General features: G+C 37.5%; 2 protein-coding genes across 3 annotated transcripts; one reads left to right on the forward strand and one right to left on the reverse strand.

Annotated features, from left to right (window-relative positions):
- The first annotated feature begins 12,812 nt into the window (after nucleotides 1-12,812).
- LOC150086461 (uncharacterized) lies at nucleotides 12,813-50,830 on the forward strand. The gene is made up of 5 exons (XM_090371398.1): nucleotides 12,813-12,898; nucleotides 31,617-31,850; nucleotides 39,310-39,421; nucleotides 46,149-46,249; nucleotides 50,589-50,830. Exons 2-5 carry the CDS (start codon nucleotides 31,678-31,680, stop codon nucleotides 50,632-50,634), a joined length of 432 nt encoding a protein of 143 aa, XP_090227524.1. The 5' UTR covers nucleotides 12,813-12,898; nucleotides 31,617-31,677; the 3' UTR covers nucleotides 50,635-50,830.
- Nucleotides 50,831-65,699: 14,869 nt separating this feature from the next.
- Nucleotides 65,700-111,414, reverse strand: LOC150086462 (uncharacterized). 2 transcript variants are annotated; one of them, XM_090371400.1, is made up of 3 exons: nucleotides 111,294-111,414; nucleotides 86,502-87,098; nucleotides 65,700-65,848 (listed from the first exon to the last, which is right to left on the reverse strand). In XM_090371400.1, exons 2-3 carry the CDS (start codon nucleotides 87,011-87,013, stop codon nucleotides 65,746-65,748), a joined length of 615 nt encoding a protein of 204 aa, XP_090227526.1. In that variant the 5' UTR covers nucleotides 87,014-87,098; nucleotides 111,294-111,414; the 3' UTR covers nucleotides 65,700-65,745. The 2 variants fall into 2 exon arrangements, with proteins under 2 accessions (XP_090227526.1, XP_090227527.1); XM_090371401.1 differs by lacking the exon at nucleotides 111,294-111,414 and adding an exon at nucleotides 87,421-87,610.
- Between the last annotated feature and the right edge of the window lie 28,734 nt (nucleotides 111,415-140,148).

The following is a 140,148-nucleotide window of genomic DNA, read 5'->3' on the forward strand; positions in this document are numbered from 1 at the left end:
ACGCCTCCTGTGGGCACAGCAACACCAGCACTGGACTATCGAGGATTGGAAAACAGTTGCTTGGTCTGACGAGTCGAAGTTCCTGGTGCATCATGTTGATGGAAGATTCAGAATTTGGCGAAAACATGAATCTATGAACCCGTCGTCGTGTCTAACAATTAATGTGCAAGGTGGTGGGGGCAGTGTTATGGTGTGGAGATTGTTTTCTTGGTACACATTGGGTCCATTGATACCCATAGATTCACGTCTGAATGCCACATCGTACCTAAACATCGTTGCTGACCAAGTGCATCCGTCCATGTTAACAGTTTATCCTCAGTCAGATGATTACTTCCAGCAGGATAATGCGGCGGTGCACAAAGCCCGAATCACTATGGAATGGTTCCAGGAACGTGACAATGACTTTTCTTTGCTGCAGTGGCCCGCTCATTGCGCGGATCTCAATCCTATTGAACATCTTTGGTATATGTGCTGGAAAGGGCTGTTCACTGCAGGCCTACACCTCTGTCGAACCTCAAGGAACTGCGTGACACACTCATGTCTGCATGATACTCCATTCCTGCACAACCTTTTTAGCATCTTGTTCAGTCCACGCCTAGACGAATTCACGCTGTTTTGAAGGCTAATGGAGGCTCAACACGCTACTAGGTAGGTGTACCTAATAAAGTGGCAGCACAGTGTATGTTGCATGTGATCTTGCTTCATCCTGTTCGGAAAACTGTTTCCTGGAATTTTTCTGCAACGAAATATAACTTTACACTCATGCAGAACTGCCTTTTCACACATTAAAAAAAACAAGACAGTACTCTGCCTTGCTTACAGAATTTTTCTGCTAGGAATGCATCATCAGTAACCAGTAAAAGAAACTCTTTTGCATTGTGTTTAACTGATTGGCATCTGACGATTAGCGATTGACACCAAACTCACCAATGTTAGCCCAACACATAAAAACAGACAATCAAGATTGTTGCACCTTTTTTATTTTATTTTTTTTTTGTGTGTTTACAGGTGAAAAAAGTGCACAGACTTTGCATCATTTGCCACTACAGACTTTGTAAGCAGTGGAAAATGGCAAGAAAACAAGTTTATAGAGCATCAGCCGGAATAAAAAAAAAACATTTCGCCTATCCATCCACTGCAATAGTTTGCAGTTCTTGAATTTATTCAAGCTATCCACTTCCACAACAAAGAATGAAAACTTGTTCCAGCAATTAACCAACCACTGGCTGAAGGTAAAATTCCACACATCTATTCTGCACCCATCCTTCCTCAACTTGAATTTATGACTCCTCATGTCTCTAGACACTGCAATTTGCAGAAGTGAAGCCTTTACGGGCAAGAGCACGCCTTTGTTCTCCTCATCAATCTTGTTGCTCTTTTCTCTATACCCATGCCAGCAGTTCTACACCTTTCCTAAAATGAAGACACTAGCCTTTTTGCAGTACTCAAGATGTGACTTGAGTACTGGATATCACTCAAGTACTGGATATATAATAGGATATCACCTCCTTACTGTTGCTAATAAAATTCCTGTATATTATTGACAAAACACCATAAGCTGTCCTGTCTGCACTGCTGAGAAAAACTGGGATTTTTTCTGGGTTTTTCTTATATAAAATCTTAAAGCTTTCAAGCATTAAAATCCTCAATAACCAAGCTGAATGAGGTATATTGGAAGAAAGTTGGAGGGGGAAGATTCCTCAGCCATGCTGAAGACATCACCCATATAAGAGTTAGTTGCTCCCAAAAGAGTTTCTGAGAGAAAAACAGTACTACGCTCACCTGAGACCAACTAATTCATGTGCTGAATAAAAATATTTAAAATTTTTAAGTGAGCGTTAAAAAATTAATAAGAAAACAAGTACCCTTTATAATACACATTACATTCTCAGTGCTCTAAAATCTTATACCTTCACTGAGATTTAAATTTACAAAAGAGATGTTTGTCCCAATCACAAAATCTGTGATTGGGATAAATGATCACAGTCTATTATTATTATTTTTTTTTTTTTTAGCAAAACTACCTTACAGTATTTATACTCTTCCAAAACAAGTTTAATGTTAGATATTTATCTGAATGCATAAAATCTCTCACCCTTTGAATGTTTTCACTGATTGATAGGTGCCCATTAAATGAATCATCATTGGCATTATTGGAAGGCAGGTAGATGGAATCTGATCATCTTCTCTATCATTTTAAACCAGAAACTCGTACTCCAGACATGATCAAATCCCTATAAACTTGGTTTAACATCTGAATTGCTTCTTGTATAAATTTTCCTTACTTCATGGAAACGTTGATATTAATTACTGCCGCAATAAATTATCAGATTTTTACGATCCTGCAAAAACATACAGTACTTTCTCTATGGTAGCTACGAATAAACTGCTGAAAGTCTTGCATAAATATTACTAACATGCAATGAAATATGTCAGAGCATGTCTTAATTAAGATGACAATCATCCTGTGGAGGCTGTATACAATGATATCAAACCCATTGTTTTATGGTCACACCTTATCTGATCTCTAACAGAAAATGCAGATTACATTTTCTGAATGTAATGGTAACAAAAGCTAATAGTGGTTATAGCATTTAGCTGCTGTAGAGAATGAGGTGCACTGGAAGAAAGTGGGGGAGATGCCTCAGTGGTGCTGACGACATCACCTATATAAGAGCCAGTTACTCCCAAACGTTTCTGAGAGAAAAATAGTACTACCCTCACCTGAGACCAACTAATTTAGCCACATTGTGAAAAAGGTCCATAAAAATTCCTTGCATCATTGATGGGATTTGGACTCTGGTCTTTTGCACCTGGTGTACGGAGATAGTAGTAGTAGTAGCAGCGGTATGTGATGCAAGAAAGCATGTGTATGAGCTTATGCAGCATCAGCCAAAAAAATCAAAAAAAAATCACACCATTCCTTCCAAATGCCTGTCCAGTTCCTCCTTAAATTTATTCAACCTATCAACTTCCACAATGACAGATGGAAGTTTGTTCCAGCAATTAACCATCCGCTGGCTAAAGGCAAATTTCCGCACATCTATTCTACATCTGTCTTTTCTTAATTTGAATTTATGCCCCCTTAGGTTCGTAATCTGAACAAGTGGAAGGATCCCTTCAGAATTCAGCGTGCTCAACCAATTCAAGGCCTTATACACCTCAATCAGATCACCGCGCAGATGCCTAGTCTCCAGCCACTGCAATTTGCAGAACTTAACCTCTCTTGGTAAGAGGACCCCTTCATTCCCCTCACCAATCTTGTTGCCCTTCTCTGTACACGCTCAAGTAAATCTACATCCTTCCTAAAATGAGGCCCCCAGACCTGTATGCAGTACTGAAGGCGTGGCCTGACCATTGCCTTACACAGAGGGATAATCACCTCCTTTTCCCTGCTAGCAAAATTCCTATATATCATTGACAAAACCCCATGACCTGCCCTGGCAGCCTGGCTGCATTGCTCAGAAAACTTAATATCTGCCTGCACAATTACTCCCAGGTCTTTTTCATTTTCTACCACCTTAAGTGTAGTACCACACAGTTGGTACGTTTCTCTGGGGTTACTTCTACCCATATGCAGTACTTTGCATTTGTCAAGGTTAAACTTCAGTTGCCACTTCTTAGCCCATCTGCCCAAATTATCTAGATCCTGTTGCAGTAGCACACTGCCATTACTGTCATTAACAACCCTGCCAACCTTTGTATCATCTGCAAACTTCGACATTAAGCCTGATATACCTTCATCAATATCATTGATAAATATACAAAACAGTGAACCCAACACCAAACCCTGTGGGACTCCACTAATAACATTAGTCCACGAAGAGCAGCACCCATTGATTACCACCCTCTGTCTTCTCCCACTTAACCATCCTTTTATCCATTGTAGCAACTTACCCGTAATACCATTCTGCTCCAATTTGTACAAGTCTTCCATGTGCAGCAGTGTCAAAAGCTTTCCTGAAATCCAAATATATGATAACAAAATTATTTTTTGCATCCAGTTCCTTTGTAACCACATCATTGTTTGTTTGTTTGTTATTTGGTTTTTAGGAGCATTAGCAACTAAGGCCATATTGCTCCGGGATATGCGGTGGTCATTCCCTGACCTTTCCGCATCCTCCGTATTTGGTGGTGACGGGCTCGAACCCCGGTCTAATCAAGAAGCGTGTACTATGCACTGCTGCTCCTTCCCACCTGGCTATGGAGGCGCCAAACCACATCATAATATCCTATCAAATTTGTCAGACAAGACTTTCCCTTAACAAACCCATGCTGTCTGAATTATTGCTGCAGTCTTGTCTAGATGATTGTGCAATGCATTTTTAACCAGTGACTTCATTATTTTACCCGGAACAGAAGTTAAACTAACTGGTCTGTAATTACTCGTGTCACCCTTCAATTCCCCCTTTGTGAATTGGGGATACATTTGCACATCTCCAAACCGTGGGAACCTCCCCTTAGTCCAAGGATGCTCTCATAATTATGGCTAAGGGTTTACTTAGTTGCTTTGCCGCCTCCTTTAATATAACTGGATAGATCCCAGCCACCCCAGGTGCTTTTCTTATGTTTAACTTCAACAATTTCTCCTCCACTTTGCTCTCAGTTATTACAAAATCATTAAGTATCCTGCTACAATTTGATAACCTTCTGCCATTTTGAAACCTTAATAATTCCTCGTGTGAATGTAGATGCAAAATACTCATTCAGTTTGTTTGCTATCTGAGCAGGATCATCAACAGTCAAACCATCAATGTCAAGTGGACCAATCAGATTCATCCCCTTCCTTTTTTCTTAGCATCTTTTGCCAAGGATTTCTTGTAATCTGCCTTCGCTTGCCTAACCTCCTTTGTGACCTGATTACAGACTAGCTTATATCTGCCATAGGCTTCTGAGTCGCTTGATAATTTATATGCATCCATGCATTTTTCTTCCCTGTTACGAGTCTCATTAGTTCATTAGATAACCATTTAGGCCTAAACCTTGAACAATATTTCTTAATAGGTATGAAACTTTTAGTAACATCCACGATTAATTCCTTGAATGCTTCCCACTTAGAATTTATTGTTGGTAACATTGTCAGTTTATCCCACTGTACAGAATTTAAAAACTTTCTGAGTGGTCTCAGTACAGTGGGATAAACTGACAATGTTACCAACAGTAAATTCTAAGTAGATGATTATACCAACTGTGTTACCCATGATGCAGTCTTGTGTTACCATGATGCAGATTATACCAACTGTGTTACCCATGATGATGATTGGTAACATTGTCAGTTTATCCCACTGTACAGAATGTAAAAACTTTCTGAGACCACTCAGAAAGTTTTTAAATTCTGTACAGTGGGATAAACTGACAATGTTACCAACAGTAAATTCTAAGTAGATGATTATACCAACTGTGTTACCCATGATGCAGTCATGAGAAGCAAAAAATAGATATAAATTTTATCAAAATAAAAAAAATAAACTAATTTGGCCTTTTGTTTTTGGATAAGCATAATAACGTTGATATGTTAAGAAATAAATTTAATAAAGTTAATTAGCATGAATAGCAATTTTTCAGTTATTAATAATAATAACAACCCTCCCCCCTATTCCTTGGATTTAATTCAGCATGTATAATTCATTTTTCAGAATAAAGTGATTTATCCCAGATCAGGGCAGTCGACCTTGGTACTGTCCTTTTCAACAGCTGAGATATTCTCTTTCCTTAGAACAAAAAAAAAAAAAAAAATGTGTGAACTTAATTTGAGAAAATAAAGTTTTTTTCTCCAGGTATGGAGTAAAAAATATTCAGGTCACTGATAATAAGTTTGATTAAAGTAATAGTAAAAGATAAGAACACATTACACATGACTAAGCAGGGAAAAAAAAAAAGCTTTATCATTGTATAAAGATATATTCTGATGTTCTGTTATTCGGTGATAAAGCATTTTTCTGTTGAGCCATATAGTGGAATGTGTTTGTTTATAGCTATATTTATCAGTCTTACATTATATCTGAGAATGCTAAAAATAACAGTCATTATCAATTCACTTTTAGGTTCCTGTCAGGTGAGTGAAAAATCATAGGCACACTGAGTTCATTTTGATCCTTTACAATGGAGAATTCTCAAGTTTTTAATAGAGAAACCAAAGGATAAAACTTGAAAGAAAGGTATCATGATTTGTGAATGGATACACAGAGTTACTTTAGAAGGATAGATCTTTCTTTTTTGGGGGGGGGGGGAGTTGTGAATGTTTAATGGGTTAACAACACAGATATAAAATCAGAATGATTTTCGAAATTCCAACAAAGCTCTTTCTAGAAGGGAGGAAAAAGAGGCAAATATATGAAAAAACTAACAATATAATGACTATATCCTAAAATTGGGGGGGGGTGGAATTGAGAGAAACATGTAAGGAATAGACCTGCATTCTGTTCTCTGTCCAAATAACTAAAACTTTATCAGACATGATGTTAAATTTTTATAATGGGCTTTGCATTTTATGACATGCAAATTCCTACAATTCTGTGTTGACTACCAACAGTTCCAACTAAAAGGGTAGAATAAGCAAGTGTAAGTTATAAAAAAAAAAAAAAAAAAAAGATGGAAATTACAGTTCAACCAAAAATTATAAACAAGGGATTGTTTCTCCTTTTCTTAAATAAGTTAATCTCTGGATTATGTATTTATGCTTAGAGCCTTTACACATACCTTGTGGCCTGAATACTTCCCCCCCCCCCTGAATTATGTGGAATAGTTACACTATTCTCCATAATTCCAAGTTTGAAAATAGCAAACATTTATTTTCAGTTATGAAACTGAAAATAACAGATGTTTAAAAAAATAAAAAAATCAATGGCAGAATTCAAACTGATGTTATCAATCAAACATTTATGCCCATTACTAATGTTAACCTACTAGTAGTACCCAGGAGTTATTTCAAAGCACATTTTTTTAAAGATCTTCTGGGTTTTAAAACTTCTGGTTCAATTCAACAATTGGTCAAAATACCTTTCAAGAAGAATTTTTGCTTTAGTTTCTCTATTACATATTCATGAACTCAAGTTTTGACCCAACTGCTAAGGAACAAAACCCGAATTGCATCAATTAGCAAGTTAAATGAGACTTACAAATTGTTTACAATGGGCACATAATAAAAGCATTGTTATGCAGCATGCATAATAACTGGAGGGCTCCACCAACTAGCAAGTCTATATTCTAGGACAAAGGTCACAAATTGTATTAGTTTCCTTCACAGTCCATATTAGAAATGACATAACTCTTCACAATGAAATCCTTTTTTGACATATAAAATCTAAATAGACTAAAACATCAAGTAAATATAATAAAAACATATTTTATTTCCTTTTATTATGTACTGCAGAAACAGAATAATACATTATACTGAATGTAACTTTCTGTGCAAAGGTGTATTTGGTATAGCATATAATTTTTTTTTTTTTTTTTTTCCTTTAAGGGAAATTTAAAAAAATTAACTGAAATAATTACTGCTTTGTGGTGTCTGCTATATCAAATTTTTTTTAAAAATTATTGTACAATAATTACAGCTTTTTAATATAAAATAAGATTAAATTTTATTTGCTTTTCCTATGAATCCTTTTTGTTGATTTAAATACAATTTAGACTGGTATATATCCAAAATTTTAATTTTACTTCTAGTATCCAATAGTTTTTTCTAGGTTGACGGTTGATGGAATGCTCAGATAAAGGAACACCCTAATCTCCATGATTGACAAATAACAAAGCTTTTACGTAGAGTAAAAGAAAGCTTTTATGCACAGTTTTCCAAGAAATTATACGTGCTTTCTTTAAGATAATTTTCAATACTTCAGCTCTAAATTTTAAGTTATTTACTCCCAACTCTGTTAATATTAATTTCATGTGATAATAAAAAAAGGAAGCAAATTTCCTATTTATACTCCTAAATAGCAATATGAAACAAGGGAGGGGGGGGGGACCCATAAATCACTAATACAGTGATTTATGAGCGAAAACTAAAGTGTTCACTGTTATAACAGATCCACCAGCGTCCACATCAATGAAATTAAATGAAATCCTTAAAGGCTGCACTTTACAAAGTAAAATCTAATCACATATTCATATTATTCAATCAGTAATATCAATAAATATTGTTAAAGGCTGTTTTTCAATTTTTCTGGGACACATCCTACTTTCTTCAAAAAGTTAGTTAAAAGTACGCAATACATTACATTTCAGGCACATTCGATTTTTTTCTTTTCTGCGATGAATAGAAGTGAAAACTAAATATAGTTATACCCTTATCAATTAATTACTAAGATTATAACTTTATAGAACACTTCTCTAATCTTAGCCATTCAGTTTAATTACAACTGTATAATATTTATCTCTTCTTCTGTGCCCTTCTTTTTAGTCTCTTTTCTCTCCATATATACATATCTCTTCACAAGTGAGCCTACATTCATGAGTCTTATAAAACAATATACAAAAAGCATGCACACACTGTTTAGTGCTAACAATGCTACATCTAATCATGGGGTTTTATCAATGATGTGAAGGAACTTGGCTAGCAGGGCTAAGGAGGTGATTATCACACAGCCAACAGGAATACAATAGACAGGTTGGGAAGCCTTACCTTCATTCGTAATAGAAATTTTCTTACAGACTTTATTTCCACTAGTGAAAAAAGGTCGGGTTAGTTATGCCACAAAATTCGGAACGGATTATTCAAGAAAAAAATGGTGCATGCTAAACATTACAGATACCATTTTTTTTGCTAGAATCCATCCCAAATTTGGTGGCTTAAACTAACTACCCTTTTTTCACTAGCCAAACATGGAAGTCTATTAAATTCTCCCGGCTCTACTCACTTGCAGAACGGTATTCACTCTAACGTAAAATCATGGTGATTAGCAGTCAATCAGTTCAAAGCAGTGGATAGAGCTAGATCTGGCCATCATTTGCTGTCACAAAGATCCATGGATAAGAGCCTCATTCTAAAGTTTAACTGGCTGAAATTTAGTATCAAGTACCCCTCATGTTACACTACGTAACAAACAGAAGGTTGTGTGAAGGATGCAAGTTGAGAAAAATAGTTTTAATTAGAAGGAAAAAATACACTTATATGAGGGGTCATGTCTTTAATCGATTTTCATTTTTGCTTAGTGAAAAAAAGGTTAGGTTTTTACATGACTTTGGGAGGGATTCAACCAAAAACTGGTCATTGGCCATGGGGTACTGGATACTAAAATTTTACCATTTAACCTTACCCTTTATTACATTTTACAGTGTTCTTGTGGTTTCCACTAGTTGCTTCAAAGGAACTAGTTTTTACTAAAAGGTATGCAGTAAGAACTAGTTTTTACTAGTTAAAAATGTCAGTAAATCTTATGAGTTACACTTTGGATTCGGGTTTTTACCAGCGGATGCAGTGGTTTCTAGTTCATACTAGTAAAAACTGATAGTAATGGATTTCGAGTTTTAACTGTAATGTGCATGTGTTTACAAAGGAAGTTCCCAATATCACAAGCTTGACAGTTTGTACAATCAAATAAAGCAATCAGTGCCACTAATATTTAGGCTAGGCTAGGCTAGTGACTACATTGTTAACTGGCTGGTTTTTGAATTGGAGGTCAGTTACAGGATGAACCAGCCCTACAAAAGTGAACTGTTTTTATTATTTAACACTATTTAGGATTTGAAAACAAAACAAATTTCAATATTTATCTTATAAACTGTGTATGCTTTGTATCATTTATATGCTAAGGCTATATGATAAAAACTTACAATAATGATAGGTGGTGCATGGCAATTCTATTCTCTTAATTTAAATTCAGGTATTTGGTTTTTCCATTGTAATTAGTTTGTGTCATAATTCGGTTGAATTAATGAAATGGAATTATTTAATTAATGTCGCAGCACAACTAACTGAACATTACATTAAAAGTACAGTAATACCCCGACTTACGCTACCCCGACTTACGCGAACTCGGAGTTACGCGGTTCTTGATTTTTTCGTTTGGCAACGCTGCCGCCCACTATCTTCAAGGTCGTTTTTCATATGTTATCGATATACGGTGCGACGGCGGAGAATAAGAGCGAAAGATGAACAAAATTCAACTTTGCTGCTTTTATGTTTTTTATATCAGTGAAGGGGAAACATTTCACCATAATAACGTAAAAACCAACAAATTCCAGCTATCGGTATAATCGCAAATGCAATTAGATCGAGTTTACTACCAGTTTATAACAGATTTCACTAGCAGAAACGCAACTGGATTTTTATTGTTTTATGGTAGTAACCCCTAGATATGTGAGGTGTTAATAGTGTATCTCTGCCTTTATGGTGTTGTTTATTCAGTTGCTACATGCGCGCAGCTTTGTTTATGCGTATCAAGCGTGCCTCCTCGTTTTGTAATTGTGCTTTATCCCTAAAAATGAGTAAAATACTTAATTAAAAGGTGTGAAAAGGAAGCGTCCTGGTGAAGACACTGCAGATTCAGAGAGAAAAAGAAAAGCAATTATCGATAAACAGAGGCGGACTGGATCAAAAATTCTTACCCAGGAAAATTTATAGTGGCCTCATACTATGGTTTATGGCCAAAATCACACTGGCCCACCGGGGTTTCTCCGGTAAGGCTTATGGCCAGTCCGCCTCTGTCGATAGAGAAAAAATATGAAATTGTGAAACGCTTTGAGCGAAATGAAAGACCATGCGATATTGCACGTGCTACAGGCCTAAATGAAGCAACGGCGAAAAGCACATGACAATTGCAAACTTGAGAGGTTGAAAATTGAAAAGGGCTCAATTGTAAAGGGCTTAAAAATTTTAGAAAATATAGACTCCAACGAAGAACGCGTTATAGCTACAAAGCAAGGAATAAAAAAATTATTAGCTTGCTACGAAGAAATTCTGCGTGAAAAAAAGAACGCGCTGTGTCGTCAGACGAATTTGTTAGATTTTATGAAGCCATCGACATCGAAATAACTTTTTAACGTAAGTCATTTGTTTTTTTTAATACATATTTTGTATTAATATGTATAAAGAACTGCAATTTTATTAATATTTTTCTTCTAAAGTAGTGTTTTTGTTAGTCCTTGGTCCCAATTAAGCAAAATTTATATGTATTTATATGCAAAGTTCTACCCCGACTTACGCGAATTCGACTTACGCGATTTTCGTCGGACCCACCTATCGCGTAACTTCGGGGTATTACTGTATACAAAATTTGCACCCACTAACCACTTTTTTTTTTATAGTTACAGTTTCATCGCTTTTAACCCTTATAAATCCTGGTTGGCTATCACCAATTGTGGGAAAACTATCCCTGGGTGGCTAGCTCCACAACTGTGGAAACTCGGGCTTTCTTACTTCTATATTATTTAATTCTAATTTTTTTTTTTTTTTCACATGATACCTACCAATCTTACCATCATTTTTATTAACCTTTATACACCCTATCCACTACGCTTATATATATATATATATATGTCTTTATGCTGCCCCGTTTAGCACTCTCTATACATATATACACATACATCTAGACTAAGGCGCATTTAGGGCTAGAGCCTCAAGCTGCGAACAAATTTAGACTATGTATATAAAGTGCTTAGCATCATAATACACAGCCATTTCTGTATAAACAGAAAATTTTTAAGGTGGCATCGTTTTAGGTTATATCTCATATTGTGAATACCTTCACAACGAGTTGCCATGATATTGCACTACTTCGAATAAGTAACATCATAATACACAGCCATTTCTGTATAAACAGAAAATTTTTAAGGTGGCATCGTTTTAGGTTATATCTCATATTGTGAATACCTTCACAACGAGTTGCCATGATATTGCACTACTTCGAATAAGTTACTTATTCGAAGTAGTGCAATATCATGGCAACTCGTTGTGAAGGTATTCACAATATGAGATATAACCTAAAACGATGCCACCTTACACATACATCCTATTTACATTGAGCTCATTCTATATCTATTCCCTCTCTGTATAATCGTCAATTAATGCTCCCTCTAAATACATTTGCTGGAGTCTGTCTGATTCTCTCAGTTTATACGTTGTTTCCTCATTTGAAATCACAAGTCTCTCTTTCCACAGTCCTTTGATTCTACCCCTATTTGCTATCCTTATTTATTATTATAAGCCTAATACCTTTTTTTGGCTCTTCAAAACCGGCAACTGTGTTCAAAAGTTTCGTGTGTCAAATCTGGAAACTCTACTAGTGACCCACCTTTTTTTTCTCTCACTCCATGATTACAGAAAAAAAATATCAAATAAGTGAAATTTAAAAAAAAAAGAAAATTGTAATTATAACTATTTTAAAATTTTAAATCAAATTTAAAGATAAATCACATGAATTCTTTTTATTAATAAATTTATTATTAAAATATATAAATTCGTATTTGCAACAAATGGTTTTAAGCCTATTTTCGAGCAACCATCACATCGGAAGAGCTCCAGAAATACCAATAATCTAAAACTACTGGCATACATACTTTTAGTATAATTTAAGTACACATAACTAATCTAATCATAACTTCAAACATACACACTCTTAACTCCCGACCTTATTAATACTGTATATTATTCGACCCACAATGTACCTTGCCATTCTTTCATGCTACCATTTTTATCCACCCCGTGGAATTATGGGATATATATACAAAGCTTGTGTTTGTGAACGATGTGAAATAATGCGTCTGCGCTATTTGCTGAAAAGTGAGCGCGTGTTTGTCATGTAATGAAGCAGTAGTTGTCATTTTTTTTTATATAGAATATAATATTGAGAACCTTATATTAAATAAAGTACATCATTTAATGACGAATTTTAAAACTGGATGCTCTGCCGGTATACATATATCGCCTTTAGTGGTGTAATCAAAATGACATCATAGGGTGAGTTCACTGAGTAGAAATGTTTCTTTTTAAAAGGCTATGAAAATGTAACATTATCAAACGTGGTACTATAAAGATATCTGTCAAATACAAATTAAAACAATAAGTAACAAGAAAATCGAAAATTTTTAGTATTTATAATTGAAAAAGTTCAGTTAGTTGGAAAATTAGTCTGAATTAAAATTCATTATCCGAAAATTTTTGTACTTCTCACTTTTTTCACCTCTCTCCCTCTCTATCCCCCTTTAGATGGTTAAATTTTTTCTACATTATCACGAATTGTAAAGAATGAAAAAAATGGCATTTGTAAAATTTAATTTTTACTTTGGTTAAAACAGATAGGATAAGTTAAAACAAATCTGGCGGCATAAAGAAGTAATCCATTCCTTGCTATCAAAGCCGTGAAAGAACAGCGAGAATTGTAAACAGAAATGGTGTGCTGATGATTGCGATGACATTGACAATGCGAATGTTGCATTTTCTAATTTCACTAATAGCTATCCAAACTCGGTTTCATTAGTGGTACGATATATTTATGAAATACACATATTTCATATGAAAAGTGTATACATAATTAGAGCCATAATTGGTTGCATTTTAATTAATGAAGCATTATGTAGTTAGGTACATAGCCTCATTATGTATTTGTAATGAACTAACTATGTTCGTACTTAGTGCATATATATATCTCATATTGTGAAGGCACTTCACCATGAGTTGCCTTGGTATTTTTTCTAAAGCTTTTGCCCCAGGCCGCCAGATTTAAACTTGTTGTGACCTTAAGCTATAACACATATGAGGCTCTTCTCTCTCTTACAGTTCACCTGTGACAATATTAAAGAAGGATTTTTTTAAGATAATGTGAGGCCCTAAGCTGTAGCTTGTTTAGCTTATGTGTAAATCCAGCCCCGCTGAGCAACTACTGCCAGGTTAAGGATGGCTTACACAAGACAGACATATATGTTAGTAGGGTTTTTTTTGACAGATGTCATATAAACTTGCTGCTTATATTATTTCCCACTGATAGTACTAATAACAATGAATCAGTCACAAAGCTGTGAGTAGGAGTGTGCTACAGACTGCATTGAGTATGATGATGCTCTGTTTAACTATAGTGAGAATCAGAATGTTTTATTGTTGGAGATTATAACTATCGAGACACACGATTGAGATTTTTGGAGAGGATACTTGCCTGGTAGCAATCCGTTCTCATTCACTGCATTTATTTCAACTTGTTAGGGATGAAGCTAAGGGATCCATATTTTTGACTTTGTCATTTGCTTAGAGATTCATCTGCACTAAAAAAATTTAAGAAGTATTTAAGAAGCCACCAAGTGGTAGTGGCCATAAAGTTTTGATGTGGGACATATTCAAAAAATTACAGTTATTAAGAGAATGATTTTCATTTTTTTTAAATGAGTTTATAGTGACTGCAGACATCATTTTGTTCAATTTGTGGGAGCAGATGAAATTCCAAAATAAATGAAAAATTTCATAAAGTTATTCTAGATTTCAAAAATTATACAACTTTTCGTATCTTTAGAAAGATATGCAGCAAGGTAGAAACTAAAAGTGACCAACGAATTGATGAAATTGGTATCAAAAAAAGAAGGCTATTTCAGATACTGTATTCAAATATCAAGAGACCCTGTTCAATATGGAATGCATTCAGTAGTTTATAATCAGGTTACTAAGGACTAAATCAGATTATTAAAAAAAAATAGGAAAAATAAGTCCAAAAAAGATAAGTATACAGTTACAAGGAAATAAATTAACTATATTGCCTGCTAAGGAATCAACAGGATCTGTACAGACAACCCTAAGCAGATGAGCTGAAAAAATTCTTGGCATTTATATTCACACGAAAACATACTTTTCAATAGGCCTGTTATTTCAGCTAACAATTATTCAAGATTTAAGAAATGTGTGATAACTGAAAAGGTCTTAAAGAAATTGAGTCTAAAAGGGAACAAAGCACAAGGAGAACATGGCATCTATCTAGTTATACTGAAAGAAGCAGTCACTAAACTCCAATTATAATAATGAAGAAGCCCCTAGAGTTGAAATTCCAGAAGATGTGGAAATGTACAAATATCTTTCCCATAAACAAAGGGAGTTTCAAGAGTGATTTGGGCAATTACCGACCTGACTTGTGACAGGAAAAATTGTGGAATCAGTGATTAAGGATGTATTGCAAGGTCACCTCCATAGTAATAATTTAATATTTGTTAAAGTGAACACAGTGTAGTTGTTAAGGGATGAGCTTGATTGACCAATCTGGTAAGGTGTTACAAAGTCAAAAAGGAATTGGATGTAAGGATTAACTTTGACATAATTTACTTTGTGGCACTGAAGGTAGGGTACTACAGTGGATAAAGGGATGGTTAACTGGTAGAAGACAGTGTTTATAAACAGGCAATGCTCCTAACAGACCAGTGTTATGAGTGAGGTTGTTCATGTTTTACAGATGATATAAGTTTCAGGTGAAAACTTGATGAAGTTGAACAGAGTTATTAATAACCCTGCTCAACCTTGATTATTGTCTTTAAAGAATAATCAAGGGATACTATTGCAAGAACTGACATGAAGCTCTCAGAACAGGTTAATATTTTAATAAGGCTAAGGAATTCTACCAATATAGATTTATACAATGAGATAATTATCTCATTGTATAAATCAATGGTCATACTATATCTTAAATAGTGTACATGAGTAGTTAATCTGTTGTTAAGATCAATGATCAGACTACATATAGAATAGTGTACAGAGTGTGGAAGCCTCATTTCAGGAAGGATATTGACTTATTTGAAAGAGCACTGAGGGAAGTAAAACTATACTCTCTTCAATCTAACTTTAATCCTGACAAACAAATACAGATCATTTGGTAAAGCTCACATTGGTCAGTTGCCAAAAAAATAGTGGATTCGGTAACTGACCAATGAGAGCTTTATTCAGCGACATTTATGTGAGGATTAAGGTTAAGAGTATAATCATGGAGACGAAGAAAAAGCTATAATTCTGTAAGCTGCAATGTTTAAAAACTAGATATCTGCATAGAGAGATAAAGTGTTTAACACATTTAAAAGTTTGAGCAAACTAGATGCATATTTACTCTTTCTAGATGATTGTAGACAACACAACATAGATTCAAATTGGTTAACCCTAGGTCCACTGGACCCAAGAGGCCTCAAATCAATTAAGAAAGATAATTGCAGATTGGATATATGAAAATGTACATTGTCAAAAAGTGATTAACTAATGGAACAACTAATTAGCTTTGTACAGCCTACACAGATTTATTTATGGGAGAGGTAAATAAAATATAAAACTGAAGAGTCACTTTATTTTATCCATCCCCTCTTTTTTCTTTGATGGTAACATTATCTATGCATTACTCTGTTGTTTTAATACTAATAAACTGCAATGTGTCAAAAAATCACCATATTAATTATAACCTACAGTTAGTAGGTTAAAATTTACAAAAGGATAGTATTTTGAGTTATAAATGATTTTAGAACTAGGTGCCATAAATTCAAATTACAGGGTGCAGAGATGTTTAGACTGGATTGCAGGAAGTTTTATTTAAGCTAACAAGTTATAACTTACTGGAATAAGCTACCTACATGGGTGGTTGAGGCTGACAGTTTGAGGAAATTCATACGTCAGCTGGATAGTTACATAATGGAGGAGAAGGGAAATGAGGATTGTCTATTTCCTTTTCTTTTATTCATTCATTTTATTTAATTTTTTTATTATTACTATTTTACTCCTTTTATTTTGGCTGATGCAGCATAAGCCTTAGGCTTCCTTGCACCATATGGCCATTACTAATAAGTTAAATTTAAATTCTTTTATTTTAAGTTGATGACAAGCTTTCCAAAGTGAGAGAAAGAGAAGTTTCACTCAGTAGTGAATCGATATGCATCCTATCTGCTTCAAATCTACTAACAATAACAATAAATTATTATATACACTGCAAGAGGGAACCGTGGCAGCATCTAATGAAATGCTGTTTGGAATGAAATATTTTGATATTGCAGGATTAGGCAATATATATTTCTATATAGTGCTCATTATTACTACTTATAAATAATGCATTAGCATTAGTAGAGGGGCACCTCCATAGCCAGGTGGGCAGGAGCATCAGTGCCTAGCACATGCTTCTTGATTAGACTGGGGTTTGAGCCTGTGACCACTATATACAGAGGATACTATATACATACCAACTAAGAAATATTGTTCAAGGTTTAGGCCTAAATGGTTGTCAGATGAACTAATGAGACATGTGGCAGAGAAGAAAAATGCATGGGATACATACAAATTAATGGGTGACATGGAAGCCTATGATAGATATAAGTTGGTCTGTAACCAAGTCACAAAGGAGATTAGGCAGGCAAAGGCAGACTACGAAAAATCCTTGGCAAAGGATGCAAAGAAAAACAGAAAAGAGTTCTTACATACTTGAACTCGAGAAGGAAAGGGATGAATCAGATTGGTCCACTGGATATTGATGGTTCAACAGTTGAGGATCCTGCTCAGGTGGCTAACAATCTAAACGAGTATTTTGCATCTACATTCACGCATGAGGAGTTATTCAGGAAGGAGAATGATGTAGGTAAAGTAAACATTGGCAGTGAGCTGGATGATTTTGTAATAACTGAGAGGAAAGTGGAGGAGAGATTGTTGAGGATAAACATAAAAAAGGCACCTGGGGTGGATGGGATCTATCCAGTTATATTAAAGGAGGCAGCAAAGGAAGTATGCAAACCCCTAGCCATAATTATGAGGGCTTCTTTGGACTCAGGGGAGGTACCCATAGACTGGAGATGTGCAAATGTAACCCCAATTCACAAAGGAGGATCAAAGGCTGACACAAGTAATTATAGACCTGTTAGTTTAACTTCTGTTCCAGGTGGTCTTGGCGCATTATAGCCTTAGATGCTAATGCGCCAATAAAATTCAAATCAAATCAAAATCAAAATCTGTTCCAGGTAAATTAATGGAGGCACTGGTAAAAGAAGCACTGCAGGATCATCTAGACAAGAATTCAGTTATAGCTCAGACGCAGCATGGTTTTGTTAAGGGCAGGTCTTGCCTGACCAATTTGATTGGATACTATGATGTAGTCACAAAAGAACTGGATGCAGGGAATAACTTTGATATTATATATTTGGATCTTAGAAAGGCTTTTGATACTGTTGCACATGGAAGACTGCTGCACAAATTGGAGCAGTGTGGCATTGGAGGCAAATTGCTGCTATGGATAAGGGGATGGTTGAGTGGCAGAAGACAGAGAGTGGTAATCAATGGACACTGCTCAACGTGGACTAATGTTATTAGTGGGGTTCCTCAAGGTTCAGTGTTGGGTCCATTGTTGTTTTCGGTGTTTATGAATGATATTGATGGTGGGATATCAAGTTTAATGTCTAAGTTTGCAGATGATACAAAGGTTGGCAGGGTCGTTAAGGACACTACTGACACTATGCTGCTGCAACAGGATCTGGAAAGGTTGAACAGATGGGCTGAGAGGTGGCAAATGAAGTTTAACATTGACAAATGTAAAGTACTACATATGGGAAACAGTAACCCCAGAGCAATGTATCAACTCTGCGGTACTACACTGACAGTGGTGGAGAATGAAAAGGACCTGGGGGTAATTGTGCAGGCAGATATGAAGTTCTCTGAGCAGTGCAGACGAGCTGCAAGAGTAGCTCATGGTGTCTTGTCAATAATATACAGGAATTTTTCTAGCAGGGATAAGGAGGTGATTATTCCCTTGTATAAGGCAATGGTTAGGCCACATCTTGAGTACTGTATACAGGTCTGGAGGCCTCATTTCAAGAAGGATGTAGAGCTGCTGTAACGGGTACAGAGAAGGGCAACAAGATTAGTAAATGGAACAAAGGGTTGCTCTTACGAAGAAAGGCTTAAGTTTTGCAAATTACAGAGTCTGGAGACTAGGCACCGGTGAGGTGATCTGATAGAGGTGTATAAGGCTTTGAATGGTTTGAGCATGCTCAATGCCAATGGGATTCTTCATCTTTCTCAGAATAATCACCTCAGAGGGCATAAATTCAAATTGAGGAAGGACGGATGTCGGATAGATGTGCGGAAATTTGCCTTTGGCCAGCGGGTGGTTGGTTGGTGGAACCGACTTCCATCACTTGTTGTTGAAGTTGATAGCCTAAACAAATTTAAAGCTCAACTGGACAGGTATTTCGAACGAACGGAGGGGTGAAATGGGAGAGGGGTTTTTTTTTTTTTTTTTTGGCTGATGCTGAATAAGCTTGCTTTCTTGCATCATATGCCTCTGCTAATGCTAATACGGAAAGGTCAGGGAATGACCACCGCACATCCCCAGAGCAATATGGCCTTACTTGCTAATGCTGCTAAAAAACAAACAACAAACAAACAAATATTAGTAGAAGCAGATGATGCAAGAAAGCAAGCTTATGCAGCATCAGCCAAAAAAAAAAAAAAAAGCTCCAATTTCATCCCCTCCATTCATTCCAAATACCTGTCCAGCTCAGTGTTACATTTATTTAGATTATCAACTTCCACAATAAAGGATGTAAGTCTGTTCCACCAACCAACTACCCGCTGGCTAAAGGCAAACTTCCGCACATCTATCCTATATCTGTCTTTCCTCAATTTGAATTTATGCCCTCTCAGGTGATTATTCCGAGCAAGAGGAAGAATCCCATCAGCATTGAGCATGCTCAAACCATTCAAGGCTTTATACACCTCAATCAGATCACCTCATAGGCGCCTAGTCTCCAGACACTATAATTTGCAAAACTTAAGCCTTTCTTTGTAAGAGCAACCCTTTGTTCCATTCACTAATCTTGTTGCCCTTCTCTGTACTCGTTCTAACAGCTCTACATCCTTCTTAAAAAGGCCGCCTCCGTAGCCAGGTGGGAAGGAGCAGCAGTGCGTAGCACACGCTTCTTGATTAGACCGGGGTTCGAGCCCGTCACCACCAAATACGGAGGATGCGGAAAGGTCAGGAAATGACCACCGCATATCCCGGAGCAATATGGCCTTAGTTGCTAATGCTCCTAAAAACCAAATAACAAATCCTTCTTAAAATGAGGTCTCCAGGCCTATCTACAGTACTCAAGGTGTGGCCTGACCATTGCCTTATACAAGAGGATAATCACCTGCTTATCCCTGCTAGAAAAATTCCTGTATATCATTGACAAGACACCATGAGCTACTCTTGCAGACCGTCTGCACAGCTCAGAAAACTTCATATCTGCCTGCACAATTACTCCCAAGTCCTTTTCATTCTCTCAGCACCTCCGTAGCCAGGTGGGAAGGAGCAGCAGTGCATAGCACACGCTTCTTGATTAGACCGGGGTTCGAGCCCGTCATCACCAAATACGGAGGATGCGGAAAGGTCAGGGAATGATCACCGCATATCTTGGAGCAATATGGCCTTAGTTGCTAATGCTCCTAAAAAAAAAACGTTTTCATTCTCTACCACTGTCAGTGTGGTACCACAGAGTTGATACGTTACTCTGGGGTTACTGCTTCCCATATGTCAATACATTTGTCAATGTTAAATTTAACTTTGACAAACTTACATTTGTCAATGTTAAACTTCATTTGCCACCTCTCAGCCCATCTGCTCAACTTTTCTAGATCCTGTTGCAGCAGTGTACTGTCATTAGTGTCCTTAACAACCCTGCCAACCTTCGTATCGTCTGCAAACTTGGACATTAAGCTTGATATACCATCATTAATATCATTTATAAATACAGAAAACAACAACGGACCCGCCACTGAACCGTGAGGGACTCCACTAATAACATTAGTCCACGATGAGCAGTGTCCATTGATTACCAGTGTGTCTTCTCCCAGTTTGCCTCCAGTACCACACTGCTCCAATTTGTTCAGCAGTCTTCCATGTGCAATAGTATCAAAAGCCTTTCTAAGATCCAAATATATGATATCAAAGTTATGCCCCGCATCCAGTTCTTTTGTGACTGCATCATAGTATCCAATCAAATCGATCAGCCAAGACTTTCCCTTAACAAAACTATGCTGTGTCCAAGCTATAACTGAAGTCTTGTCTAGATGATCCTGCAGTGCTTCTTTAACAAGTGCCTACTTCTGTTCCAGGAAAATTAATTTTCCTGGAACAGAAGTTAAACTAATAGATCTATAATTACTTGTGTCACCCTTTGATCCTCCTTTGTGAATTGGGGTCACATTTGCTCATCTCCAGTCCATGGGTACTTCTCCTGAGTCCAAGGAAGCTCTCATAATTATGGCTAAGGGTTTGCTTACTTTCTTTGCTGCCTCCTTTAATATAACTGGATAGATCCCATCCACCCCAGGTGTCTTTCTTGTATTTATCTTCAACAATTTCTCCTCCTCTTTCCTCTCAGTTATTACAAAATCATCTAGCTCATTGCCAGAGTTTAACTCACCTCTGGCATTCCCCTCCCTGAATAACTCCTCATGTGTGAATGTAGATGCAAAATACTCATTTAGTTTGTTAGCCAACTGAGCAGGATCATCAACAGTTGAACCAGCAATATCCAGTGGACCAATCTCATTCATCCCTTTCCTTCTAGAGTTTACATAGATAAAGAACTCTTTGCTGTTTTTCTTTGCATCTTTTGCCAAAGATTTCTCATAATCTGCCTTTGCATGCCTAATCTCCTTTGTGACTTGGTTACAGACCAGCTTATATCTATCACAGGCTTCCATGCCACCCATTAATTTATATTTATCGCATGCATTTTTCTTCTCTGCCATATGTCTCATTGGCGCCTCCGTAGCCAGGTGGGAAGGAGCAGCAGTGCGTAGCACACGCTTCTTGATTAGACCGCGGTTTGAGCCGGTCACCACCAAATACAGAGGATGCAGAAAGGTCAGGGAATGACCACCTCAAAATCCCGGAGCAATATGGCCTTAGTTGCTAATGCGCCTATAAACCAAATAACAAACATATGTCTCATTATTTCATCTGACATCTGTTTAGGCCTAAATTTTGAACAATATTTCTTAGTTGGTATGTAAATAAAGCCTAGTAGCTTCCAATATAAATTCTTTGAATGCTTCCCATTTTGAATTTGCTGTTGGTAACGTCATCAGTTGGTCCCAACATATAGAATTTAAATACTGTCTCAGACCATTGTAGTCTCCTTTTCGAAAGCAAAAACCCTTCCCTTTACCTCTGATGGTAGTTACGTTTTTGAGTAAATCCCTCTTCAGCACACTGTGATCACTTCCACCTAGTGGTTCCTTTATCTTCAGATTCTTAATGCATGAAGAATCACTACTGATAATCAGATCAAGAGTATTACTCCCTCTAGTTTCCTCCCGAACATGCTGATGTAGAAAACAATCATCCAATAAATCCACAAAAGCCTTGCTAGTATTGAGTAACCAACCCACAAATTCCACTCAATATCTGGGAAATTAAAATCCCCCCATTATAAGACTCTCTGATTTACTGGCCCACTCTATTTCCCTGTACAGTTTCTTATTATACTCATCAGAGTCATTAGGTCTATAACACACTCCTACTCTCAATTTTGATCTCCCAATGCTAATGTCACACCAAACTGACTTGACACTGCACTGTCCAGCGATGTCGACTGGCTTCACTTCCTTGGATTTTATGTGTTTCTTAACTAATAGCATAACCCCTCCTCCCTTCCTATCCTGTCTATCTTTCCTGTACACATTGTACTCCCCAAATTTCAGTTCTGCATTCCTTATATCTGTGTGACACCACATCTCTGATATCCCAACAATATCTGCCTTTGATGTTTTGAGCAATACCTCAATTTGATCAAATTTATTTACCAAACTCCTAGCATTGGTGTATACGCAATTATACATGCACCTGTTCCTATTCTTAGCTACCCTAATGCAACCCATGTGTTTACTTGTACCGCAGTGACTCCCAGCAGTCCCTGAAATACTGTGCATCTTGTTTTCCAGGTTTGCTGCTCATTCCGATAGAAACAGTGCAAGAATCACTTTCACCTCTGCCAGTGGCTACTGTTAATCTATTAGTCCTTGTATCCCCCCAAGCTAGCAGTTTTCTGACCCACCTAACACTGCCTCGATAGCATCAGCAAATATTCTTGCACACTTTCTATTTAAGTGTATCCCATCCCTGTAGAAGCAGTCTTTCCTGTTAACAAGTACAGGTTAACAAATGCAATAATTTTTAAAAAAATTTTAAAGTTTTATATATTCAAATAGCATAAAGAGGTGGTTATCTGGAGTTAATGTATATAAATATATGAACTGGCAACCTGACTATCCCATTATAATGGAATATTTCATTATTATTATTATTTACTCATGCATTATTTTTTAATTATTGCAAACATATAAGTTTGAATCACTAGGGATCATACACTTCCAATAAGTCAATGTTAACATTTGCCTGCAAAAGATTTCACTATGCAATCAATAAGCATTTTTAGTTCAAGGCTGCTCAAACAAATGTTTCCAACACTATGCATACATAATTGCTGACTAACATACTTCATAAAACATTATTGCATCACTGATGACAGAAATTTGAGAACTTGAGAAATTAGTGTAATAATGCAAATGAAATTTTTGTCTGCAACCTTTTTTGTGTTCAAGTAATTTAAGGTAAAAGCAGGGCTGGATTTACATATAAGCTAAACAAGCTGTAGCTTGTTTAGTTTATATGTAAATTTAGGACCTCACGTTATCTTAAAAAAATCCTTCTTTAATTAAAAAGTGCTGCTTTTTTTACATGTTATTTAAAAAAACAAAAAACATGAATTCTGCTGAAAATGAAAAAAGAACTTTACATAAAATGTAAATATGAAACTAACAGTCATTTCCATATACCAGTTCAGAGAACTGAATTCAAATGGAAGCTTAAGTTTGCACATATTCTAATGTGTTTTGTCAAACAAATAAAGGAGTAAACAGATTAAAAAAAATAATTATTATTTATCTGTTTATATATATATCTTTAATTATAATCAGAACAAGACACCATTTTACATATAATAATTTAAAAAAATAATAAAAAAGACATTTGGAACAATTATTAAGCATAAAACAGAGAACCTACTTTTTACAGTATATGCCTCTGCCCATGTCAGCCAATGCTCCAGTTTCAAACAAAACGTGTGTAACATGTCTATAAGGTGATCCAAGTGAAACTAGCACATTGAAGTAAGAGGCAAAAACAGTAAACACTCCTCATGAGTTCTTTACATTTTTAATTACAAGTAAACAATTTTTTGCTTGGAAACCATTTTGAATAAAAATTCAATATTAGTATTAATAGTGGCAAATAACATAAGAAATCAAGCTTATAAGCTTATACAGCATCAGCAAAAAAAAAAAAGTCAACAACATTTTCCATATCACCTGTCCATCCCCTCTAATAGTTTGTCTAGTTCTTCCTTGAATTTATTCAAGCTATTAACTTCCACAACACTAGATGTAAGTTTGTTCCAACGATCAACCACTTTAACTATATTTAAGAACGAAAGTAAAAATTAGATTTTTTAATCATTAATTAGTGGTTAATGTGCAACAGATGTTTTAAGGTCACTTGTCCATTGAACAGTATTTCTTAGTTCGTATGAAAAGCCTTATGGCTTCTATGATTATTTCCCTAAATGCTTCCCATTTAGAATTTGCTGTCAGTAACATCATCAGTTGGTCCTACTGCAGAGAATTTAAAAACTGTCTTAGACCACTGTAGTCAGCCTTATGAAAGAAAAAGCTTTTTCTTTACCCTTGACAGTAGTTATATCTTTAATTAAATTCCCATTAGTACACTGTGATCACTGCTACCCATTAGGTCTTTTACCTGCAGATTCTAAATGCATGAAGAATCACTGCTGATAACCAGATCAAGCAGCATATTGCTTCCTCTTGTTACATCTCTAACATGCTGCTGTAGAAAACAGTCATCCAATAAATCTACAAAAGCCTTGCTAGTGCGTGAGTGACCAACCCACAAATTTCAGCCAACATCTGGAAAGTTAAAATCCCTCATTATAGGATATTCTGATTTACCGATTCATTCTATTTCTCTGTATTTTGTTTGGGTTACTTGTTACTGTCATTAGGCCTATAGCACACTCCAACTCTCGTTTTTCTTTTTCCAGTGCTTATGTCACACCAAACTGACTCAGCACTGCACTGGTTGCCCATGTTGATTGGATGCAATGCCTTAGATTTAAAATGATTCTTAACTGAGAGCATAACCCCTCCTTCCCTTCCTCTGCACATTGTACTCTCCATATTCAAATTCATCACCACCTTTGTCTTGGCACCATGTCTTTGTTATCCCTACAGTGTCTGCATTTGATGAATTACTTGCTACTTCAAATTTATTTACAATGCTCCTAGCATCAGTGTATATGCAAGTTTACATGCGTGTATTCTTACTCTTAGTTACCCCAATATAGGTCATGTATATACTGGTTCCATGACCACCTAAAGCAGGGCTTGAAATCCCTGACACCTTGCTTTCCAGACTGCTGCATATTCCAATAGAAGCAGTGCAAGAATTGCTTTCACCTCTGCCTGTGGCTCTAGTTAATCTCTTAGTCTATTATCATCCCAAGCCAGCAGTTTTCCAACCCACCTATCACTGTCTCAAAAGCATCAGCAAATATTCTTGCACCCCCCTCTATTTAAATGTATCCCATCCCTGTAAAAACAAGTCTCTCCTAATAACAAGCACAGACCATGCTGGAAAAAAAAAAATTCTTCCCCACAAGGCTTGCACATTCTCGCCAGAGCCAAATTGATTGAAAAGGCTTTCAACATGTACTCTATTTTGTCGTGTCTAGTCAGAATTGCAGTCACTTTCAAATTCAGCCCTAACATGTGGCTTTTTCCTAGCACTGCGCTGCTTGTTAAGTAAGTCCGCTGAGCTCCTACTCTTAATACCATTAGTGCCAACATGTACAACAAATCACGTTTTGTACCCTTAAAAGATGATATCTTCTCTATAATGGCAACTTTTTTCCTTATCAGGTATACCTTGGTCTTATTTCACCTATACTTCTTTTGCAATATATTTCCCTGGCAGTAGAGTCACTGACAATAACTACCTTCTTTGGGACCAGAAGGGCTGTGTTAATGCTACGGCCAAACTGGCCATGACTGAGGGACCTCATTTTCAGTGTAAATATTTTCTAAAATAGTGATAAAAATTTCTAATAATAATAATAAACTAAGAAAACAGGTAATATAAAAGAATTCTTAAACTTAAGTGTTTAAATTTTATTCTTATACCTTTTTATTATACAATAAATAAGTTAAAAGTTTCTATTAAAATAATTTTTATTATTACTTTATTTTTCAAGTCAAAAAACATAAAACATTTTTGACCTCAGTTTACATTTTTATTAAGGAATATTTCTATATTTATACTGTGAATTTTTATTCACAGTATAAATATAGAAATATATATAAAGAGGCCTCAAATTTAAATTTGACCGGGGGCCTATTTCATCCTTAATCTGGTCCTGGGTACCAGCTCATTCTGCCTTGGAGATTGCCACTGTGTTGCTATGGATGCACATGTGTGAGCTCTGGTGTTGATTTGGTGGGAAGCTGAGAGTTTGGTGCATCCACCCCTACCTTTTCATGCTCTCATAAATGCCCATCAGAATGCTGGTGGACACCTAATTTCTACACACACACACACCCTTGGCTGTATCATGTTCTGTTCCAGAAAGGGCCACAAATATTGCAGAAGTTTCACCATAGGGGCTTGGCACACCCAGGGTCCTGAGCTATATCATCATTCTTCTCTTTCTTGGTGATTCCATTCTACTTCTCTCTCTCTCTCTCTCTCTCTCTCTCTCTCTCTCTCTCTCTCTCAGGGTAACTTGGAAATTTTTTTTGGCTGGCAGCATAAGCCTCAGGCTTCCTTGCACCATATGAATAATAATAATAATAAAAAGTTGCTCATTTTGTTAGGTCATCATTTGTAGGAGAATCGCTCCCTGTAGTTCTCCCCTGAGCCACAGCAATTTAGCTACTTTGTGCCTATTGCTTTGCTGCTCTAGTCTGGGGTATGATTTCCATTTAAATACAATTTAATTAATAATGAAAATTAATCAATGTAATAATCGTGCAGGTAATGCACAAATGCTGCGGGGCTAAATTTATTAAAACTACCCACTTCCACAACAACATGAAAGTGTGTTTCAGCATCAATTACTCTCCAGCTGAAAAACTATAGCCCACTTAATCGAAGTCTTTCCTCGTACAGTTGCCCATTTGCCAATCCTACCATGTGAGTTGCTTGCCCCTAGACCCTTTCAAGAACCTTAATGTCTTTTTTTAGTTGGGGTTCCCATACTTGGATGCAGTATTCCAAATGCAGTCTAACAATTGCCTTATACAATTACCCTATTATTTCATTAACCATCCTAACCAGGAGTTTGAATTCACCCATTTTATTGACAACACTCCTGACATTATTGTAGATACAGTTAAGACTCATTGCTCTAGTTTATCTTTCTGCTCATTTGAAATGTTGCCACCATCAGAACATCTTGCCAATGTAGGCTGTTGTGGCAACAACCAAAAATTCTTCAGTTATGTACAAGCATTACTTTGACTCATATCATCAGATAAATGCAGGTTCATTTTACCCTTCTCCACGTCTTTGTTTTAACCCCACCCTCAGATTGTTTTCTTTCAGATAACCAAAAAAAGGCATTTAGTGGGATGTTGTGTATAATCAACAAAGCATGATTTATTTTGCTGAAATAATAAATTTTCAGATTCATATATCATGAAATTAAGTTTTATTTTCTTTAAAGATTTTGATTTTATTTTTTATCCAATCATATGAGCACAAATTTTTCAATTTGAAAAATCTGGAAAAAATAAATAATTTGGATAATCAAGTCTTTCATTAAAGTATTTCTTCATAACAGCTTAAGATCATAAAGCTTCAGACTGTGTCAACGTTTATAACTAATGTACAGGTCAGGCAGAGCATTTGTTTGTGTGTGTACCCATAAAATAAAACAAAGTTTCCATAATAAAATGTCTCATATTGTGAACCATGTTACCAGTTCTCAACTGAGTGTGTCACCACTCATATGTCACTATTTTGGAGATGGTTGACTCCTCATTAATGGATGGGTAAGCACCCTTGACTTGTGAATGCTGACAACCCAGTTGTGACTTGACTTTACAATATGAGAGATGTCAAAAGGTATAGGATATTTAATTCTGTAATAGCTTAAGAGTGTAAATCTTCAGGCCACGGAATATTTATAATTAATGTGTAAGAAATGCAAAGCATCAGTTTTTATATACAGTCGGACCTCTCTTTAACAAACTTCCATATAGCAAATTTTTCTGTGTAGCAAACTTTTTTGATTTCCTCTTGGTAATTACAATGAAAATAGTTTCCGTATATTGAAGAAAATTTCCAACTGATTTCAAGAGACCTGGGTACACATTGTTCGCACCTCTGGCCTTCAGGCAATACAGTTAATACTGCAAAAAGCACGAATTACAAACTAAAAGGATTAAGAATTGAGAGCTAAAACATTTTACAATTTAGTGGTGCCCGTAAAAACCCTGCAGGAGTACACTGGCCAACCACAGTGAGAAATAGAAAAAGATGGAAGGTTTTGGGAGAGGCCTTTGACCAGCAGTGGATTAGCAATGGCTAAAAAGAAGTAAAACCTATACACTACTGTACCAAGAAGTTGCACTGGTCAACTGTTATCTATGCGTCCACGGCCGTTGGCAAAGGTTAAGGCATATTCCTGACGCACAGACATTGAGTTTGGTCAACCTGTTTTCTACTGTAAGCATGCAATTAGAGAATTAGAAAAGAGCGATTTTCCTTTATCCTGGAAATTCATCTGATGTTTTGAAGAAATGAGTCATCCACACTTTCACTAAATTTCACCTGTCTCTGATTACATGGTAGGTACAGAGACAGATGAAATTTAGCTGCTGCGAAAGTAACCTTACAGTGTCTAAGGGGAAATCCTTGAGTGTAGCGTGAAAAAGTGGAAGTGCTTAATAGTGTAGATTGGGGCGTTAAAAAAAAAAGAAATTGCTTTAAAATTTGGTATTCCTGCCAGTAGTGTGTTACCCATTCTGAAAAACTGTTTTGATTTTCAAACTGCTTGAGGAAATGGGAGACAGTCGGAAGCATGAAAAATTATGCCTATATGAAGATGTAGATGAAGCCGATTTTAAGTGGGTGAAGTTGATTCAAGACTAAAGCATGCTGATATCAGTTTTTCATTAATAAAAGAAAAGGCTATGGAGTATGCATCTTTTCTGGGGCATAGAACATTCCAAGCCAGTGCTGGTTGGCTGGACAAATTTAAAGAGTGCCATGGCTTACTCAAAAATGTTATTTCTGATGAAAGTGACGTCATAATCATAGAAGACCATACCCATTGGAAAAAACAGTTTTGAAAAAAAAAAAAATCTGAATAGTGGATTTTAAATTTTGTTAGAAAGATGACAAAAGAACACAGAAAAATCGTATTGTGTTGATTGTCGACAACTGCCCTGCCCACCTTCACTCTGTAATTTCGAAACTTACAAGTGTGAAGCTTGTTTTCTTCCCTCTGAATACCTCTTCTGAACTGCAACTAATGGACCAAGGCATTATCAAGAATTTGAAAATGCACTACCAAAGGCACATACTGAACAAAATTATACTGAGAATAGAAACCAACCAACCTATAGATTCTGTTATAGATTTGCAGATGTGCATATCAGAGTTGCCGAAAGTGTGGAGTCAAGATGTGATGGAAACAACAATTAAGAATTGTTTAGCAAAAGCAGGTTTTGCTAAAACGCCAATTAACAGCCATAAGAGGAATGAGCTACTACCAGACATTGAGCAATCTTGGGAATAACTCCAAGCGAGAGGTTTGATCAGAGGAGAAATTGTTCTTGACGAATTTTTAGGAGTTGATAATGATGTCATAGTAGCTGAATATCTGAGTGACTCCAACATTTTGGAGCATATTTAAAGAACTAGTGACAATATCAAAGATGAATGGGATGAAAATGAGGACAATACTGTACCAGTATTAAACCTTCCAATCAAGATATGTTGGCAGCATTTGAAACTTTGCATCGAGGCCTTTAGTGGGAAGAAAATGCAATGGAAAATATATTTGAGTGTTAAAAAGCAGAGGCGAACATTTTTATGGATAGTGTACAGTAGAATCCAGTGTACAACGAAAGATAACCAAATATTTTTCGACATAATTCTTAAAAGTGTACTAATATATTGTGTGCTTCATGTAAGTAGTAATTTCTTAATATGTATGTATTAATAAATTAATTGTTTTAAAATGTTAGAAAATTTATTCATTCTGATTTATTTCCCATCTTTTACTATATTTCTGAATTTACAGTATATTTCATTGTTGAAAAGGTCATATTTCTTTATAACAAAATTTCAGTTTAGCGAATTTTTTCAAGGGTACGAACAATTTCGTTATATAGAGGTCTGACTGTAGTTATAAAGCAAAGTTTCTATAATAAAAAGGCATCATTATAGTACTGTGAATATATTGTGTATCCCTTCACAACAAATGCTCTACTTATATACGTTTTGCATAACTCATCCTAAAATATCCTATATCATTTGGCACTCTCATATTATAGTCAAGTTAAAATTGGAAAAAAATAATTCTTATATCCTACATAGGCCAGAAGATTTACCAGGTAGAGAATACAACAGCAATAATGTATTTTGTGGTCATGTGGGCTTCACCACAATCAACACAAAGATGTATATTATACCCTGCTTTGACTACTCAGCTATGCCACTACTGTTCACCAATGAGGAAACAGCAATCTCTGAATAGTACCACCTAGGTCAGTGGTTTTCAACCTTTTTTTAATTGCGGCACCCCTACTCAATCTACTTGATTTTCTGCCTGTTAGATCCGATTTTCTCTCTCTCTCTCTGTGTATATATATATATATATATATGTTATATGATGGTTATTACAATAATATAATTATAAAAATTACATTTCATAATACAAATTATATATATACAGTATATAATAATTTTATTCTTTATATAGAGGTAATAAGTAAACATCAATTATAGATCACCACAAAATTAAAAAGTTACTGTACACCATTTTATAATGAAATAAACATATCAATTAAAAAAATAATAAGTTTAAGTAACTTAAACCCAAATTATGCTGCAACCCGGTTGAAAACCACTGACCTAGGTGATGGTGCTCAGCTGAGATTAAATAGCAGTATACATCCATTCTGGGGAGGTGCTGCTTATTGAAAGTGCATGAGTCAGTCAGCTCATCATGAAGAGATTCACAATATGAGTTGTGTGTGTGCATAATGATGCCTTTTTTTATTTTATGGCTACATACAAACTAATGCTTTGCACTACCTTTTCATTAGCTAAATGTTCCTTTCAATTTTAACAGTAGTTATCAATGTTTTAAAAATTTTAATTAAATAGTCCTAATGGCTTACATTTTACCTTTGTTTGATATAAATGTGGTTTTGAATAGTTTCTCCTTTGCTTTTTAATACCTTCCTTTTTTTTCCATTTTGATTTATCTTAATGAATTATCATTAATGTTAGTATAGAACTGTTAGCATAAAACATAAAGCATCTTTAATCAGCTTAAAGCTTTATTATTTTTAGTATTATGATTTTAATATATAAATTATTACCCCTCTTTTTCAGGAACGGGCAAATTACTCCTTTTTAAAGTTACTCTATTATCTCATGGAACGTTCCTGTCATCATGCCAATAATTTTACGATTGAGGAAGTTTATGAAACCTCTAAGTCAGCCATTTCGTTTTATGGTAGGATGCACTATATGTGGCCTCCTGAGTGGCTGTGTTGCTCTCCTCATTGGTGTTCCACTTCTTATTTTTTTTGGAACTAATCTAAAAGAAGATGACATCTGGAAAAAGTAACTTCTTTTAAATTTAATTTATTTATTTTTGCATTAATTTATTTTATTGAATGCTTGTCATTTGACTTATATGATATATATTGAATAAATCCGTTTAACCAACTAGCTGCTGCACAGAGGACATTCTTAACCCTGGTTGTTAAGAATCACTCTGTTCACCACACAGAAAAATTTTTTTGCTTAGTTTCTATATTAAAATATGTGAAATCTTTATTTAATAGGATCAGAATGTTTATCATACACCTTACTATGCCTTCCAGAAGGTTAAACTCATACTTATCATTGAAACAAAATTCAGTTTGGTTTTTTTTTCATTTGTTGGAGAGTTCAAGTTTATATATATGTATCTGCTTAGCATTTAAGATTCTCTCACTATCATTTTTAAAATATTTGTTGTGATGATGATGAAAGTATTTGTTTGGCAAATTATGTTGCCATTTATTACTTTCCTGCTCTTTAGTCAATTATCAGTGGGAGTATTCTCAGTTATGTAACTCCTTAAAGATACATGTTCATACTACAAGCTGTAATACGTTTATAGTAATTTGAAAGCATCTGATAATTATTTCTGAAGATTGTTGAAATGTGCAACTACAAATAGTGTGACCTTGGCATTCTCCCAACCTCTTCTTACATTACTAAATAAATACCACTTCAAGTTACTTCACATGAATACAAATGAAGCCTATCTATTAATTGCTACCTTATCATAGGAGATGATATTTAGGATTCCTTAAGGCAGTGGCAGTCAGAGTGAAGCACACAAGCCCCTCTTGCATGCTAATCTGTTCCTTCTAGTGGTATGGTGTTTATTTTTTATATTTTTCTTAATCTAGTTTTTTAGACTCATATAAATTCGTTTTAAATGACAGTTTATTTTTAGAAACAAAATCATCTTGTAAAATATACCCTAAAAATCTTTTATTGCACTAATTTTTTTAATGTTTGTTCTGGTAGAAAATATTTATTCAAAACAGTAGAATATGCAGGTATAATAAATGATTTATGCTAAAAAAAATTGCAGTAAATACCAATATTCAAGTGTGCCATCTTTGTTTATGTTGTGGATACTGGTCAGTATTCATACAACTGTGGTTATATACTTGCATTCAAAACTTGCTCAGCCTCATGTTAGTCACTATGTTTGCTTATATAATGAGCAAAAATCAGCAGAAAACAGTAGAATATGCAGGTATAATAAATGATTTATGCTAAAAAAAATTGCAGTAAATACCAATATTCAAGTGTGCCATCTTTGTCTGTGTTGTGGATACTGGTCAGTATTCATACAACTGTGGCTACATACTTGCATTCAAAACTTGCTCAGCCTCATGTTAGTCACTATGTTTGCTTATATAATGAGCAGAAATCAGCATTTACGATGACACCTCGCATATCTGTATTGGTTCTTTATAAGTGCCATTTTATAATGCTCTTGCTTAGCACTGTCTTTACAGAATGCTCTGCCTTCGGGAAACAGTTAAGAGGTGCTGATATGAGGTGCTACTATATATGAGTGTGATTCAGTTTTTATAAAAAAAAACATATATATATATATATATATATATATATATATTGCCAAACTTATTGTTCTTTTTCAAGCTTTTTGGCCCTCTACACTGACAGATTTTTTTTATATCACTGTGGCAAAACACTAATGCTGGCAACATAGAAAGAAGTAAGCTGACTATAGCTAATTCAGGACATGATGCAAGTCCAGGTCAATCTTGAATCACCTTTGTGTGTACATGTTATGTGGCATTAAATGATTTTAAACATCTAGATAGAAAATAAATTTTTAATATGAAGTATGACTCTCTCCCATGGGCTTTATTGACATCACTAATCTGCTGGGGTATGCTTACAACAAGGTTTTGATATGTGGCAGCTGGAACTTTACTCTGATTCTTCTGTAAGGCTGTAGCTAGTTCTCTGCTCGAAATAGAACATCTTTTTGGCTCACATATGATGTTCCAAAATATCCCAAAGCATTCTTTTGGATTCAAATTTGGGCTCTGGACTGGAAGTGACAGGTTAACCACATTCTGTGCCTGTGTATTTTGGGACAAATATAACTCTTTTCCAGTTTTTGCAGTTTATGTAAGCCAGAATAGTTAAGCACTTCACAATACATACATTTGTCATTTTGTTGATGACAACCAGTTGATAAAGTCCAAACCACATAATACAGACCTGTAATCGTATACTGTCACTGAACTTCATTGTTTGTATAATATAGTCTAGGTGAAACCGTTCCTTGAATGCATGCCATGCCTAAGTGGATCCATGATTCCTCATTCCATATTATATTCTGCCACTTCTATAATGTCCAGTGTTTCCGTTCTCTGCACCAGGATAGGCAGTAATCTGCATTGCTAAGAGACAGCTTTGGTATACACGTAGCTACACAATCATGTTAACCCATTCTGTGAAGTGTTTTTCTTATGGTTGATAGCCTTACACTTATTCTCATTCTTTCTGCTGTCTCTCAATTCAACTTGTTGTGGATGCCTTTGCAATTTCCTTTTTATCCATTTCAGTTGTTGACATGCTCTGGACCTATTAATAATGTTGGCCTTCCTCACTTGGTATGAATAGTTACATTACCTTCTGTCTTCAGTTAGCAGACATTTACAAGTTGCATTTTGGAATTCCACTCTTTGTGCTGTCTGGTGAATGGACAACTTGTGATAACCTGCTATCTCACTTCTTACAAGGAGGGGGGCAGACAGGTCCTTTTCTTGTGCCATTCTGTTGTCTGCCTTTCATTAGGTGTGCACAACTTTTGTATATACTACTTTTAACTAGTACTGTCACTTATCTATTATGTTACCTCTGGAATTACTACTTTCCACAGGCAATATATCCCACTACATGTTACAAGATAGTGTATATATGGACGCCAGTAACTTTGTTCTGACGTTCTACAATGAAAAAAGGGTTTGGCCATTACTACCTTAAGTTACTCTTAGTGAATAATTAAAGCAAATTTAAAGTTTTACATGACATTTAAAATGAAATTTAAGACCACTTGCACATCTTTCTAGTAAATAAATTTATGGGAGGTTCATAAGTAAGTATTCTTTTGTATTAAAATTTCACATTTGCTTGGTTTCTTCACTAAGAATCCTTAAGGCATATATTCCAAATATGCTCTGAGTAGGTATTAAAAGACTTAAATTTAATAAAAATTAAGATTTACTTATATTTATATCAAAGAAAAGGATAGGATGTGAAATTTTATCTCTCTCAACCTAATCTCTACTACGTTAGTCTTCTACTGGAGAATAAATAACAAATAAAATAATAACATAAGAATTAACGTAGGAAATATTATTATCAACACTAAGAAATGAACTTAAACAAGTAACATAAGTGAAACAAAGCAAGGAAGTAAAATATTTGCAAATTAAGTTGGTAAAGAAAGTGGCTGTAGTATTTGCTGCTTGAATTTACATGTTCTTGTTGTCTTGAGAAAAATGCTTTGGTTTTGCTGACCAACGCAGAGGAACTAGTATAGAAAGGTTCCTTCTTTTTGAAGGTCATTGCTTTCTTGTCGAGACTGTCCTTTATTATATTATTAATTTTGATTTACATAATTTATTTCATTCCTCATCACTTGAAATTCACTTGTTCTTCTATTATACCTCATTTCCGTTAGTTATCTAGTTTTTTATCCTTCAAACTAGGGTGATGAAATTACATTTTCAGAAAGACACACACAATTATAGTGCTCTTATTAATCCATTTGTTCATTTATCTATAGATAGATTATGGTTGCTTGGTGAAATGTTTCTGCATGCCAACTAATTACAGAAAATAAAGATACCATTGCTTATCATTGCTTACATGATGTCTATTATATACCTACATGAATTGTTTAGTGAATGTATTATAATAAGCCTTATACTTTGTGTGAATTGCAAGATATGGAAACTGTTATGATTAATTCATGACTAATGACCACTAAGTTGAAAATCTTGTTAATGATTAGTTGTAGTAGTAGTAGCAGCAGCGACATGTGATGCAAGAAAGCAAGTGTATGAGCTTATGCAGCATCAGCCAAAAAAAAATCACACCATTCCCTCCAAATGCCTGTCCAGTTCCTCCTTAAATTTATTTAACCTATCAACTTCCACAACGACAGATGGAAGTTTGTTCCAGCAATTAACCACCCGCTGGCTAAAGGCAAATTTCCGCACATCTGTTCTACATCTGTCTTTTCTTAATTTGAATTTATGCCCCCTTAGGTTTGTAATCTGAACAAGTGGAAGGATCCCATCAGAATTCAGCATGTTCAACCCATTCAAGGCCTTATACACCTCAGTCAGATCACTGCGCAGGTGCCTAGTCTCCAGCCACTGCTATTTGTAGAACTTAAGCCTCTCTTGGTAAGAGAATCCCTTCATTCCCCTCACCAATCTTGTTGCCCTTCTCTGTACACACTCAAGAAAATCTACATCCTTCCTAAAATGAGGCCTCCAGACCTGTACGCAGTACTCAAAGTGTGGCCTGACCATTGCCTTATACAGAGGGACAATCACCTCCTTTTTCCTGCTAGCAAAATTCCTATATATCATTGACAAAACCCCATGACCTGCCCTGGCAGCCTGTCTGCATTGCTCAGAAAACTTCATATCTGATTGCACAATTACAGCCAAGTCTTTCATTTTCTACCACCTTAAGTGTTGTACCACACAGTTGGTACGTTTCTCTGGGGTTACTTCTCCCCATATGCAGTACTTTACATTTGCCAAGGTTAAACTTCAGTTGCCACTTCTTAGCCCATCTGCCCAAATTATCTAGATCCTGTTGCAGTAGCACAGTGCCATTACTGTCATTAACAACCCTGCCAACCTTTGTATCATCTGCAAACTTCGACACTAAGTCTGATATACCTTCATCAATATCATTGATAAATATACAAAACAATAGAGGACCAACACCGAACCCTGCGGGACTCCACTAATAACATTAGTCCACAAAGAGCAGCACCCATTAATTACCACCCTCTGTCTTCTCCCACTCAACCATCCTTTTATCCATTGTAGAAACTTACCCTTAATACCATTCTGCTCCAATTTGTACAATAGTCTTCCATGCGCAAGTGTCAAAAGCTTTCCTGAAATCCAAATATATGATATCAAAATTATTTTTTGCATCCAGTTCCTTTGTAACCACATCATAATATCCTATAAAATTTGTCACACAAGACTTTCCCTTAACAAACCCATGCTGTGTCTGAATTATTGCTGCAGTCTTGTCTAGATGATCCTGCAATGCATCTTTAACCAGTGACTCCATTATTTTACCAGGAACAGAAGTTAAACTAACTGGTCTGTAATTACTCATGTCACCCTTCGATCCCTCTTTGTGAATTGGGGATACATTTGCACATCTCCAGTCCGTGGGACATCCCCTGAGTCCAAGGATGCTCTCATAATTATGGCTAAGGGTTTGCTTAGTTGCTTTGCCACCTCCTTTAATATAACTGGATAGATTCCATCCACCCCAGGTGCTTTTCTTATGTTTAACTTCAACAATTTCTCCTCCACTTTGCTCTCAATTATTACAAAATCATTAAGCACCCTGCTACAATTTGATAACCTTCTGCCATCTTCAAACCTTAATAACTCCTCATGTGTGAATGTAGATGCAAAATACTCATTCAGTTTGTTTGCTATCTAAGCAGGATCATCAACAGTCGAACCATCGATATTAAGTGGACCAATCAGATTCATCGCCTTCCTTTTAGAGTTTATATAAGTAAAGAAATCCTTGCTGTTTTTCTTAGCATCCTTTGCCAAAGATTTCTCGTAATCTGCCTAACCTCCTTTGTGACCTGATTACAGACTAGCTTATATCTGCCATAGGCTTCTGAGTCGCTTGATAATTTATATGCATCCCATGCATTTTTCTTCTCTGTCACGAGTCTCATTAGTTCATTTGATAACCATTTAGGCCTAAACCTCGAACAATATTTCTTAATAGGTATGAAACTTTTAGTAGCTTCCACGATTAATTCCTTGAATTTACTGTTGGTAACATCGTCAGTTGATCCGACTGTACAGAATTTAAAAACTGTCTGAGACCACTGTACTCACCTTTACGGAAGCAAAAACCCTTTCCTTTACCCCCGATGGTAATTATATCTTTAAGTAAATCCCACATCAGTACACTGTGATCACTGCCACCTAGTGGTTCCTTTATCTGCAAATTCTTAATACACGAATGATCACTGCTGATAACCAGATCAAGAGTATTACCCTCTCTGGTTGCCTCTCGAACATGCTGCTGCAGAAGATAACGAAGATAATTCATTATCTCCTAATGAATTACCCAACGTGGTTGGAGTGCAGTATAAATTTTTATGCTTCGAAGAAGAAATCTCCAGCCTACATAATTAACTCTGATCTGATCTCTTGCTTTGACAAATGGTCAATCTGCAAGTTAAATGTGTGTTGTGTTTTTTTTTTTTGTCTGATGCTGTATAAGCTTGCTTGCTTCCTTGCATCATTTATCACTACTGATTCTCAATTTACCAGCTCTTGGATAGTTTTCTGGATTTTCCCAGTTGGAGAAATAATGCAAAGCCAGTCATAACAGTTAACAGATTGAGAGATTCAACTGTAGAAAAATCTTCAAATATTTATTTTTTCTTTCAATCAAATGGATGTATTGAAATTGCTTATAAACAAATTATTGAAATGCACTATGTCAGCCTGATGCTTTAGTTAACATCTGCAGGACTGCAAAACCCTTGAGTTGCATATTAATTATCAGTGTGTCACTAATTTTGCCCACAGATAATAACATACAATCTTTTGACCTTCTAACAGACTTTCAATATAATTAATTAATTACAGAAATACCAAACGTATGCACCTTCATTCTAAAACAACTCTGTGTTATTATACCATTTCTTCATGTACCACTGGCAATGGGTAAGTATTAATAGGAGTGGCAGTGCTACAAATTTGCTCCCCACCATGTTATTCAGTACATACAGAACATTGCAATTTCAGCATTCCAAAAGCTAGCAGTACTCAAAATTGTTCTTTCCCAAATGTAATCAATAACAGGGTCTAGTTAGAGCATATATTTCATATATATTTTTGTTTATCTTTTTTTTTTTTTTTTTTTTTTTTTTTGTGGTAAGGATAAATTTTTGAATTTATTCATTGGATACATGTTACCGTATATAACATCTCCACAGGAGGATCAAAGCATGTTGCTTTGGCTTAAAATTTCTGTTTTATTTAACAGATTGTTGCTTAATAAACAAAATTATATGTATGTATGTATAGTTCTGATTTATAGTAGTTATCATTCTGAATTTGATATTAGTGTTGCTTTCAGTCGAAAAATTATTGTGCTAAATCTGTTTCCTTAAAATATATTAAACTGTTGTAATTTAGATAACTAGTTTTTTTTTTTTTTTTTTTTTTATCCATAGACTCCCTGCATGGATTGGAATAATAACAGCAGTGTTTGGTGTTATGGCTGTTGTTATGGGAATGACATTGTGTGTCTATTTATACCATCTTTTCAAGTACCACAAGCAGAGGGTGAGTATTAGTAGGATTGGCATTACTACAATTCTACCTCTCTACCATGTAATTCAATACAATCCAAACAATGCTAAGCTGGCATTCCAAAAGCTAGCAGTTCTCTAAAGCAGGCAAAATTTTATAATGTATTTTTTCCTGATTCTGGGAGTTTTCCATCATTCAAATCATTGTTCTCACTGTCTGCTTTAGCACTTTGGTATTTTATTTGCAAAAAACAGGGGATATTGTAATTTTTAAGCCTACCATAGTTGTGGTTATTATTAAGTTCTGGTTGTAACATAGTAAAATTGGAAACTTTATACATGCCAAATTTTGTAAAAAAATTAATATTTTTTACTTACAGGTTTACCTTTTAATCATCGTATCATGTAATTTTTTGTGTGCCCATTTCAAAAAGTGAGATTTTTATGTTAAAGATTATGAAAAGTCAGTAAGACTTATTTCTGTTACAATGGCAAAAAAAATTTGATGGTAAAATGCACTAGATCAGGCCTTCTTAAACTATGGGTCGCATAGCAAAATTCTGGGGTCGCGAGAGATTTTAATGTCAAATATTTAAATACACAATTTTATAACATCTAGATGTGTATTTGTGCAGAGTCACACTCACACACCTGCACACAAACAAAGGGAGGAATGGACGCGCACACGTGCAGCGAGACTATGATTCAATAACACTGACTGTAACATGAACTAGTGTAGTATTGACGCTCTTCTAGTGTAGTCAATTGTCAGTGTTCCGCCGTAACGAGATTTTAGTTTTTATTCGGTAATTAATAAATCAATTATTATTTGCAATATGTTATTTTTATATTTTTATTGTATTTTTGGATCAAAATAATTTTTGGCCATGGATAAATGGCTGAACTTTAAAGTGGCAGGTGATCAAGAATAGCAATGACGCAGATAATAATGCTACAAACTCTTCTCAGGCAGGACAAAATATTGAAAAACAGGCATCTTGTGTGCGAAAAAGAAAATATGATGAGTCTTTTCTTCAATTTGGCTTTACATTTCAAAATTGTAAGGGTAATGAACAACCTCTTTGTTTGATCTGCAATGAATTATTGGCTCCGGAGAGTATGAAACCATCAAAATTAAAAAGACATCTTGAATCAAAGCATGTTTCGTATGTCAATAAACCAAAAGAATATTTTGAAAGACTGTATAAATCTTTAAATAAAGAAAAAAAATCCTTTGAAAAATTTATAACCGTTAGTGAAAAATGTTTACTAGCGTCATATGAAGTTTCATACTGTATTGCTAAAAATAAAAAGCCGTTCACCATTGGAGAAGATCTTGTATTACCTGCTGCTATTAAAATGGTAGAAATACTACATGGAAGTAAATATGGTGATGATATTCGAAAAATTCCTTTGTCGAACGACACTGTCTCAAATAGAATTTCTGATATTAACAAGGACCAATTAGTGCAACTTATTACAAGAATTAAAGAAAGCCCAAAATTTTCAATTCAGTTGGACGAAACAACTGATATTACTAAATTGGCTCAGTTGTTAGTATATGTCAGGTACGTTTATAAAGAAAGCGTGGAGGAAGAATTGTTATTTTGTCGTCCTATGGAAGACCATACTACAGGGAAAGACATATATTGTAAAGTTGACGAATTTTTAAAAACTGAAGGTTTAGAATGGAAAAATTGCTGTGGAATATGCACAGATGGTGCAAGAGCGATGACCGGCAAAAATTTTGGTTTTAAATCATTTTTTTAAGGTGCTCATTATGATCATATAACTTTTACTCACTGCCTTATTCACCAAGAGGCCCTTGCAGCAAAAAAATTAGCACCAGAATTGAACGATGTGCTTCAGGATGCTGTTAAGATTATAAATTTTATTAAGAGCCATGCCCTTAACAGCCGCTTATTTTCAAATCTCTGTAAGGATACGGATTCCAACTACACAACTTTATTATTACATGCAGAAGTAAGATGGTTGTCAAGAGGTCAGAGTTTAAGAAGATTATTGCTATTAAAGGACGAGATCGAAATATTTTTAACCGAACGAAAATGTGAACTTGCTGCTTTTTTTCAAAATGACTTATGGCTATCCAAGCTGTGTTATTTGTCAGATATTTTTGCGAAATTAAATGATCTCAACTTGTCTCTCCAAGGAAAAAATTGCGATATATTTACTTCGAATGATAAAATTGAAAGTTTTATCAAAAAGATCAACATTTGGAAAAGTAGGGTAGAAAAAAATTCGTTCGAAATGTTTTCCAGTGTCGACAATTTTATAATCGAGAAAATTCATTGTAAAACTTTTATTGCAAAAATTATTGTAGATCACTTAAAAGCGCTAGAAACACAGTTCCGTACATATTTTATATTAAATATTGATTTCCAAAAAATAGTTTGGATTCAAAAGCCGTTTTGGATTGGCTTAAGTGAGATTGATCACCTGCCACTTAAAGCTCAAGAGGAATTTGCTGAGCTTTCGAGTGACTCAAACTTAAAACTACAATTTCAAAAAAAAGTCCTTGACTGAATTCTGGATCGGAACTAGAACTGAATTTCCCACAATCGCTGATATGCCGTTAAATGTACTTCTGCCATTCAACACCACATATTTATGTGAAGTTACTTTCTCAGCTTTAACACATATTAAATCCCAGTATCGTTCAGTGCTAAAAAATGTTGAAGAGGTCTTATGTCCAGCAGTGTCAAATATTCCACCAAGATTTAATTTGTTATGCAATAAAAAACAGGCACATCCATCTCATTAAATTTTTTACTTTAATTTTAATTTAATACTTACCACTCAACGACTGCGTTCGAATATATTCGAGCGAACTAAGACGGTCAGAATCCCCTTTTATTTATGTTATTGCAAAAAATGCAATTTTGATGAAAAATAGGGCATATAATTTTTGTAACTATAATAAATACAATTTTACAATTTTTTGTGCAATTTTTAATTTTAGATTTTTGTATGTTTCAAAACGAATTCTAAAACTATATATTTTCATATGTATATGTATATTGTTACCTAATAAATAAATTATCAAAAAATATTAATTTATCTTTCTTTTATATTTATATGGGGTCGCCAAGAAACTCGCAATCATAAATGGGGTCGTGAATGAAAAAAGTTTAAGAAGCCCTGCACTAGATGATACTTTCTTATTATCAAATTGGACTTGGAAAAAGCTGAAATTCTCAGCATCCCACATACATGTATTTTCAATATTGTTCATGGTAATTTAAATGAGAAAACATTGAAAAATGGGCTCCAAAGTTAGTATTGGTATTGGCCATATGATGCAAGAAAGTCAGCTGTTTTCTGCACAAAAAAAAAAAAAAAAAAAAAAAAAAAACCACCTAGAAATAAATATTGTCTTCTTGATCACCCATTAAATGGATATTTCACCAGAAAGAATATCAGTAGTGATTTTAGAGTATTATTTCCTTATTCTATAAAAAATGAGATCATTGCCATAATTATTTACTTAATCATTGGCTAAGAAAAGAACCTGTAAAGTGATTTTTTTTCTGTTTTGCAAGGGGAACAAGGCACGTTTCAACTTGGAGTTTTTGGAGGTATTCTTATGCCAATTTTATCCCATATGGAAGGGAAAGTAATAGAAGAGTGAATTTTGGCAACATTTTTAAGGGGTTCAATTGCTACAAGTCTGTGGAGATGGAGAGTATATTCAAGGTTTTTATACATCTCAGACAATCTAGACCAAGTGAAAGGAATGTTTTTTTTTTTTTTTTTTTTTTTTTAATGAAAACTCCAAACACAAAAGGTATCAAAATCCATAGTACTTAGTACTGTGCATGGGCTGAAGATGTGGAGGGAGGGGATGCCAGAAACTTTGCTCTGTTATCCTATGTTTAATAGGTTTCACCACTTCAAGCATCCAATAAGCAAGCAAAGTGGTGGTATTGCACTGTCTGATGAGAGTCATCTACCACCATCTAGTATTAGTAGTAGTACTGTGCAAGGGTTAGCAGGGAATGCCAGATACCTTGCTCTGGAGACTGCTTATAGTCCAGAGCAAAGTTTCACCACTTCATGCCTCCAATCGTAAAGTGGTGTATTGCACAGGTTGATGATAGTCATTTACCACCTAGTATTAGTACTAGTTATTATTATATTATAGTATTGTATTATTAGTGTTATTTCATATTAGTATTAGTAGTGGACTAGTCAATATTAGTACTAGTAGTACCACATATAGGTTGAAGGAGATGGGGAAATGTTGGATCTGGATTCTCTGAAGCATGCATTTGTTAGAAGTTATGATATGGTAGTGCATTCCTACCCCACTGGATAAAGGATAGCTCACAGTGATGGGTCAGGCTCTTTCATGGTGGTTCAAGGATAGTGGTATCCTTGTGAGTGTTACTTAGATTCATATTCCACTTGTGCGAGACTTCTTTAAGTTGAAGGTTATGGTCTGGGTTTTGTTTCATAAAAACAAAACCACTGAAGATCATTGGGATATTTCCAGCTGGGATGTGTGGAAAACTTTGTATTTTAGCTGCATATACAGGGTGATTCACTACCAATGCGCAAACTTTCAGGAGGTGTAGGGGGCACAAAGACGAATCGGAATCACATAGCATTGCAGGGTCCGAAATGCCTTCGTCATGCGGTAGAGGACATTGAACGGGAGGTCGCGTGAACAGCGATCCCGCGGGAAGTCAGCATTTGCGAACCGTTTCTGTTGAAGAAACCAAGTAGCAAAAGTCCTCCGGAGTGGATAATCCGCAGGCTCCAATGATTGGACGCGCGTTGCAGATGGTATGAACTCATTTGGTTTGTTGACAGTATTCTCCATACAGTGGATTGGGAAATACCCAATCATTGACCTATCGCTCGAGTACTCGTACTCGGATTGCCTTCTGCAGTACGTAGGACATTCTCCTCATTGTCTGGCATCCTCATCGTTCGCTCTCGATTCATGGTACCTCTCGTGAAACAACCAGTTTCACGTAACCTTCTGTGCACACGTGCGAAAATCGTATGATGAGGAGCACGCCTATGCGGGAAACGTTCCTGGTACAAGCACAGAGCGGCGCGCCCGTTACAGTCCGCAGCTCCATACGCGAGGTGCATGTCGGCCAGTTCAACGTTTGAATACTCGTCCATCCTACTGCCTCGGGAACTGACTATAACAGCAACTTATAAGTTAATAAGTTGGAACAAGAGTATTATATGGCTTAGCATCTTGAAGATTAAAATTAATGATAATAAAACACTTATGTCACATGAAAAATAGGATTAAAAATCTTTATTGAAAAACTTGAATACATCTCTTAATGACTAGGCCATATTTAAAGACAATACTGTCTTGTCTTCAGGCCTACAAAAATCAAGAAAGAATTGATAATGGTAAACATGGGAACTAGAATTAATGTTAGTGAAAGAAATCAAGCCTAATGCAGGTCAGAGAAAAACAACAGTTGAATTGGTACTTTTTTGCCTTAAATTAATGAAATTAAAAACTGCTAATCTATATATGCATGAAGTATCTAAATACCAACGAAATTTGCAAATATGTGGAGTTTTTTCCCCAAGTTTTTTGAGAGAAATTTTGACCACTGAATAAAGATTGGAATAACACAGAAGTTGTTTCAAGAAAAACTACCTGTTGCAGATGGTCCCCTGGAAACTGGGCCAGACTGAAGGCTAAAGGATTTCTGAGACTGTGTCAGTGGTTAGCCATTTGGTATAAAGAACCTATATCACTGTATTTGAATAGATAATGTTCGGGTATAGCTGTTCAGTATATAGTTCAGACTATAACTGCCACTGGTTTGTGAGTAAAGCAATTTCTTTTGGCATCATATATGGGAAATACCAAAGGTTAATGGATTGAATTCAATGCCCAGAATTTTGATACTGGGAAGAGACCCAGACCTTATCATTTGTATTAATATATACACAAGATTTAAAATGTTAAAATATATGCAGTAAAACCAAATATTAAAATGGAATAAAATATACAACTCGTGTAAGCTGGAAGTAATAACTAAGAGGTTGAATGGAAAACCTGGAGTGCTGTCTCTTGAACTTCTTCATTACTTTTTAATAATCTTTTATAAGTTATTTTCAAAACATGGCTGAGTTAGCACTTGTGAAGATTACACAGTGTTCCTCTAGAAATTCAGATTTTCCATTTCAGAAATTCAGATTTTCCATTTCAGAAATTGAGTTTTTCATCCTGCAGATTTTTACAAGTGACTACAGAATATATGCAATTTACAAACAAAAAATGTATTTATGAGGAGTTGGATAGTGGTAAAAATGCAGGATCTTCCCGCCAGCCTTCCAAAACATAAACTGAACCCAAGCAAGGGTTCAATTTATGTTAGAAGAGAAGAAATGTTATTTGTTATCCTAACTTACTCACTTAGAGTAACATACATGAAGGTATGATACTGCAAAATCAAGTCTATATACTACTATAAAAAGTTGATAGCACATTGTTAACTGTTATTCCAAGCTTATCAGCTGCAGTAAAACAATTACAATGAAGTTTAAACTCATCTGCTGTAATGGCTATGCTAAATAAAATGGAGATTTATTATTTATGAAATATAGCTTAGTTTGATAATTTTTTTTTCCTAACTGTGTAATTTGTCTGGTAAATATGGAAGCTTAAATTATATATATGAATTTTTGCTAACCCCTTGGTTTATACTTTCATGCTTATTTTATGTTATTATTTAAAAAAAAAAAATGTTTTTTCGTAGGGTGGCAAGAATATGTGGAATTCCATTGGTCCTCCATTCCAAACTCCACTTAATCCATATCTTCCTGAAAGGACCTGTCCAGTTTCCTTGTCAGCCTCTTTGTAAGTGATTCCCTTTCCTAATATTTTAAGATTTTAAATAAATATTTGATTTAATAGAAAACTTTCTAATCTAATCTAAATATTCATAGGCATTTCACTCATTGGTAATCACTTGAAGATCATTATAAATATAAACACTCAATTTACTATTTTTGGAGTGAATGGAGTTCCTAAATTGGTTCTTTTATCATTGATTTAAAATTTATACATCTGATTTTTCTTTAGCCAACCCTCTTTCACTTTGTTTTAATAATGGTTTTGTTATTGATTTCATGAATAAATAAAACAAAAAATTCTTAATGTCATCTTTACGACATTTGTGCTATATCTGTTTTTAACTTATTTTGTGAATGAAGATACTCTAGAACAACAATTCTCAGCTTTATTTGTGAATGTGACCCATTTTAACAATTAACACTTATCAACCCAAACCTGGGACAGGGGATCCTGCACTGCAAAATATTTGAAACTTATGTCAGTTGTGCTAACTTAAGACATATTTTCATATGATACTGAAGGAAAAAAATTGCATATCATTCTTAAATTGATATTGTTTAATATCTAAATGACATTGCAATTTATTTGGTTTTAGTGATTCACTGGAAAGAAATTCCATGAATATTAATGATTGAAGATTTACCTTTACTGTGACTAGCATCCCACTTCTCATATTGTGTATGTGTTTAAATGGTCAATTGATTGAACATTTGCATACTCAGAATGCTTGATCAACTTGTCACTTAAGTACAAATAAAGTACAGAAAGTACAAATAAAGCTTTTAATGTTATTTAAAAATACAGCCAAAAATATGTATATTTAAAATGTACCATTATAAAAGTCTAGCTTGGGTTGCAACCTCCCCTTTTTGATATTTATTTCTCTAGGGAAAATTATGTTTGCTTAACCTGTTTTTTACTTAGTACAGTACTTTATAGAGTGGCTCATTTGCAAATAAATCTGTCTGTGATTTATTCCTGGTTTTCCCTGTTTTAGCTTTTTATGCCACAACATACACTGGCCAAATATAGCACATCAGCACTGGTCATCAACAACAAATTTTGTGAATAGTGGCCAGGGCAACTTTCTTACATGCTACAAAAAGATCCACTACAACATAAGTCAGTTTACAATTGTTGTTAAGCAATTCGAAAGTAAAGACTTTATCTGCAAGGAGAAGGGTCTAGGTTGTCCTTACACTAGTATTGTAAAAGAAATCTTTCAGTAAAGTCCAAATGAAGAAGTTAATATGCCTCAAATGGCAGGCTATTGTATTCTCTAGAAACACTTACTTTTGAAAGCCTTACAAGTTGCAATTAGTGCAGGAATTAAAATTGAACAGATGTAAGTGATGTAAATTTTAACAGAAAATACACTGTACATATAAACTGTACACATGAACTGTACACTGTGGAAGAAGATGCCAAAGTGTGGTGGTGATAGTCTAATAGAGAAGTAATAGTAACCTTCTCTAATAGAGAAGCTTACTTATTTGAGGTAGTGTAATACCATGCCAACTCATTGTGAAGGCATTCACAATAAGAGACATACTTAAATGATGTCAATTTTGTAACTACTTAGTAGTTGGCTATGCATAAACATGATGCTATAGCACTAACCTATACATTAGTTAACTTCTTCATAACTTGAGGCTATTGCCCTAAACAAATTATATAATAGCACAATACATAAATAGAGGCAGAAGATTGTATTATATCATTTGAGGCATAAAATTTAAATAATGACATTTTTTATGATTATTTTTTCAATATTTTTATTTTTATTATTATCTTTTTTATTCTGACTTGATGTTTGAAATAATTTTATTCTAATATTGGGCAACCAAGTCACAACAAGAACAAATTCATATTTAAAAGCATTTATATACAGATTTTTATTTGTGAAATTTCAAAATTTAATGAAAAAATCACTCCTTACTCTGGCCCACATAGTGCTTATAAATTTACTCCTTTAAAAAGGTTAAAGCAGATTTTTACAGAAATATCAATCAGATTATTTGACCAAAAATGGACACCTCAGAACTGCTTTTTAGGTGTTTATGAACTGAAATGTATCTGGGTAAAATTTTAAATCAAGGAAAAAGAATACATTACTTATATGGGTCTTTGTCTACAACAACAAAACTGTATCTTAAATGCAGGAAAACCTTAAATTTTGGGTTCCGCTATGTGTAGCCTTAGTGAGAGAGCACAAAAATTTTTGTTTTGTTTATAATGTTTGCATTTCATAATGTTTTGTAAATTAGAATTAGCATTAGTAGAGGCATACAATGCAACAAAGCAAGCTTATGCAGCATCAGCCAAAAAAAACTCCCATTTCACCCCTCCATTCATTCCAAATGCCTGTCTAGCTCAGCCTTAATTTTTTTATTTAGGCTATCAACTTCCACAACAGATGGAAATCTGTTCCACCAATCAGCTACCTGCTGGCTAAAGGCAAATTTCAGCACATCTATTCTACAACTGTCTTTCCTCAATTTGAATCTATGCCCCCTCAGGTTCTTAATCTGAGCAAGAGGAAGAATCCCATCAGCATTCAGCTTGCTCAACCCATTCAAGGCCTTATACACCTCAATCAGATCACCTGGCATGTGCCTACTCTTCAGGTGCTGAAATTTGCAGAACTTAAGCCTTTCTTGGTAAGAGCACCCCTTTGTTTCCCTCAACCATCTTGTTGCTCTTCTTTGTACTTGTTCTAGCAACTCTACATCCTTCCTAAAATGAGGCCTCCAGACCTGTAAACAGTACTCAAGGTGTGGCTTGGCCATTGCCTTGTACAATGGGATAATCACCTTCCAGTTCCTGCTAGCAGAATTCCTATATATCATTGACAGGACTCCATGACCTGCCCTGGCAGCCCATCTGCACTGCTCAGCGAACTTCATATCTGACTGCACTATTACCCCCAGGTCTTTTTCACACTCCACTTCCCTGAGTGTAGTACTGCACAGTTGCAGTAGTACCCATATGCAGTAATTTTCATTTGTCAATGTTAAACTTCAGTTGCCATTTCTCAGCCCATTTGCCCAACTTATCTAGATCCAATTGGAGTAGTATACTGTCATTAACAACCTTTGGTATCATCATTTATTCACAATGGGCCCCAACACTGAACCCGGGGGAATGCCACTAATAACATTGTCCACAAAGAGCAGTGTCCGTTGATTACCACTCTCTGTCATCTCCCACGCAACCATCCCTTTATCCATTGTAGCAACTTACCCTTAATGCCATACCGCTCCAATTTGTACAGCAGTCTTCCATGTGCAACAGTATGAAAAACTTTCCTGAAATCCAAGTATATGATATCAAAATTATTTTTTGCATCCAATCATAGTATCCAATCAAATTGGTCAGACAAGAATGTAAGCACACTATTTTATCACTGTCAGTTATTATATAACAATGGAAAAGTTGTAGATGGGAATTTTCTGGTCAGTTATAAACAGTATCAGCAGTTAATAATTGATCAGAGACATAACTAAGAGCAGCTCTGAAAGAGACCTTACAGCTTCTCTCTAGTTATGTTACTGAACTAAAATAACACCTAAAATCTGTATAAAACTTTAAATGGGGGAAAATAATAAATTATTTTCCTTTCCTTGTTTTCAAGTTGTCAGAGTTTTGGGACTTTGCTTGGATTCACCAAAAAAATGAAAACTGTAAATGGAGGAATGCCTGGAATGAATATTCTACTGTTCATGTCATTTTTGAAACTGATAACATGGTTGTATATGAATACTTCTCATTTAATTTATTATTTATTTATTTTTTTACCAAAATTGCAATGGCTATTATATGGGAATGAGAAACTCCTAATTTATTTAATAGTTTTAATACAGTTTTAAAAAGAAACTGTCTAATCTTACTCACAAAACTGAAGTAATAGAAACTCACCTTACTAAAGGACTTTTCCATGTCATCAATTACAACAATACAAAAAAAAAAAAAAAAATGAAGAATCTTCTTTGATACCAAAATGATGTGTTGCTGGCCACTAGGGTACTCCTTTCAATTCATATGTCTTTGTCATTGGTTACTTTGATGATTTAAAAGTAGATATCCAATCCTCTTGCTGTCCCTGAAAGGTACACTTGTGGCTCTGAGGTAAAGTGTATCCCTCTATATGATCAGTATTGGGCTAAGTATTATGAAAGTATCACAAGAACTGGAACTTCAGCTTCAATAATGTAAACTGAAGCTTGCAGTACTAAAAGTTTGGAATTAAGACAAAGGATTCTTATCCAGATTCATTTTTATAATAAATTATTGTTTCTTAATTAAATTTAAATGCAATTTTAAAATTCTTACTTTATTTTAGGGTAAATAATCCAGAACCTGCTGAAGCTAAAGAGCAGCTACCCTGAAAGTTTTGCCGATGATGTAATGTTACATTAACTGGCCTCGCTGGATGTCATCAAACGTAATATGTACATATACATAATGTTAAGGTATCTTGTTCATTGTTGTTTCATCTGTCTCTCTTCTCTTAAGTGAAAAAAGTAGGTATTTTATAAGTTTAAGGAAATTTTATTTAATACCCTTGTTTTATTACTTTCTTTACTACACCCAAATTTTAATTAAATTTTTTTTTTTTTTTTGTACCTAAAATGTGATGTGTGGTTTAATAACTAATGGAATTCATTTATTAATTCCTGAAAGCAATAATCCTTTTGCATAGGCAGTGAAGTAGCATTTCTGTGCATCCTGCAGTATGTCATTTGTGAGCTATAAAAGTAATCATATAAATTGTGTAGCATGTATGTATTGCTAAGAATTTTGCACTTTGTAGGTAAATGATATTACAATAAGTATCAATTTATTAAAACTTAGTAATTTTTATAATTGTAGAAGAGAAAGCTTAGCATTGAGAAATTTCTTCTACTTGTCAGTGCTCAGCACTCTGCACACAAGCATTTTGAACATAAGTAAAGGTAGCAAGCTTTTTGAGGTTTTTAGATTGTTGGAATATTCACATTTGAAGAAGCAAGCTTAATTTTACAAGCTCAATTTTTAATGTATGTATAAAATTAAATTAATGCTGTTTGAAAAAAAGTTGCCTTTTTTTAAAACGTCAGATAAGGAAAGAATTTTTCATGTAGATGGTTCCGTCCAGAATATGCATATTTCTGTGACCATACTTTGAAAATTTTACACTAGTTTGGGTGGAATTTCCTATGTTTATTTAATAAAATACATCTTTTGAATACAAATATATACACACACTTTGTTTCTTTTTTAAATTATATCCCTTAACATGTCTTGTTAGCAAAAGCCAAAAAATGTGTATATATATATATATATACATATATATACATACACACACATATATGCAGACATCAAGTTAGTCACCTGTTTTCAATATAACTCTTACATGGTGTCGGACTATTGATTCCTTGAACTGTAGAATTGTTGATTACTTGAATTGTGTGATGAGTCAGGTAGATGTTCAAGTAATTGTTATAATGTTTGTAGTATGCACATTTGCAGACTTCCATATTAAAAATAATTGTTGAAGAAAACTTTTAGAAGTTCAAAATATCTGTTTGCGTATTATGTATAGTGTGATCTGTGTAACAGTAGTGGTGGTAACCAGTGAGATTTTGTCATTTATTTATTTTAAACTGTAACCAGAATAAATGTTAGTGATGTCTAATAATATTTTCAGTCTGTATATTTTTTTACTTTTAGAAGAAAAGATGGGAGTTTTTTCATTTATTTCTTGTAAAAAAAAAGAAAAAGGAAAATAGAAAGAAAGAAAAATAAAAAAGCATAATCACTTGTGGTTCGAGATAATCTCATATGATATATGAGGACATTTGCATATGAGGATTCTTATAATAAAAGTTTGAATTATATTTATGTTTACTAGCGAACATTTACCATCCTCTTGAACTTTTGTATTCTTGTCTAATGCCACAGCCTATGATTCCTTATTTGGCATTTTTTGTATAGATGTTGGGTGTTTTTTTTGTTTTTTTTGTGTGTATGTTACTTTTCTGGTTATAATTGCTTTGCAATTCATGCATTTATTTATATTTGGAACTTTCAGTAACCAAGGCATTCAGAATTATCCAAGATTAGCTTTCGTTCAGTTATAGCTAGATATAGGTAATATGGGATAGACAATTGATCCACTGAAGTTATCTTTGTATAGAGATTTTATATTTTTAACTAAGACTCTCTCTTATTTTGTCTTTATAGATATAGAGAAATGCTATTTTAGATTAAAATGTTTTTTTAGTGTAGTTAGTTGCATATAAATTGGGCAAATGTTAATGCAGTTGCAAAGAAAAATGTTAATATTTATCATCGTAATTTAATGCCAATCACAGTTATAGACTCTCTGCACACTTTTATTATCACCTTGACATTTCACAACTGTATATTTTTAAATATCTTTTATTTTGGAAATCTTGATTGTCTAGATTTCTAAACTACATTGGATGTATATTACATTACTGAAATTTAAAACAGAGTGGCATTCCACTTTTTTTTCCTTTTTTTTTTAAAATCATCTGATGATGAGCAAAACAGCTTTTAAGTTGCCTTTTTTTAAATTTCCAATATTTCTTTAAAATTATCGAGCACCTAATCAAGTTAAAAAATTAACTGAGGACTGTTCTTCGTTGTTGAAGACTGATATTTGCTCAAGTACCTAAGTGTAAATTTCATGTATATTGGCGATTGATTTACATATAAAAAAATATAAAATGACGTGATGCTCTCATCCCTATGCAGCATAATTTTTTCTTCTGTTTTATTTTAATTGCTTTAATTAGGCAACAAAACTGAAAGACCATACCTATTTTGGATATTGAAAAACGGCTCTTAATCTGGCCCTAAAATATATCTACCTCATAATAAGAATTATTTAAAAATCAACTCTTCTAATGAAACTTTGTAACTTCTACATTTAAATATATACCAAACCAACAAAATGTGATATGTATGCAAGTATATTTTATGATTTCTCCTTATGAGAGAACTCGCGTATGTTTGTGATCAGACAGAAATTAAATGAAAAGTTGCATTAATACTACTATATTTGGAGAAAAAGAAATTTGTGAAATTACTAGACATTTTAATAGCAATTTTTATAAAAAAAAAATTCTCCCAAAACCATCAATATTATATTGTTATTGTCCTGAAAATCTTCCTTGCATAATGTATTTTTTTTTTTAAAGGATTCTAAAATTTTTTTTTTGATTTAATTGAAAATAGAAACAAATTGATTGAACAGAATTCTTTTTTTTTATTGTTTCAAATTTTAAGTGTTAAATTTGGCTCTTGTTTCAGATGGTTATTGATTATAAGCAGGGCTTTTTTTGTGACGGTACGCAACGGTACGGCGTACCAGCACCTTTTTTACAGCGTGCCAGCACGGGTGACATGCCTGGCACGCAGTCGGTGTCAGCCATGCCAGCTGCTTCCATCTATTAAGGAGATCACGTGACAATGGGCGGAGTCAGCACCCGTCAATCACGGCCATATTGCTAGCAGTCTGGAAGGGGTACCCGTTTCTGAATCTCGACCAAAACTTCATTATGAAATTATTTTTACTTATTTTTTTACTTGGTACTTACCGTATTTTTACATTTTACTTATTATTTTTTATTTATTAAATAAGACTCACCTTTGACTTATTTTTAATATACTTGTATAATAAATTTTTGCTTAATAAAATGTGTGTTAATAAAATTAATGGTCGAGATTCAGTATCGGATATAGCGTACCAACTGCTAGCGATACGGCAGTGATTGACGGGTGCTGACTCCGCCCAGTGTCACATGATCCTTAACAGACGGAAGCAGCTGGCATGGCTGACACCCACTGCGTGCCAGCCGTGTCACCTGTGCCGGCACGGAATTTTTCTTGATAGCAAAGAATGAGTACCGGCACCTGTGTTTTTTTTACAAAAAAAGCACTAATTATAAGTAATCGGACCTCTGCTGATCTCACTTTTATTGTAATTTGCTTGAAAGGTTGATTGCATTTATTCTGATTATTAGGATACTACCATTCCTCCTCTTTGCTTTTAATTTTTTTTTAATTTAAAGTAAGTACTTTCTGAATGTGTGTTTATTAGACTGGTATGATGAATATTTGTAATTAAATGTATTTATTGTATTACATTATTGTTGATGTTGCCCTTCTTTTTTTTTTCTTAAATAGTTTTGCATTAGAACTCTGTGCGGTTCATTTTTCCCTGCTGTTTTAATATCCCTTTTATTCTGTGTTTTATAATGGGTATCACAGCTATGTAAAGCATGTCCAATGGATTTATTTGTATTGTGAAAAAAAGTCCAATTTAAACAATGATTTACTTAATTTACAAATTAAGCATTTCAAGAATCATGTGATAAACTGTTTAAAGGTGTTTTTTACCCTTAACTTATATTAAAAGTAATGGAGCCATTTTTTTCTTATGTGATGCTAGACTCTTAAAGATGGCAGTTAATATATAGTGTGGTTTTAATAATAATGAATAGAAGGAAGATTCTTTATGTATATTATTTACATCTGTGATAATTATATTACATCATTTGAACCATTTTCAGAAAAGATAGCTGTTTTTAACTGGTGTATGCTTTTACTTTCATTGTGAACATTTGTAAATAACTGTACAATAAATTTTCAGTAATTTTCACTTCTTGAGGAGGGAGAGAGGAGGTAGTCCAAATTATAGTGTAAATATTATCAAGCATTCATAAAAACAAGCAAAATTGAATATTGTGTTCAATAAAGTAGAATACAAGGTGAATTTTTAATAATCAAATTTAATTAAATATTTAAAAAGTACAAATTATATCAAGATGTATTACTGTTCCTCCCCAGCTGTATACTTTTTTTTTTTTTTTTTGTTTCTTTTTAAACTGGAATTTTCTCTTGAGTAAAGGTTCTATGTTTTTGTTTCATTTCTGCTTTTTATGTTATAATTTTTAATATAGGCCACTGTCTTTTCTCCTCTTAAGTCGTGCTCACAGTTACGATGGGCAAAAAACTAAATGCTTCAATTGTTTTCTTCGATACAAACATTTACAGCTGAGTACAACAATTCATAGATTGTATAAAAGCTGCAGTATCAGAAAATAAGAAAAGGCACTTGATAAGTGTGGAAGGAGAGGCAGTGAGTTACTTATATCTTTGATTAGAGTTCCTGCAGAAAGGCATTCAACCTGATGCTTGTTTAATGCAATAATAACAAAAAAAAAAAAAGAGAGAGAGAGAGAGTGAGAGCAGATCTCCTGTTTACAATGATCAAAGTCCAGCTTTCCTAAATTGGTTATATTTTTTAAATCAAATTGGTACTGTGGAGTTAACTTGAACTATAAAACTGTACTGTAAAGTTAACTCTTTTAAACTTTGCCATTGAATATTTATTAAAGTGCTTTTTTTGGATTATGAAGAGAAATTCAGATAAAGCCATATTTTAAAATTTGTATATATTTAAAAAGTGAATTAAAGTGATCAAAATCTTTGAAGTTGACAGAGAAACAATAATCATTTTGCTGTGGTATTTAATAACTATTAATAGTTGCATTTATTTTTTTATTATTTTATTTGTTTATTTAAACTGATTGGTGTCTTAATTCTTAAGACTGTGACACAGAATGTATATAGTGTCGATGTTTTAATTTTGTATATCACAATTTCCAAGGCTGAATAAGAATGTGTATGTAGAGAATAGGTTTAAACTAAATATTTCCATTTCATCTTGTTTTATTTTATAAAGGTTATAATTCAAAGTATTTGTATCACCAAAAAAAAAGCTTTCTAATCTGCTCATTGATTACCATACTCTCATTCAATAATGTAGATGATTGGGACCATATATATATGCACGTTTTGATATGTTTGTTGTAACATTACAAATCAATTGCTGATTTAACCTGGCCCACAGATTTTGTATGTGAACTGTATGTTAATAAATAGTATGTCTGTATTATATATTGTATATATCACATTATGAAAAAAAATCTGGACAGTAACATTAAGCGTTTTATACTTGGTAGTGAAAAAACATTCCCAGAGCCCTTATATATATTTTATAATATAGATTTCATTGAATTGAAAATGTAAAGTTAATTATTTTTACAAACAAATTATACTTATCCCTTTTGTAAGATTTTTTTATTAAATAAAATTAATTTTAAAAAATTATTTTATATTTCAGGACAGCCATGCAGCCAGAAAACCTAATACAAGCATTTTATAGAATTTTTTCATATTACTAACTTATATATTTGTATCCACACAGCAACTTTGATGTGCAACAAGAAAAATTGCTGGTATTTATAATATACTTCACCATTGTTATTTAAATATTCATTTCATTACAGGTAATAGTGAAGCAAGAGTTACCTTCTCATACAGGTTGAATTTTTTCAAACTGTCTGCCCTAATTACCTGCAAGGGCAACTTGTTCCAACAATCAATGACTTGCTGGCTTAAAGAAAACACTACAATCTAATCTAAACCATATTCCACTTGTTTGTATTCCAGTGAGAATTCCACCTTCGTTCATTTTACTAATCCCTCTCAGAGCCTTGGTAATGTCAATCAGGTCATTTCTGAAGTGCCTGGTTGCCAAGCTCTGTAGCCCACATAATTGGAGTCTTTCCTCATGCAGTTGTCCTGCCAATCTCACCATTCAAGTTGCCCATCTTTACACCCTTTCAAGAAGCTCGATGTCTTTATTCAGATGAGTTTTCCATATTTGAACACAGTATTCCAAATGCTGCCTTACAGGTGGGATTATGACCTCCTTATCTCTACAGAATTACATTCAATAAATCGATAGCACACCATGGGCTTTCCAGGCTGCTTGTTTACACTGTTCAGAAAACTTCATATATGCACTTATTGTAACGTGCAGATCTCTTTCCTCCTCCACTTTTTATTTCAACCTCACATTGTGGTATTGAATTAAACAAGTTGTTAGACAAATGTAGGCCCATGCTTAAGAAATGCTACAAGTTAGTTCAGAATGTCTGTGTGTTTGAAATTCTTCCCAGGCACGATAGAAGGGATTATATGCTGAAAGCCTTGTGAATTAACTCAAGACTTGAAAGACTCTGCAAGACTTTCGAGGGGAAATTTTTATCAGCTTGGCCCACACTTGTAGTATCCTGTCTCTACAAAACAGGATCTGTTTTGTAGAGACAGGATACATTTAAACAAAGGTAGTGCATGGCTTTTTGGCAGTATTATTGAGGATACCTTAAAGGTTCAGGGAAACTGCTAGTTTAGGGTGACAAGGGTAATATAAATATGCTTTTATCTGATAATATTGGTCAAAGTAATGCTTGTACATACCTCAAGGGTTCTTGTTTGTTACCACAACACTTCATATTAGCAAGATATTCTGAGAGCAGAAACATTTCAAATTAGTGGGTCACCAATGACACGAAAGAAAGCTTAATTAACTTAAAGGTATGTGTCAGGGTTGTTAACTATACAAGAACAATAAGTCAAATTTTGGAGTGGTATGGCATTAAGGGCAAGTTAAGGGCTGCAGTGGATAAAGGGATGGTTGAGTGGGAGACAGCACAGAGTGGTAATCAATGGACACTGCTCTACATGGACTAATTTTTTAGTAGAGTACCCCAGGGTTCGGTGCTGAGCCCATTTTTGTTTTGTATATTTATTAATGATATCGGTAAAGATATATCAGGATTAATGTCCAAGTTTGCAGATGATACAAAAGTTGGCAGGGTTGTTAATGATAGTAAAGACAGTATGCTACTGCAAAAGGATCTAGAAAAGTTAGGTAGACTGGCTGAGAAATGGCAACTGAAGTTTAATATTTACAAATGTAAAGTACTGCATATGGGTAGCAGTAACCCAAGAAAAATGTACCAACTGTGGTACTACACCCAGGGAAGTGGAGAATGAAAGAGACCTGGGGGTAATTGTGCAGTCAGATATGAAGTTCTCATAGCGGGGCAGATGGGTTGCTAGAGCAGATCATGGAGTTTTGTGAATGATATATAGGAATTTTTCGAGTCTAGACAAGGAGGTGATTATACCTCTGTATAAGGCAATGGTCAGGCCACACCTTGAGTGCAGTGTACAAGTCTGGAGGCCTCATTTTAGGAAGGATGTAGAGTTGCTAGAACAAGTACAGAGAACGGCAACAAGATTGGTGAGAGGAACAAAGGGGTTCTCTTACCAGGAGAGGCTTAAATTCTGTCAATTGCAGCATCGGGAGACTAGGCACCTGCAAGGCAATCTGATTGAGGTGTACAAGACCTTGAATGGTTTGAGCAGGCTCAATACTGAAGAGATACTTCCACTTGCTGAGATTAAGAACCTGAGGGGGCATAGATTCAAATTGAGGAAAGACAGTTGTAGAATATTCGAAGTGGTAGCTATGCTTTAATCCAAAGTGCAAGATATTACACCTGGGGAACACAAACCCCAAAATAACTTAATACACTTGTTGGAGTTGAACTAAAGCCAGTGGTGGAGGAAAGGGACTTGGGTGTTACGATACAGTTAGACGTGAAGTTCTCCAAGCATTGTAGACTGGTTGCAAGGAAGACCCATGGTGTCCTATCGATGATTTATTGAACAATTGCTAGTAGAGATAAGGACATCATAATCCCATTATATAAGGCCACACTTGGAATACTGTGTTCAAGTATGAAGATTGCACCTAAAAAAAGACATTGTGCTTCTTGAAAGGGTCCAAAGACGGTAACTCGCCTGGTGAGATCGGTAAAACGGTGTCCATATGAGGAGAGACTTCGAATATGTGAGTTTCAAGCGCCTTACTTTCCTTTATGCTCAAAAGTTTTTCTAATAAACAATCCTCTGTAATTATGACCACTTCGAAGAGATGATTGAGGTGTTCAAGGCTCTGAGAGGCAAAAGTAAAATGAATGAGGACAAAATTTTCACGATTATAAATGATTCTAGAACTAGGGACCATAATTTCCACTTACGGGAGATGTTTAAACTGGATTGCAGGAAGTTTTATTTTAGCCAACGAAATTTATTTATTTTTATTTTTTAATTTAATTTTTTTTTTTTTTTTTTTTGGCTGGTGCAGCATAAACCTTAGGCTTCCTTGTGCCATGTAGCCAATACTAATACTAAAGTGTATAATTTATTTGTGGGTTGCTATTCCCCAAGTGTAAGACTTTGAATTTAGCAGCATTAAAACACAGCACTTCTCAGAACATCTCTGAAGTCTGTTCAAGTCATCCTGAAGGAGTGCTGCTTGGCACAGATCATTAACAACTCTGCCAATCTTTATGCCATCTGAAAATTTTGACATCACGCCTTCTATCCATTTTTCGCGATGTCATTTATGAAAATAAACAACAGTGGGCAAAGAGCTGATCCTTGAGGGATCCTGCTCCTGACATAAGACCAATCTGAAGAATATTTATTAATCACAACCATCTGCCCTGCAGCCACCCATCAGTCCATCTTAGAATCGTACCTGTAATCCCAACTTATATAGTAATTTTTCATGAGGGAACAAGTCAAATGCTTTGCTAAAATTCAAATAAATTATGTCCAAATTTTTCTCCCAATCCAGCTCATGAGTAACTATGTCAAAATAGACTACTATGTTAAAGATCATTTTCCCTTAAAGTCATGTGTCCTTCAGAATGCCATATCTATCTAAATATCCCTGGATTGCACTCTTAATCATTGCCTCTAAAATTTTTCATACTACTGAAAGACTAACCAGTCTGTAGTTAACAACTTCACTCTTGTGTACTAGTGATACATTTGCAGTTCTCCAATCCAAAGGAATCACCCCCGAGTCCAAAGATTTTCCTCCCGGTGTGGCAAGGACGGCGATCTTACCAACTGTGCTACCCACGAGGGCTTAAAGTTGTCTGAATGAGGAAAGATGACCAAATCAGTCAGCGGATCTTGGTATGAAAGAGGTGGCAGCATGACTTGTAGGTCGAAAATGCAAAAGGATCATTAAGTGAACATTTGCATCATTTTAAAGCATGTCCAGTAAATTTTCTTGCAAGGTTTGTGACTATGGATGAAACATAAGTCCATGACTATCAGCAGAGACAAAGGAGCAGTCCAAAGAGTGGAAACACATCTCTTCAACCCCCCCCCCCCTCTCCAAAGAAAGCCCAGTCAATTCCTTCTACAGGCAAGGTAATGCCATCAATTTTTTGGAATACTGATAGTGTTGTTGGATTACCTTCAGAAAGGCCAGATTACACAGCCTTGTGAGGCATTTGAGTGAAAACATCAAATGCAAATGTCGAGAAAAACTCAGAAAAGGAGTCTTGTTCCACCAGGACAATGCACTTGCTCACAAGTCTATCATTGCCATGGCTGCACTGCATGAGTGCAGCCTTGAAATCTTGGATCATCTGCCATTGAGGTGTATAAGGCGTTGAATGGTTAAAGCAGGCTCAATGCTGATGAAATTTTTCCTCTTGCTTAGTTTGCAAACTTCAGGGGCATAAACTCAAATTGAGCAAAAAGTCGTAAAATAGATGTGCCGCAATTTGCCTTTAGCCAGCGAGTGGTTGATTACTGGAACAAACTTCCATCTAACGTTGTGGAAGTTGATAGTTTAAATAAATTCAAAGTGGACAAGGGGGAGCGAATGGATGGGTGAAGCTTTTTTTTTTGGCTGATGCTATATAAACTTGCTTTCTTGTATCGTATGCCTCTGCTAATGCCAATATTTATCAGATCGAGCACCGTCGGACTCACCTTATTCTTAATTTGAAAAATAACTGGCTGGCATCCATTTTCCCACCAACAGTGAGTGATGTCATTACTGCAGTGCATGCATTCCTGGACACCCTAAAGTAAACTGTCTTCACAGCTGGAATCAATGCATTGCAGCATCGGTGGCAAAAGTACATTATTGTTCAACATAGTCCATCAAAAGTTGATGTACTTTTGATGGACTATGTTGAACAATATCTTACTATACTCAAGCCACAAACTTTCCAAACTTCCCTCTTACTTCACCCATGATTATAGCAGGCATAAGTTTTTTGATCTATTGTGTTTCACAATATTAAATTTTTCACTTCTTACAAATTTTTAGCAAAATACGTTTTGCTTTACAGATTTTAAAGGAAAAATTAGTGGAACAGTTACATGAATTGCAAATTTCTCGTTAAATTAAACCCCCACTAAAAGTTTCAAATTATAATTTTCTAAAGGAGAAATGGTCACAGTTGTTGATCTAGCCATCTAGTGAAGCAAAAACCAATGAGAATTATTCATGTATGAGAAGTTTTTTTTTTTTTTTTGTGACGATTGAAGAATACTATCTACTCTCTTAGCTGTTCTGAAGTTACATCTTTAGAACGGCTAACCTAGTGTAAATTCTATCTTTAAGAGCAGTTCGAACTTAGTTTACGAAGTTTATTGAATAAGATTAGCACTAAACGAAATGTCACCCTTTTTTTATGGATTTTTAAAGACAAATGCAATCTTTGCTTTGAGTTCCGGATTGCTTTAATATTTCTGGATTGTAAATTGCCAGATTTTATAGCTTCCTGTATTGGATTTTTTTGACATGAGGTGTGTCTTGAAAGTTCCAAGGTGTATTCCTGTTTTCAACATTATTTCAATTTCAATTTTGTTAAATAGTTAACAGATGTCAAGATATGGTGGGAAACCCATTGATCTATGAGTTACAAATTATCTCCAACGCACAGATTTCTAGCATGTATTAAGTTTTGAAAGTCAGTAGCTTAATTTTTGTTTCTGTTGTGATGCAAGTCGCGAAAACAAACTCGCTTCCAGTGAACTGCAAGTACCAAAGGCTCACTTGTGAACGACGTATTTACGCTCAATAGCCAAAAAAATTAGAAACCTTTATTCAATATCTTGTAGGGCCACCTTTTGCCTGATTTACAGCACACATATATCATGACAGGCACGGTTTCCAGTAGGTTTTTGATAATCTAACTTCAAATTTGACCATTCTGCCATCACGATATTTGTCAACTGCTGTACTGTTGTCGGTAGAGTGCTGCAAAGTCGAACTGCACTTTCCAGCATATCCCAGGCATTCTCAACTGTATTTAGATCTGGATAATTATGCAGCCAGGATAGATGCTGGGAATCTTGGGAATGTTTCTTGGACTATTCAGATGCAGTTTTTGTATGCTGGATTGTTGTGTTTGAAAGAATCCGTTACAAACCGTATTAAATAAAGCTTTGCATTTTATAGTGAAGTTGCTCTAACACGACTGTCAATTTCTTCCTGTTGTGTTAGCATTAGCATTAGTAGAGGCATTTGATGCAAGAAAGCAAGCTTATGCAGCATCAGCCAAAAAAAATTAAAAAAAAACCACTTCCACTTCACCCCTCTGTTCGTTCAAAATACCTGTCCAGCTGAGCCTTAAACTTATTTAGGCTATCAACTTCCACGACAAGGGATGGAAGTCTGTTCCACCAACCAACCACCTGCTGGCTAAAGGCAAATTTCCGCACGTCTATCCTACATCTGTCTTTCCTCAATTTAAATTTATGCCCTCTCAGGTGATTATTCTGAGCGAGAGGAAGAATCCCATCAGCATTGAGCATGCTCAAACCATTCAAGGCTTTATACACCTCTATCAGATAACCTCGCTAGTGCCTAGTCTCCAGACACTGTAATTTGCAAAACTTAAGCCTTTCTTCGTAAGAGCTACCCTTTGTTCCATTCACTAATCTTGTTGCCGTTCTCTGTACTCGTTCCAGCAGCTCTACATCTTTCTTGAAATGAGGCCTCCAGACTTGTATACAGTACTCTAGGTGTGGCCTGACCATTGCCTTATACAAGGGAATAATCACCTCCTTATCCCTGCTAGAAAAATTCCTATATATCATTGACAACACACCATGAGCTACTCTTGCAACCCGTCTGCACTGCTCAGAGAACTTCATATCTGCCTGCACAACCACCCCCAGGTCCCTTTCATTCTCTACCACTATTCGTGTAGTACCACAGAGTTGATACGTTGCTCTGGGGTTGCTGTTTCCAATGTATAGTACTTTACATTTGTCAATGTTAAACTTCATTTGCCACCTCTCAGGCCATCTGCTCAACCTTTCCAGATCCTGTTTCAGCAGCATAGTGTCAGTAGAGTCCTTGAAAACCCTGCCTACCTTTTTATCGTCTGCAAACTTCGACATTAAGCTTGATATACCCTCATCAATATCATTTATGAATACAGAACACAATAATGGACCCAACACTGAGCCCTGAGGGACTCCACTAATAACATTAGTCCACGACGAGCAGTGTCCATTGATTACCACTCTCTGTCTTCTCCCCCTCAGCCACCCCTTTATCCACAGCAGCAATTTGCCTCCAATGCCACACTGCTCCAATTTGTGCAGCAGTCTTCCATGTGCAACAGTATCAAAAGCCTTTCTAAGATCCAAGTATATAATATCAAAGTTATTCCCTGCATCCAGTTCTTTTGTGACTGGATCATAGTATCCAATCAAATTGGTCAGGCAAGACTTCCCCTTAACAAAACCATGCTGTGTCCGAGCTATAGCTGAAGTCTTGTCTAAATGATCCTGCAGTGCTTCTTTAACTAGTGCCTCCATTAATTTTCCTGGAACAGAAGTTAAACTCACAGGTCTATAATTGCTTGTGTCAGCCTTTGATCCTCCTTTGTGAATTGGGGTGACATTTGCACATCTCCAGTCTGTGGGTACGTCCCCTGAGTCCAAGGAAGCTCTCATAATTATGGCTAAGGGTTTGCTTACTTCCTTTGCTGCCTCCTTTAATATTACTGGATAGATCCCATCCACCCAGGGTGCCTTTCTTGTGTTGAAACCACCTCCAGCTGCTTGAGTAACGGACTTGAGACAGTCTACATGGCTTCATGAGACCACACTTTCACCCTACCATTGGTGCTCTTATTGTAGTAGGCTTTTAGGAGTATCAGCAACTAAGGCCACATTGCTCCATGTGTAATTTTAGGAACGTCAGCAACTATGGCCACATTGCTCCATGTATAATTTTAGGAACGTCAGCAACTATGGCCACATTGCTCCATGTATACTGCCTATAAATCGCGTTCTCTGAGCGATTTTCTCTTTGCTGGACAAAAAACCCAAGTTGTGGGGAGAAAAAAATCATGCTACCCTCGCCTGAGACTGGATAACTCAGCCAGGTTGTGAAAAAAAGCCCATAAAAATTCCTCACATCGACAGGACTCAAACCTTTTCCACCCGTTATAGGGAGGACAGCGGTTCTACCAACTCTGCTACTATTGGTGCAAAAAAATACAAGATTCTTCAATTCCTACCAATAGTTCAATTGGAAATGAGTCTTTCTTTGCCTAAATTGATTTTTTCAGTCATCTGCTGCACACTGGACCAATTTGACGCTTTCAATTTCTGCAGTCTCGTTCTTGGAGTACCGACTTTATACCGCATGTCTTTCTTTTAGAGCAGCATCCTCCTCTCATCTCCACTCGCCCTTGTGGGTAGCACAGTTGGTATAACCACCACCTTCTCCACATCGAGTGGAAAAGACCGGAATTCAAATTCGACAAATGATGTCACATCTTTTCAAAACGTGGCTATTAGTCAGTCTTAGGCGAGTGTAGCATGATTTATTCTTCTAGAAATTCGGGTTTTTCATCCAGCAAACAGAAACTCGACCACAGAACACACAATTTACAGATATTATATACGGTGAAATGGCCTAAGTTGGTGGTACCATTTTGTTGACTTGAAATGGTTTCTTTTGACACCAGCGATTTCCTTTGTTTTCTCAATTTTGACTACTTCTAAACAGAGTTTAACAATAACACCTTTCTGGAAATTGGAAAGATCACTTTCCCAGTATTTATACCATGGAGCTTGTAAATGTAGAATGTGTCAATTTATATTTCCATACCATATGTTTGATTATCTGTTGACGTCAATCGCAAAAGGTTTCTAATTGTCTGGCCAGTGAATATATATCTTGTTTGAATACCTTCGTTAAAAAAAAAAAGTTTGGTAGGAAAGATGCATAAAAAAGGTAAAGCTGAAGCTATGTATTAGCATTGATATTTTTACAAATCATACAATCTTATTCATACAAATAAGATGAATTTAATTGAAATTCAAAATAGCGATAACATATACCAAGCTTTTCAATAATAAACAGACAATTCTCCGAACAGGCAAATCAACCATTCCCATATTAAAGTTGGCAACTTTTTCATCCCCATATTAAAGTTGCAACTTCTCAGCCTACCATCGAGAGCACTGTTTATATTATGTCTATCATTTAGTAATTAAAAATAAATATTGCTCTTTTTTACCTGATCAGACATGTCTATTTACTTTTGGAAGCTCTTCACAATTTAAAATAGCGTCAATAAAAGTTGAAATGCAATCTTTATACATATGTAAAAATTAAATGACGAATATAAGCAATCTTATTCCCATCATGAGTTAATACAATAAATATATGCTCAGAATTATGCACTAATATAAATTCAAGAAAAACCACATGAATAACAGTATCAGATGGCGCTATCCACACTCATATGAGATGACAATAAGGATGGTGATAGTGTCTCTGCACTTGCAAGAGGAGGGCAATTCTTATGAGACTGAAATGGATACCTGAATAAAAATAATAATAATTTTCGATTAATTCTGAATTAAATATGTTAAAAGTATTAGAACAGTAAAGACAACAGTTACATGCCAATTTTTAATATAGTGTACGGTTTCCAGACTGGATATGGGACCATTTTATTTTGGTCAGAGGTCTCATTGAACTGTAAAGAAGGGTAGATAAAAATAATACTCTTTTATTTTTGATGCTGCTATTTGATAACTTAGGTATATTTGCAAATAACGTACCTGAGTTAACATAAAGAATCACACAATACTTTCTGTATATTATAGTTACAATTCACCTCGGTAGATGGCAGCACTATCAATTTTCAAATTCGTTCTTCTCAATCTGCAAGTCCTCAGAAAGAGGTTTAAATAAAAGCCCTCGTGGGTAGCACAGTTGATAGGATCACTCGTCCTCCCCACACCAGGTGATAAAGACCTGAGTTCGAATCCTGTCGGGAGGGGAGCAGTTTTTATGGGCATTTTTCATAAAGTACCTGAGTTGGCTGGCCTCAGGTGATGGTAGCATGGTTTTATTCCTCCCGGAAACGTAGGTTTTTCGTTTAGCAAACAGAAAATCGACCTCAGAACACACGCAATTTAAAGACAATAACACAGAGCAACATGGCCTTAGTTGCTGATGCTCCTAAAACCCAACAACAACCTTTAATAAAAACTGTGACAGGTCGATCTCGAGAGCTTGTGCATTTTGTAAAAGTAGCCGGAACTTGATCTAGATAGTCTTTTTCAAATTTCATCTTTTTGCCATGTACAAGTGGCCAAACTGACATACTTTAATAATAACGGCCCTGTATACACTACACTAACAAAAGTATGCGGACATACCCTGTCAATGTAGTGGCCTAGGAATATACGTGTTCAGACGAGACCACAGATATCACAAACATGCGAAATAAGTAGCAGCAAAAGTGCTTACTGAGTTTCAAAGGTCCTTTGGAGTAATAGGTTACTTATTACTCAAGACAATTGAGTTAATAAATGGAGAATGTGTTGGAAACATCACCTGCTGCGGTATAATTTGCCTACAATGACGTTCTGAATAGGTCAGGTCACAGTGAGAGCTGCTTTTCATGGTTTCGACTCGAGCTGTCAATTATCACAAACCATCAATACTGAGTGGTAAAATGACATCTTGGACAATTCTTTGGAATATCTATGGAAATTAACCATCCATTTTTTTCCAATAGGATAATACTTTATCCGGGCCAACACAACCCTCTTCCACAACTGAAATGGCAACTGTAATGAAGGAGGAAAGGACACAAATGGATTGATGCTATCATTGGAAGAAAAGGTGGGCTACTCCTTTTCTTTTCTTTTTTTCAAACTTAATGATGTCCGAATACTTTTGCTAGAGTAGTGTATATGTTATCTATTAATATTCCTAAGAATGAACTTTAAGTAGTAGTGAATCTGTCATAATCCTGGGCCCACTAATTCTTCGTGCAGGGAGCGCGACGTAGGCCTGGTGGTTTTTTTTTTTTTTTTTTTTTTTTTCTGGTTATTAAAAGCAGATGGAGAGTCCGTTCGAAAATTTCGCAGCTTCTTTAGTGACCTTGATGGATTCCAAGTAAAAGAAAAAGTAACACTCCTACAAGCAAATCCAGAGAATTATAATCTGATAAGAATTGGAGATCTGGAGTGCAGTTTTCGATCTATAGAATTGAAACTTGGATTTTAAGAGCGTGTGGGCTATGGAATCAAATGTCCCACATTGATTATGGCATAGATTACGTCAACCCAGCTCCTTTCTCGATTTTACTAAAATCACGAACTACCAGAAGGAAGTGGAGCTAATGGTCACGGAAATCGGTACGGAAAAAAAAAACCAGAATTGACGTCAGAAGATAATTTATTTGTAATTATGGTGTTAGAAATTTTGGACACGCTATTAAAGGTAGGGTAATGGAAAAATAATATGAAACAAAAGAATAAGAAAAACAAATGTCGAAAATGGGCATCAAGTTTTGTTTTTATTGCGTTTTAGGACTATTAGCGACTAAGGCCCATATATCCAGTCATTGCGTGTGTCCTGTGGTCGATTTTCTGTTTGCTGAACGAAAAACCCGAGTTTTCGGGAGAAAAAACCACGATATTCTCGCCCGAGTAACTCATCCACGTTGTCAAAAAAGCCCATAAAAATTCCTAACGTCATCGACGGGACCCGAACCAGGGTCTTTTCCACCCGATGTGGAGAAGATGGCGATTGTACAAACTATGCTACCCACGAGGACTCAAGTCTTGTGTGCATCAGTAAAAGAATCAAGCGATTATAATAATCGGAGAGGGGATTTACATTGTCTGAACAATCTCAGTGACTATGTGAAAAAATACATAATACAACCATGCTGTTAAGACCCATCCTCCTACTGGAAAGGGTGCGAGTACGTTGATTTTTCCTATCAGATACTTCTTCACACTGCGTATTATCTGTTTTTGACATCGTTGCCATGGAAACGACGTTACTTATTTAACAGGCTTAAAGCATTCTAATCTACCTCGAGAATGATCTGTTTACCATGACATATCGTACCTATTTCCTTGACATACGTTAGGGGAATTTCTGTAAGCTTCAAGTGTAGTTCAACACGATATTCTATTGCGTGCATGTTTGCTTTCTCTTGCTGGAAAACAGACATGGAATCGTAATTCATGAAGCACTTTATACTTGGTGCGATTATCGATGTTCTCTTTCATTTGGTCACGTAAACATATTATTCATAAGTGCCATTTCCTACCTAATCGAAGATATAACACGCAGTCTTAACATTACAGTATTTGTTATTAATAGCACTAATTCTTTCTAAATTCTAAGTAATAGAAGTATGCACTAATAAAATTCAAAATGGCATCATACCCAATTGGAAATGAGAGCAGTTATACGATTTTTGAATGAAACCTACAGCTGGCTAATGTGTTTTGGTGAGAGCTACACTAGTCGAAACAAGTCGAGGATCAGCATGTGCAAACGACGTTACAGAAGTCGATACAAAATGTTCTAAAATATGGTCACATGACATCAGTACCATGCTCGATATGAGAGTGCCTATAAGATTATGTGGAAATAAATCCCATTCTTCCACCAGCGCAGACCTTAGATCACCAAGTGACCAAGGAGTTGGCTGTCAGCGTGCAATGCGTCGCCCAAGGCCGTTCCACACATGTTCAATCGGATTTAAGTCTGGTGATCGTGCTGGCCACTGCAGTCATTGGATATCTTCACTTTCAAGATATTCCTCCACCACTTGAGCTCTATGTGTCGTGCATGAAAAGAAAATTTGCCATCCGCGCCCCTAAAAAGTCCCACAAAGGGTTGAAGGATCTGTTCTCGGCGTTGATCATTATCCTCACACGAGAACTGTAATGTGACCTTTCTGGTAATTCTTATACACCACTATAAATGTCCCTTGCACCTGTCCGAAGTTTATCGCTATCTCCTCATTTCATCGTTATTCTATGGTACACCCCCACCACCACACCGAATTTTGTCCCGCTTCATCGCAAGCTGCACGAATTATACCACCTTTTCCAAGTGTTCTGTTAATTTTGTCGAGCAGTGTATGATGTCATACGTACTTCATGATGTAGTCGACAATTAGTGAATGTTGAAAAGGTTCAAAACAACTCCAGAGAGAATGGTAATTGCGGTTTTACTGGAACATGAACACCAAAAGCAAAGTACTGTGACTGTAGGATTAGTTTTTGTCACCGTTGTACACGGACAGCACAGGTATGACGCAAGAAATTTTTATAACATGTTTTACTCCTGGAAACTCGGATTTTTCGTCCAGCAAACAACGTCCATGTGAACGATACCTTAACTTCCAGCATCCATCCATTAGAAAGAACTCTTTGCCTATAGCACCAGCATACGAAAGGAGCACAGGTCGTAGGATCTTATCTCCATACCTGCGTGCATTCATGGTCCTCTTCTTGATGATGGTAGAAGCCTGTACGACGACAGAAACAAATGTCGTCCCATACCAGCAGTTCACCTCGACCGAACTTGATGGTAATTGTGTTTACAATCAACACGTAGCAATGTCATAGTTTCGACATGGTGAGTATAGAAGTTGCTAGTGAAAACTCCTTTGCGAATGGGCAAAAGTATGGGGCATTGTCTAAGCCATACAACACATCAAAAAATCTGTGGACGATAACACCGTCATTGTGTTTAAAGAATATTCTGTCGTTCTGTAATTTTTCCCCATAAGTTTAAGAATAATGTAAAATAATTTAAAATTTGGGCGAGTAAATATTTATTATTATTACTAGCCATATGGTGTAAGGAAACCCAAGGCTTATGCTGCACCAGCCAAAAAAAAAAAAAAAAAAAAAAAATTTGAGAGAGATTCAGCTCAGGACCCTGGGTGTGCCAAGCCCATACTCACCAGATGTGAGCTCCTGTAATTGGTCTTGCTGCTTGGGTTCCGATGGCAATGGGGACCCATCTAAAATTTTGCGGTGTCCCAATCCGCTCTTGGTTCTGTAGGACAGATTTTCAATAAAATAACAAAATGCTTTTCCGATATCTGTTCATTGACCAAATTAATGATTGTTCATAGGCAGAACCGGGAGGGAGAGGGACAATTAATTATTACTTAAGCAAATTAGCCTGGAAGCAGGTTGAGTTTTCTAGTCTATATCTGTTAAGCTTTACTTGTTGTTGGTAGGATCGCCATCCTCCCTACACCGGGTGGAAAATACCCGAGAGTTCGAGTCCCATCGATGACGGGAGGAATTTTTCACAACTTGGCTGAGTTAGTCGGTCTCAGGCGAGAGTTGCATGGTTTTTTCTCCCGGAAACTCGGGTTTTCTTCCAGTAAACAGAAAACCAACCTCAGAACACACGCAATTTACAGACGGAGCAATATGGCCTTGGTCGCTGATGCTTCTAAAATCTTACTACAACAACTTTACTTTTTCATCTTGAATACTTTTCATCCAAAGATGTGGATGAACATCGAAAAAAAAATTATTTATTTTGCCGATAGTTGTCACTGCCATCACGAGATATTCTGAAAGCTATTTTGTTCGGATAAAACATCCTAAATTGAATGTTTAAAAAAATTGTCAAATCTTATGGATTTCAAACTCAGCCGATATAACTGCATACAAAAATAACAGTTTATTAGAGAATGCACTTGATGAAAAAAAAAATGGAATTACATGATTTCAAAGACCTTATCACCGTTACCAACTTTGGAAATAACTGAATTCGCCCTGTTTCCTTCATGAATGTACCGAGTGCTGTGTATAATCTTATTCGCAGTTACGTAATACTTTTCTCTTGTAATTTCCGCCTTAGTTGTTCCCATTTTGTTTTTTTTCATTTTCTAGACAATTGCCAACAAGTGTAAGTTTTCAATGAAGGGGAAATTAAATATGGAGGACTATCTGAGGCCATTTCCGGTTGTCATTTCGTCTGAAAATGAAAGTTTCCGAAGTCTGTGACTGTAATAAACTACTCTGTTGTCCTTGTAAAACGAGTTGGATTGGACTGCTGGGTTGGATCTTCCAAGATAGCGCCGAGGTGACTAAGGCCATGAAGAATCGGAACATCATGTGGATAAAAACTACGTCAATTTTAGTTTTTCATAGAAACTCCAGTTATTAATAATTTTCATCGGTAAAGACAGAAATCAATAGCAATTACTGGAAAAGGAGAAGAAGAAGAAGAACTCTTCTTCTTCTTCTTCTTCTATATATTTGAAGTATATGGGATGATTTATAAAAAAATCGCCCGGGGTCAACATTCCTCCTCGGTCCGTCCCTTAACCAAATATCTAACTGGAGAACACGAAAGTAATAGAGGGAGAAGAAAGTTTAAATTGGTTGTTACTATATCTGGACACCTGCATAACTACAAAACGTGTGCTGAAACCTTTATGACAACTTCCGGTCTCCGTGGAAGATCTTCACCATTTTTTTTTTTTTTTTTATAAATGTCCTCCGATATTTTTAACCATACGGCCTTCAAAGCGACGACCAGTTCAGCTGGTTTTTGGGTAATTTCTTCCCACACGCACCCACTGATCCCATTCATCCTAGAGGTTCTCTATAGGATTAAGGTCAGCGTTATGGGCTGCCTAATCCAACTTTTCGAAGGTCATGTCCTCAAACCAGTCCATCAAACCTCACGCAGTATGAGAATGGAGTGTTGTGATACAGATATAGGCCTTCCTCGAAGTACTGCCCAACGTAGATGATCCATTATTGTCCAGGACATCTAGACAGACGTTAATATCGGTGGTTTTGTCCAAAACAAATGTTTCTAGGCCAAACTATGAAAACAGACCAGTCCATCATGCTGTTTCTGCCAGACTTCATTGTCCGGATGATACAGTCCGGCAGGTAGATTTTTCTCAGCATCCGTCACATCCAAGCGCGACAGTCAGACCACGTACCATGACTTTTCACTCCAAAGCGGCTTTCTATTGGTCTATGGTTCAACAACCGTGGGACTTACACCAAGCTATACGGCATCTGGCATTAGTCGGGGTGATTAGCGGCTGGACAGCTTCATGACCATGGTAACGCATATCACGCAATGTGCTGGCCCTCGCGGGTAGCACAGTTGGTAGGATCGCCGTCCTCACCTACACCGGGTGGAAAATACCTGAGTTGGAATCCCGTAGATGACGGGAGGAATTTTTATGGGTATTTTTCATAACTTGACTGAGTTGGTCGGTCTCAGGCGAGGGTAGCAAGGATTTTTCTCCAAGAAACTCGGGTTTTTCGTCCAGCAAACAGAAAATCAACTTCAGAACACACGCAATTTACGCAATGCACGGATCAACATGTCCTTAGTCGCTGATGGTCCTGATAATATAATAACAATATGCTGATATGCGCCCGATCGTTTCACCAAGGACCTGTGTATGCTGCAACATCGGCCTAGGTTCCGAGCGGACGGATCTTTGCAGGGCTCTCCTGTCAGGTTCACGTGTTCTTCAGGTCATTTCGTGATGGTTACAGCACCAGTCCACTTTCATCCATAGACCACATCGCCAATCATCGACCTAGTGATGTTTTCTTCCTTTGAAATATCACGTCCAGATCAATTACTTATATGGTACCCTATTACAATTCCGAACCAGAAGTCAGTTCATGTATTTGTGTAGGATAATAACTCTATTATCCATTTGTCCCTATTAGACTTAGAAGGCAAAAAAGTAGAGGAAAATAACAGTAGGAGAGGAAGAAGAAAAGAAGCGGTGTAGAAGAATAAAAGGACCAGTAACTCCTTCAACTCACACCACTCATAAACTCCTCGAATAGACAACACTTCCCCAATAGGGAAAACAATTGTTACCTATTCTCTGAAACTCGGGCAGCATCAGGCTGCCCCTGGTGGCCATCCGAAGCTTGTTGGCTTCTCTTCGGTGGGTGGGCAGGTACCCCGTTGAGCCAGAAGTCAGTTAACACCATCGACAGTAGCATCTTACATTCCCAATCGTACTATTGTCTGCCCGAAGGCCTATGAGCATATTTATAGTTGTCTGACACATGATGCTTGGGAAGGATGCGAACAACTATTAATGGAGGGTTGTCCGAACGTTGATGGTTAGTTGATTTGGATTTTTATGGCGCAAAAACAACTATGATTATAATGTGCCACGTCACGATGTTAATGGTAAGGCAGTATTATATATATCTGCCATAATACATGCATCTTTTACAATCATATAATACATTATACACTGAGTGATCACCGAATTATGACCACCCCCATGAAACTGAATGCGACCCGTTGACCACGTGAAGTATGAGGGTCCGGAGTTAGTCGACCTACGTAGCATAGATAAGGTGTCAGTGGTTCAGTAGGTTGTAAAATTCCCAGCGTGATGGATAAAAGGAAGGATTTATCGGACTTTGATAAAGGACAGATTGTGGGTGCTCGACAAGCTGGTGCCTCGATTTCCCAAACGGCTCAACTGGTGGGGTGTTCGAGAGCCGCCGTAGTTAAAGTGTACCAGGACTGGAGTCGAAATGGTCAAACAACGACCCAACGGAAAAACTGCAAAGGTCAGCGAAAGGTTGATGTTAGAGGTGAGTGCCGGATCCGACGACTCGTACAAGAGAACAGGCGCAGCACTATTGAAGAGTTGACTACTCAATACAACACGGGCCAACCTGGAACAATATTTGGCATGACGATGCGTCGCACGCATGAGCTATACCAGCAGAAGACCCCTACGGCATCCTCTCCTAACCAAGGTTCATCGGTGTAAAAGACTCGCCTGGTGCAAAGAGCATGCAAGTTGGACGTTAGAAGACTGGAAGAAGGTGTGCTGGTCGGATGAGCCACGTTATTTACTCCACACCACATTATTTACTCCACATTTGGCGTCAACAACATGAGGCTCTTCATCCATCATGCATGGTATCAAAAGGGCAGGCCGGTGGAGGCGGTTGTATGGTGTGGGGCATGTTTCACTGGCAGGAACTTGGATCCCTGGTGAATGTGGAACAACGTATCTGTGGTCTACGCTATCGTCAGCTGCTTGCTGTGCACACCCCGCTATGTTACACTTTTCCCCGAATGGCGATGGTGTCTTCCAAGATGACAATGCGCCGAGCCATCGGGCACTTGTGCAGAAATGGTTTGAGGAACACAGTTCTGACTTCCAGCATATCGATTGGCCACTTCCACAGTGGAGACTTTCAATGAGTTCAGACGTGCTAATTACCGTTCTAGGATTTATCTATAATTTTGTGCTGTTAACCATCCCCCCCAGTACTAAAAAGTTATGTCCTATATAGTGTTTTGTGGGGTGAGTGTAAAGAATCCATTTGTTTTGCTGCCAGTGAAGGGATGGCGCAATGCTAAACGTTTTTTCTAAATTCTATGCAGCCTATTTCTCTAACGTTAAAACGCCATTACAAGATGGATGCCACTTATTATTGTGTCTCTTCACTGACAGTTGAATTTTTCTGTTATGGTCAAATACACCTTATCTAGGGTGTAGTGGACTTTCTAATTTTAGCGATCGTGTTGCGGAATTTTGGGGGAGTCTTTTGGTGTGTTTGGGACATTTTATTTGTGATTTTTAGTCCTTTTATGGATGAAAAACGAAATTCCAAATTTAATTCACTTTACTAAAGGCTTAGTTACTTGTTGTTTTAGACATGGCCATCTTGTCTTCCTCGATCTAGGGACCAATGAAATTCTTTCTTTGCCATTCTGGAGGGAAAGCTAGTGAAGCACATGTTATAATATTCTTGGGGTTTCCTAACTTTTAGAACGGGTTTGTTGCTTAGTTACCACTTTCTTTTGAATTGCACTTTGGGAAAAAACATGGCAGCTTCCATAGGGGGCCGCCATTAAAGTTTAACGCTATTGAAACGCTATGGGATTAGCTTATAACCAACATTTCTATGCTAAATTAGTTTGTTTATGTATCTTTAGAGCAAAATATTAGGAACACCATTTTAGAAATTTGTATTTTGCAGTGAATTTTACCATTATAGTGCTTTCTTACAGGTATGTTTTTGGATTTATTGTTTTCTCTGTCCCTGGGGGTGGTCTGAATGGTTTTTGGGCTATTTTGGGCTCTATTTTTCTTTTTGCTTTATCTCAGCTTGTATGGGGTGTATAGTCTCCATCTTAGTATCATTCATCTTATCTTTTTATTCTCTTTCATCTCCAGGGGTTCACAGCTCCCCCTGGTGGTAAGTTTCTAAGTTCGGTTTTTTCTCTCTTCTGGTGTCCCGAAACTTCTGTTCGGGGCCTGCATCTCAAACTAGACATACTTTTTTATGTACCCTCCAAGTTTTAGCCGTTTTTGTCAACTGGTTCCTGAGTTAGAGAGTTTTTTGTAAAACCGGTTTTTCATCCGGCAAAATTTGTCATATTTTAACGGAAATTTCAAAATCCCATAACTTTTTATCTATTGGCCCGATTGGTCTCAAAATTGATTTCTAAGTTGATTGATTCATTCTCTTTCTTTTGGCATAGGTGGCGCCCCCTAGCGGCGATTTTTCAAATTTGTCATTTGTACAAAATCTCCTTTTTTGGTTTTCTATAGTGAAATTTACAGAATGGCTGACTCTACTGCTTTGTCTTTTGATACCTTATCTCCTTCTGAGCTGTTTGAAGCTCTCTCAAAGGGTGTTGTTCCCCCTTTGCTGACCCCAGAATCTACTGTGGCCAAAGAATCTTCTTGCGACCAGTGCTGTGGGAAGCTTAGTGATTTCCCCAGATTATTCAAGCTGTTTGATGAGTTTAAACAGTATAGGGACGCTTGTCAGCAACTTGAAACTAGACGTCGTTTGTCACGGGAGGATGTGCACTTGGTCTTACAAGCGTTGGACCATATTGAGACCTTGTTTCTAAATTTAAATAGCCAGTATAACCATGCTTCTAGGCATGTTCACCTTCTTCGTACTGGCCTCAAACAGGTTGAGGCTAATTGTGATACCCTCAGGCGGTATATGGATACTGCTGTTGTCCAACTTCCTCTTTTAACTGCAGATCTGGCTCAAAAGGATCAAGAGCTAGCTCAGAAAGATGACCAAATCCAGAGTTTGGAGTCTTCTTTCGTGCTGTTGAAGGAGGTGTCGTTAAATTTGGACCGGGCTACTTTGGAGCTCGCTGATCGTGATCGTGTCATTCAGCAACAGGTCGACCATATTTCTCATCTGGAGTGTTCCATTTCCTCCCTGGAGGCTTCCTTGGCTTCCACGGAGGGCCTTTCTAAGAAAAATTTACATCTCTCTGATTTACTTAAGTCCAAGGACCATCTTTTGCAGGAACTGTCGACTAAAACTCAAACACAGGAGGAGTTTTTCAACAGACTTGAGAATGTTTCTGCCTCAATCGATTCCCAGGATTCCCGGCTTCAAGCCCTTCAATTGAAACTGAATGTGTTCTCCGAGCAATTATCAACTGTTCTTGCAACGGTTAATCAACTTCCAGATCCCGTTCCTTCCCTTTCAGAGGTCGAATTTACTCGTCGATTTCAAACTGTTACTGCCTCTCTCGTTTCTCAGGAAACCCAGCTCAACGCTCTTCAACAGACACAAAATGTTTTATCTGAGAATATTTCGGTTGTTCTAGCTAAAATGGATCAGCTTCCTGACAACGTTCCATCCCTGGTCCCCCAGGGGCTCCAGCCTTCTTCTTCAATGCCTCCTACAGTATCTTCTCTCTCTTCGGATAAGTTTATCTTGCTAGTGAAACCGGATGTTGACTGCACTTTAACATCTAGTGCTGATATCTGTTCCGCCGTTAAGGATAAACTAAAAAGTGCCTTAGGTCATGTTAAGTTCATCTCTATTCGACCTACTCGTGAGATTGGACTAGTCATCGAAACTGCTTCGGCACGAGATCTTGATTCCGTCCGCAATTGTCCTCTACTACAGGAACTCTCTCTTAAAACTGATGTCCCTCAGAAGTTAAATCCGACATTAATCCTCTACGATATTCCTCGGGATGCGGATAAAGCAGTGCTCCTCGCGGATATCTATGGGAGGAATTTCGACCCCGTCTCTCTCTCTTTTGCAGAATTCACACAGGAATTCACATTTCGTTTTCACATCAAGGCTAAGAACCCGAAAAATCTTCACTGGATTTTTGAAACCTCTCCCCGTCTGCGCCGTCTCTTTATAGGAATGCGTAATCGCATCTTCATTGAATGGAGTGCACACACAATAAAAGACTTTGTTATCACCACTAGATGTAATACCTGTCTCCAATACGGTCATTCTACTCGCCTTTGTAGGCAAAAACTACCCCGCTGTGGCCATTGCGGTTTAGCGGGACATCAGATCTCCTCTTGTAACCTCTTGAACTCTCCTCGCTGCTGTTCTAACTGTAAACTTCGGAACTGGAATCATGCTCACTCCTTCAGAGACTCAAGCTGTCCTGTTTATAAATTAGCCTTGGACGCTGTGCGGTCTAGAACTGCCTACGCATAGCGTTCTTTGGCTTTTTGTTTGTCTATAGTAGGACTTAATCCTTTTAGGTGTTTTAATAGAATTGGAAATGTTTAATATTAGATATACTTGTTTTTAGTTAGGCTTACTGTTGACTAATTATGGTTCTTTGGTATGCTTATTGTTAAGGTTTAATTGTTCTATTTAAACACGCGTTGGGTTCTTCATTGAATCTAATGAGAAATCACTGTATTTGTATTTCGTCACAATGGATATTTCTTTTGCTGACTTGTATGCTACTACATATTGCGCAGGCTCTAGGTTGAGTTGTCTGTGTATAACAAAGTTCTGTTTACTGTTAATGTTATAACTCTTTTTCTTGGATCATCCTAATTATAATTGTGGGTTTTAACTTAGTGTAAGTTATTACTTTGGCTTGTGGTGTGTGGGGGCTGCAAGTGTCCGCTTCCCACGTACCATGGGCTTGTTGTTTTGTAATTTTTGTGTATACTTAAGACTTGTTTAGTGTTGATGTTACAGTTCTGTTATTCTTGGATCATCCTGTTTCTTTTGTAGCTTTAACTTAGTATAAGATTTTACTTTTGCTTTTGGTGTGTGGGGGTTGTGTTTTTCGGCTTCCCACGTATCAAATGCTTGCTGTTTTATAGTTTTGGTTTCTTTTGCCCTGTTGGTGGCGGTAGTTCTGTCACCTTGATCTTAGTTTTTTGCTAATATAGTCAGTTTCTGTATTGGGAAACTTATTGTAACCTTGTCAGTGACCTTGTTACCTTGTATCGTCTTAATTGTGTTCCTTTGTTTTTCTTTCTTCCTTCTAGATTGGTTTTCTTGCTTTTGCTGCGTGGTGGATGGGGTTACAGTTTGTTTACCCTCCATCTACCATCGGCTTTAGCTGTTTTGTGTCACTGTACCTTATTTTTGTTATTAATCTATCTTGCTGTCTTGTAGATAATCCGTTAATGTTGTCTTGTAGATAATACTCTCTTACTGTATATACTTCTTCCACTGTAGTCTTTGGGAATTTCGTTCAAATTCCCCTTACCTTTCATAGATAGTAGTTCCTGGCTACCTCCTCGTGGTTAGGGACGGGAGCGGGGGGTTAAGATAACTCTTTTCTTGGCCCCCTGCTGCTAAATGCCAGGTGCCGGCAATACATACAACGCGAACAACACACTACACTGCACTAGTTAACAAACTTTTAAATTAACTATCTCCTTCCTTCTTCCTTTTTTTTTTTTTTTTTTTTTTTCCTTGCCGGCTTTTGGCGCCTTGCCTTAAAACTCGCGGACGTATAGGGGAAACCCTGGTTCCCGCACGTAACTTACATAAATACTTGAATACTTGAATATCGATTGGCCTCTGAACTTCCCCCGATATCAATCTCATAGAGCACTTGTGGGACACTATGGAAAGGCATACCAGACGTCTGGATCCACCAATCACCTCCATACCTCCCGAACGCTTCCAACATCTTTTTGAATCAATACCACGTCGGATAGCTGCTGTACTGAGGGCAAAATGAGGACCTACGAAGTATTAGGTAGGTGGTCATAATTCAGTGATCACTCAGTGTATATAAATACAAATAAAAACACAAATACAAATATAAATACAATAAATCGAAAAAATAAATAATGAAAATAAATAAATAATATAAATACAATACGTTACTAATTATATCAATATTCAATCGGAACTTTGATATAAAGAATCGATTCTTTTACGCTTCACGATATCAATCGATAGAATGATAACGTGTCACAGTGATCGAAAAGCGCTCCATTCCAAAGTGTGATGTAGCAACAATGGCGTAAGGCGCATTATATATACCACAGCCCCAGTTACAACTATGCCATCAAGCACATCAATTTTAATTAACTGTTGAATTCAAGCCTGAATTAATTACACATTTATATGCAAAAGCGAGTTAATTACATACATTGAACTAGTACTTGGAAAAACTTACCGCATCAAATGTTTTACGAGTGCGTTACTGTTGACATAATCAAATAGAAAGCGGTGAACTGCATGATGGGAAGTTTTTATGTAGAGGGCGCGAGTAAAGCGTTGCGCAGTTATTTCTGATTTTATTAATTAATATTTATCTTTAATGTTTTGTTTTGTTTTTGATTCTTGTGTAATAATTTTGAAAACATTCGAGATTTGGAAACAAATGTATGAAGAGAAGTTTCCTTTCACAGCGATTTCCGAAAAATAATGAATTAATTCTCTTTATTCCTTTTTTTGTTTAAATATGGTACGTTGAATTTTTCTAAGCGGGCGTGTCACCATGAACCAAATTATATAGAATTTTGATGGGATTTGGTTTGCGTTATTCTCAGGGAATTTTACAAGAGAGAATAAACAGCCTTCTCTCGTATATCCCACACCATGTGAAAGTTATTTTAGTTAAAGAGAAAGGTTGTAGTAAGTTGATTAATGGTTACTGTTATTGAATTTAACTAAGTTAAGGTCTTATAATATAGTGAATGGGAAAAACAATAAGAACTCTTTTCTAGAATGCAGATAATTTTCTGCTATGAGAAAGGAATATATATATATATATATATATATATATATATATATATAGAGAGAGAGAGAGAGGAGGGGGTACGTTACAAAATTTAATTTTCTTTGAAGGATGTGGAAGTTCTGTGATACAAATTTAGTTATAATGTTTTAGCAATCAGAATTTTCTATTACAATTTTAAGCCGTACACAAACAAGATGCCCTCGAGCTCAAATGAAAATGTTAACTAATATTGACCTTATTTTAGTATTATTGGTGGTAAATGAAGCAACAAAGAAAGCTTATACAGCATCAGCCAAAAAAAACAAAAACAATATTCCCCAATCACTGTCCACCCCCATCCAAGAAGTTGTCTAGTTCTTCCTTGAATTTATTCACACTATCCACTTCCATAACAGTTGGAGATTTCTTCCAGCACTCAACCACCAGCCAGTCGAAGGCAAACTTCTGCACATACATCCTTCCTCAATTTGAATTTATGCCCCCTCATGTGTGTAGTTTCAGCAAGAGGAAGAATGTCATTAGCACCGAGCTTGCTCAATCCATTCATATTTTACCAATCCACGATATTGGCCTCGAGTTTTGCATCTACAAAGATAAATATCACTCAAAAATTTTTAACCAGGATTCGAGTTTATGCTACACAGAATTTAACGAGCTGATTTTTAAATACGAAATCAAGAAATTGATGGTTTGTGCAAATATTTTAAATTAGGACAGTAAAATAATAACAGTCGAAACAGAGTGCAATGGATAAAAGAGTTTGTGTGTGTGTGTGATCAAATGCAGACGGAGGCGTTTTTCCCCCCTAACTATTCTCTGCTTCTTCTGACAGAAAATTTAATGAGGCGATAAATGTGAGACAAATAAAAATGCATATAACCTTGGGATCTTATTTTTGAATTCTTCGGTATAGACTTTTCATCAAGTAAAGTTTACACCGAAAATATTATTTATCAAGAGATTTTTTAAATCAATGAATTCTAGCAAAAAATAATTTGACTTTCCTGAACGATATTTCAGAATTTGTGCTGCTAAATTTTAGGAGTTAGTAGTATAGTATAAGTTTAGTATTTTTTTAAATCTTACCCTGCGGTGCACTAGATTAGTGAAAGTGTATACATTTTCTTTTAAGTCAGTGGCGCTTGGCCCTATTTTATCCTGAACTGTGTGATAAAACTAATCGTATCTGTGATTAAAAAAAGGAAAAAAAATCGTTTTTTATCACTGATATTTTAGTGTTAAAATCGAAAACTGAATTTGCTAATGTGGAGCGTCACTGTGACTAACAAAACATTCCTTTCAAGAATGCAAGTAAATCCATTGCTTACACAGAATATTACCTCATGGCTCAAAGTGTTTACCTTTCTTAGAACAACTGAGCATTAGAAGTTAAAAATAACCCTCATGTTTTCTACATATGGCATGGTAACGTTACAATTTTCTTTACTGTACAAGTACGCATAACTTTAATGTTATTACAAAAACTGTATCAAAGCTGTGTATTAAATATAATTTTATGTGCATAAATACACAGGCAATGCCTACCTTTATAGCTTCCTCTACCTCCATATACATATGAATAAACATAGGAAAAGTCTAATTATCGGATTTATATTTGTCCCACTTTGACCAAAACATATGTGCATGGATTCCCTAACAAACCAAAGTCTGTGACATCACAGAAAGAACAAAGCGCTGAAATTGGAAATGGGTAAGTCACATATCAAGAACTGACGATAGGTGGATCAAACGAATTTTGGAATGAATACCACTTGACTCTAAACGGCCAAGAAAAAGAACAAAGATGAGGAGGATTGATGAAACTGTGAAATTTGCTGATGTACAATGGCAACAAGCAGCACACGACCGCAATTGCTGGATACTCGTTGAGTAGGCCTTCATCCTGCAGTGGATCGACTATAGTTTAATAATTCCGAGGAACACTGCTTTAGCCCCACGACCCTCAACCTTTAGAAAATCCTGGGACCGTCGCTGTTCGTGTCAACCGAAGACAGGAGAGCGTACCCTAAATATAGTGAGTACGGCTGGCTGAAGAAGATGATGATGATAATAAAATTTTCGTATTTTTATTTGTTATTTTTGTAGATGGCTATCTGCATTTAGAAAAATAATCTTTACATTTTTTCACCTCTATTATAACACAACTTATTTAAAAAATTGGGTCACTACGTAGGGCTGTAGATAGAGAACGTTAAGTACACAGAGCATGGATAATATCCAGGCATAAAATTAACTCCTCAAAACAATTCAAAATGTGGCACTCCAGTTGTGCCCAAGCAAGCAGCATGTTGAAGATTTTGCTTGAAAGCTGGTAGTAATAATTGGCAATATGTATAGCCGAGTGTCGACGCTAGATGTCTACTGGTATTTTCAGTACCTCCCTTATTAACTCATTTTGCAAATTTTCGCTTAACATTCCTTATTTTCACAAAATATTTTGTATCTTATGTCACGTTCCATAAATACAAGTCATGGTCACTTGACTTTAATTATACTTTATAAACCTTGTTTTCAAAGGCATATCATCAAAATCTTGGATCCTGGTGCAATGTCATTAATTTATGTTTATATAGCTTTCTGTTTTCCTTTTGGGCTTCTCTGAGCTTAGGGTCCTGGTGTAAATGAATGACTTGCACCACGGGATAAAACGCCACTAAATGTTTTCAAACCTTTCAACGAAAATATACTCAAACGTTGTATCCTAGGGTCGAATATCTTGGGGAATTTTACAAAACGGAACTCTCGTAAGCCTGAAATCTAGAATTAGTATGTTTGTTCTGTTTATATTCTGGCACCACCGCTATGCCAGCGGAGTTTACAATGGCCCTGGTAGCGTGACGTAATGGGCAGCGAGGTGAAAATACTGATTCATTTAAAGAATAGATTTTTCTTTGTTTGATCATAACTTTTTTTAAATTGTTCGTTGATTAGAATAAGATTAATGTTTATAAGAATGAGCTTTTAAGCACAGATTAGTTAAGAACTTCCATAGATTGCCATTGTAGTACAAAAAAGAACTCTGCATGTACACGTATTACACCCACAGAGTAATAAGATATCTTACTACTCTGGGGTGCCATCCATGCATTGCACAATGTGTTCAATAATGAACGTGTTGTGCAATTGTCACACATTGTCAGGTGATGGTCGTAGCATTGAATATCCTTTTCCAATAGGTCCCGAACATGCTCAAATTAGTTTAGATCTCTTAGTTTGGGCTGCCACAGGAGGACGGTGAATTCATTGTCATGTTCCTGAACACAGCCAAGTTGTGAAAAAGAAAGTCCATAAAAATTTATGGGCGTCATTAACAGGATTCGAACTCAGGCCTTTTCCATCTGCTGTGGGAAACTGGTGATTATAACCACTGTGTTACCGACGAGAGCATTTTTATTTATTTTTTTTTTTTAAGAATATTTTTAAGGATGAAAGAAAAACGAACTTTCGTTTTTCATCCTTAAAAATGAATGAAAAACGAGCTTTCGACAGAAAAAAAACTTGCAACTCATGAATCCCAAAGGAGAGAGGGAAGAAAAATTATAGCTGCAAAGGATTTTAAGAGGACCTTTGCAATTTCTTTATGGAAAACTCCTTAATAAGAATAATCCAATTCAAATTGTGAAATCTTAAGTATACATCCTAGCATTGTTGAAGTTTCAATAATCCTCCAGAGCACAATATTCTATAAATATGCGCAGAATAATTAATTTCGAAATCGTAATCACTTCAAAGCGTGTTTGTGCAGCTGCTCTTTCCAGAAGAGCTCCTTTGGCGGCTTTCCTCTTACCCGCATGTTTTCGCTTCTCAAACGAACCAACATTGTACGTCTCCTGCTAAGCCAACCCCAGTGCGACCAACTCTTATAATTGTCCTTGCGAGTTCCGGGGACATTAATTTGTTCACGTACCAGGTGCTCGATTAAAATATGGAAGAATAAACGTGTGTGTGTGTGCAGATGTCGTTCGCCGAACGTGCTTCGCTTTGCACTACCGTGTCGATATTGATTTCCGACGAAACTTTGACATTTTCCTGCAACTACGCCTTTCAAACAAAAGAGAAAGCTACTTAAAATTCATAAATATAGTCGCGGTTTGCTGGTTATCCCCAGAAAGAGAAAATTGGAGTTACAACCAGAAATAACTTTGCTTTTATACTCCCGAAAATGTTTAAAAGAGATATCCATGAAACTTTCAAACTGTATATTTGGGTCCCCTTTTTAAGGAAGGAGGGGGCCCTTTGCATCCTAGGGATTTTGTGGTGCGAAATAACACCACTTAGTCTACCACTCAAAACAAAACACATTACTTAACATTCGTTACAGGTGTCATTGGATGTCAAGAAATAAAAGATTAAGCCTCTCTAGAGACTTTTATTTATTTTCTTTTTGAAACTTTAATTATGATTTAACCATTTAAATATTTTTTTTTTAAAATTGTTAATTACGCTAGTCCCTTTGGGGCCATTTTTTTTTTTTTTTATGCAAACCCCTTCGGGGGTAGGATTCATTGATCTCCAGTTTATTAGAGACTGGAGTTTCACTTGCTCGTACCCATCAAAGTGCAATACCAGTGGATGCCAGCTCGTACTGCTGGTATCCACTGGTATTGCACTTTTCTGGAATTTGGTCATCTGCCCCTTCCTTCCACCTAAACAAGGACCTCAGTCTGGAAATTTGTTGCTCAGATGGATGAACAGGGTGGTGGGCCATCCTTTTACTATCTCCAGATCCATTCTCCATGCCAATCTAAGCGCCACTCCCTGGAGACTTTTCATCACGAAAAGAAATGCGCTCAGGTCGAATTAATATTCCATCAATATCTCCATTAATCTCTGGCCCAAAGAAGACGAGAGGAGAACACCCGACTCCTGCCTCCCTCTGCGGCTTACGCTTACAAACATTGATTCCCTAAGGGACATGTTTCCGGCAAATTGCCTCCAGGTCTATAATAAATTAGGTATATACCCTGATAAGTTCTTTTTTTTTTTTTTTTTGTTAGCGCATCGGCTTCTGTGGCCATAATACACCTCCCAAAGTTATTTTCTACTCTGATCCAAGCTTGAGGCGGGATTCGAACCCGTGACCTTTCGGTTGCCAGGCAGGCACTTTACCCACCCGGCTAGCTCGGTCGGCTGATAAGTTCTGTGAGGACAAGTTTTACAGAAAGGAAAGCCTTAAGAAACGTTACCAGCTGTTGAATATGTGAGGATCACTTGCACCTGGACTTTTTTTGCCTGCTGCACTTTTATTTCTTTTACTCCTGCCTTGCTGTTTATTGTATGTCTAAACGTTGTTTTTTATTTCGAGCTGTTGTAAGTTGAATTCTGTACATGCCTCAGGTCGAGCACGCATGTACTCTTATACGTTGTACATGTGGTTCCTCGCACCTCAGTATGCAAATTTCACACCCTCCTGGCACATTGCAGTCCCGGCATAATCCAGTTCCTTGTGGTTAATAAACTAATAATAATAATATTAATCTTCAGTGGATGCGAGATTCTTTGTGGTCTTCGCCACCGTACGTCAATATAGGAGACTGCATACGACTTGCGTTTCTACCTATGGGTGCTGGTAATAATACATTTAATCTAGCAAGTGGATAGTTGGGCCCGCCTCCGCGTGGTGTGGACGGGTACTGGTAAGCAGCCTCCCTAGTGATCGCTACTTCCTTGTAGCTAAGTGGCCAAAAACAACTAAACAACACACAGGTGTGAGACACAGGGCACTAGCCTCTTTGCCTTGTGTCTCACACAAGTGCAAATTTCTGTCTCTGCCCTCTATCTTTCACAAGACGAACTCGTATCGAGGGCACCCGTATTATCAAAACCCTTATTTATCAAAAAGAAGTTTTTCAAGTAATTTATAAACCACTGAGACTTAGCACACCAGTTGAAGGACACACTTCACTATTGAATGGAATTTAAGAGTGGGGTTGTTTTCAATTATTATCAAGGCAAGCCATGCAATGTGGTGTTATTTCTATAAATTTCTTGTGCTTTAAGTCTTTTCTATTTTCAGATGAAAAAAAAAAAAATCTGTGAAAAGGCCTGTCTCAGAGATGTTCAACAAAAAGAGTAATCTCTCGAGTTAAATAAAAACATTTTTTTCATTTATTAATAACAATTCATATTTAATTGTAATAATGCTCAAAACACGTGATATTATAAAGATAATAAACTCACCTCCTTCCTAAAAAATCTGGCGTCGATGCTACACTACTAGTATTACTTTCCGAATCACGAAATGTTCGGAAAGGATCTTTCTTTTTCCTTGATTTAGGAAGGGTCATCACCAACAAAGGACCCAAGGGATAATCGGATTTGCGATTTGCATCATGACAATTTGAATTTGTAATGGTGGACACCAACTGACCATTCTGAGGATGCTTGAAATCATCAGCGATACCTGAACCGCGACATCTAGTGTACCAAAAGTACAAAGTCAATAGAGGAATGGCTAAAACCACTCCCATGGCACCTGTAAGAAACAGCCACAGTCCAGCCGTATTATAGAGGGCACCACACACTAACAACACAACGCCACCTATTAGAAGTAATAATGCCGCTATGAGCCATACATTAAGCAGAGCGTAGCGAGTTCTTGACGACATGCGTGGTCCACAATCGACACATGTCCATCCTTCGTCATAGCGTTCTGTCGCGAAAGTCTGATCTGGAGTTTCCTTGTCATCCATCAGGTACCACCAAGAGATATACCGGTGCCAACCACTGAAAACATTCCTGTCAAAAGTATCATGGCCACATCAGACTAACAGGGACCTGAAATTAAGAAACAAAACAGAAAATTATGTGAAAATAAACCAAATATATGAAATAAAAAAATATTAAGACTATGAATCCAATTAAGAACTTCCATTAGACAAGTTTAAACAAGTTTAGACAAGTATTATTTATAATAATCATACAAAATTAATTTTAAAACAGACATTTCCGGTGAGAGTAAGCCGACTTCCAGATGATAATCATTATGCAATCTCTGGAATTTTTAAAGATAATGTATATATATATTCACCAATTGTGCCTTACAATCGACAAACTCAAGAGTCTTATAGGTGAGCACTGGAAGAGGCATCTCTCTCACCTGTTCCTTGGTGTTGTGGTCTAGACGTCCATGCGGAAAGTCATTCTACCTTGCCCGGTCATTTCTTGTAGTCCCTATTTATCCAGTCACGCGGAAGATGTTATCTTCTAATAGTTCACCATCCCGCCCCAATCCCTCTGTCCTTCCAAATTGGCGGAACAGATTGCTACGGTACAGGTAACGCCGCCATGCAAGTTCTCACCTTCGTGGTAGTCTGTAAACATTTTTTACACCAACATTCAGGGTGTTTCGCAACAACGCGCACGAGCTTTGTTGCCCATGACAACAGGTGATCGATGAAACGAAAGACGATTCTAAGGAGACAAAAGATGGTTAGTGGTGATTTCTTTTACATGCTTTGCCTACGATTTACGGGTCATTGGAGCGGGGATGACATAATTCGGATACTTCGACCTACGTTCGTTGCACGCGGTCGGATTATAGAAGAAGGAACAGATTCTTGGCACTAGGGCACACTTAAATAAGCTGCAGGTGTAAGTCATTAGTGTTCATTAATTACTCCCGCTTATTAATTATGCTTAAAAATCCGCATGAAGTTCTTTTGGTTCAGAGGACACAAAAGAATACTTAAATTTTTTGTCTAAGTTAAGGGGTTAACTGAAAGAGATTATAATTTTAATACCCCCTGCAATTATGATTTTGCAAGTTCGTGGATGGTACATATAACTGTCAATAATTCATTTCTTTATCAATAATATCAAATAATTTACGATAAAATTAAGATTAATAGAAATACACAAAATGTGGATTGAACACATGCTTCTGTATGATATTTAAGATTGAAAGTGAGCTCATTCTGGAGAATGTTAAGGAGTCAGGTTGCTGCAAAATAAGCATATAATGATCCCATGAAAGGACTTAGAAAAGCTATTTTAGTTTAAGGGAGAGCAAGGCTAAAGGGAAGGATGATGTGTATTTATTTATAATTAAAAAGGCTGCATGTATAAATTGTGGAGTGTTAATTAGAATATCAGACTCTGGGATTTTCTTGAACTGGAGAAGTCAAAGAGGACCTTCCTGTTGAAACTCTCTCCAATTCACAATGGTGCTGCTAAAGGGGATGAATAACTATAAGCCAGTGATTTTGACATCTGTGGTAGGAGAGAGGATTAAGAGACGTTTTGGGACCTTCTAGGTAAATTGGTAACTTGAATAGATTCCAGAACGCGTTCGTTAAGGCAAAGTCATGCTTGATCAATCTGGTAATTGTTGTCGGGATTTTTAGGCGCATAAGCTCCTTAGACCATAGTGGGCCTTATATATTGTCTGCAAATTGCATTGTTCTGTGGCCGATTTGCCTATTTTCTGGACAAAAACCCAGGTTTCCGCGAAAGAAAACCATGCTACCCTCTTTTGAGACCAACTAACTCAGCCACGTTGTGAACAAGGCCCATAAAAATTCCTGGAGGGATTGACTGGTTTCCAGCTCAGGTCTTTTCCACTCGGTGTGCGGAGGACAATGATTATAGCAACTGTACTACCTCGAGGTAGTACAATATGGTAGATACTGTGATGTACATGTATTTATTAAATAGTTGGATGCAAGTAACAATTTTGACTTTATATATCACAAAATTTTTACTGCATTTTATCCCACGGTACGAACAAGTGATGTTCTTATTAATCGTATAAAGGTTTGTTGGGTCTTAATCTCATCATTCTAGTCAATACTCAATTTTAGTTTCTGAAGTAATCTGCAGATGGATCAGACTCTAAGCCATACAGGACCAGAAAACTGTCTTTGAATAAAGAGAACTGAGACTCGATGTATTTTGGAAGTGTTTGTACACTCACCATAGAATTAAATCTGTAACTTTGCGATTTCCAAGTGTGTAGAGAACTGAGAAAGCTTTTTGGTCCACTTTCATTTCCTTTGCCCTTGTAAGATAAACAGACGAGCAAAATTAACTCTTCAATTCATTCATAAGCTGTGAGACGTCTATTGAAAAATTATGTCCAATTTCATTGTGCAATTACTTGGACCCTCTCCTACAAATGCTGAAATTAAAATGAAACAATGCATATTTAAATAATCAAATCCATTGATATTTATCCAAATAGTTGAATGAAACACTAGAAATTAATGGTATTAGGCCTATACATCTCCTTTGTTATGTCAATTGACGTCAATTTAATTGTCATCTGACCCAGCCTTCATCTATTCCACTCTATGAAGTTTTAATTAATGAAAGGCAGTTCAAAAGGGGTCGTACCGCTCTCTCTTCAACATGTCAAACCGGTATGTCAGATTCGGCTTTTACCGTTAAAGAACATTCCGATCAATCGATTAAATCCGTCCGCGTCCACTAACAAGGTCCCCAGTGCCCTTCATTTAGAGGTGGGTAGATGCAGTCATTGCTTTATTGTAAACCGTGCATGCACCCTCCACTTTCCTCCCATCTAAAGAGAGTTACTTGTCGGTACTTATTGATGTTCTAAAGTGATGTAGCGCGGGGTGCGCGAACAATGTTGCTATACAATGGACCGAGTTCCTTAGACTTTAACAAATAGTAGAGCTGCAGGGCTGAATCCATTTCATGCAACCCGGCTGCCTCTGTTATGCTCCATTGTCGTTTTTTTATAGCGCCTTAGATAATACAGAGAGTGTTAGTCAGAGAATTCATGTCAAAGTCCTTCGTTTTTAATTCATCGGACATTTTCTTTTAATCTGTTTTAAAAGTCATATTTTTGGAATAAATGGGTGATGAAAGTTTCATTTTCGTGTGGCATTAGCTATACCCTTGGAGTGGCAACATTCCTACATAAAATAATGTAGATCGAGAAAGTTTTTTTATTAAAAAAAACCACAAAACAAAACGATGTGACTGGAGTACAAATCTCCCATTTTTATCATATAGGGCGTTACCTTTGAGGGCCAATCTCCCACTCATGCATATAAATTATCAACAAGCGGCAAAAAAGAATGATGACCTTTGACTTGTAGTGTTGATGATGCGTAAGGAGCACACTACAAAGCGGATTCTGGTTTATACTTAACGCCTTTAATATCTGATAGATTTGCTTCACCATCCATATAACGTAGGCAAGTTGCATAATACTACACCGGCTCATACATGAAAGACCGGCGTTTATTTGACTCAGCTATTCCCAATGTACTATTACCTCCCCCTCCCAGCCCCTCATCGCATTCTCATCCATAACAGCAGTCCGTCAATCATGTTTGGCCGAGGTCCTGCAGTAAATTGAGATGGCCCGAGGAATTCAAGAAACCTGTTTGGGTAAATGACCCCAGCCTTGGCTGAACCTCTGTAGGTTTAGTTGGAGGTGTTGGATGGTTAGTAATTCCCATGCGTTTGTTAGCGATACAGTATATTTGTGAGACAAACATTCCTTCGCACACTTCCAGTCAGTCTATAGAAATTGTGTTTTTCGTGGTTCATTTCCATGCGACCATGTCTGAGAAGAAATTGTCAGACTTCAAAACAAAAGATCTTTTTCCTTTTTTTTTTATTATTTTATTCACACGTTTCGACTTCTAATTCGTTGTGCACTATTGTATGACTCTGTTATGTCTCTTAAAGAAGGGATTTGACCTCTGTATTTACGCAACATTAACCAAGAAGTCATTTAAAAGACCTGTTTATTTTGAATTAACTGTACATCTCGGAAACATCATTTGGATTCTTAGATGGGAGTAAACAATCTTCCTCTCCCCTTCACGATTCGAGGGGAGAAGAAGGAAGTGTATATTAGTGAATGAGTGAGTGTGTTGTTAAGCGCCAAAACAACTTAGACGCAACTATGAAGTAATAATATGTTGTCCAAGTTTCTGAAAAGAAGTAATAATATGTTGTCCAAGTTTCTGAAAAGAAGTAAAAAACATATATGCAACCTTAGACTGAGAAATCCATATAAATTCCTCGAATCATTGACTGGATTCTAATTCAGGCATTTTCCAGCTTGCAAAACGTCTAGTTCTTCTTCTACTGCTAGTTCTCCTTCACGCCTCAGTGGCTGCTTGAAAAATTGCAATTTCAAAATCCTATCGATGACAGAATTTATTGAAGCCCTTTCAAAGGGAGTTGAACTACTCTATACCAGATGAATCCCATTCAGCCGTGTTAATCCAAACAACGAAGATTCTAAATAACAAATAATATGTGGCAATTGGGAATCTCCTTTGATTTCTTTTTAAAATAAACATCTAAAGGTATAAGGCCAACTAGATTTTTCCGAAACTCCTAAAGGTCTTTATTTCATTTATTATCTATGACAACTGTTGAGGTATTTCGCATACCTCAAACTTCTGTGCCATCTACTCATATACATATTTGTAAAATTTGTATTTGATAGCAACACAGATTCAGCCGATACAAAGAGTACCACAGCTTCTCTCTTGAAGTATTGTTTTCTGGAGCTAGACGACCTCACCCGTCTAGTGAATCCATGCTGCAACGTGTACAAGCTCTAACTTGGGCAAAAGGTGGCGGTATTAGATATTGAGTAAAGGTTTCTAATTCTTTGGCCAGTGAGTAGTTAGGTTATAAGGGTTATTCAAGAAAACTAGAATATCGATGATGGAAAAATAAGCGGCTACTTGGAATTTCTTAAACCTTAAAATAGAATATTAAAAAATAAGTAATAAAAAAGTAAATTTTAGTTTATTCTCCATATGATCAAAGCCGGAAGATATCTTGCATGCACGAGCTAGAGAAGCATAGACTCAGAGGACAGAAATTATGGGATACCTACCTAGTAACGGGTAGGTCCACCTTTCGCCCGAATAAGGGCAGTCATACTGCTAGGCATTGAGTCCACTAGTTCACGAAAGCGTTCCACAGGTATTTCACTCCATGCTTGCTGTACCGCTGTCCATTATTCCGTAGCATTCCTGGGTGGAGGATCCAAAGCTCGAACGGACCTTTCCACAGCATCCCAAAGATGCTCCACAGGGTTCATGTCCGATGAACGGGGAGGCCATTCCATGGCGGTAAAATCTGCGGAATGTTTCTTCGAACCATGTTCTTGTCACCACGGCTCTGTGGGGAGGTGCATTGTCCTAATACAAGAGTCCATTGCCCTGTGGGTGCACGATGACCATAAAGGGAACCGGATGGTCTGCGAGGATGGACACGTAACCTGGACCGTTCAGAGATGCGTCAAACATACCATAAGTCCCAACATGTGCCAGTTGAAAACGTCCCAGACCATTACTGACTGTCCACCTGCCTGAACACTTCCTTGTTGATATGACGGGTGCATTGCTTCGTGCGGTTTCCTCCAGATATGCATCCTCCGCTCCGCTCGAAATAACTGTAAATGGGACTCATCGGACCAGGAGACCCATCTTCAGTCGTCCAAGGCCCAGTGCCAATGTTCTTTTGCCCAGTTCAGGCATAGAGTCCTGCGTCGTGGTGTTAGCAATGGGACTCTGGTGGATCGGCGGCTCCCATAACCTACTGCGGCTAATGATCGCCTCGTGGTCTTGGTGGAGACGTTTCTGACACCTCCGTTATTGAGGTCGGCGGTGATTGGTGCCATTGTCGCTCTCCGGTTGGCTGAAACAATACGAAACAGACGTCGGCGGCCACGTTCATCCACCACCTTTCTCCGTCCACGATGAGATGTTATTCTGTAAATTGTGTATTCCCGATACACTGTAGATACTGTCAGTTGATACTGTTTTTCCCCTGGCGCACCACCTTCCTTCTTAAGGGACACGACTCCTTCAGAGGGAAATTCCACGAGCTGGGAAAATTCGACAACCCGAACTGTAACTGCTGGCAAGGAGGAACACCTTATCCATGACTGTAACAACTATGAAGACCTCAGATGTCATCTATACACACGCATCAACTCCTTGCTAAGGAACCGAGAAGACATAATATTGCAAGAAGAAGACAATTACCGTGCTTTCACGCCTTTGCTCGCGAACTCTTTGAAAGACAAAGATCCCTGCCACATCATCACTAACCTATGATCCAAATACCAAACAGGAACTGATATCCGAACCTCTGAACAAAGAAGCCCAAAATGAGACTGACCCGCCCAGGGGATCAGGATACCACAAGTAAAGACTAATAAAAGCAACAAACCGGACCAACACAAGGACATAACAAACAGCACGGGAACACTAGAAACAAACATATCTCGAGAGACAGCTCCAATGTAACTATCACCCAAAACATAGACGTGACTACCGGAAATGACTGCAAAACTCTGAACTAGTGACCACCTGAAGTACATACAACTCATGAACGTGACGAATTGGACCCGATTTCTGGACTTGGGCCTCCACCGGACTAACGCAAAGATGAAGACTGCATCTTATGATGCCATGCAGCCATATGGCGCCCCTGGCTGGACACTGCCTAGCCTGCTTTTTAGAAGAAGAACTCTTTATTATATACAGAAAGCACATTGCTGTATACAACTCCCTTCACGGCTACAAGCCAGGGGTTTACATAAAAGAAATCACACAACATAATAAACACAAAAAAAAAAAAAAAGCATTATGACTCCTGAAAGGTTTGAACACTGGGATGATGGATTCAAAGCAGTGATGAAGGTCTCCGGGAGAAGGTTTTAATGTCCTCTGACGTGGTCCTGGGAAGGAAGTCAACCGAGTACTTTCTGCCTATAATTTGTCGACTGCGAATTTGTAGAGGTCGCCATCCAAGGACTGTATGTCTTGCAGAATTTGCACGGGTAGGAACCGATCAGTTAGCTTTAACCGGTTTGGAATGGCCTGTAGGATTGGATTAGCCCTAAGACTTGGGACAGGGATCCTCCATCCGCAATTAGCCCAGAAATCTGGTACTGAAATAATGCCGACTATCATTTTGATGGCAAAGACGAGTCTTCTCTCGTGAATGATAGCAGGAAGACGTCTGAAATTGAGAACTGCCGCCATCTGGGTGGTCCTTGGTGTAGGGGAAAGCCGAAATTCCCATATGGCCCACTTCAGTAGCCAGAATTTCCCCTCGAAAATCCGTCTAAGATGGGTCGTAGCAGTTGAAGTCCAGACTTCAGCGCCATAGAGTATGACCGGATAAACCGGATGTCTTAATATATCTGCACCCAACAGCTGGTCATGGACGTGCATTAGTTGTTGTTTAATCATCCACCGGAGTCGACAGAACTTTATTTGCAAGTGGTTTATGTGCGGTAGAAAGGAGAGCTTTTGATCAAAAATAACGCCCAGATCTGTATGCTGTTGGACGACAGAAATCGCGGATCCGGTTGTACTATTGTTGGGCTCCGTTTGAGAGAGAAAGTCAACTGTTTCGACTTCTCAGGATTGATTTGAAGTCCGAAACCGGAGAGGAAGGCCTCAATATTCTGGATTTTCTGAAGGATTAAGGTATTGATGTATTCAGCAGTGTCTCCAGGGCTGATGGGAGTAAACACTTTTATGTCATTTACTCCTCCTTCCCTGCCAGGAGGAGGAGATGGCCTGCTGCTTCCCCTCCTGAACCTCTCTCTCTCTCTCTCTCTCTCTCTCTCTCTCTCTCTCTCTCTCTCTCTCTCTCTCTCTCTCTCTCTCTCTCTCTCTCCTCTGGTGGGGTATGCGCATGCTCCACAGTTTCAACAGGAATGTCATCTTCCCTGTTGACCGCTTACTTCCAATTTCCAACCCCCAGTCTTCTGCCTCCCTTTACACAGCGCCTGCCCCACACGTCCATATTTAAAACACCAAAATTCATGCCTGACCTATTAGAAAATCTTATCACTTCCAGGGTATATCCCTTATTCCCCCTCTAAACAGCGTATAATATACCATCCCAACTGTCCCCAAAAGAAAAGAAGAATTTTTTTATTTTTTAGGTCCTTGCCACTGAAATCTCAGGAAAGTAGGTGGCAGGACCTGCCAGAGCAAACTTTAAGGGAATACCTGGCTGGCCTTCCCGTGGCGGAATACGTAAACGTCGGGTCCCATCAGGGACCCAGCGTCTAACAAGCCAGATTAACAATGGGCACAACACATGACCCACACACTTTTAAACCTCTGGCCTTGACAGCGTACGGTCCTCGATACAAAGAACATAAGCGGTGATGGAGTAAATCCCTGGTGCCGTTAGACCTGAAAATACTCTGTACTCTCTCGATACTGTCGAACGGGAATAGTGCAATTTCTGCACCACCTCCGCGAGAGAGTGAGCCTCGGACACCCATTATCATCCCTCTTTAAAAGTCTGTTAACTCATGACGTTTATCCATACTGACATCGAAGTACCACCTACATGAATGCAGTGTACCTATATACCTGCCAAGCGGTGGTTTCGTGCCTAGCGAGAGGATGACAGCTTTGCGTTGCCCAGAAACCAGGTTTCCCATGAATTCTGTCATTTCAGTGTATATAGACATATTTTACAATGCAAAGCAGAGTATGAAAATTGCATACGTAATGAACTGTAAGGTATGCACAGTGCATTGAGTGTAACGTGCGCACATTGAGTTCGCCAAAATCAGATAAACATTCTGCAAGACGAATGGGACGTTGCCCTGGGTGCATTTTTGTTAGAGGCGCAAAAAATGAAATAAATATCAGAGGAAAAGTTAGGGATTCTTTCTTATACTCCTACATAACTTGCAACCATTTCAATTATTTTGTTTTTTTATGTTATGCAATAATGTAAGTATTAATTGCAGTGAATCCCACTGTTACATTTTCAGTTGTTGTTGTTTGGGTATTTTGGCACAAGGGCCTCTTTGTGCCATACAATTTCAGTGTTGTATCAGTGTAGCATTGGTACAGGCACATGATGCAAGAAAGCAAGTTTATGCAGCATCAGCAAGAAAAAAAAAAACCTACTTCCCATTTCATCCATCCATTCGCTCTAAAAGTATGTCGAGTTCTTCCTTGAATTTATTTAAGCTATCAACTTCTTCTTCAACTTCAACTTTCGTTTAATTGTTCGTTAAACGTACAATTTTATACACTTAATACCTTTTGTCATTCCCTATACTTAAATAATAAACTTATTATCTCATAAACATAAATTAAAAATTAAGTTGAAGGGCGAGAACGTATTTTATCCGGGTGCTAAATTGGCTGTAGCTGATCCTGATTGCAGTATCATGTTTGCAAAAGGTTACCTCCAGGAGAAATTTTTATGGGCCTTTTTCACAACTTGGCTGAGTTAGTCGGTCTCAGGCGAGGGTAATGTGGTTTTTCCTCCCGGAAACTCGAGTTTTTCATCTAGAAAACAGAAAATCGACCTCAGAACACACGCAATTTACAGACAGTATACACGGAGCAATATGGCCTTAGCCGCTGATGCTCCAAAAACAGATCCTACTACACTGGTGTGCAACATTTAAGGACCAGTCAGGTTTTCACCTGTAGCTTCTCATAGGAGTAGTCTGGATTTGGGAAAAGCATACCAAAGCAACCTCGTGAAGTACAGAAATGATGAAGGAAACAACACCGACACAACAACGGAAACAAAACGGTACAGAGGGACTTTATTCAAAAATGGCAACATAGCACTGGCTGCCATGATACAGATGCATCACTGCCAAAGAGAGAACAAAGGGAAGAGGTGGTCCTCAGTAGGAGATATGGCCACCCCTAATGTCGATGCAGGCTTTGCATCGCCTGTCCATGTTAGAACAATATTGTTGATAAGTTCTTGCAGTAACATCGTCCATCCCTCTGTCAGCGCCATCTTCAGCTGGTGAACATTTTCTGGTGGGCGTGGACGTGCTGCTAGGCGTCTCCCCAGGGCGTCCCATATGTGTTCGATGTGATTTAGATCGAGGGGGAACGGGCAGGCCAATCCATACGAACAATGTCCAAAAGCATATCAAAAGCATATCATATCAATGTCCAAAAGCATATCAATACTTTCCAAAAGCATATCACAGCCGCAGTGCGATGGGGTGTGGCGTTATCATCCATAAACACGAACTCGGGGCCAATGGCTCCTCGGAACAGACGCACATGGGGAAGGATTACCTCGGTACAGTAGCGTGCACCAGTAACAGTACCACCTTCCAGTATCTGGACTTGTGTATGTCCATCCAAGATAACGCCTTCCCAGACGAGAACACTTCGACTGCCATATCGATTCCTTTCAGTGATGTTTGCGGGGTGATACCGTGTGCCAACCTCTCGCCAGATTAACTGACGTCCAGAATCGCTGCTGAGACTGAATCTACTGAATCTTTTGTGGTTGTAACCTTCAGAAATAGTGTGGGTCCTTAAGTTTTGCACACCAGTGTATAACAGCATCACATAAATGTTTAAAATCTAGCAGGTAGTCATGGATCTGTGTGCTGTTTACCTTCGTATATTGTTTTCTTCAATCCTTATAGTTTTCTTATGTTAACTACCCAAAAATAATAAAATAAAAAAAGATCATTAAAATTATAATAAAAAGCCTTTGTAGTTTTGAGAAGGAGCAGGTGAATTGAGATTTCTTAAACTTTAAAACAGAATATTAAAAAAATAATAAATTTCCTTTTATTCTCCTTACTCCGGAGGCAAGAAGAGTATCTGACGCTCCTCCAGTTCATTAAAATGAACTGAAGAAGCGTCAGTTCTTGAATTTACAATTTATACTGAAAGAATAATTCATTGGTACATCTTCTTTTTGATTCGCAGTTAGGTAGCATAAATATGCAATAAATCCTCTTAATTTCTAATGTGGTACCGAAACTACATCTTGTGTTGTTGCTGACAAACCTTTCACCACCTAAGTTAACGCACAGTGAGAGGTACCTTGAAGAACTGAAAAAGACGTGTGAAGGCTCGTCCATGAAGCCAAAATGATTTGCCCAGGTACACTCTTTTGCTTCAGGAATGGAGAAATATTTCCAATGATCATGTCGAAAATTGATGCAATTCGAATCAACTGTGGCATAATAGAAAAAAAAAAAAAAAAAAAACATGCACCACATCATCATACCACCGTCGGTACACAATACAATGGATCCAGTGTTTTGTAAGTGATCACAGGTAGCAATGTGGTTATAATTAATCGACCGAAGACTATACGCAATTACAGAGTATACTGAAGCCTCAAATCCTTAGTTCTTTGGCTCTTAACACAAGCTAATCTATTCAGAGCCAGTGTGGTTTCTCTGTACGATTATGTGCAATCATTCATTGGTGCTTAAAAGGGTAAATTGGGACATCGCTCCGCATGGCTCGCCTCCAGTCCTTCTGCTTCCATACTTGCGTTCCTTCTAAGAACACTGAATAAATGCAGTCATCCTGTCTCCTATAGCACCTGTCAAACGTGCATAAACAATCATACCTTTCTGGAAGTCGGGGAGATCTTGTAGTGTTCCGGTGAAATTATTTCGGCAATAATCAGGTCATACTGCTTTATAGAAATTTACAACAAACGCCACATATTCTTTTCTGAGCAGTGCAGGCAGGCTGCCAGAGCAGCTCATGAGGTGTTGTCAATGACATACAGGAATTTTTGGAACAGGGATAAGGAAGTGATTATCCCCTTGCGTGAAGCAATGGTCAGGCCACACCTTGAGTAATGCATACAGGTATGGAGGCCTCATTTTAGGATGTGGAGTTGCTGGAACGAGTACAGAGAAGGGCAACGAGATTAGTGAGGGGAACAGAGGGTTGTTCTCACCAAGAAAATTTTAATTCTGCAAATTGCAGCGTCTGGAGACTAGACACCTACGAGATGATCTGATTAAGGTGTAGAGGCCTTGAATGGTTTGAGCAAGGCTGATAGGATTCTTGCTCAGACCACACACACACACACACACACACACACACACACACACACACACACACACACACGAGGGGGAGCGCAAATTCAAATTGAGGAAGGACGGTTGCAGAATAGATGTGCGGAAGTTTGCCTAGCCAGCGGGTGGTTAATTACTGGAACAAACTTCCATTGGTCGTTGTGAAAGATGATAGCTTAAATAAATTCAATAAATTCAGGAGGAAGAACTGGACAAACATTTTGGAGCAAATGGATGGGTGAAATGGGAAGGGTTTTTTTTTTTTTTTTTTTTGGCTAACGCTCTATAAGCTTACTTTCTCGCATCGTATGCCTCTACTAATGTTAATGGTCTGTAATCCTAATAAATGGCCAGGTAGTGTAGGAGGAGGAGGAAGTAATTCATAAATCTCCAGAACGATCTTTATAAATCCCTAAAGTATGCATAATTTTTAGAAGGACGACATAAATGTGAGTGGAATGCGAATGTTCCTTCCTTACTCCATTCAACGATTACTGTAGCACTGTGTATTTTATAATACGTATTACACGAAACAAAAATTGTATGATATAATGCTTCAGGACAGATTTACCTGCTTTTTAACTTAATTTTTTTTAAAGTACTTCGTTTTCTACAGTTCTGGTTGAGGTGACCTCGTTCACTAGGCAACGGAAGAGTGGATTCATTGTCTCGGTATCAAAAGCTCTCTCGCAGTGCAACCAACTGAAAAGAGTGGACACAGAAGGTCTAACACGTGCTCCACCCGTGTAACGAATAATCCATTCACAGCTACTCCAATAAAACTCACTTCTGGTTCACTTCCTGTTGTTACATACACAGAGACAGAGTACAAACGCGGAAGAACGGAATGGTGTAATCTATCTTCAGTAGAAAAGGCTTGTCAGTGAGGTTTGTGAGGTATTTTGGATTAATTGATGGGTATTCGTGATAACGCTAAAGTCTTGCTGCTTGCAGACGTAGATTGAGGCACATACAGAACAATACTGAAGATTAATGTGGCGTACAGACCTTGGCAGTGTTTACAAGCAAGCATTGCCCAAGAAAAAACCTGTTTGAAGATAAATAATTACTTTCAAAGATAAAATGTAACCTTCCCATGAATAGCAGAAGAAGAGGGAAGATATATGGTAAATGCATCATAAAAACAGAACAAAGTTTTTAAATTCCAATCATTTGCAAGGAGAGAATGCGTTTTCAGGCGCTTTTCATATTTATATAATGCTGGTTGGTTGGTTTGTTGTTGTAGGGTTTTAGGTGCATCAGCAACTCGGCCGTATTGAACAGTACTATATCTATGAATTGCGTGTGTTTTGTGGTCGATTTGCTGGATGAAAAACCCGAACCATGCTACCCTCTCCTGAGACCGACTCTCTCTTGAAAAAGGTATAAGAATGGGGTTCGAACTCATGTCTTTTCCAGCCGGTGCGGAGCGAATAGTGATAATACCAACTTTCCTACCCACGAGGGCAGCATATATGCTTAAAACGCCTATTCTCTTCACCATGTCCATCAGCATGTAATAACTTGGATTCCTAGTGGATGGATTTTCAGAAAATTTTATATTTGGCTCTATTGAAATGATTTGTCGAGCTACACCAAATTTCCACCGGGTTTTTCATCCAGAAATCCAGCAATTATTATTTCTTTGTCCGTTGGTCCGCATGGAATAACTCGATTTATCGTATATGGATTTTAATGAAATCTTAAATTTGGATCTTCTAGAAGGATTTTTAGAACATTTCCAAATTTCATTAAAATATGACTAATAGAAATCCGGAAATTTTCTTCTTAGGCTATCTACATACACTGGCCAAAAATATGAACGCCTATATTAAGAGTCACTGACAGAAGAAATGCAAGTAGATGCAAAGAAAACTGTGGAGTGGGGTGAATACATGTTGCATCGTTGACTTAAAGTCTTAACAGGCTATTTGATAGCAGTAACCTGAAGTAATGGGGGAAAGTCATGATCTATCAGACTTTGAAAAAGGTCTTATCGTGGGCGCACTTTTAGCAGGAGACACGATTCAAAAAACGAAACACATAACTGGTTTCTCCAAAACATCCATCTCAAAGGATTTTAATGACTGGAAAGTAAGCGGTTCTTCCACATCTCAATGTCGTAAATGTAGCAAAAAAAAAAAAAAATACTTCAAAAGTGAAGACGTTGAACTCTAAGGAGGACTGTAGACATGGTGAAGACAATAGGTACATTAGGCATATATGCCTAATGCGCCTGTTGTCTTCACCATGTCCGTCCGTCTGCATGTAATAACTCAGCTCCTAGTGGATGGATTTTAATGAAATTTTATATTTGAGCCATTTAAGAAGATCTGTCGAGTCCTTCCAAATTTTAGTAAAATCCTGCGAATAGAAATCCGGTAATTGTTATTTCTTTCCGTCCACATGTAATAACTTGACTCCCAGTGGATGGATTTTCATGAAAATTTATATTTCTGACTTTTAAAAAAATCTGTTGATGCATCCCAAATTTCATAAAAATCAGCCCAATAGAAATTCAGCAATTATTTATTATTATTTTTTTTTTCATATACATACAGGTTATTATCCGTATATCGTATATTATAGCAAAAGCACTGGAAATTATACTCGTTCGTCATGCGCTGGTTGAGAGAATGAATGGGCAATGTAGCAGAAACGAAAATTTTTAACCAAACTGCATCACATAGCAACTGTGCAGTTGACTCGTGCGCAGGTGTGACCTTGGCGGTCGGTCAGGTTTATGCCTGTTCAGTTTTGGCTACCTAACAATGGACGGGACACGCGAGGAACAGTATGTTGCTCTCAAATTTTGTTTCTGTCTCAAGAAAACATCAGCTGAAGCGTACGAAATGCTAAAAGATCAATAGAAATTCGGTTCTGGTGAATCTAAGCTTCCATATAGCTCGCAGAAGGTTTGGAATGTTTAAAGATGGTGATTTAATCACAATAATCGGCGATCCCGGAACTCCAACCACTGTTGTCACCACAGAAACCATAAACACTGCTTCTTCTGTAATCGTGAAGGAAGATCACGTTGTATAACAGTAGGACATTTGACCATTTGCATATGATCTGTATTTGTGCATTCTGGGTTCAAAGACTGCTCGCACCTAAGCAACCTGAAAAAACTAATCCTGCAGGTTCTCATGGAGGTTTGTCAGGAGCTGCAACGGATGGTTACTGAAGATGGTGAGGTTCTGCACAAGGTGATAACTGTGGATGAGATATAGATTCTTCATTTCGCCCAAGAAAGCTCTATCGCCAACTCCGAAATGAGCAAAAGTTGTGGCTTCTGCAAGAAATGTTATGGTCATCTCCTCTTATTTTTTATTTATTTATTTTGATATTTAAAGAATGGTTTACCAGCATGTGCCACGTCATACGACTGTTACGGTACCTTACCCTTTTTCCTAAAGTGTGGTCAGGCCTCACTTTAGGAAAAAGCCTAAATTCAAGTTAAGGAAGGATGGTTGCAGGACAGATGTGCAGAAGTTTGACTTCAGCCAGTGGGTGATTGATTATTGAAACAGGCTTCCATCTGTAGTCGTGGAAGTGGATGGTTTGAATAAATTCAAGGAAAACCTAGACAAATTCTTGGAGGATATGAATGGGAGAAGTGTGTAGTGTTTTTTTTTTTTATTTATTTCCGGAGTTAAAGAAGGAGCTGCGAGAAAAACGTTTCCAGTCATTGAAAGAAGTTGTAAAGACATCGGAGACGATTCGTAAACGCACATCAAAAAATGGGTTCCACCGTGTTTGTGAAGAATGGCAGAAACGTTGGAGTAAGTGCATTTCATTAAATGGGGACCACTTTGAAAAGAACATCAAAATATGAATGATTAATAAAGGTATGTTGTGAAACAAAATTTTGATCATTCTTTATTGAACAGCTCTCCTATTTGCTAACACACCTGAAATGAATCCACTGTGTATATTAACTAACTTATTAGAATTAATGGGTTTCTTAAAAGATATTTTAGTTACAGTTCTAACTGGTATGCTTTTACTCACTGATTAGTAAAATATTAATCTGTGGCCTTTACAATGTTTGTTGAGGAGGTTGTTGATTGTTGTAGGGTTTTGTATAATATGACACAATATAGCCTAAGTTACTGTGGTCGATTTGCTGTTTATTGGATGAAAAATCTGAGTTTCTGGAAGGAAAAAAAATGCTACCTCCCCTGAGACCGACTAAATCAGCCACGTTTTGAAAAATACCCCCGTCTTTTTCAAAACGTGGCTGAGTTAGTCGGTCTCAGGGGAGATTAGCATGGAACGAACTCAGATCTTTTCCACTCAGTGTGGGGAGATCTGTGATTTTACCAACTGTCCTACCCACGAGGACTGTTATGGAGATTAAACAATTCTATGTCTCTATCTAGCCATAAGTTGATTGTCTACAGAATATTGATAAGCACTTTTCTATTTCTTTTATGATCACCATACCTTCTGGAGTCCAAAGAAGAATACCATCTCAAAAAGTGGCTGCATTATTAGGAAGATGCCTTTAACATTAAGAAAGTTTATTGTTTATATTTTTTTAATAACTACTGCCAAAGACAGAACAAAAAAGGACGTGATCAAAAGGCGAAGCAGAGATTCAAAAACCAGGACTTCAATTTCTTTCAGTAAATTAAAATTTAGTTTGGAGTTTATTTTCAAATAGATGTGTGTTATTTGAAATATAAAGTGTGATCTAAAAGGTCCAGGGCCAATTTATTAAACTATTTTTAGTCGTGTACTGTATGTAATAGCTTTATACTCATTTGTGTTTTACGCATCATCTAACTAATCTCTATTATCTTCTTTCAATGTCTCCTAGATGTTTCCACCGCCTTATGATATGCTCTCAGTGGCTTCTCGCCGCTTCGGTGGACATATCAGTGTAGATAATTTTTTTTTATTCTATTTTTACGTTGATCGTTATGACCGACATGGTTGCTTTTGTTCGATGGGTGGCGTTTGTTGCTTTTGGCCAAGTATTATCTTAATTTTCCGCCTGCTGTCAGTGCCTGGACATGTGACACGATAGATCCCCTACCCCTCGTCTCTCCGCGGTCCTGTGGGACTTCTAATGTTACCACCTGCTCTATTACCACAGTTGAAGTAAACAGACAGCCTCACGGGCCGTCTGTTTACAGTTGAATAATGGAAAACATTGCAGGAAAAAGTCAAATATTAGATATGCTCTTCATGTTCCACTCTCACACAAATTCGGAAACTCATTTAAAGCTATAAAGCGATTTCTATGTCTCTTGTAAAACAAGGAGTTCCACATAGAACTCCTCCCGCGAAAAAAATCGTACTTCCAGGTTGTAGATAATTCGGCAACTCTGTCACCTGTTGTTTTTTGAAACATCATCTCTTCTATCTCACAAATACTGAGCGACAAAATTTAATACCTCTACTCCTGAGTCTAGTAATAATAAAAATTATTATAATTATTATGTTAATGGCTCCAAAGAGTAACTTATATCCGTATATAGTGCGTTCATAGAAGTGTATGTGTTCAGAGTCCGATATTAATAGGGAGTATGGTTTCCACCAGGAGAAACACTACCCCCCCACCTCTGAGATCGGCTAACTACAGCCTCAGTTGAAAAAGACTTTAGAAATTCCTCTAGTCGTCAACGGGAATTGAACCTAGACCTCTCCAAATGAGTGACAAGTGGCGAAACAACTGTACTGTTATAAGTTCTTGCCGACGTCTGACCCTTGTGGGTAGAATTACCGTTCTCCGCACACCTGGCGAAAAAGAACTGAGTTCAAGTTGCGTCGATGACGTGAGTAATTTTTTATGCGCTTGTTTTACAACGTGGCAGAGTTAATCAGTCTCAGGCGAGGGTAGCATGGTTTTTATGATACACCATGAACTCGGGTTTTTCGTCCAGCAAAGAGAAAATGGACCACAGAATACGCATAATTTACAAACAGTGTACACGGACCTTAGTCGCTGATGCTCCTTAAAAAAACAAAACAAAAAAAAACCCCTACTATTGCTACTAACGCGTCTCATACTATGCTCTACAAAAGCCCTAGAAGGCCAAATCCAAAATCTCATAGCAATGTACAGAACCCTCTCTACTAGCACAGTGGATATACTGTAATCACTGTCTTTCCATTGGGTAGAAAAGTCTGAATTCGAATTCCATAAATGATCCAAGGAATTTTTGTGGGTTTTTCCACAATATGGCTCAGTTAGTCGGTGAGGGCAGCATGGTTATTTTTTCCCCAGAAACCTTGAATTTTCTTCCAACGAACAACAAATCGACCACAGAACACACGTAATTTGCAGATCTTATATACTGTGCAATATGGTCTTAGTCGTTAATGCGTCTAAATCGTACTAAAATAACATACTATAAATATCCCTCTCGGTTGAGCGTCTCCACTCACATTTTAAAATTCTTGGGGACACTTTATTTGACTTCTGAGCAAAATGTAAGATCTTTTTTTTAGTAAATTGGATCCACAATCACAGATCTCATCTCCATCTTGTAAGGCCCAGCAAATGCAACCAAGCGGACTAGGTGACCTCTTGCTGAACAACGAGATGTTCCATTAATAATCCTTAGTAGTTAGCTTCCATAATGTTTTCACTTCACATCAACGCCAAATTATCACGTGATCTTTGATATTCTGATTTCTATCGATCTACAGGAATTTCAAAAGACTCAAGAAACCGGCCTACACAGTTTTCACTACAACTCTGAATTGCAGCATTAGAATGGCTTTTCAGAATGTGCACTGGCTGTGTATTAAATTCGACATCATCGAACGACTACCACGTTCAAATGCACTTCATTTAATCTGCATTGCCGAAACTTGGTCTGATTTTGTGTTTACGAATTAATACCATGTGCGATTCCGTGGATTATTATCTTCTCATTGCATCCCAACAAAACCTTAAGAAGAGGAGATGGTATAGTTCGTCTACTGAACTCCTCCATACGCTCAGTTGCCCGCTCCATTTGAGCCCTCGTGAGTAGCTCAGTAGTTGTAACCGCTCTCTTCCATACCGTGTAAAAATCTTTCATTATGAAAGTGCAGGAAGAGGTTTGTTATTTTAACTAGATTAATGATTGCAGCAAGTTACCTTTATATGCATTAAATCATGATGTTAAAAAATAAACAATGGCATGCTTATTTAAGCTTTCTTATTTTGTCCAATTTGCCAGTAACCCTCATCCAAAACTCAGATTTTATTTAATCAATAACAAAAATGATATTTACCGAAATAAAAAGAAATAATGCTATTAATTTTATAAAACTTCACTGTATCCATGCTGGTATAGACATATTATTTATTTATAAAAATTTTTCAGCACCCCACCTGGGAAGGCAGTGATTTATAGTGGATAAACTTTAACCAAGCATAAATTTTAACGAACGTGGATAACCTTTGCGATCTTCCATTAAAAAACTTCAGTAAATTGTTGTAATTCTAGCAATATGGCGTGCTATCACGCACTGACTTATAACGTATCACGGTAACCAATAGCAACGAGTTTTAACGATCGTAGTTAACATATTTATTTGTGCAAACCGATGCATATTTATACTGCAGCGTAACAGAAATAATTAGAATCTGTGTATACGTGCATATTGCAAGCACATGAATAAACATAATGGCTTTTATATATTCGATATTCGTGTGAACAAAAACAGCAATTACAGCCAGGAAGTTGTTCAACGAATGGTGGCAAAAGCATAATACAGATGGCAGTTAAGTGCACTGCTTCCATAGCTGAAAACAAATGTCGCGTATATTATGGTTAGTCGTCTTAGATTTTTTTAAAGAAAGCCTGGGTGAACTGGTGATTTTTTTTTTTCAACGTTACTTTAATTAACATTTTTTAAATAGTGAAATTATTTAGGACGAGATTATAACATGCGCCACACTTCGTTTGCTGAAATATATCAAGTCGGTAACCATAGTAATCGTCTGCAAGTTTAGTAAACAACTTTATCACACGAAACGCTAGCACCTATATTATGTGAGTTTAATTATTGATAAACCTTTAGTGTTTAAACAGGAGGAATGATTGTAATATTAGGAAGTAATTTTAGAATCAATAATAATTATGTGAATGTATTGTGCAGCAAAAGCCTGAAAGTTTTCTCCAGGTAAGAGAACTAAGAAACGATGAGAGATCGTCTTATAATTATTATTTCTTAATTTAAATTTATGTCCCTTTGTAGGTTGTCTAGGGGTCTGATTTGAAGACATGGCAATTTAAAAAACTGGAGGCTCTTTTGTGTGTACTTTCCAAAAGGGCTACGTTCCTCCTTAAATACAATTTAAATAACAAACTGATTCAAAATAAATAAATAAAAATGAAATGCATGGAATATAAGTGTTTCTCAACCTCTTTGAGATACGTTATCTCGGCCTTTTTTTGAAACCAGTTAATTCCAAACGAAACAAGAGTGATTTGCTTGACCTTTCAGAGGGCAACTTCGATTTTTGCCTTCTCATCTATCCCAGAAAATATCTTAAACGGATTCCTACAAGCATTTGGTTTCTATTTTTGTACATGGGAGATGATAGTAATAATAATAATTATTATTACTTTAACGTACTATTATTTTAAGAAAGAGTGTCATGAGTCCACTGGGCCGGTGTTGGAAGGGGGATGCAGCGATGCAAAGTATCCGTTCTGGGACTGAAAAGGGCTCCCTTCAATACAGAAAAGAGAGTCCTTTTCCACAACATTAATTTGCATCTGAGCACCTGAACTCTAGAACTCCACCTGTTCGTACCAGGCCATGTAAAGCAGGTAGTCAGATACCGGGGGAGGAGGATGGTGTGTGAAATTAAGCAAGAAGATAGACTAACAGCGCCGACCTAAGATATTTGAGTGCGGTATGACAGCCAACACCAGCCGTGTCTGCAAGTGTCAGGGGTCATATACAAGAACATCTAATTTCAGTATATTTTAGGCATGAACAAACTGGCTCACAGTTTATCTATCTGATAACGGCGAGGTACATTAACCTACTAGATAATGTGCTACATCACGTGATCTAGATGCATAAGGGTGGCTTTCCAATACGTTATTCAACCTCGTCCCACAATCGTGTTGATTGTGGGACGAGGTTGAACGAGTGGCAGTGGCAGCAAGGATTTGTTGCCGGCCAAAATGAGGCTAATTAAGTTGATTAACTAATAAACTAGCCACTCAATGTACGTTCTTTGAACATAAAACTTCAACTGTGGTACATATATTAAGATATCCGATTTAGCTATTAATTTCTTCTGTCTCAATCAAAACTTACTACCAGTGAGACTTCTGAGCCATCCGGCATATGGAATACTGGGCATCCAGCATTTTTTATGTAGGATGTCTTCTAGAGGATCTCAGGTCCGATAGTAGATCATATTTGTAATTTTAATATATTTTGATACTCAAATTATGTTTTATTTTAGCTACAATTAAGGAATAAGCTCGGGCTGTTAGTTTATTAATTACGAAATGATTGCAAAAATTAATCAATTAAGACGCATTTAATTCCAAGAATATGACAAGCAGCGTGTTTATAAATTATAATCAAAATAACATAGGTATATTCCCTTATGAACAAGGTTGCTAAAACTAAGACACCTCATTCACATTCAACAGCAAGTACGAGATCGTAAATTCAGTAATTATTTTAATTACTGCGCGCAAATTTATTACCTTCCTGTGGGACACGAAGTGTAAAATGGAAGCAATAATATTTTACGACAGACAGCGAGAATTCTTTGAATTACGTTAGAGAGAGTTGGTGGATAAAATGGACAGAATAGAAGCCAGTGCGGAATGTTTTCTGTAATAGTTGTTATTTAAACTTTGGGCCGCATCCCCGTGGCGAAAAACCCTTAGCAACTGAGGTTGCTATGCAACACAGTCAATGTAACCACAGCCAATTTCTAGCAAGTTGCTAAGCTTCTGTTCCCATCTGAGCAGAGTCGACTAAGGATAGAAGACTTTGGTAGCAGTGAATAGTTTAAAACATGTCAAGAAAAAAAAGGCGTCAGGGCTTATACAGACGGAGATCAGGGGGATAAATCCTCTCTCCCGAAATTGGCAAAAACATTTTATTCTTTTCATCCCTCCAATCAAATTTCTGCAAATGTTCCAGAAGCCAATAAGTATTTTTTCCCCTTTTTTTACAGCCCCAACCGTTGCACCAAAATAAAAGTGCTTTGTTAGAGGGTAGCGACCTTAACATCCTCTATTTTCAGACTTCATTTCCTCTTTATCAAACTCCACCTTATTTAATAAACGCAGTTGTTCAATGTCAAAAACTCCAATCGCGTCCGTGAACTAATTGCACCCAACAAGAGTCTTCTAACCTTAATTAAAAAAGACAATTTTATTTATTAGTTGCCAAGGTAATATGTAAAGTACTATTACGTAATACCGTTGCGCAATACCTCAATGAAAAATTACTTTTTGTATGTTTAATACCCGAAAGTGCCCTAAGAAACATGGCGGACATTCAGCATATCCAAGAACATCTAGAATCAGAAATTTCTCCATACACCACATCAGTGTCCAAAAATTAGATTTATTTTAGAACACTTTCCTAGACCTTATTTTTGATAACAAGTTCGGAACATATTAATGTGTTTATATCTGTTTTTCCAATTGATGGTATCCTAATCACAATATACACATGATTTAGACACAAAAATTAGCAAATCGCAACAGTGGACGTCTTTCATAAAAATGCTAGTATTTTATTTTACTTTAGAATATAAAATTTAATGTGTTACAGTCTACTGTCCTTTTGCGCACGTATATAATTAACATTGCTGTAAGTTATGAATCGGATAAGAACACTTAAAAACGAAACTTTTACTATCCAAAAATTAAATTTAAAAATCGCATCCGAAATATATCATTATGAATTACCTTTTGTCTCCTTTTTTTTTTCAGTTTCCGCGCTATTACACGAGTTTTTTCTTTTTTTCAGGTTTTTCATCCCTACAGACACATAGACCACAATTTAGAGACCGCTCATAATCTTAGCTGCAGAAACACAAAATTAATTTGCGTAGTCATAACAACCCTACCTTCAATTTGCTATTATTGTATTTATGTGTCTGTTTTTGTGCCGAGGACTCCAAATCATGAGCCAACAGTATATTCTATGGTCAACTGACCACCGAATCGAATTACAATGCATTAACTAATTATATTAATATAAACTGTCTTAAATAATTAAAACTAAATAATTATATTACATAGTTAAATAAAACTATATTTAGATAATTAAAATTAAATAACTGTAAATCTCAGGAGTGACCAGTTGAAAACCAATGATCTATTTGTAAGTTCTGTTGCCATTAGACAGAAGACCAACAAACATCATCGTAATGCATGCTGGGATATACTCCAAAACATCTTTCGTTTAAGCAAATCGATGTTCAGATTGAAATAATAATATTAGAAGAAAAATAATTTTAAAAATATATTGAGCTTATATTTAATATAAAAGTGATAATTTTATGGAAATATTAATAAATTAATCTGTTGTTAAAATAATTTTAAATTAAATTTTAAAAACCAAACAGCAAAATATAGCAGACGACATTTATTGTATCGCAAATGCTTTACCACGCATGAACAACACGATAAACCAATAAGATTTAAAAATCATATGTGCACCGATGCAAATAAAAATAATAATAATAAATAAATAACTGAGACTGCGCATTTATGTGTAAATAAATTATTATATATAATGTAGCAAAGAAAAGATATTTAAAAATTATTGTACCGTTTGCTAAAGTTAATTCGAGGTGGGGGGAAGCTTAGTTGATAAAGTGCGTTAAGATGTTTTTTCTTTTGAGAAAGTGGGAACGATACTACATCACGTGTCAAAATTATTTTGCGGATGATTTATTACTCAGACATTTTTTCCATGGAGATAAAATACCTGAGATAACAAAATCTCCCTAGTGGCAGAAGTCCCTTAGGGAGAAACAGGTAGTCAATCAAATCAAGAAAGATTTTTTTTTTTTTTTTTGCTCTACATGCGCCCCCTATTTCATAATAACTGCTATTTTCCAAATTATTAATAAAAATGACAGCTTCTGATATGCACTTACTGCTTGCATTATTATGCAAATTCACAATAATAATTTTCGTCTTATATTTACAAATCGTACTTACCCCAAAGTGAGAGAAATAAAACCACGTGCTTTTCACCAAAACGTGCGGATAGATCTGCGGACTGTTTGCGTTCTATCACCGGGTGCACGCAAATGTGACGAAAACGTCTCGTAGCCGACACGTCACCGAACCAGTGGCGAATGTAAACTTGTGTACACAGGTTGTCACGATTATTCTAGTTTAGCAAGCAAGGCACATGCGCACACAAAAGATGCTGGGTTCTTTTGGTTCGTTTCATCGTCTGTTACAGTTTCTATGGTGATGGTAACAGCAACGCAATCGTGATCTCTTTAGATGTTTTTTTCTTTGAAAATCGTCTGCTTATCTGCCCATTCTCACTCAAGCGCCATCATTTAAAAAAAATAATAATAAATAATAATCATAAACAGGTTGGCAGGATTATTCTAGTTTAGCAAAGCAAGGCACATGCGCACACAAAAAGATGCTAGGTCCTGCTGGTTCAATTCGTCGTTTGTTACAGTTTCTATGGTGATGGTAATAGCAACGCGATCTTGATCTCGTGAGATTTTTTTTTTATTTGCTAATCATTAAAAAAATAATAATAATAAATAGATAAATAAATATAATATAAAAAGTGCGCTGATCAAAAAAAAAAAAAAAAAAAACTGACAGATGCAGCCGATCAAAATTTAAAATTAAATCCTTTTGCTTACAGGGCACTGAAAATAAAACGTGCAATATTTATTTATAAGTAACCCGAATGAGACGAACTTAATGAATGCAGTCCTTTAGATATTCATCAAAATAATTATTCAAACGTTAGTTTTAATAAAATCATATTAGTTCTATCATATTAGCTAAATTTAAAAGGATTTTATATGGTTTCTATGGTAATGGTAATAGCAGCGCGATCTTGATCTTGTGTACGTGTTTTTTTTTTTTTTTATTTGCTTACAAAACGTCTGCCCATTCTCACTCAAAATGATGCGCCACCATTAAAAAATAGTAATAATAAATAATTAAATATAATATAATAAATATAAACAAATTCGCTGATCATTAAAAAAATAATAAATAGATAAATAACTACATAAAAATAATATAAACCAATTCGCTGGTCAATAAAACTAGCATTTACAGTAGTTCAAATTTTATTTTGCAGTTTGTGCTGGCTAGATTACAATGCGCTAACATTTTAATAGAATAACATTGTCTATATCATATTAGCTAACATTAAAAGGATTCCGTGCAGTCTGAAACACTGATGGAACAGATATTTATTTGACACTTGAGAACCAGACCAAATTTCGGTGAAGTCCGATCGTTCTCGACAACCAAATCCTCTGCTTGCACCTTGACATTGGTGGGACTTTATTAACCCTGGGTGCAGCGCGATCTTGATCTCGTCAGATTTTTATTTATTTATTTATAATAAAAAAAGAGAAACATTTTATTTCCAGGTAATCTGAATGAAACGAAATTAAAATAAATGCAGCTGTTCAGAAATTCTTCGAAATAGTTATTCAAACATAAGTTAATTTTTAGTAAAGGAACCTTGACCTTATCATGTTAACCCACCTTAAAAGGATTCCATACATCCAGTGAGAATTTGATACCCACGCATTCTTGCAATGTAAATCAGCCCTTAGGATAATAATAATAATAATAATAATAATAATAATAATAATAAGAAGAAGAAGAAGAAGAAGAAGAATAATACATCAGAAGCTAGCGAGGAAATACCAGTTGACCAAATAAAGTGTACCATACTACAAATAGCCAGTGCTAGAGACCACAGGCAGTGCTAGAGACCACACGCAGTAGTGAAACCGCGCCATAATAACGGATAAGACCATCCAGCACAACAGACCGGACATAACCCTTGTGAACAAGATGAAAAAGGCTACATACCTGATTGACATAGCGGTGCTCAACACTAGCAATTTCCAGAAAACTCATGAGGAAAAAATTAGGAAGTACACGAACCTGAGACATGAGGTCAAGGAGATGTGGCATATGCAAGAAGTATGCAACCATCCCGATCATCGTGTCGACCACCACTATGGTGTCAAACACCCTACATAGCAGCCTAGCAGAAATAGGTCTCCCAGAGAATACCTACAAGGAACTCCAGAAAGTCGTAATCCTGAACACATGTAGGATAGTCAGAGAGTTTCTCGACCAAACAGTAACATCAGATATTACAACCACCCTGTGTAATTGGTAGCAGTACCCGTCACGGACTGGAATCCCCCAATCAGGGAGAAATAATATAAGAGCAACAAATTAAATCAAATTATTATATTAGGGCCACCTGTAATCTCTTAAATTTACCCATATATGTATTATGACTATAAATTGCGTGTGTTTTCTGGTCGATTTGCCTGCTGGACGAAAAAAACCCCAGTTTCTGGGGGAAAACCTTGCTATCTACACCTGAGATCGACTAACTCAGCCACTGAGTGAAAAAAGCCCACTAAAGTTCCTCGCATCATCGATGGGATTCGAACCCGGGCCTTTTCCGCCCGTAGCGGGGAGGACAGTGACGATACCACTGTGCTACCGCGCATATTCATAAAAGCAACAATAGTAATAACCAGTTGAGCGAAGAAAGTGTACCGTACTACAAGTACGAACCCTACGCAGTACTACAGACCCCAACCCACAAACTGTACTGGGACCGCGCCATAATAACAGTTAAGACAATCCCGCACAACAGACAGGACATAACCCTTGTGGACAAGAAGGAAAAGGCTACCTATCTGATTGACATAGCAGTACCAAAAACTGGCAACCTGCAGAAAACCCATTGGGAAAAATCAGGAAGCACACGAACCTAAGACAGGAGATCAAAGATGTGTGGCATATGCAACAAGTAACGACCATCCCGATCATCGTGTCAACCACAGGTATGGTGCCAAAGACCCTCCATAACAGCCTAGCGGCAATAGGTCTCCCAGCGAACACCTACAATGAACTCCAGAAAGTCGCAATCCTGAACACTTGTAGGATAGGCGGAGAGTCCCTCGACCAACAGTAACACCAGATATAACAACAACCACCCTGTGTACTTGGTAGCAATACCCGTCACGAGCTGGAATTCCCAATCAGGGAGAAATAATATATAATAATACAATAAAAAGCATGAACAAAGTAATTTTTTAAGCAAAGAGATAACTGCGAAGGTGTGGCATCCTGGTCCAAAATAGCTGCATGATAAGTTACTTAATAGGAAAGGAAAGGGGTAGTGAGAGAAACAGCAAACAAAGAGAACACTGAGTTTGAAATAACAAAACAAATAGGATATCTTAAAATAAGTGGGTTTGACAGGATGTCGAAAGCGCTTAGAGTGCTCTGATCGAAAAATAAATCTCATAACAACTAAAAGTTTTCAAAGTAGCACCAAGACAGATACGAGGCTTATATACTTATTTTGCTATTTGTGTATGCCACATTTTTATTATTATTTATTTATTTTATTTTGTTGTTGTTGTTGCGAAATGGCTTTAGTTCATCAGTAAAATTAGAATTGATGTACCAAGATTCGCTTTCCCCTTTGTAATAGCGGAACCAGGTGAACTGCACCAGCTGCTTTCTATATTTCCCAGGAAAATTCGCCCCTGAAAGGTCTTTTCCCTTTCCAGTATTTATCATAGGCAGGGGTGGTCCCAGGATTTTATAAAGGGATAGAAAAAGCAACGTTCTGAGAAATCATTAAGCTTCAATTATTTAGCAGAAAAAAAATTATTTTGATCATAAGGAAGGGCTGTAACCCCTATCTGGGACTGCCCCTCTTTACAGGGGGAGGGGTCAGTCTTCAATTTTTTGTATTAAAACTGGGCATACTATTAAAAAGACGTCAATTATTTCATAAATGCATTTCAGCCAACTGTGTGTCAAACTTTAAAGACATGATAAAACCCCATATCACAGTGTTTTAACAGAATGCGTTGCTTCTATTTACTATACTCACGAGCCAAAACAGTATGACCACCAACATAATAGCGTATTCGGCTGCATTTCGCCATGAAAACTGCTTGCATCTGACCTGGCATTGTCTTTAAGAGATGCGGAAGGGGGTCCTCGGGTATCCTGGACAAGGTGAAAGAAGGACGTCCCGAGTTCGGCAATAAAACATGGCATTGGCGTGGATTGGCGAACTGCGTTCCATCGCATCCTACAAATGTTCAATGGGATTGATATCGGAGGAATTGGGCGGCCAGGAGGGCAACCGAAATGCATGGACATGATCTTCGAATCATTTCTGCACAATGCAGACCTTGCCTTGTTGAAAGAGTCCAATGCCCATGTATCCAGTGCCATCTGGATACACAGTTACCATGATGGGCAAAACTTCATCCAGAACAATGTCCAGGTGGATCTGGCAGTGGGATGAGGGGACTCAGTGATATCCATGAAAACATCCTCCAGACCATAATACCACCACCGCGGGCCTGTTTTCGTCCAACCGTGCAGTGGTTGCAGCTGTCCACCTGCTCGCTGTCGAATACGCACCCGTCCATCGGCACGATGAGCTGGAATTTTCATTTATCAGACAAGGTGATTCTTTTCCAGTCGTTCAGTGTCTATGAACGGTGCTCTGTGTCCACTGCAGGCAGCGGTGTCAAAGACGGTCGGTCAACATATGAACATGAACAAATCGTTTAATGCGTAGGCCGATTCGCAAGAGCGTTCGCTTAATGGGGTGCTTGGAAACGTTTTCTGTTTGCCCATTAATTGAGGGACAGTGAGCCATCTGTTAACTGCACGTGCTAACTGCCATCCACCTCGACTGTAATCCAATGGTTGTCTCCCAGTAACGGAACTTTGGTCGTTATGTGTTCCTCTTTGAACCATTCTCGCCATACCTTCACTATCCCGGTCCTCGAACAGCCGACTACGTCAGATTATTCCTTTTCCCCATTTTATGGCTTCGTACTGACAGGCACTAGCATGCCGTGATATATATAATGTGCCAATCAGCGAGTTTCCAGGAGAAAAACCACGCTACCCTCGCCTGGGGCTGAGTAACTCAGCCATGTTGTGAAAAAGGTCTATAAAAATCCCTCCTGTCATTGACGGGATTCGAACTGAGGTATCTTCCACTCAGTGTGGGGAGGATGGTGATTATACCAGCTGTGCTACCCACGAAGGCGGAGAGGTCATAATGTTTTGGTTCATTAGTGTACGTGATTTCATTCAGCGCACCGTTGTCCCTATCTACGACAGTCGCAGATAGGGACGAATTTTATAATCAGGAAATGTGTAATTAAAATAATAAGAATAACAAATAAATAAAATTCGAGAACCTTGAAGATGACAAAATTTGAAACGTCGATATAGGTAACGTCAGCTCAATTGGCAACAACAGTAGTGAAAAGAAATTAAGTACTGAATTTTATTATTCTTTTATCTACTTTATGGTCAGCTGATGATTGGTTTCGTGTATATATTCTCTAGGGTGAGACAGAAAGGTAATTGGAATGTAGCAGTGACGTTTTGCCAGAAATACAGCTGCGAAAATGTAGATATTGTGGATGAAGAATATTAGATTCGAACATACACTGAAGAACAAAAAGATAATTTGCTCATTGTGGCTAAAAGACCAAGGGTTTTAAGATTAAGTTAACACGAAGTTTGGTTAAATAATACCTAATGAGTATATGACGTAGCCCAGTGGTCAGGAGCGACAGTACATAGCACGCATTCCTTGAGTGGACCGGGGGTCAAGCCTGTGACTACTAAATACGATAAATATTTGTATTGGCGATTTATTGTAAACACTACTGACTTGGTTGTCGTGCCGGAGTATAAACAGAAAAAAAAAAAAAAAAAAAATTTATTTATAATAAGTAGCTTAATAAATAAACAGTATGATAAATAACCAGGGAATTTCAGAATTTTTTTTTTTTTGTCTGGATTTTCGGGAACGATACTTTAAGCTTAAATCACTGTGCACAACCTCCAACTAAGCAATGTTGCTCCCTATTAATTATCTCCACAAGCCAAAGGAGTAGCATTATTCGTAGTCGTATATCTAATTCTTCTTCTTGTTAAAACATCAGATGCAAATTGCTGAAGAGCAACATAGGAATCCTTGTCTCCCACCAGCAAAGTTTCATGTCCATGAGAGAGTGCAGAAACTGACGAACGAAGAACATCTCTAAAATCATTATATAGCGTACAATCAAATAAAATATGGCTCCAATTTTAATTTTCTCCGCATTGACAAGCTTCTGTCCTAGAAAGACCAAAACGACGTAGTTTTTCGTTAAGAGATCCATGTCCCGTTAAGAGGAAGGATGTATATAAGTCTAAAGAGAACCAAACAGGTTTCTGCTTTACGCAAAAGGTCAAAATTACTGAAATAGCTCGTGAATAAGTGGTATAGTTGCTGAGAGCATCCAGCTGATCGTAACCGTTCGAGAGCACTTTGCCACCACAGAGAATCAAAAGCTCCGTCGAAATCAAAAAAGGTAGCTAAAGTGTACTTTGATGTTGAACTCTCAATGCTGCGAACAATTTCAACTGAAGAAGATCAGTAACACACGGAGTCATTAGACGCTCTAGCAACTTCCCAAGATTTGGCAAAAGTGCAATAGGCCTGTAAGATCTAGGATTTAATGCTGGTTTATCAGGTTTTTTAATCAGTTTTAAAAGTGCAATCTTCCACATATCAGGAAAGAGACCTTCTTGGAGACATTTGTTAAAAAGCAAAAGCAGTACTTGTGGACGCAATTTGAAAAATCGCAAAATATTTTTCAACTAGGTCTATCCCTGGACATTTCTTAATATTAATCTTTTTAGCAACAGAGGTTAACTCATCAATGGTAAATTCTTCTGTCTGGATATTGGTGGTATAAAGCGAATTTTCAACTCTAATATTTGAACGTACAACAGAACCAGTAGTTGGATCATCCACCGGGAATAGTCTGTCAAGAATAACATTAACTGTATTCATCCGATCAGTAGTCTCCAAAAAATCTTCCTTCACCGTCCCGTATACATCTAAAGAGTGAATGTTATTAAGAGCTATCTTATAAATAAGATCCCAAGGATTATCATTACCTGTACTGTGAACAAACTCTTTCCATGTTTCCAGCTTACGTGTGGAAATAGCCTTGACGTAATGTTCTTTGAGTGAAATATATTGAGAGTAAAAATAAGCTACTTCATCAGAATGCCAATCCATGCGTCGACGCTGATATTTTCGATGGGGCCTGATGCACCTTTTTCCTTAAAGAAGACAATCCTGAGGTCCACCAGGTGTTTAAACTAATCTTTTTCTTGCTGTCCGATTTGTATGAGGCCTTAAGTTATGACTGGCGTAATAAGGTAGCAATTCCAGTAGACGTAAGAGTGGAGAGACAAAAAGTCTTGTTCAGGGAAATCTGAACAAATGGAGGAGTCAAATATTCCCAGTTTATGTGATTTATGAAAAATCTGACTAAATCTGGCTGTAGTAAAAATTGATCTTCAGGTTTAGAAAAATCAGTAACAACAAAAAATAGAACTCGATGATTCAATCAGTAATCACGAACAACTGCTTTAAAATGAAAATTATTTAATGTCACATCAATATTTGAATCTCCAACAGAGCTGGAAAAGGTCGTTACTACTTCAGGTAGGTTTATTACATTTATGCTGTTATTAATAACAAATTCCTCCAACATTGGTCCTTGAGGTTGTCACAGACATTCTCTCAGATATGCCAGACAAGCTGTACTTGCTACCTGGGAGTCTAAAACGCTGATGGAACTGATATTCGGGTGACACTCAAGTCAAGTGGACCCAATTTCGGCGAAGTCCGGACGGTCTGTGACAGCCAAATCCTCTGCTTGCACCTTCACGATGGTGGGACTGTTAGTAATCCTGGGTATAACCCCCATGCACAAGTACATGGTGGGTGACCACCCAGGTGTGAACCAACGTAAGCAGGGGTCGAGGTGTGGCGCCCACACCACATGGAGGAACGCCGCCCCTCTATGTTACCAGGCAGTACTAGGTGGAAGATGACTCTCATCAACCGGTGAAATACCACCACTTTGCTTATTGGAGGCTTGAAGTGGTGGAACCCATGTTTAATCTCTAGAGCTAAGTTCCGGTCAACCCTTCCCTATCTCTTCCATCATGCAGTATGATTGATGACTTTTGAGGTTATGATGAACATCGTGGAGAGATCCAATATCCCTTACATTTCGAGGGTACAGCTCTAAAACGGTGTTCGCAGGCCGGCCGCTAGTTAGTACACCGGACTGAACCTATTGGTAACTCTCTAGGAGGCTTCCGGATCAGCTAGTGTATAATCTTGCTACCTCTACTCTGCCAGATAGTGACTGGAGGGAGTCCGAGTAGTGTGTATGCGGGGAGCATTGTCGAGGCCACGTTATGTCAAGGATCTGGGTATATTCTTACCACATGTACGCCATATCCAAAAATTTCATTACTTCATACAGCATGTCCCACCCACTTTTTCTTACTATTGAATACACCATGAATTCTCAAACTAATACAGCAAGCTTATCTGCGAAAAGATCTAAACCTCCCAAGCACGTCCTAATTCATTTCACAAATATACGTGGTCTCAATTCTAATCTCAACGATGTCCATTTCCACTTGCAGTCTGCCAAACCTCATGTACTTTTTCTGACAGAATCTGAGTTATCGGTTGATTCAACTACTGCTCATCTCAGATGCCCAAATTATTCGCTGTATGATTCCTTTCTCCTCAAAGGTGGTACTTGTGCATATGTCCGTTCTGATATTCCCTATCAGAGACTTGGCAATTTGGAATCTCCTCTCTTTGATCTTCTCTGGCTTAAAATCTCTCTACCTCATTGTGTCAAATTCATCTGTTGTCTCTACCGTTCTCCCAACTCGACTAATCACTTGGAGCTCTTTGACTTCCTCTCGTTGCAACTTGACTTTCTCCAGTCCAACTCTCCTAACAGTGAGGTAATTTTCCTTGGTGATTTTAATGTTCACAACCCCAGCTGGCTTCCGTTTTCTAGTCACACCGACCCAGCAGGTCGAGATGCTGAGGCTTTTGCAATTACTAATGACCTAGCACAGATTGTTCATTTACCTACAAGAATACCGGACAATCCTAATCATACAGCCAATACGCTTGATCTTTTTCTCACAAACAACCCTTCCAAGTACACGGTCGAAGTGAGAGCTCCTTTAGGCACTTCAGATCACAACTTGGTGATTGTCTCTTCTCCAATGGAACCTTTATCTCATGGCTATTCCCAACCTCGTATTGTTTGGCATTACAAGAATGCAAAATGGGATGACCTGCGAGACTTCTTTTCATCTTTTCCTTGGTCAGATTACTGTTTCAAAAGTTCTGATGTCAACGTTTGCTCAGATCGTGTCAGTGAAATTATTCTTGCAGGAATGGAATCCTTTATCCCACACTCCACTCTAAAATCTCGTCCTTTATCTAAACCTTGGTTTTCCAATAAATGTGCTTAGGCTGTCCAAGAGAAGAATGTTGCATATCGTAATTGGCTTGTCTCTAATTCTTCAGTTTCATTTTCTGCCTACACCAAAGCTCGCAACAATTGTAAAGCAGTTATTAATCAGTCAAAACTAGAGTTTGAACAGGCTAAGAGTAGAAAACTTGCTTCTTGCCCTAATGGTAGCCGAGCATTCTGGTCTCTTGCCAAAGCTATTGGCCGCAACTTTTGCCCATCTCTGCTCCCACCTCTGTCCAAACCAGATGGCTCTGTTGTCACTTCAGCCAAGGATAAAGCTGACCTGCTAGCATCCCATTTTTCTTCCAGCTCATGTATTAATGATCTTGGAAAAACACCTCCCACCATTCCCAACACACTCCATTCAATGCCTCCTGTGGTCTTCCGTCAAAAGGATATCAGAAGGATTTTGATGAATCTTGATGCTAAGAAAGCTCCAGGTCCTGATGGTATTTCTCCACTTGTTCTCAAAACCTGTGCTCCTGAACATACTCCTATTCTTTGCCGCCTTTTTTCACTTTCTTATTCCAAAGGTGTTTTTCCTTCTGCTTGGAAATTTGCTCATATCCAGCCAGTTCCTAAAAAGGGTGACAAATCCCTCCCATCCAATTATCGTCCCATTGCAATTACTTCTACTCTTTCTAAAGTAATGGAGAAATCAATTAACCGCCAACTCTTAAACTACCTAGAAACCTTCCGTCTGATCAACGATCGCCAGTAAGGATTCCGTCAGTGTCGATCGACTGGTGATATTCTGGCTTATGTGACCCATTTATGGACTAATTCAATGGAAAGGTTCGGTGAAACACAAGTAGTTGCTCTTGACATCTCAAAGGCTTTTGATCGTGTTTGGCATAAAGGTCTTCTAAACAAGCTTCCATCTTATGGTTTGCCAACTGTTTTTAGTAATTGGTTATCCAGTTTTCTCTCTGATCGGTCACTGAGGGTGATGGTTGATGGCTCTCTGTCTTCTAACTTCTCCACTAATGCCGGTGTCCCCCAAGGTTCAGTTCTTTCCCCCACTCTTTTCCTCTTGTATATCAATGACCTTCTTCCATTGACTGGAAATCCTATCCATAGTTTTGCCGATGATAGCACATTGCATTCAACTTTCCATTTTGAGAAACCTTGTCCTGCTCAATGAGCTTCAACTTCTCGAAAATCTGCTACCAATTCCTTAAATGCCGATCTTCAGGTAATTCTCCAGTGGGGCAAAGACAACTTAATTGATTTCAATCCTTCTAAAACTCAGTCTTGTCTTATATCTCGCAAAAAGGATTCTTCTGCTCCTATGCTTATCTTTAGTGACACTCCAATTTCTAGGCAAAAGGATATATCTCTTTTGGGGATTACCCTGACTTTTAATCTCTCTTGGCACAAGCACATTACAAATATTGCTTCCTCTGCATCTAAAAAACTTGGTTTTCTCTTTCGCTCTCGGCGTTACTTTTCTTCCAAACAGCTGCTCACTCTGTATAAATCGCAAATCCGCCCTGCCATGGAATATTGTTCCCACATCTGGGGTTGTGCCCCCAAAACCTCTCTCAGGCTTCTTGATTCCATTCAGAAGAGGGCAGTTAGGTTAATTAATGATTCATCTCTAACAGAGTCGCTTTCTCATAGACGTACTGTTTCTGCTGCATGCCTCTTCTACAGATACTTCCATGGGCACTGTTCTTCTGAATTGGCTTCTATAATTCCCGCTCTCTCTTTCAAAACAGTCCGAACACGTGCCGCCACCAGCCAACATCCATTGACTGTCCAACTTCAAACCCACAGAACCAACTTTTCATCATCCTCATTTATTCATTCAACTGCCGTTTTCTGGAACAGCCTTCCTTCATATGTATTTCCTGAAAATTACAATCTACAGAAGTTCAAGTCCAATGTCAAGAAATATCTTCTTTCGTCTTCTCAACCTCCAACCCAAGCACGGTACTAAGTACTGTAGGTTCTAATACCTCTCGTGTTTGGGGTTCACATAAAAAAAAAAAAAAAAAAGATGTCGAAGTAATAAATCCAATAAATCCTGATATCGAAATAAAAGAAAAATAAAATATTTTATATATATAATATATAAAACATTTGTCTTCTGACTTCTCCACTAATGCCGGTGTTCTCAAAGGTTCAGTTCTTTCTCCATACTCTTTTCCTTTTGAATATTAATGACCTTCTATTAACTATAAATCCTATCCACAGTTTTGCCAATAGCACATTTCATTCCAACTTCCAGTTTGAGAAACTTTGTCCTGCACAAACGGCTTTAACTTCTCGAATATCCGCCACCAGTTCCTTAAAACGATCTCCAGGTAATTCTCCAATGGGACAAAGATACCTTAGCTAATTTAATCCTTCTGTTTGTTTGTTGAGGGTTTTAGGCACATCAGTGACTTAGGCCATATATATTGTCTAAGCATGTGTTTTGTAGTCAATTTGCCCCTTTGCTAGGTGAAAACCAGAGTTTCCAGGAGAAAAATCCACGCTACTCTCGCTTCAGATCAACTGCACCTTCTAAAATGCTGTCTTATATCTTGCAAAAAAGGAATCTACAGCTCTTATATTCATCTTCAATGACACCCAGATTTCTAGACAAGATCGCAATCTCTACTAGGGATTAGCCAGACTATTAATCTCTCTTGGCATAAGCACTTCATAAATATTGATTCCTTTGCATTTGAAAAAAACTGAGTTTGCTTTTGCTATCGGATTTTTCTTTTAAGTAACTAATTACTCTTTGCAAATCTGAAATTCACTATACCATGGAATATTGTTTCCACATGGTGGTGCCCGAAACCTCTCTCGTTCTTCTAGAACTGTTCAAAAGAGGGTAGTCAGTTTAATTAATGACCCATTCTTACCAAATCTCTACACTATTTCTCACAGACATTGTTTCTGCAGCATTGAAACGATTATTTATTTTACAAATGAAATCCTGAATTTAATTATTGAGGATCCGGAGCTGGAACTACGGTGAGGACAGCGGAAACCCATCCCCAGAATTTTAATCGCCCAATTATATATTTTTAAATTGCTTCATTTTCGAGTTAATTACATCGAACCCCTGTTTAACGAACTTCTTCATAGCGAATTTTTTTGAATTTTTCTTGGTTTTTACGGAAACATTTAAAATAATTTCCAACGACTTCTTATGAGAGATAACTTTGTACGTATTGTTCTCACCTCTGGCCTTTAGATAAAATTAGAAAGCGCAAATTAAGGGTGAAAGTGATTATCGTTCCACAACGTTAGTGGTGCCCGTAAAACCTATGCAGCCACATTCCGAGAAGTCACGCTAGTCAATATGCTTTCCATAGCCAGTCAGAGGATTAAGAAGATTTCCGACACGGTTAATAGCCACTGATCAACCTGTGTTATGGTTTCATATAAAGGCATAATTAAAAAAAAAAAAAAAAAAACTGTGTGCATTATATCACCAATCTCCAAAAAACCAGTGCGAATTAAGGGTAATGTGTTCGGGCCACTATAGGCAGCTTGTAGAAGGCAATATGAGAAAACAAAAGGAAATATTTATTTTTTAATGCTAAAATCATGACAGAATGCAATAATTTCACAACCACCACATTACTAACAGCAAACAGAGAGAGAGAGACCAAAAAAAAAAAAGAGAGAGACCAATAAAAAAGTAGATGGTTTTATGTGAATCCTTCGCATTTCGTTTAGGTATTTTGATTTGTATATTGATTACAAAATAAAAGAGCTTTTGTATTGTAAATATTTTATTGATCATTCGCAAATTTTCATAATTTCTGGAAGACAAGATACAATTGATTTATTAGCATTACCATTAGCATTAGTAGAAGCATTTGATGCAAGAAAGCAAGCTTATGCAGCATCATCCAAAAAAAATAAAATAAAATAAAGTAAAATAAATAAATAAAAAATAACTACTTCCACTTCACCCCCATCTGTTCGTTCGAAATACCTGTCCAGCTGAGCCTTAAACTTATTTAGGCTATCAACTTCCACGACAAGGGATGGAAGTCTGTTCCACCAACCAACCACCCGCTGGCTAAAGGTAAATTTCCGGATGTCTATCCTACATCTGTCTTTCCTCAATTTGAATTTATGCCCTCTCAGGTGATTATTCTGAGCAAGAGGAAGAATCCCATCAGCATTGAGCATGCTCAAACCATTCAAGGCTTTATACACCTCTATCAGATCACCTCGCTGGTGCCTAGTCTCCAGACACTGTAATTTGCAAAACTTAAGTCTTTCTTCGTAAGAGCACCCCTTTGTTCCATTCACTAATCTTGTCGCCCTTCTCTGTACTCGTTCCAGCAGCTCTACATCCTTCTTGAAATGAGGCCTCCAGGCCTGTATACATTACTCTAGGTGTGGCCTGACCATTGCCTTATACAAGGGAATAATCACCTCCTTATCCCTGCTAGAAAAATTCCTATATATCATTGACAATACACCATGAGCTACTCTTGCAGCCCGTCTGCACTGCTCAGAGAACTTCATATCTGCCTGCACAACCACCCCCAGGTCCCTTTCATTCTCTACCACTGTCAGTGTAGTACCACAGAGTTGATACGATGCTCTGGGGTTGCTGTTTCCCATATGTAGTACTTTACATTTGTCAATGTTAAACTTCATTTGCCACCTCTCAGCCCATCTGCTCAACCTTTCCAGATCCTGTTGCAGCAGCATAGTGTCAGTAGTGTCCTTGACAACCCTGCCAACCTTCGTATCGTCTGCAAATTTGGACATTAGCTTGATATACCATCATCAATATTATTTATAAATACAGAAAACAATAAAGGACCCAATACTGAACCCTGAGGGACTCCACTAATAACATTAGTCCACGATGAGCAGTGTCCATTGATTACCACTCTCTGTCTTCTCCCCCTCAACCACCCCTTTATCCATAGCAGCAATTTGCCTCCAATGCCACACTGCTCCAATTTGTGCAGCAGTCTTCCATGTGCAACAGTAGTATCAAAAGCCTTTCTAAGATCCAAGTATATAATATCAAAGTTATTCCCTGCATCATAGTATCCAATCAAATTGGTCAGGCAAGACTTCCCCTTAACAAAACCATGCTGTGTCCGAGCTATAACTGAAGTCTTGTCTAGATGATCCTGCAGTGCTTCTTTAACCAGTGCCTCCATTAATTTTCCAGGAACAGAAGTTAAACTCAAAGGTCTATAATTACTTTTGTCAGCCTTTGATCCTCCCTTGTGAATTGGGGTCACATTTGCACATTTCCAGTCCATGGGTACCTCCCCTGAGTCCAAGGAAGCTCTCATAATTATGGCTAAGGGTTTGCTTACTTCCTTTGCTGCCTCCTTTAATATAACTGGATAGATCCCATCCACTCCAGGTGCCTTTCTTGTGTTTATCTTCAAAAATTTCTCCTCCACTTTACTTTCAGTTATTACAAGATTCTCTAGCTTACTGGTAGAGTTGAATACACCTCTGGCATTCCCCTCGCAGAATAACTCCTCGTGTGTGAAGGTCGATGCAAAATATTCATTTAGTTTGTTAGCTACCTGAGCAGGGTCATCAACAGTTGACCCATCGATATCAAGTGGACCAATCTGATTCATCCCCTTCCTTCTAGAGTTTACATAAGTAAAGAACTCTTTGCTGTTTTTCTTCGCATCCCTTGCCAAGGATCTCTCGTAATCTGCCTTCACCTGCCTAACCTCCTTTGTAACTTGGTTACAGATCAACTTGTATCTATCATAGGCTTCTGTGTCACATGTTAATTTGTATGTATCCCATGCATTTTTCTTCTCTGCCATATGTCTCATTAGTTCATCTGACAATCATTTAGGCCTAAACCTTGAACAATATTTCTTAGTTGGTATGTAAAGCCTAGTAGCTTGCAAGATAAGTTCTTTGAATGCTTCCCATTTTGAATTTGCTGTTGGTAACATCATCAGTTGGTCCCACTGTATAGAATTTAAATACTGCCTCAGTCCATCGTAGTCGCCTTTACGAAAGCAATAACCCTTCCCTTTACCCCTAATGGTAGTTACCTCTTTGAGTAACTCCCACTTCAGAACACTGTGATCACAGCCACCTAATGGTTCATTTATCTGAAGATTCTTAATGCATGAAGAATCACTGCTGATAATCAAATCAAGAGTATTCCTCCCTCTAGTTGCCTCTCGAACAAGCTGATTTAGAAAACGGTCATCCAATAAATCCACAAAAGCCTTGCTAGTGTGTGAGTGACCAACCCACAAATTCCAGTCAATATCTGGGAAATTAAAATCTCCCATTATAAGACTCTCTGATTTACTGGCCCACTCTATTTCCCTGTACAGTTCCTTATTATACTCATCAGAGTCATTAGGCCTATAGCACACTCCTACTCTCAATTTTGATCTCCCAATGCTTGTGTCACACCAAACTGACTCAACACTGCACTGTCCAGCGATGTCGACTGGCTTCACTTCCTTGGATTTTATGTGTTTCTTAACTAATAGCATAACCCCTCCCCCCTTCCTATCCTGTCTATCCTTTCTGTAGACATTGTACTCCCCAAATTCCAGTTCTGCATTCCGTATATCTGTGTGACACCACGTCTCTGATATCCCAACAATATCTGCCTTTGATGTTTTGAGCAATACCTCAAATTCATCTAATTTATTTACTAAACTCCTAGCATTGGTGTACATGCAAGTATACATGCACCTGCTCTTCCTCTTAGCCACCCTAACACAACCCATGTGTTCACTTGTACCCCCATGATTCCCAGCAGTCTCTGAACTATCCTGCATCTTATTTTCCAGGCTGCTGCTCATTCCAATAGAAGGAGTGCCAGAATCACTTTCTCCTCTGCCAGTGGCTACTGTTAATCTATTAGTCCTTGTATCCCCCCAATCTAGCAGTTTTCCGATCCACCTAACACTGCCTCGATAGCATCAGCATACATTCTTGCACCCTTTCTATTTAAGTGTATCCCATCCCTGTAGAAGCAGTCTCTCCTGTTAACAAGTACAGACCAGGCTGAAAAAAATTCTACCCCTTGAGCCCTGCACAATGTTTCCAGGGCCGAATTGATCGACAGGGCTCTCATCATATACTCCCTCCTATCGTGTCTGGGCAGAATTGCAGACACTTTCAAATCCAAATATTTATGATAACTAGAGTAAGAGACATTTAGATACGTTGCGATTGCAACGTATCTAAATATCTCTTACTTTTAACCCCCTCATGGTACTAAATATTATAGGTTGTAATATCTTTCATGTTTGGGAGTTTTCATAAGAGACAAAAAAATACATATATGTACACTACCCAACCATTAACATCTGGACACATATATTTATACGAAAAAGGAGCTTTTATTGTGTCATTTAATATTTTGGTAGGGCAGTATATACTGTATAGATATAAAACTCTTACTCTTAACATATTATGCCTCGTTGCATTTAGTTATTTTAAGTTATTTCACTTTGTACTTTTGTTGCTAACAAATTAATAAATTCATGCTGAATTTCTGGAAATAAATAATTAGTGTAGTGGGCTGAAGATTGGGGGTGAAAGGCAGAAGCATGGAGACGATAAAGAAGGCGACCCCAGGTGGTCAGTGAAGCAGGCCCATGCCTCACCAGGCGAAGAGATGGGTCGGCAGGGGAGTGAGGAAACAGAGCATGTCTCCCTCCTTCCTGGAGATAGGGAATTTAAGATGAATAGGGTTAGGGTACCCCATTCAGCTCGCCATATAGCATTTGGCAACGGAGCTGCTGGTGGTCCTAGTCCGTTCCCAGGAGAGATCGGACCGAAGCGTGATCGTTCATGGGGTGGTTCCCATCCGTTCTGCAGTCTTTACAGTCAAAAGGTCCGGACAGAAACGGACAGAGCCCGGTTTGCCATTGTCTTCAGTTGTGCCCTTGAGTCTGCTGACACTATTAGTAAGAGGTTGTCAGCAAAGGCCTGTGATTTTACCTCGTCAAGGTCTATGGCTAGGAAGGAGTCCATTACTATGTTCCACAGTAGTGGTCCAAGGACCGAACCCTGTGGACAGCCGCGAAATGTATTCTTGGAGAGGGTCCCATAGGGAGCAACAATCCTGATGGATCTGTTTGTGAGGTAGTTTTCGATGACGCTGTACAGGTTGCCTGGGATCCCAGCAACCCGAAGACTTGCCAAGACGCTCTGCCACCAAAGTGAGTCGAACACCCCAGCAAAGTCCACAGCATCGTCTTACTTGTTCTTGTAGGTGTGTTAAGGCGTCCCTGGCTGAGCGACCCCGCCTGAAGCCAAATTGGTTGGATGAGGCCAGGCCAGCCCTGTCATAATATTGCTGTATTCGTCCATAGAGGAGGCGTTCGAGTAGTTTGCTTGCAACTGTGAGAAGTGCGATTGGTCTGTACGACTCTGGGAGGTGTAGTGGTTTGGTCGGATTTTTCAGGATTTGTTTGACGTTTGCTTTCTTCCACGGGGTCGGGAAGGTGCCACAGTGAAGACAGAGGTTGCGCAACAGGTTCGGGGCACACTCTACTGTCTTTTTGATGATTTCGGGCTCCAAAAGGTTCGGTCCAGGGCATTTATTTCCCCTAATGAGGGCAGCAGCACTGTTGAGCTCCTCCACGGTGAAGTGAGGTTCTGTCGTTGCTGTTCGATAGCATTCATTTTCTAAGCAGAGTTGGATCTGCTCTGTTGTCTCCGGTTGTATAGCCGGATGGAAGACTGTGTCCAGGATATTGGAAATGGTCTGCTTCCAGGTTGTGGACATGCCTCCTTGGGTCAATGTGGTGGCGGCAATAACTTGCCCTCTGGGGAGTTTATTCGTGGTCAGTTTGTAGACGATTCCCCAGGGATTCTCGTTTCCCGTAGTGGAGACCAGGCGCTCCCAAGATTGCTGTTTACAGCTTCTGATTTGGGCTGTGTAAGTGTTCCTTGCTTCTTTGTAGCGTTGTCGGAGTATTTCGACCCCCGCCTTCGGCCAGGAGCGCCTGGCCCGCTGAAAGGCCTTTCTTCTGGTTTGTGCTTCTTTCCGGAGTCGTTGCAGTTCTAGGTTCCACCAGGGCACAGCCCCAGGTGTTGGATTTTTCTTTTTAATAGCGATGTCGCTTGTGTGCATTATGATCTCTGTTATCTTACTTTGGAGGTGATCTGGATCTTTGAGGCGCTCAAGCTCCCTCTGTCTCTGTTGTATGCTGGTTTTTAAGGTACTTTGGAAGAGTTCCCAGTTTGCTTTGGAAATGGAGTATCTGTGAGGGTTTGTCTAGCTGCAGGTACCCTAGTCAGTGATCTGTTGAGTTGGAACGTAATGGCTCGATGATCGGACGTTGTCCAGGCCTCTTGGACTCACCAGTCCGTAATATTATTAGCGATGTTCCTGGAAGCCAAGGAGACATCTATGGTGGCCTCCCACAGTGTATTATTGAATGTGGGCAAATTGTTTGGTTGGTTTAACACTGTCAACGTTGAATTTGCAAGGAACTCTTCCAATATAGTTCCGTTTCTGGTGCCATGTCTGTCTAGTGTGTGACTATGCCACATTGGTGACCAGCAGTTCACGTCTGCACCACCTATAATTTTAGCATTGGGAAGGGTGCCAGCAGCCAGTTGAAGGTATCTTGTGGCGAAAGTTGTCTTCGCCCGAGCAACAAGTAGAGGGCAATAACATAAAATGTCCCCAGAGCTGTGGTGAGATGGGCACATGCAGCCCAGGCTGTGCAAAGTTGTGTGATTTTGGTCACAATAATATCCGGATTTCTGACCGCGACTGGGGCCCAAGGGGTGTCGTCCTCGAATTGTACTATCTTGTAGGTCAGGGGGTATCTCCTGACTATCTTCATGTGTGAGTATGGCTCTTGTATTATCCTGACGTCTACGTTCTCCTCTTCAGCCTTGATACGGATCTGATCCGCTACTGCTCTGGCCCTCTGTGTGTTGATCTACAGAAATTTTACCTCTGTAGTATTGTATCCTCTAATACACATCCCCATAATCCAGCCTGGATTGAACAAGCTCTTAACTTTCAGGTAGGTGGGGCACTTGTTATCCCTGATTGAGTGGGTGCAGTCCAGCTTCAGACTCTTGCAGTTGGTGCAGATTGGGTCAGTACTCTTGTTTGGGCAATCCCTGTAAGTGTGGCCTTTTGCCAAGCAGTGGCCGCAAGTGGGGTCAGTCTGAGTGCAGGTGTGCGTTGTATGCCCGTATTTACAGCACCTGAAGAATTTGGGTACAGCCACATGTTCATGGAAACGGTGGCTGCCCCAATTTACATATACTCTGTTCTGGTTTAATACTTTCCATGCTGCAGGCACAAGTTCAATTATCCAGTTTTGTTGAGTGCCATCCTTGGACTTAGTTGAATATTTTGGTGTCAGCAGTTCGTCCCTTCTGTGTTCCGGGAGAGCGGACATCAGGTTTCTTTGATAGATTTCCTCTGTTAGTTGGTCCGGGGTCAGGTCTTTATCCAAGTCATATATAACTTTTGATAGCCCTTTTCTTTTAGGGGTAGTCGCTGTGAGCCCCAGCTCAGTGATTTTGATATTAGTGATAATTTTTTGCGTTTCTGTCTCACTTGTTTCTGTCTCTATCAATACTCCGACAATTCTAGTTTTCCTGACCGACTTTATTCTGGTTGTCTTGAATTCCTCTTTTAGGCTGGTTATGATTTGCATCTTTAGTCGTTCACTTGTTTGATTTTCCTCAATGGTTGTTGGTCGCAGTACCACGAGGTGTGGTTGCTTTGGCAAGGCCTTTTTCTTTGTAGAAGGTACACTGCTTTTTATTTTTGATTCACTGGCTGACGTCCTCAGCGCTTGTGTATAAGATGGGGAGCGCTGTTGAATTTTGTTTGCCCCACAGTCTAGGTATGCCTCCAGTTTCACAGCAGTTGTTTCATATTTTAGGTTTGTCTGGTAGAGAATTGTCTCCAACTTTGTCCAGAGGAAAACAGTCTGTCCCCTAACACATCCCCTTATCCGGTTGTTAGAGTCTTTCATGAGATCCTCAAGGGCGGTACACAGGATTTGAGTTTTTTCCAACACTGTGCCCCCTGGCCAGGAGGGGTCCAAGGTGGAATGGGCCTCTGGTTGTTTTTTCTCCATTGTCAAATCAATTTGTGGGATGAAATCCTCCCGGGTGTCCTTTACCTGAGCACTGTGGCTTCGCATTTCTCTGTCAGGTTTGGGCGTGTCCAGCTTCTTCTACTTCTTTTTCGAGGCTGGTACAGTCCTCATCTCATCGATCGCTTTCTGCATGTTGGTATTAAGGATACGAGTCAGGTCCGGTTGACTTTCAACACTTCCCTGGGTTTCTTGGTTCGTATGAGTGTAGTAGGAGAATATCACAATTTTTCACAAGGGTGAGATATCTTGACACACTTTTAAAGTTCAAAGGCGTTGTTCAGGTTATATTTGATTGCTGATGCAATGACATATAACATTGACAAATAAAAGGGGTTGGAACGATTTATGGAATCCATTTTCTTTAGTCTAAATGTAACGGTAGTCTTAACTTCTTTAACGTGGCAGCCAGAATAAGTGAAGCCGCCCTGTAGCTTTGCTACCTGGAGGATTTTACTTTCTAATTTTCAGACGGAAGGTGAGTCGCTTCCTATTTTGCCACAGGTCAAGCTCCAGGCAGGGATTAACTCGGAGAGTGCCTGAACTTTTGACTGAGCGAGCACTTCCAGGAAAGCGTTGAGGGTGGGGAGATTACCCACAACTTAGTGTCCTCTGGCAATGAATGGCGTTGCTCGTTCAAGAGGGAAATGTGGACATTTTAGTTCTTCTGTGCATAATTATGACCAGAATAGTAAATCAAAAGTCACGGAACTGTTGGGACACGATCAGTGCCCTGTTTAGAAACACACAAGGGTCACCCTCCCCAGTCGAGTCCACTTCAACCGCGGTGACAGAGAAATATGTAGTTTGCCACCCTCTCCAGCGCTAGAACAATGCCGCCATGGTGAGCTGACACATTGTTACTAGCGTTGAATCGAAAACGAGTTTAAATGTACTAAAACACCCAATAAAGGAGAAACAAATCTCACCACCATGATCCACTGATGAATATTACTCCTTGGGTACACAATTTGGATGACTGGCTTAATTTAAAACACATATTCCGAACACATTTTTGCGGAGCGGCATACAGCACGTCCGAACGGTAAGGCAGCCATAGCTATAATCTTTTTTGGCATTGATATTACTAGCATGTCCACAAAATACCAAATTATTTTCAGCAAAGAACATTTCAATATTATTTTCAATATATGACGCCATTTCGAAATTTCGCTTCTTAGTGCTGCTTCTGCAGGGTTGTCAATTAGTCCACCTTTTTGAAGAGCCTTTTCTAATAATTTCCATTTTGTGAAATTGTGTATGTGTTGTAATGAATTCTCATGAAAAATAACGTTTGGGTTTAGATGCTTCCAATCCTTAAATCCATCTGAGCTGCAAAATGGAACATTATTTGTGCCAGATATAAATAAGAGGCACGGAAAACAATATATTGCATCTTTGTTTTTGCAATAAAATAACCATTTCCTCTCTTTTTTTTTTTTTTCAATACCTTCATTTTTGTATTTCCACGATTTATTGAAACATTGGCCATTAGTGACAGGATACGTATTTAAGACTATATGTTCGGGACCATGTTGCACCATAAGAGATCTGTTTTTGTGGTATTAAAGTTCCATGTGGTCGGATCATTAAAATTCAGACTTACATGTTCCATGTTAATATTATTGCTGCCATCATTTTCTTCTGCCAAATGTTGTTGGTTATTGTCCACACTTTCTAATTCTTTTAAAAGAACTTCAACTGTTTGAGCTTTTTCTTGGACTTCCATTTCAGTAGCATCATCATTTGTTTCATCTTTATTCGAATCATGTTCGTTTTCTTTGTCACTTTCAGGTTTGGAGTGGCTTATTGTAAGGCAGTTTTCTAAACTAGCGGAATGTCATTGACAATACACCATGAGCTACTCTTGCAGCCCGTCTGCACTGCTCAGAGAACTTCATATCTGCATGCACAACCACCCCCAGGTCCCTTTCATTCTCTACCACTGTCAGTGTAGTACCACAGAGTGGATACGTTGCTCTGGGGTTGCTGTTTCCCATATGTAGTACTTTACATTTGTCAAAGTTAAACTTCATTTGCCACCTCTCAGCCCTTCTGCTCAACCTTTCCAGATCCTGTTGCAGCAGCATAGTGTCAGTAGTGTCCTTGACAACCCTGCCAACCTTCGTATCGTCTGCAAACTTGGACATTAAGCTTGATATACCATCATCAATATCATTTATAAATACAGAAAACAATAAAGGACCCAATACTGAACCCCGAGGGACTCCACTAATAACATTAGTCCACGATGAGCAGTGGTAATCAATGGACACTGCTCATCGTGGACTAATGTTATTAGTGGAGTCCCTCGGGGTTCAGTATTGGGTCCTTTATTGTTTTCTGTATTTATAAATGATATTGATGATGGTATATCAAGCTTAATGTTCAAGTTTGCAGACGATACGAAGGTTGGCAGGGTTGTCAAGGACACTACTGATACTATGCTGCTGCAACAGGATCTGGAAAGGTTGAGCAGATGGGCTGAGAGGTGGCAAATGAAGTTTAACATTGACAAATGTAAAGTACTACATATGGGAAACAGCAACCCCAGAGCAACGTATCAACTCTGTGGTACTACACTGACAGTGGTAGAGAATGAAAGGGACCTGGGGGTGGTTGTGCAGGCAGATATGAAGTTCTCTGAGCAGTGCAGACGGGCTGCAAGAGTAGCTCATGGTGTATTGCCAATGATATATAGGAATTTTTCTAGCAGGGATAAGGAGGTGATTATTCCCTTGTATAAGGCAATGGTCAGGCCACACCTAGAGTACTGTATACAGGCCTGGAGACCTCATTTCAAGAAGGATGTAGAGCTGCTGGAAAGAGTACAGAGAAGGGCAACAAGGTTAGTGAATGGAACAAAGGGGTACTCTTATGAAGAAAGGCTTAAGTTTTGCGAATTACAGTGTCTGGAGACTAGACACCAGCGAGGTGATCTGATAGAGGTGTACAAAGCCTTGAATGGTTTGAGCATGCTCAATGCTGATGGGATTCTTTCTCTTGCTCAGAATAATCACCTGAGAGGGCATAAATTCAAATTGAGGAAAGACAGATGTAGGATAGATGTGCGGAAATTTTCCTTTAGCCAGCGGGTGGTTGGTAGGTGGAACAGACTTCCATCCCTTGTCGTGGAAGTTGATAGCCTAAATAAGTTTAAGGCTCGGCTGGACAGGTATTTCGAACGAACAGAGGGGTGAAGTGGAAGTGGTTATTTTTTATTTATTTATTTTACTTTAATTTTTTTGGCTGATGCTGCATAAGCTTGCTTTCTTGCATCAAATGCCTCTACTAATGCTAATGCTTTTTTCTAATTTCCTCTTTATGCAGTCTTTCTACGCTGTACTGATGTCCACCTTTTTTCTTTGGTGGCATGTCTAAAATTTATTTTGCCTTTATTGTTTTATTTAAATTATAAATCACAATATTCACGATTACCTGTTTATATAGCAATCACAAAAACACTAACTTATTCAGTTTGTACACAATGCGTGGATTGCGAACTACTATGCATGCGCTGATGAAGCGATCGTCAGCAAATAGATTTATGATACTATGTAGTACGTATTCAGATGTAAGGATGCATGCAGGCTTGAATCGCTGTGTGAAAATTAATTATCACCCTCCCTGTGCTGTCATCTTGATTCGACATCATCGAGGGGCGCCATTTCGTCAGCTAGCCTCGGGTGTCGAAATAGCTTGGCATTGTACTGATGTGGCCTGTCAGTGGCACCCTTCTCCTGTCGGCGCCCTTGGCACCTGCTTCAATGCCAAGGTGTTCCTACGCCACTGAATGCGAGGGCAGTGTGTGTGTGTATATATATATATATATATATATCTATATATATATATATAGATATATACTACCATACCATTAATATCCAGACACCCTTCTATGGATGGGGAAACAGGTCTCATGCATGCAACACGTCCCAGAACATTCAAATATGCACACTAGGCTTCGAACAGACTATTTCAAAAGTGGACATGCAAGGTGACACGTTCAACAGAATTTATCACCTGAACAAATGCTAGACGCCGATTAATACATAAGAGCGCGAATCCTGGACTGTAGAGCAGTGGAAAACAGTTCTATCGACAGACCAGATGAGCCAAGGTTTGCACTCTACCAGTCTGATGGCCATTCCTGGGTGTGGCAGATGCCAGGAGAACAGCTCCTCCTTGATTGTATCCTCCCAACAATGAAGTTTGGTGGAGGCAGTGTCATGGTATGGGGCTCCTTTCATGGTTTGGCTTGGGCCCATTAGTCGTTATTGACAAAACCATGAATGTTGTGCAATACTAGGACAACCTGGACAATTATGCATTTCCAACATTATAGCAATACTTTGGAGAAGGTATCAGCAAGACAATGTACCATGCAATACTGCTCATGTTGTAACAGTGTTTGAGATGGGTGTGGAAAAATTGGACTGGCCAGCCTAGAGTGATCTGAACCTTATCGAGCATCTTTGGGATGTATTGGATCGTAGGGTACGTGCACGTCGAGATCGCCCAAACAACGTCGAACTGGTGGCTGCGGCGTTAAAGGCTGAGTAGAGGAACTTACCTGACATTTATAAAAAGCTGGTTGAGAGTATGCCACAAAGATTGAAGGCTGCCATAAAAGCAAAAGGTTTCAGCACAAAATATTAAATGACACAATAAAAGCTCTTTTTTTGTCTAAAGGCAGGTGTCCAGGTATTAATGACAGGGCAGCGTATATGCACTGCTTGAAAAAATTAACAGAACAAAATGTTTTTCATGAATATTTTACTGTGAAGTGTCACCATATTTGATATTATAGGCATCCTGCCATGTAAATTCTGAGTATACAATAGAAATCGATCTATTACTTACAGAGCCGCACATATGCATATTGTTCATGCCTATAAAAACATGGTTTGTGACCGCATCACTTCATTCCCGTTTTTTGGCTTGCTCAGTGGGATAACTACATCTCCAGTACTCAGGATGGCAAGTCATTGCCATTTAGATCATTCTTTGAGATGGCAGGCTATTGGATGGCTTAAAGTTGGGCAGTCACAAGTGGAGGTGGCATGTTGGCTTAATGTGATATGCAGCATCATCTTGGCACTATGTAACCATTACAAGAAGAGCTGACCAAGATCACCCAAGGACTACATCAACCAGAAAACACTGCTATCTGGCTCTAACAGCAAGATGGAATCCTATGTCCTATCACCAACTCTCTTGAGGTTGAAAACATTTCCAACCGGACTGTGTTAAGAATCTTCAATTCAAGTGGACTCTATGCAAGGGAGCCAGTGGTTTTTATCCCATTAACAACCCAAAACCACCACTGAGCTTGTCAAAATTGGTGCAGTGAACATGACTTGGGGCACTGACAAATCAGGTACAGTTCTGTTCTCTGATGAGTGTCATTTTAGGCTAGATTCTAGACATTTCATCTGGAGACAATGAGGAATGTGGTACCATCTCTCCATCAGAGAAATGGACACTTAAGATGGAATAATGATTAACAGCCACACTCCACTTCATGTTTTTGATAGGTTTCTGTAACTGCACAGAGGTATTGAGAACAGATCCTCAAACCCTGTGCAACTTTTTAAGAGTGCAATTGGTCCAGATTTTCTTTTCATGCATGCCACTGGACAGAGCTCACGTGATGGAGGAATATCTTCAAACTGGAGATATCCAGCAAATGCTATAGCACGCACAATCACCAGATTTAAAGCAGATCAAACATGTGGGATGCCCTTGAGTATCATAGTGCATGCTGACAGCCAATTCATTGGTTATTTTTGAGCTGTTTGCACTGGTCAAAGAATGGGATGTTGCCACAGAATCTTATACACCCTTATATCAACCATGGTTCCCTGTTCAGCTGTTGAAGGGGATCACATGTACTGTAATGTGATCATATTTTCAAGCATCTTGTATTGATTCTTAAGTTCAGCTTAAATTTTTGATAAACCCAAAAATTTTCAAAAAGCATGTATTCATTCCCAGAAAATTGTAGACCAACCCAGACAGGCATTTACAATTTTTTTTTTTTTGACAGCAAATACAATCAACCATATTTAGCAGTCAATGTGGGCTTGAACCACATTGACTGCTAAACCATCTCTGTGGCATGCTTTTGACACCATGGTTCCATGTCACAATGAATTTAGACTGTTCTGAGGGCCAAAGGGGAATCTACTCACTATTAGATAGGTTCCTCTAACAGTGAATAACCAGTATACACTGTCCAGTTAAGTCATGGGATACCCCGTTTGACTGTAGAAAAGTGACAAAAGAAATATTTTGGCTTATATAGGTCACTGCAGGTAGAATAATTTATTTCATATCAGAATGCTACATGATGAAACAACATAAAATGAGATCAGTTTGAGGGGAATAACCACTGGATAGCACTTGCAAGTAGCAATGGTTATAATCACTATCCATCCATCTTAGTGGAGAAAAGGCCCACATATTAAACTCATGAATGACATTAAAGAATTTTTATTGGCTTTCAGAACATGGCTGAGTTATTTTGTCTCTGGCAAGGTTTGACTTTTTTGTCCAGCAAACCAACCAAAGAATAAATGCAATAACAATGTAGTTGCCCCAGCCTTGGTTGCTTTGCCACTACCACACCGAAAGATGTCTGTACATTATTTGGCATTTATGAGGAATTACATTCCCAAATTGACATTTTAAAATGTTGAAGGAATGGAAATCCAGAGTTGGCACTCAGCCCAAGAAATGACCAGGTGTTTAAAATACTGTCTGACAAGCCAATCACCTGTTGCTTTATTTTTCCACAAGACCCTACAGAATCTGAGTTTGTAGCTGGGAGGAGCTACAAGCAACCATTAAGTTTCCCCAACATGTAGAGAGCTGCATGTCATGAACTTTCACAGAATAACTTCAGCCTACAAGCCTTTGATATATTAAATCCACACCATCTGACAATGCAAAGCACAGTGAACCTGTACCAAAGAAAATTGGTCCTGTAGAATGCTTACAACTGTAATGGGGTGTTCCAACTGTGAAATCAGAAGCATTGTAGTACGGGAAGGGGGTCCAAGTGAACATCTATGGGATGAATTGGTCCACAGAATTAGAGCCAAGGCCAACAATAGAGCCAATGAAGTAGTAACACTTCATTGGATCAAATAAGCACACATATCACCTTGACAGCATGTTGGTAGAAGTACATTAATGCCTTTTTTTTTTATCATACATGTAAAACATGGTAAATTTTTCCACAAACGTAGTGTACTATTCAGTTCATCATTCAAACTGTTTTGACATTTGTATTGTATAATTTTTTGTACCCATCTCTCGGTAGTCTTTTATAATTGTAATTTATAGAGGAAAGAGACATTTTGTCTTGTATTTATAGACTATCAACAATTTTTATAAGTTAAGGGAGTTACCTCTCATACATTTATTTTTGTTGAAAGTAAATCTAACGATAGCTTTTATAAACTAAATTTTTAGTAATCTTTATTGTATTCTAAACAGAGAGGTATTACCTGGGCCATATCATATGCATTGTGTTGAAAATGAAAAACCTACAGAATAAAGTTTTTTAATTTTAAATGGTTAACTCAACAGTTATGGCAATTATTCTCAGTTATTTATTGTAGCTATATTTATTAATGAAAATAAGAAATTCACAGAATTTTAAAAACATTGACTACAGTGAGGAAAAGATCAAGAGTGTGTGGTTTAGGCATGTGGTTAGGATTGTCCATTATTCTGGTAGGTTGAATGAGTTGTGAAAAAAAAAAAAAAAAAAAAAAAAAATCTATTGTCAGTTTTTTTCTTGTTAAAATATTTTTACTAAAATATGAGGATACAGTGCTACTTACACCTGAATATTTGGTTAAAATGACAAGTAAATAAATCATTGTTATAATTAAAGAAACAATTACAGTTTAACGTGCTTAAATGTATTTATTAAATGTTTTTTCCAACATCAATTTTGTGACATGCTTGCAGAAGATTTCTCACACATTTTTTGATGCTTACTTCAGTTTGTTTCAGGTGTTCTTTATTTTGAAGGTTTTTTTTGTAGCTTTATCTGTCTTCAAAACTCATCTGATCTATGCAAAACCGATTTTGGTTAACATCACACTGTCAAAGAACATATCTAGGATATTAAGCGAGGCTTTCTGCATAATGCAAAATGGCTATGTTTGGTAAACAGTTTTTTTTGGAAGATTATACAATTAAATTAGGCTCTATCTACTCAGATTTTTATATTTAACTATATTGCCAATCTAAAAACAAAGCACTTTTTAATTTATGCAATCTTGCAAAGATTGAACGTGGAAACAATTATAATGATAGTGTCATTAGCAATCATTT

The sequence above is a fragment of the Mastigoproctus giganteus genome, chromosome 4, assembly GCF_048544385.1.
Source record: "Mastigoproctus giganteus isolate SK-2022 chromosome 4, ASM4854438v1, whole genome shotgun sequence".
NCBI lineage: Eukaryota > Metazoa > Arthropoda > Arachnida > Uropygi > Thelyphonidae > Mastigoproctus > Mastigoproctus giganteus.

Excerpts from the sequence above, each read along its gene's own strand:
- LOC150086461 (XM_090371398.1), top strand. The coding sequence starts at position 31,678 with ATGCCAATAATTTTACGATTGAGGAAGTTTATGAAACCTCTAAGTCAG. Across the intron at positions 31,851-39,309 it reads GAAGATGACATCTGGAAAAA|ACTCCCTGCATGGATTGGAA; the intron begins GTAACTTCTTTT and ends TTTTATCCATAG. Across the intron at positions 39,422-46,148 it reads TCAAGTACCACAAGCAGAGG|GGTGGCAAGAATATGTGGAA; the intron begins GTGAGTATTAGT and ends GTTTTTTCGTAG.
- LOC150086462 (XM_090371400.1), bottom strand. The coding sequence starts at position 87,013 with ATGGATGACAAGGAAACTCCAGATCAGACTTTCGCGACAGAACGCTAT. Across the intron at positions 65,849-86,501 it reads CCAGATTTTTTAGGAAGGAG|GTATCCATTTCAGTCTCATA; the intron begins GTGAGTTTATTA and ends ATTTTTATTCAG.